We start from the raw sequence: 144,179 nt of genomic DNA, 5'->3' as shown, positions 1-144,179 counted from the left end.
ACATATGTTAAGGATATGACACTGTAAAGAGTGTTGGTCTAGCAAGCATGAAGTCCTGGATTTGATTTTCAGCACTGAAAAACTGTCATGTATATAACACTGGAGGGAGAATACTGGAAAATATTAAATCCCCAAATTGCAGCAACGAGGGAATTTTGCTCTGTGACAGTACCCTTGGCTGCACACTAACAGAAGTCTCGCATGTTCTTAGACCGTAATTAGCGATGTTTCACCATCTTCAGAGTCCTACAGTCTGGAAAGAATAAGTCCAAAGGAGCATTATCTCATGCAGCAGCAATGTTCATGCACTTGTGATAAAATGGCTGCTTTTAGCACAGCATGCATGGAATGAGGTTGCCCACTGCCCGGCAGCAGGTGCTGGGTATAAATATAAATCCAGAACAGGGCATCTGGCCTCTCCCTTTGACCTCCCCTTCTCTGTGAGTTTTGTGTGTCAAGACTCTGACTTTACCTCTAACTCAAGGGCAAGGCCTTCTATTGTCCTGTTCCTCGGGTTAGAATAACTAATGTGCTTGGTTAGCTTGTGCTGCTATGAAATCTATGCCATAAATTCTTTTAAGACAGAAGGAATGTCCACCTTGAGATGATGGTGCTTTTATAAAAAAAGGATCCCCATAGTTTGACCATTTGGGGTGTGGAATTCTTTGCCTAACCATCTTCTGTAAAAGCTCGACAAATGGCTCCCCTCACGCTCCATGCTTTTGACAAGTTACTTATTCACTCCTGGGATTCATCATCCACTCCTAGGTAGGATAAGTGCCCACTTTTATGTTTCCTAGTCCATTTACAAACAGCACCTTTTTTTTTTCAATGTTAGGGAAATGACAGACACCAGACAACAAAATGGACCTGTTCTCATTTGATTCATTTCAAAGAATCAAATCATCCCTTGACAAGCTTGTACCACGCCAAGCCGCATGGTTAATGACGGGTACGACTCAGCCAGCCACTTAACACTGCACAAAAGTTCCAGGTAACTTCTGGTTAGCGAGTTCATGGCAGTGAGTGTCTGCAGGACCAGATTAGTCCAGATGTTTGTCAACATCTAGGACTGAGACTGGGGAGAGCTGGCTATCAAGAGTGGTATGAGTTAATAGCTCCTCGAGGACTAGATGGCCTGACCAGTTGGACCGCTCTGCATAGAGGCTGTTGCAGAGCCCAAGGATCTTCACTGGCCTGTAGAAGGCAGAATTCAAGTGTCTGACCTCAGATTACAGACAAGCTATTAAAGGCAACCCTTTACTCTGCTTTTTCCAGTCACAGAAGGATCTTCTCTATGCGCACAGATGCGGTAAGTCAGATTGAGTTTTAACAGCACTTCCGGGTCTGATAAAAGTATTTAAAACCCCCTACCTGCACAAACATGGCCTGTTTCTACCTCAGAAACTAAAGAGATCATCGTACTATCTTGCTCATCAAAATGACATTTATAAATCTGTTTTTAATGAGACAGAAAAATGCTTTAGTTCTAAAAGCATGGGAAGAGGACAGTATATGACTGCAGCCATGTTTGAAAAATAGATCACAAGGAAAAATAGCAAAATAATATTTGATTATCTCTAGGTGGTATATCAATTTATACCTTTCTCATTTCTTTTTTGTTCTTTTTGTTTTGTTTTTCCTTGGCTGGCATAGGATTTGCACATAGCCCAAGTTGGATCTCTGTGAGTTCCAGACCAACTTGGGCTATGTGCAAACCTATGCCAGCCAAGGATACATAGTGAGATCTTATTTGAAAACTATGGCCCCTGTAGCTATAAGTCAAAATAAACTCTTGAAACTTGCCTCAGTCGTGGTGTTCTAGTGCAGCATCAGAAAAGTGAGCAAAGTGGCCCCAACCCTGGCTTTGCCTGATGTAAATCACGGAGGTGACAGGACTTTCCATCTCCCAATAGTTCAAAGAGCATGGTTATCCTTCACTGTGCTGAGATGTGGAGGGGCTCATGGGGAAGGGGTGTCCATTACTCAAACAAACCAGCCCAGTGTGAGCAGTGTCATGGTTCACTGTAAATGACCAGTGGGACTCGGTTCCAGAATGAGTTGGCCATTATGAGGAGTGATATGTGTGTGTGTGTGTGTGTGTGTGTGTGTGTGTGTGTGTGTGTGTGTGTGTGTGTGTATGTGTGTGTTCTCCAGGGACTCCCAGAGAAAAGGATATTTTCTGTTTAAACAGTTCAAGCAATTAGGAGTCATCAATCACAAGACGGATGGGGATGGGCACAAACTCCATTTGTTCTGCCCTTCCTTCTCTTCAAAGGAGGTCTCTGGGAGTTCTAAGATTGCTGCTGTTTTGTGTTTGAGAGGACAGCGACGTATAACACAGTTACTTTCACCCCAGGACTTCATGCATGAGGCAGGGGGGTCTAGTTTGTTCTTTCCTTTTTTTCAGCAGAGACTGTGGCTTCCCTCAAGACAAGACGTTCCCTGATTTAAGGCGGGGCTGGGAACAGAGTGCAATTATCCGTAGAAATCCCCAGCCATGCTAGTGACACGGGGGCAGTGAGCTTTTGACAGACTCAAGACTCTAAACTGAGGGACTGGAAGCTGGGGACCTTGCTAAGCAGGCTGGACAGCAAAAAGGAAGAAGTTAGTGAAAGGTCAGAGAACACCAAGGGATGAGAACAGCTCCTCCGGGCCGAATGCCGTGGGCATGAGTACGGCACTGTCCTCTCAGGTTGGGTCGTGTCACCAGCAACCTTCACAGCAGCTTGAGTGCTGGTGACATTATTCCGATGGGTGGTAGTTCCGAGTCTGAGACTCCATGGGGCTTTCTGAGCCCCAAAGTCATAACACCGCAGGAAGCTAGCTCTCTTCCCACTGAACACAATGGTGATGCCACCGAAGCAAGGCTTCTAAAAACATGTTCCATTCTTACATTAGTAAAGAGCTCACTGGTGGAGCGGTTGGAGACTACAATTGCTTCCTCATCTGTGAAGTGTGGAACTCAACTTCCTCTGAGGGGAGGGTTCTTCCAGATGGACAGAGCCTCATGCCGTGTGTCACTCTAACACTACCCTCCCCTTGTGGTATCCTCACTGTCATCCCTCAAACCTTTACCTCCTTCTGGCTTACTTTATCTCTAATACACTGAAGGAGACTGATGTGAATTCAGAGTTCCAGCCACCTAGTGCCAAAGAACAAACCAACTTTCACCTCAGAGGATCATGGCACGACCTACCTTGTTTAGCAAGTCCATGCTTCCTGGAGCGTCTAGGAATGGCACTCAGGAATCTCCATTCCCAGCAAAACCACTGGGTGAGCTTAATGAGCCCCAAGATGCGGGAAGTCCTGGGTCAACTCTGACTTCTTCTAAGGCAGGCATTTCATCCCCGGTATCCAGAGCAGTGCTTGATAATAAATTGGTGATTAGCAGATGACGACCAGTGAACTAACCAAGTGAAATAATGACAAAATTGAATAACAGTGAAGCCCTCATCCATACAAAACATTAAAAGGGCAAAGGTCCTTAGCTTTTCAGCTTATCTGATTCACCATGTTTTATTTGGCTCCTGATGGTTCCATTTCTTTCCATTGTACTCTTTTTCCCATTCTTAGATTTCATTTTTACAGTATGTGTATGTGTGTGCATGTATGTGCTTGTGCATGTATGTGTGTGTATGTGTGTATGCAGGTATGTGCTTGTGCGTGTATGTGTGTGTGTGCACGTGCGTGCATATGTGTATGTATGCACATGTGCATGCATGTGTGTATGTATATGTGTGTATGTATGTGTATGTGTGCATGTGTGTATATACCCATGTTTATGTATTCTTTGCCTTATTTTTTAAGACAGGGTCTCTCATCCAATCTGAGGTTTCCCTACTAGACTATGGCACCTGTTCCCGTCTCTGCCTCCCTAGTTCTAAGGATTACAGGCACATGGCATTGTGTTGACTTTTATATGGACACTGGGTATCTGCACTCATATCCTCATGCTTGTAAAGCTAGCACTTTACCAACTGAGACGTGTCCCTAGCCCCTCATTTTCATAGTTTTTATTAGCATATAATTGGACTAAGTAATGGGTTTAATGATGTTCTTGTTTAAATACAACGTGTGCTCTGACTACATAAACATCCTTTCCTATCTAATCTCCATCCCCCTGCTAGTCCACTTCCCAAGTAACCCTTTAGTGTCTCTCTCTGTGTGTGTGTGTCTCTCTCTCTCTCTCTGTCTCTCTCTCTGTCTCTCTCTGTCTCTCTCTCTGTGTCTCTCTCTGTGTCTCTCTGTCTCTCTCTCTCTCTCTCTCTCTCTCTCTCTCTCTCTCTGTGTGTGTGTGTGTGTGTGTGTGTGTGTGTGTGTGTGTGTGTGTATTAGGGAAATGCAAACCAAAATTACATTGGGATGCCATCTCACCCCAACCAGAATGGTGGTCACTAAAAAGCTATCAAGGAGAAGTGCTGGAGAATACAGGTGGGGCAAACTTAGGGGGGGGCCTCTCTCCAGGCAGTCTGGGGGGAATCATCATCATCCATTCTGAGTGCAGACCATTCCCCGGGGGCTGCTTTAAGTCTACCCATAACCCTGTACTCGTGGCTCTGTATGTAAACCTAATAAACTCATGGGTTCCCCAGAGTGGACTGTGGTGGAATTATACCTCAGTTTATCATTGGGACCATAACATACATGGGAGGAATTTTAACAACATTTGCCAGGAGGACTTCCCAGGAGCCTTTAAGTTGCCCACAATCTTGGAAATAACCAGGCTAGTGTAGAAGGAATAGTGGCAGCCACCTCTATGTAAACGTGGGGGATGGGGGGGGTGCTGCTGCAAAAGCATTTCTACAGGAGGACCTAATTTAGGACTGCCTGAAAGACCAAAGATTGCTGGTGCAGACAATGCCAGCAACTGAGAACTTCTGTTTGAAGAGATGCTTTCTTGGGACCAAGGGGCATGAGTAGCGGGTGTTAAGGAGCCTGCAGCAGCGCTCAGATGGCTTCCTGTGGCATTTCTCACCTGCTCCTGGAGTCTATGTCGCTGACTCTGCACCACCTCACCAAGGGCAGGTAGGGGCAGGCGGCGAGTAGACCAGGGCACAGGCAACACCCAAGCTTCACTTAGACAGGCTCCTTTCTTTGCTCCGTCAGTACCCTCTGTCTTTAAGGTGTATAGACATCCTTTATGTCTACCCCGTGAGAAGCCATAAGGTTTGAGCTCTCTGGGCACAATCTGAGGCCGTCAGCTTCTGAAAGTTTTGTAGTGTTCAATCATGGTGACATTGATTAGCATGCAGAATTTATATGATAATATTGGCTGATGCTGGTTGATTTTCTCTTTTTTTAACAAAAGTACTATATGGGATGGAGAACTTGCTCAGCAGCTAAGAATGCTTGCTGCCCTTGCAGAGGACCCAGGTTTGATTCCCAGCTCCTCACTGGGGATCTTACAACCGCCTGTAACTCGAGTTCCAGGGAGCGCTGCTACCCTCTTCTGGCTTCCATGGGGATTGCATACACATGTACTCATACATACAAGGAATACTCAAAACATAAAATAAAAATAAATACTTAAAAATAAATAAATCTATTTTAAAGTATTATAAACTGAATAGGACTTGAAGGTGTGGATATATTGAACGGATGGTTTATCTTACATTTTTAATTTTTTTTCAGAATCAATAGAAATAAATCCTAAAAGGAAGACAATATATATAATGGTCAAAAAAATCTAAGAAATGTATGTTCTTAAGCATAGCAGATATGGTTTCAAGATGGAAAGGTGTTTCAGACAAATAGAACATACAGATATTTTATACTGTTAGGGTTAAGGAGGGCAAGAAAAGATGCGTTTGAGAGCAGAAACACATACTTAGCAGTTTCCATAGCAACTGTGGTATCCTGACTCTTACTAGGTCAGCTGTGAGTAAAGACTTCAGGGTCCGGCAGTTGCCCCATGGCCTGGCGTGTTGCCATAGAACTGACGAGGGACTGCTGTGGTATACTGTGCAAAGCAGTGATGTCCACATATGAGTAAAACATATGGCTGTGGAGGACTGCTGGGTACCAACGTTGAAAAGGCAGGAGGGCAGGGTCTCAGGGCTGGAGATGTCCTACGTGACTGCATTCTGTTGAGGACATACATTTAACCTTGACATTAACGAGAATCCCTGGAGATTTCTAAATTGGTGTGTGAGCAGAGTTCCTTAGGAAGTTCACTTCAGTATCCGTCAGCAGCAGTATTGAGTGCAGGTGGACAGAGGGGTCATTAAGAGGCTGTGGAGGAGGGCACTTGGAAAAGCTGGAGAATAGGAGATAAGACAGTGGCAGGTGAAATGTCCTGAAGGCAGCAGGGAGGGGACAGATTGCTGTGGGGGAAAGGACAGGTAAGAATCAAGACAGAGAATATCTCTCCCCTGGACAGCCTGTTGTCTTCCGGATCCCTGGCCTTGTGAAGATACAGCTTGGAGGGGAGATGATGTCAACCTTCTGTTTCATTATTACTTACTTGAAAGTCCCTTTGTGCCCTTGTGCCTCAAAACCTTCTATATCTGTGACAATCAGGATGGGTTACATTACTCTGTAAAATCAAAACACACAATGTTTCAGTGGCCTAAACAAACGCTAAGTCCTCATCTGGGTGGTCTATCATTCATGGGGAGCTAGGGCTTCTATAGTGTCCTCATTTACTAACCCATTAACAGATCAGCTGTCCCTCAAAGTACTTGCAGATACTGGAGAAAGAGAAAGGTGCTAATTGTCTAAGGTTTTTCAGAGTCTTCCCAAAAGTACACACCCTATTCCATTCACAGATCACAGTCACTTGACCACACCTGGCTTCCAAAAGGCAGGAAGGGTCGTTCCTACCACACGCCTGGAAGGGAAGAACACCTGAATGTTTGGAAAGAACCCTCATATCTGGCTTGCCCAGCCTTACTTTAGGAGGCCTGCCACTTTATCTCCCTCCATTACCAGAAAACACTAAATAGTCTAATGACATTTCAGATCTTTAAGCTGTGGCAACTTAACCTGATGGAATATCAAGTCTACAAAGAAAGAACACTTTACATTTTTCATTTTACCACCCTAATCTAAAACATTCGCTCTACAGCGTGCATCTCACCCCACTTGAAGTTGACTTCATTCATCTAGCACAGTGGTTCTCAACCTTCCCAATGCCCTGACCCCTTAATACAGCTCTTCATGGTCTGGTGACGCCCAACCACAAAATTCTTTGCGTTGTTCCTTTGTAACTGTAATCTTGCTACTTTTGTGAATGTTAATGTAATGATCTGAAATACAGATGGTCCTGGGTGACCCGGGTGAAAAGGTTGTTTGACCTCCCCCTCAAGGGGTCATGACCCACAGGTTGAGAAACACAACCCTGGTAGCTATTGCGCATGCACGAGGTATCAAGTACTGGGCATGTAGAGATGAACAAGGATGCTGTTAGATAAAATCTCCATTATCAGGGAGCTTAGATTCTACCAGGAAAAAAGGAGAAATTAAGCAAATCATTTATAGACCAGTGATTATGACTGTAAAACAAAAAATCAAGGCACGTAACTGTGCCAGATTGAGCAGCAGAATGTCAGAGTCCTGTGGTGGAAGAACTAGCGAGTTGAGAAGTTGGTGTGGAAAGTCTGGAGAATGAAGGCAAAGAAAGATACTCTCGACACACTGAGAAAGGAGATAAGCAATCAGTCCGCGCATGGGAATTGAACTGAGTCCAGTGTGGCTGAAGCAGAGTAATCAAGAGTGCCCGGAGACGTAGCCCTTGAGGGTGAGATTATGGCCATCACCACAAAACAAATTAAGGTGTTCACATGCTCCACTAAAGCCACAGAAGTGGAGAATTTTAACGAGGGCAATGACATCATCAGGTAGGCATGTGTGGGAGGTTCTAAAGGAATCTTAAAATGATAATCATAAATGCCTTGTACACTAAAGTGGTTCAATCTTTCACTTGCTGTAAAACTTCTCAAATCACACCATGGCCCACTCTGAAACAGCATTCTCCCTCGCACACCACCTGTGGATACTTCACCCTTCTCACGGCATTTCTAACATCCTAGGTATTTAGCAGTTTATTGTCTGTCTTCTCTTGCTAGGCTATATGGAGCATGGAATACTTTTGTTTTTCCTCAAAAGTTGATAGCGTGTGGGTGCTCGACAAATTACCTGCTGAACTAAAATGTCACATCGTTATTTCAAGCTCCGTTGTAAAGTGGTTTGTCAATCAGAGATTGAGATTTTTTTTTCTTTTCTTTTTTTTTTCTTTTTTTTATTTTTCTAGAGATTGAGATTTAATATACCAAGGTCAAGATCAGCTTCTTCCCAACTGTGTGGTCCCTAGACAAAGCATGTCCCTAAACAGACTTCAATACCTAAACCTGAAAGCTGCTTCTGAGCAGGAACTCATCATTAGCTCATTCAAAGCTTCAGGGGGAAGGTTTTAGTTGGTGAACTACTAAGCTTTGAACAAACTTTAGGCCGGGAAGATTATGAAACGTGGTCTGGATCGTGAGTCTCAAAAGAGCTTAGCTATTTTACAGTTTTGTCATAAATACCCATTAGAATGTCCTGCTGTGCTAACAGAATTACAGTATTTGGACAACACAGCAGCCATTAACCCTTCGAATGTAATTGGAGACAATTTTTGTAGCCTTAGAAGTATTTTAAGAACTAATAGGCAACTGGCAAGTCACAACTTGTGACAATAGCTAGAATTCTTTGGAGAAAGGCAATTTGATTGGTAAAAAGCACCAAACAGTTTTCCTTTAATTTCTCTGTGCTTAAACCTCTATCAATAGTTTCTGGCTTATTTCAGAAATTACGTTTTTCTAGAAAAATAAACTCTTATTGCTAATATTATTTCCCAGGATTCCCAGTTAAATGTCTGTATCAGGTATTATATTTTCCATATACATACACTACTGACCCATTTATTCATTTGACAAACACTTTTTTTGTCTACTTAAGAGAGGCAGTAGGGTAAGAGATACAAAATGGATAGTTGCAGGATCAGGAAATTAAGTTATTTGCAAACTCTTAAAAAGGCTTAAGGGGGGGGTTGGGGATTTAGCTCAGGGGTAGAGCGCGTGCCAAGCAAGCGAAAGGCCCTGGGTTCGGTCCCCAGCTCCGAAAAAAAAAAAAGAAAAAAAAAAAAAAAAGAAAGGCTTAAGGAAAGACATTTGAATGACTGGGGAAAAGAAACATCCAATTCACACCACCCCTACAATGTGCTTTCTCTGTGAGGTTAAAAGCCAAAGAATCAGTGACAGCAAGCCCTGTGTATATTGAACATGCATGGATACATTATGTCAGATATAAATACCCAAAGCAGATTTCACTCTTTCCATTATAGTCTTAGCACTATAAAGACATACACTTCTCTATCTATTAATCGTCTTTCTGGAATGCCAGAAGACAGCTTACACGTGAAACTACAGTGCAGCATAATAAGATTAAAATAGAGCCACGTTCCTTCTGACCACGATTCCTTTCCTCTGCATTAGAAAAAGGGGACTGTATTCACATTTGCAAAACAGAGTTCTCCTGCAAGTCAGTATGAAGCCTGTACTGAACAGGTAATATTTAATTAAGAATGACTTTTAATCCTGGCTCTAGATTTTCTCTTACCAGCACTCCTACCAACGTTGGAATCCTAACCCTGACCCCCTCCTCTGCTGACTAGGCTCTGCTTCCCCTGGGCAGACTTGCCTGGCCCCATGCTGCCTGTGTAAGTCTCTGTTTGCCACAACAGTGAGCACCAAGCATTTTCCAGTTCACTGACCATTATCTTCATTTGTGCAAGTCAGGCTCAGACGCCTGCACCTTGATCCCTGGAGGTAGGCTGTGGTCTGCGTCCCTCACCCACCACCCCACCCCCTGCCCCTTCTTCCCCCACCTTTCTAAATGAACCTAAGTGTCCCAGTACATATACCTTTAGAAATGGTTTACACGTAGCCTATTCTACATGAACTTGCTCACCATGAAAACACTGACTTGCTAGAATACGCTTCCACACACGCAAGAAGTTCCGTTAACCCAAGACCTCTCTAGCATCACGAAGGGAACTCAGATTAATCTCTCAAACAATTCTGCTGATTGCTGTCTTCTGAAAGACACTGTGGCTGCCTGCATAGAAGAGGCTTCACAGAAGCCGGCAAAGTCCGGACTCGGTGAGGTATCAAGCTTCAGAGGACGGTGGCCAACTTTCCAGAGTGAGAACAGGAAATTCACAGGCGTCCCTCAGTCCCTGCTTTTGAGGCTCTCCAGCAGTCAGTTGCTTAACTGGCCCTTTCAGTACAATGGCTTCCCGTAAACACAGCTGCCTGGCATGCAGCAGCTAAGATACAGCGGCTGAGGATGAGCGCCGTGAAACCTCCATGGTGGCCAGCTGAAGTTCAGACAACCGCAACCAGAGAAAAGCACAACAGCTAGTGTCAGGAGTTGCTGATACCTGGTAAGTGGCAAGGCTTCTGGGAAGATTACAGCCCCGAAAGATGATGGCCTTCAGCAGGTGTAATCATCATTAAAAGCTTACAGGCAAGAGACTGCATCTGAGGCAGATCTCAAACAGAATCAGCCACACAGACCAATTACCACTAGGAATCGGTCTAAGAATATTTATAAACATAGTTCAGAATGGGCTACAGCTCCTCACCAGGGATTGTGAGATGATGGTTATCAACCATAAATCCAAGTGCAAAGGACAGGGACCAGCAATAAATCAAGCAGCTACCAAGTAATGTTTCTTACCACCTAGTGTCAGGCTAAGGACTGAAGCTCCATCCCCCACCCCCAAAACAATCAGAAGTACAAACAGCAGTATTTCTAGTTGCAGTACCTGAATATATCTAGAACTTTGTGAACTAGCCATGCAAGATCCTTCTACATCTCTAGGAAACTTCATGCATCAACACTATATTTATCAGAACTGGAGAGGTGGCTGAGTGGTTAAGCACACTGATGTTGCAAAGGACCCAGGTTCAGTTCCTAGCACCCACATGGTGGCTCAAAACTGCCTGTAACTCCAGTTTCCAGGGGATCTAGCACCCTCTTCTGGCCCCTATATACACTGCACGTACAGAGTGCACATGCATAGTAGACTCAGGCCCATATGCACACACAGCAAAATAAAAGGTAAAGGAAACAACTTTAAAAATGCTAATACTAATACTTATTGATTTACTTGTTTGCACTACACTTCATTTCTTTTTCCCATGGATCGTAAGCTAAGATTTTCTTGTAATGTCATATTTGGTCTGTCTTATCAGCTGAACCAGAGTGAAAAACTCATCTGGCAGGGGCCGTAGGATAAAGTCAATGATAATGGAAATGAATTGATGATCTCTGCACATACCAGCTGTAAGATAGGAGACAGTAAGAGCACAAAGCCCTTACGCTGGATGCGCATCTCTAATAAGAACTATCTAACCAGAAGCATCTAAAACAGAGGCACCAGAGAGGAGGCCAGGGAATGTCCTAAGTTATATTAAATTTTGAGTCTTTCGCAATGAAAATAGAATCAATGTAGTTTTAGGTTTTAAAGACATATATTCACTGGGCAAGTCAACAAACGGTATAAATTCTCGAAAGTTCAGCAACCCACTTGCTCTTTTGTTTCTCTAGGGGAGATCGCTGGCCTACTGTTTAATCTGTTTTCCTACTTAAAAATGTCAATGTGGTCCTTGGCTGAAAGGTTAGCTCCCCAAACCAACGTTTTAAAAGCAAGAAAATTCATATTTTGTTTCACTGTGCCTTGGGAGGGGTTAACTTGGGAACTTTCTAATATGCGGCTGGAATAGGCATTTGAATAAATCATAAGCACAGAGTCTGCTAATTTTCTGAAGCTCCCACAACAATGCTCTGTCCCTAACATGTCTCCCAAATGTCTGGAGCTTAAGTTTTTGGACAAAAGAAAATAGTCAAGGCAAATAAAAGAGAAATCCAATATCGTTAGATGCATTATGCTCTAGAAAGAGCTAGGGCTGTGCTTACTCCAGACGAAATTAGTTTAAGCAGCAATGCTGTATTTGAAGTTCATGTTGTTGTTCTGAACATCAAACAACTTAAACTTTCCATTTCTCTTTAATTTTCTCTTCATTAGACAAAAGGAAATAGCTGGTTGTAAAACGAGGGAGAGAGAGAGAGAGAGAGAGAGAGAGAGAGAGAGAGAGAGAGAGAGAGATCCACACATGGGAGAGGCAGGGAGGAAGCGAAGCAGAGAGGGAAAAAGACAGAGACAGAGAGAACAAGGACTATTTTCCCAACCAAACTGATATCATCTCTGTCCGGTCAGCTGTATTCACTTGCAAGGTATCACCACCCCTGTGCTTGTTGACTGCTGACTATCCCCCATAAAAGAAGGAGCAAGGAGTGTCGCAAGACCTACCTGAATATCTAGTCACCCTTCTGAACCAGTGGTATGTATTCTTCTCAGTTTCCTGTAGCCTTGGGGAGAGGCTAGAGCACATAGGTGTGAAGGACTAGAAGAGGTTGTTCCATCTGTGCAGCCATGATAGTCATTAAGCATACTGGGTGCACTTATTCCGGTGCAGTCGCTTTAAGGTCACTTAAGCTCCTGCTCATAATACCTCACACTCTCACGGCTCTGTAAGTAAGCCTAATAAACTCTTGCTTCCCTACAGTGAACTCCGCTAGTTGTGTGGACCTTAGGAGGAGGAGGGGTAGACGTTGTTTATGTCTTTGCTAGGAAAGAATTTCAAGAACAGAATAAATGGCAAGAAGTACGCATGAGATATAGATCTCTCCTGAGAGACACAGCCAGAATACAGCAAATACATGGGCGAATGCCAGCAGCAAACCACTGAACTGAGAACGGGACCCCCGTTGAAGGAATCAGAGAAAGGACTGAAAGAGCTTCAAGGGGCTCGAGACCACATATGAACAACAATGCCAACCAACCAGAGCTTCCAGGGACTAAGCCATTACCCAAAGACTATACATGGACTGACCCTGGGCTCTGACCTCATAGGTAGCAATGAATATCCTAGTAAGAGCAGCAGTGGAAGGGGAAGCCCTGGGTCCTGCTAAGACTGAACTCCCAGTGAACGTGGTTGTTGGGGGGCGGGCGGTAATGGGAGGAGGATGGGGAGGGGAACACCCATATAGCAGGGGAGGGGAGGGTTAGGGGATGTTGACCTGAAACCGGAAAGGGAATAACAATCGAAATGTAAATAAGAAATACCCAAGTTAATAAAGATGGGGGAAAAAAGAAGAACTCGTGAATTTATACACACACACACACACACACACACACACACACACACACACACACACACACACACCACACACACACACACACACCACACACACACACACACACACACACACACACACACACACACACACACACACACACACACACACACATTTTCTTGCATGAGAGCTTCTTGAGCTTCCCAGTAACATGTGTGTTCTAGTGACACAATTTGAGGAGGGGGGCCCTTTTCACATCTCCTCATTGTATTCTAGAGATGTACAAGGACAAATGCATGTGCTTTGTCCAACAACAGCTATTCAATCAGGGCAGGGTGTGGATTACATTGTAGCCACATGAGCAACAAAAAAGCAAAGGAAAATGAAGGGGTCAGAGGAACTCTTCCCGAGATACCCAGCTGAAGGTGAGGCATCCGCTTGGGTTCTCACAGGTTCTTGCCTAGAAATTCTCTACCAGCAGATTTTCCTGGAGTCAGAAAAGTCTCATCGAAAGCATGTTCTTCCGGCCATCTCTTCAAATTAGGAAAAGAAAGTTCACAACAGCATTGTTGTGCATGGGAACTTCCATAAATTATGTGTTTTCCTCTAGGTTCCTGAGAATACTGGAAGAGCTCGGTCCTCTTCACAATAATACCGAAGTAAACCTTATTTCACAGCTCAGATACTATGAAAATCCTTGGTTTGTATCTCGCCTTAGAAATGATCCTTGTAGGAGGATACCAATCATGGAACTGTATGAACTTAGAAGTCAAAATAAAATAAAATCCCCATTACCAAGAAAATAAAACAAGTTAGCTCATCAATGATTATTGACAGAGTAGGCATTTTCTTCTTCAAATGCTTTATTTATATATCTCATGTATATGGGAAATCACCTGCATGTATGTCTGTGTACCGTGTGCATGCCTGGTGCCCTGATGCCAGAGGAAGTTGTCAGGTCCCCTGGAACGGGAATTATAGAGCACTGTATAATGTCATGTGGATGCTGGGAATTGGGTCACAGCTTCCAAGGAAGAGCCGGTACTCAACCACTGGGCCATTTCTCCAGCCTTGTAGACATCTTATGATTTGACAATAACTAAAGCCTTTGAGGCAAGTATTACTGTCATCCCCATTACATAGAAAAGGCCCCAGAACTTGCCTGAAATTGCATAGCTCCTAAGGTCCAGTGCCGGTGGTGTGGATTGGTGATTTGCAGCCTAAGATATCAGCCACGTCCACTCATAATTTCTAAAAATGGATGTTCCTGACTGAATACTCAATTGTATTAGGACATGGAAGCCTGTCCTCTTTCTAGCTGCGATGATGTTGTGGAATGGATGGTGGATTCAATTGAACAGTTGGAGTTCTGGGATGGCTCTGTCATGGATGTCACTCACCACATAAGATGGGGAGTCAGTCTTAAATTCCCTCCTGTCTGAGAAGATAGGACTAATACAGATTTGAGAAAGATTTGAGGGTTGTGGACAACTAAATGTGAAACCTGGTAACCATTCACCTGGGGTGTGAAAAGCAATACTCTAACTGATGGGCACGATTCGATGTGTTATTGATAATTTGGGGGTGATTCTCAATGACTCTTATGTAACTCACTAACCCTCATATCACTGAGAGTATTGGTGTCTTTCTGCAGGCTCACAAAAGTCTATTTTTGTGTGTCACCATGGTACTTGGTCACCCAGCAATCTTCCTTCACTCCTGTTCCTTGGATCTGGGCTGTCTCTACCTTGTTCTCTCTTTATTTCTGTATGTTTCCCTCTGTCTCTGTCTATCTCTCTTTTCCCTCCCCTGATTGTGCATGCGTGTGTGTGTGTGTGTGTGTGTGTGTGTGTGTGTGTGTGTGTGTGTATTGCTAAGGGTTGACATCAGGTGTCTTCCTCAGTCATTCTCTACCTTATTTTTTGAGACAGAAGGCCTCACAAAAAAATCTAGATAAACAGGCTAAACTACCCAGATCTATCTGTCTCTAGAAATCCCTTCCACACTATTACCTCACCCCATCCTCTCCAGTGCTGGGGACATAGATACTGTAGGATCTGGGTCTTTATGTGGTACTGGGGACTCGAACTCAGATCCTCATGCTTGAATGGCAAATACATCTCCCCAGCCACTCTACCTTGCTTTTGATTAATAAACATCATACGAAGGCTAGGTGGTTAGTCTACAAGAAAGTCTCCTGTCTGTGTATGCCTAGCTGAGTTCTCAGGTAACAGCCTTCCAAGTGTCAGACATGGGAATTAGTGATCCATCAAGGACACACGCAATAGAGACTTCTGAGGAATGTGTCTACAACTGTCACCGGACACTAATGACACAAAAGAGTTTTGGAGAATCAACAGAACCTTTTTAACTCTCAGACCTGTGAGACAGAATTAAAATACTGTTGTTTCAACCCTCAAAGTTTGTTACAACAGGTACAGGATAGTCAGACTTAAAACAGGGAAGCAAAATGAAAATATTGTTTGCATGCTATGTGCCTGTAAAATAAATGTATACTTCTCAGGGGAGTCCATTTCTAGCTTGCATTTTGAGCAAACAATAAACATATTTGTCCCGACTTGGAGCATAGCATTTCTGTTTTTGTTGTTGTTGGGTATTTTTTATTTACATTTCAAATGTATCACATCCCCTTCCCCTTCTTCTATAAGGGTGTTCCTCCTCCCCAACCACACTCCATTCCCCTCCCCACATTCCCCTGCACTGGGGGGGTGGGGTGTCCAGCCTTGGCAGGACCGAGGGCTAAAGAATTATTTATTTTTCTGTATGTGAGTACACTGTGGCTGTCTCAGACACCAGAAGAAAGTATCAGATCCCACTACAGATGGTTGTGAGCCACCATGTGGTTGCTGGGATTTGAACTCCAGTCCTCTGGAAGAGCAGCCAGTGCTCTTAACCACTGAGCCATCTCTCCAGCCCAAAGCATAGCATTTCTTTACCTTTCATTCTTAACTAACTGAATGGCTTCTCGGATTAACTGTTTCGCTTCCGTAGGACAATTTAGCTTTTTGAATCTCGACCTTACTGATATTCTATACAACCTACCATTTTTCTTGCCACACTAGAATGCTCGTGCTTTATGGTCTCTTTTCTTTGTCATCTTAGAAGGGAAGCAATAATTTCTTCTCTTGCATAAGTGGACTAGGGACATCAGAATGCGTGTTTTGTTGTCGATTTCCTTTGAAAGTCACGTTTGTGTGTGGGAGTGGCCATGCACCAATATGGTTATTTTGCACCTCATGCTTTATTCTCCTTTGACAGAAAAGCATCCCTGGAGTAAGATCACCCTATAGAGCTACATTAAAACGAGATGCTTCTTGGGGCAAGATATGAATATTCCAGCGTCAGCTCAGGTTGTGCCTGAGACAATCAGATTGCCTTCACCTCCATTGCTCTTTATTTCTTATATATGTGTTGCATCATAAAAATAAACAAAAGGGGTTGGGGATTTAGCTCAGTGGTAGAGCGCTTACCTAGGAAGCGCAAGGCCCTGGGTTCGGTCCCCAGCTCCGAACAAAAGAACCAAAAAAAAAAAAAATAAAAAAATAAACAAAAGGTCTGAGGACTGTCCCTTCCTGTGTCAACATAGACTGTAATCCCAAGTGCCAGGATTACAGGATTGTAGCAAGATGTCCTGTTCTGTGTGGTTCTGTAGTTGAACTCAGAGCTTAATGCATGCCAGACAAACAGTCTGCCAACTGAGTTATGTCTCATCCTTCACTCACAATTATTATTGATTTACTTTTCCTACATTTAACCTGGTACTCAAAAGAGAACTTGCATTAAGTCAGATACAGGAATATAGTGGTATACACTTTATATGGATTGTATAGTATCTCAACACACACACACACACACACACACACACATTGAAATTAGGGTGTCTATTCATTTATCCTCTCTTATAACTACCAAGAAAGACTCAAAGATTTTTAATTTATAAAAATTTCAAATATATTCCCATTCTTGTTTAAGATTTATTGAATGTTTTTAGTATATGCCTTTACAAAAACATGTCGACAAGAAATTGTTTTTCTTTCAATTCATTTCTTTATTTTAGTGAATTTTCTTTATTCTTTAGTATAGAACATTTATGACCGGATTTCTCAATGTAAGATTCTGACATTTCTTAATATTCTTTATTAGAGATAGAATGTTGTTTTCAAAGCTGTCCAAGACTACCCAAAACTGGTATTTCAAATACTCCACCCTTTAAACAAGTTTTTAATTTGTACACAATACTTCTATAGCTGATAGAGTTTCAAACCTTTTCTGTTGACACTTACAGCCGACTGCTGATTCGTAGGTGCAAGACCTTGCTTTGCACCTGAAGATAGCCTATGACTATTCTTACTGAAAGGACCTTGGATGTTGGCACAAGATACCCCAAAACCAAAGTTTTAGGACAAAGGAGATTTATTTGCCCCAGAGGGACAAGGGGCAGGGAATAAAAGAGAAGCCAGGAGATAGAGGATGAGGGAGAAGGGGAAAAGAACAAGAGGGAGAGAGGGAAGGGGTATTTGCTTCCAAAAGACAAAGGACTGTCTCTGGATAGAAAGGGGGAAAACCTGTGTTAGGATGAGGTGCTTAACTTAGGCATGTTAATGAGAGTAGTCAAAAGGAGGATTTTGATTACTGGATTTTACTACTTTGATAGCTGAACGATAGTGGTCATTCTCATGGGGGAGAAAGTGGCCAAGTAGGGGAATAGACCATGGAGGCCTTTAGCAAGGAAGAGGGAATGGGGGAAGGGCCAGGCCTGCCAGAACCATGTAACATCATGCCCAGGGCCTACTAGAGCCCCTTCGCATGCTTCCTTGTGCACTGTATGTAGTTTTACAGTGGTATAAGGTTTGTTGGGTGAAGGGACTCTGGCCAGCTCCAGCCTGGTGAGCATGGCTCTGGCAGGCCTGGCCCTTCTCCTCCATTCCCTCTGCTGTGCTAAAAGCCATTAGATTACATTCCTAAAGCTAGCCCCCAAGGTCTATTCCGACCCCCACCCCCTTTTTACACCATTTTATTTGTTTATATTTCAAATGTTATCACCCTTCCTGGTCTCTGAGCCTCCACAAACCCTATTCCCTTATTTAGCCACTTCCTCCTCCTGAGGCTGACTACCCAGGTCCAACTATCAATGTATTGAAGTCCAGCAATCAAAAGCCCGCCTTGGCTCACCTAATTAACACGCCCCATTAAAGTTAAAGACTCATCCTAACATGGGATTTCCCCATTTACCTTTATAAACTGCTGTTTTCCTTCCCATCCAGAGGTAGTCCTTTGTTCCACTCTGAGACAAATACCCCTCCTCCCTCTCCCTTGTTCCCTTCTTCTCCTTCATCCTCTACCTCCTGTCTTTGTCTCTTATTCTCTGCCCTCTGCCGCTCTGGGGCAAATCTCCTTTGTGCTAAAGTTTTAGTCTTGGGGGTCCTGAGCTGATACTTTACCTTTCCTAGGGTAAAAGATCTGAGCCCACTTCTTGGTTTGAAAATCTCCCAAAACTCAGCTCAAAAATCCACCAATCCCTGCGCTGTCTGGTTTGAAATCCCACTCATCCCCACCCTGGAAATCTCCACCCCTGAAAGACTCTGCCCCCAAGAAACCAGCTATAAGCCCCGCTTCCTACTCAGTGCCCTGCTGCTTCTCTTCCCTAGCAGCGGCAACCAACCTCTTGTTTCTCTCCCAATAAATCTCTTGTTGAGGTTTGTTGTGCACTCTGACACTTTGGTTTTTGGGGGGCTGAAGTGGGGGTGGGGAGGGCTCTGGACTGCCAGGATATTTTTTCCTTCAGAACTGTACATTGAGGCAATCTTCCACTGAGGGAGCCTTTCTTAGAGCTGAAACACTTGCATTGAGGCGATCCATCTTCCCGCTCAGAGCTGTAACACCTCCACTGTGGAAGTTCCGCCCTTCCCCGCCCCCTGAGCTGAAACACTTACAAGGTTGACCTTGAGACCACGCTAATATATTTTTAAAAAGTGAACAGCATATTATATGATCTCAATCATTATTGGAATCACGTTACTTGCTCAAACCTCTGGATGTCACCTATGATTCCACATCACCATTACACTGTTTGAGAATCAGTATTTTACATCAGTTCCCTAACTATTTACAATAATACTTCTTATAGGATCCTATTATCCTTATACTTTTCATAGCAGCTTTCTCCCTTTCATTTCTAGTGTGTGACATTTCCCAGGGAGACTTAAATGAACATGTATTCACCCCAGATAATGCTCTAATGACAGACCAAAAAAATTATTCCACTGAAGTCCAGCTTATTGAACTGGTGAGTTTGTGGAGATTACTTACAGTAATATTGATGATAGCTACTTATAGTACTGTGGGTGACTCAGAGCAGTTCACTGAAAAGTCCATCCCAGCCAGCATGGATCACCACTCATCACTGAATCTCCTTGTACCACTTATTCAGAACTCTGCCAACAATTGTTCCTATGTTGATAAACTTGGGAGGGGAATCTAAATTTCAGGAACTTCCTAAGCCTTGTGAGATTGCTCACTTCCTGAAACTTAGAACTTTCCCTTATTTCTCAAGTCTTAAAGAGTCTACCACCTCCTCTAGGAGGGAGTTACAATGCCTAACAGCGGAAGCTAGCTAGACCACCCCATCCCCCTTTCTTCTCTTCTTCCAGCACTTCTCTCCCTCATTGATTTTTTTTTCAAACACAGCTTGATTTTTAACTATTATTTACTTCTTTCTGCTATGTTGAGCTGTTGTGTAACATCCATCCTGGGGGGGAAGCTACTTAAGCAAGGATGTAAACAACTAAAAAGTAGCATTAAGAACTCCCAGAAACTGACCAGATTCACTAGGCCCCATCTGCCAGAGTAAACAGTAAGAGCTGAGAGTCTCTTCTCTCAGAGGAAATAAAGTCAAGCTGCAAAGAAGTCTCTTAGACCAGACTTCCTGTCTCAAAGAAACAAACCAGTTGAGCTGCCTGGAAGAGGTTTAGACCAACTGAGGTACCTGGAAAGGACCTTCTCCAACTTGTCAAGCTGTCTGTAGGCTGTTCAGTGTGCTCCACGTATCTCAGGTTTCGAGAGCTGTCACCCATGTTGGAGTGGGTCTTGGTGTGCAGTTCTATTTGAGTCATTTCTGCTCCTGTAAGTAGTGTCTCACCCATAAGTATCTGTCTTAGCCACATGATGTAAAGAGACATCCTGGCCAAGGCAGCTGTTTAATGGGGGTGCTGGCTTACAGTTTCAGAGGTTTAGTTCATTATCATCATGGCAGGAAGCATGACAGTTGCAGGCAGATTCTGGAGCCGTAGCTGAGAACTACATCCTGTCTTAGACATAGAAGCCGGTGAGAAAAGAGACAGAGAAAGACACTGGGCCTGGAGTGAGCTTTAAAGCCAACCCCAATGATACACACTTCCTCCAACAAGGCCACATCTAATAATTTTCAAGTAGTGCCATTCCCCGATGATTATATGAGTATATGAGCCTATGAGGGTCATTTGTATTCAAGCTACCACAGTAACCCCAGTAAAACCCATAGGTTCACTAAGCTGGGCTTTGGTGGTATCCATACTTCCGGGTATTGTAGGTTTCATATCTGGGGTGAATAGGTAAGTGTGTTTTGTCTCTTCCAGGGAAAGTTTTGCCACATAAGATTATTTTTTTTCTTAAGATTGATGCTTAAGAATAAAGTAACAGAAAAGAGGAATAAAAGAATAACTATTCCTCTTTTATTCCTCTTTTCTGTTACTTGTTTTCTTTGCTTATTTTAGAAAGGGTCTTGCTACATAGGTCTGGCTGGCCTGCTGTTTACAATGTAGCCAAGACTGGCTTCAAATTTGTTCAAGTCCTCCTGTTTCAATCACTGAGTTTACCGGCATATGCTACCATATATGTTACAGTTCTGAAGGGAAAGGCTTCTCCAGAACTGTTGCAGCTCTGAGTGGGGAGATATCCTGGCAGTTGGGAGCCAAGGAATAGCTCATAGTTACACTGGACAACAGACCTCACACAAGAGATTTATGGGAAAAGGCACAAGAGGATGGCTGCTTCCCCTAGGGCTAGAAGCAGCAGGGAACTGAACTTTATGTAGGGTTTATGTAGGGTTATGTAGGGTTTATGTAGGGTTTCTTGGGGGCAGTTTTCAGGGTGGGGATTGGTGGGATTTCAAGTCCTGAGCTTGAAGCGAGAGCCCAGGAATTGGAGGGTTTACATGGAAACCTGGAAGTGAGCTCAGACATTTTACCCTACACCCTGTGGAAATTTTACCCCATACTGTATCTGGCTTCATTACTAATATAAGCATTTTAATACTATACATTTTCTTACAGTCAGTGCTTTTTCTACGGACGATATATTTTGATATGTAACATTTATTTTTATTGCCATTTAGTTGAAAGTAATTTTAAATGTTTCTGTGTGGAAAAATTAGATCTATGGGTTCTCTGTGAGTGCTACTTAATATACTGATGTTTAAACATCTTTTTTTTTTTTTTTAATTCGGAGCTGGGGACTGAACCCAGGGCCTTGCGCTTGCTAGGCAAGCGCTCTACCACTGAGCTAAATCCCCAACCCCTACTGATGTTTAAAAAAAAAGATTTCTATCTGCTAATGAGTTTGACTCTACTGTAGAGGGAAAAAACATAATTTGTATGACTGTAATTCTTCTGAATATATTAAACCTAGCTTGATAATGAAGAATATTGTCTCTTCTGGAGAATATTTTACAATGCATTCCACTGTTGCTGGATAAAGTGTTTTATATTATATGACAGAGTAAGTTAGGGCTATGTTGCCGTCTACTTACCCTATCAATTATAAATGAGACGATACTGAACTCAGCTGTAATTGTGGAGTTACCATTGCTCCTTTTATCAGTACTAATTTTATACTATCCTGTTTGGAGCTCTGTTCCTAGATGGCTAAACATATGGAACTGTGGATGGGTTTTGTTGTTACGCAATGTGCCTCTTTCTTTCCATTAACATCCCTACTATAAAGTCTACCTTAGCTAATGCCCACATGGCTACTCCAGCTCTTTATCAGATATGCTGAGTTCTCATTTCCACATGATAAAACTCGCCAGTTCAATGCATTCAAATTCATACTATTGGTAACAATGTAAACAACTAGGTCATGATGTAACACTTTTCTATCATTTTAAATAGTTTCTCTTTTGAAGTCCATCCCCTGTCCCTAACCTTGGCATCTGGTGTATTTTCTGTCTTGCAATTATGTCTTTCTTACTCTGTTACATAAAGGGATCGAAATAGTAAATGATGTTCTGGTGACTTGACCTCCTTCGTGAAGCATAGTATATGCTTTGAGATTTATCCATGCTGTTCAGTTCTGCCCTGGTATTGCTAACTAGTATTCTGTTGTACGGATGTACCACGTTTTCTCTAGCTATTTATCAATAGACTGGTTTCCTTCGGTTTGGGGCTGTTATATAAAGCTGCTACTAATTTTGAATGAAAGTTTGAAGAGAACAATGAGGTGTTTTTTTTTTTATTTCTGTTGGGTAAATATCGTGCAGGATTGTGGGGTCATATAGCAATACTAGTATATGTAACTTCTCGGTGGTGGTTTGGGCTTTCTTTAGTGAGCACCGTTCTAATTCTTGCTGGGATCAGCCCCAGCTGTCAGGAAGTCATGATTGGGTATTGAACACCTGACCAAGAGAAAAAGCACTACAAGGCAGAACCTTCATGTGTATAAGTAGGTATATATGACCTTGGGGGCTGAACAGAGGTCACCTGTGTAAAGCCAGGAAATATGTCAGGGGTAATACCTAAGGGAAGTTCTGATCTTAACCCTGGGAATTTAAAAGAATAGTTAAGACAATGACCTTTGCAAATGTCAACTCATGAAATTATTAACCGACTCCAATCCCATGCAAATAACACTCGACATTCAAATAATATAAGACGTTCCAACATATTTAAATGGCAGAAATTACATTTTAAGGGTGCAAATGATTACAAGTCGAGTGTAATCTGGCATTCAGCTAATTGCCCTACTACTTGTCTCCACTGCATACCTCGGTATCGTTTTAAAGACTAAAGCGGCTAGAATTACCTGCCCACTCGGCTCCCGGTTGTAACTGAGACAAGTTGGGCAGCGTCGAGGAGCTGAGGGCACACAGGTAACGGTCGCTCGGCCACAGAATCTGACATTTCAAATCGCCCTGCCCTTCTAGGCCCATGACAGGCCAGCTGGTCACAGACGTGCTTCTACGGAGAAGGGGCTGGGTTCTGTTGGCAGCGCAGGCCGCCGCCCTTGCCTTGGCCTTCACAGCCCTCCCTCTCCCCAGACCCACGCCCCCGGCGATCCCCGCGCAGCCTGCAGCTGCCCGGCAGGTGTGCGCGGCGCGCGCGCACCGGGTCTGCTCCCGGACGCAGCGGGTGCGCGCCGGGACTCAGGGCGCGCGCAAGAAGGCGAGCTTTAGAGCGGCGGCGCCCCTCCGGTCCCACCCCCTCCTCCGCCGTCGCCCGCGGGGATGCTCGCGTGCAGCCCTCCTCGCGTTTAAAGCCGCGGCTCCGAGGGGGGTGCGGAGAGCAGGAGCGACGGGGAGGGGACCGCTGGCGTTCTGCAGAGGGCTGGCCCGGGTTCGTCGGCTGCCGTCACCTGACTCGTCGCAGGCGCTCCAGCTGAGGTGGGGGCGGGGATGGGGACGCAGCGCCGAGCGCTAGAGAGACGCGGCGGCGCTGGCGGAGGCGGCGGCGGGCGGGGACCGCGGGGACCGCGGAGCTGAGACAGGGGCCGGGCCGGAGCTGTAGGCATCGCGGCCCGGGGACTCCAGGGCGGCGCGCGCCTTCACCCAGCTACCCCGCGCGGCGTCCGGGCTGCGGTGCTCCTGGGGCGGGGTGAGTACGCTGGGCCGTACGGGTCCCCTCCCCTGCTCCGGGGCCCGGGGATTCGAGGGATAATCCCAGGGCGCGGAGAAGGGCAGAGGCGGCCGGGTGACAGCTCCGTGGCACGCTAGCGGCCGGGTGGGGCCTGAGCTGTCCGCCCTCTCAAATCCTAGCCGAGAAGGGTGAGGTACACCGCGGCTCTGGGCGGCCCTGCTATGGGGATGGAGGGCGAGGGAGGACGAGTCGCTGCTGCCACCGCAGCCCCAGGACAGAAAGAGGTGGCCGCGGCCCTGCGGGCAGCCGTGGGAGACACGCTGCAGCTCTGGGCAGCGAAAGGTGTGCGCTTCTGGGCGCGGCGTCCGGAGTAACCCTGACGCGCACCGGGTCTCGCACCAGCGGGTAGGGTTGCGCGGACAGTGCTGCTTGACAGGGAACGAAGGTGGGATGTGGTGACCGCTTCTGGGTGTGGGGAAGTGGGACCGGGGCACGATGCAAGGACTATCCTGCGGGCGGCTGACAGCCCTGGACCGCGATGGACCAACTGGGCTTGGCGCGTCGCTGGTCCCTAGAGGCGGTGCCAGGGCGGGGTCGGCGGAGGAGAGAGCTGCCGAGCGGAGGGAGCAGGCAAGGCCGGGCGCTCCAACTAAGGCGGTGCGGGTGAAAGCGGGACCATCTCCTCTTATTTCCTGCAGAAGAGGAGGCGGTAGACACGACCGGTGAAGATGTCGGGCCAAACGCTCACGGATCGGATCGCTGCCGCTCAGTACAGCGTGACTGGCTCTGCTGTAGCAAGAGCCGTCTGCAAAGCCACCACTCATGAGGTGATGGGCCCCAAGAAGAAGCACCTGGACTGTAAGCATCCTTTTATATAAGCGGGACATGCGCATGGCATAGGGGCCTCAGAGGCCAGCGGCATGGCCTTGGCATTCTGTAATACTACTACTGCCTGAAGCCTTGGGAACTGGCTCCCCATCGGGTCGATGCTGAGCGCCTGTGTCTGGCCTTGGACGTGTCCCCTTGGGTAGGCCCTGAAACCTTGTCTATCGAGCCATTTTTTCCTTCTGATGACCTCCAAGTGCTTAGACGAGGAAACACACACACACACACACACACACACACACACACACACACACACACACGTTGCATAAAAGTATACAATTGGGCTACGTCCTTTTAATCATGTTTTTCTACACCGTCTGTTAGATTAAGGGAAATGAGGGGTTGCAGGGTCACAATGGGGAGACAGACACTGCTTGATGGATGGATGGATGGCCACGCTTGTCACTAATTTCTTAAGAGCATTTTGGGTAATTGTAAAATCCTGCTTTTTTTCCTCTGCTGCTACTCAGGATTTGTGTGTGAGTGTGGGGGAGTGTGCGTGTGTCATATGTCACTACACTGAGCTGAACTGAAATAAATCCAAGCTATTGAATGAGCAGATCCCTCTTCACAGATAATGGCGATTTCATTCTGAACGTCTTGGCACACTTCCTTTGTCCTGTTCTCGGAAAATGCTGGGTAGGGTCACAAAATGGATGTCCTCTCCTTATTAAAGGCGGTACAGTTTTAGATGAAGATGTTTAATAACATGATATTTTCACGTGGTCATTGGATGGAGAAAGCTTTATTCAGATTTGGGGGGTCTATATATTTCTGAAGTTTTTCAAGCAGTTAGAGTAAATCTTTTGCTGCTGGAGGGGGAAGTGATGCTTGGAAAGACTTTAACCTGCTTTAGGCAGTGAGTATCCTCTCTGGCTACCCCAAATAGTATTGACCGTCTCTGTAAGTCTGTTTGACCTGCTTAGCATCCTCTGCCCTTTGATGGTGCTTGTCGTTAAATGGCATCGTTGGCTCGGAAATGCATTTGCTCACATTCTCACCTCATGCTCTTGACCTCTTTTTGTTTGTTTATTGTTTTTTGTTTTATTCTTATTTTATTCTTATTTTATTTTATTTTATTTTATTTTATTTTCTTCAGCCCTTCTTTCTCTTGTGTGGCTGAGGAAAATGGCATCCCTACCCTTACGGTCAGCTCCAGCACTAACCTTTGCCATGAGTAGAGCTTGAGGAAGCTTGCAACTGGGCATTGTCAGAGTTTGCCTCATAGCATTGAAGACTTTTCTGTCTAGAAGTTTAGCTTGAGGGGAAGACATTAATTCTTCTTCCCTGAGGGAATGTTTTAAGAAAATTTATCGATTACAGTATCGTGTGTTACACGTTGAGTACCAGGTAAGAGAGGCTACCAGGGCCAAGACACCTAACAGGAGTAGAAATTATAAATTCATGACCAGCTCATTTTGCTGCAGCATGCTGAATCATTTAGCCATCTTTCCATCAGTTTCCCCAGCTCTGGAAGGCTGACTCACAATTCGGGGGTTATGTCAACCTAGAAAAAGCTCAAGACAAAAGTTGTTTAGGTTATAGATTTGCTTTTTGTGATAGATCAGTGTATTGATGCACGTCAGAGAGCATTCTTGGGTTTGATCACTTCAGGTCGACATCATTCAGATAAAGACTGGGTTCCCCAAATCTGATTAGTTATCTCTGTCCTCATAGGTCTGGAAATATCTCTTTAAAGTGTTTGAAAATAGGATATTTCCAATACCCCAGCATATGTTAATGAGTAGAGTACTTTAGAAGATCATGGTAGAAAATTCCACATTAACAGAAATAAGATGAAATAGGAACTGATTTTGAATTATTTGAATAATTATATGTTATACTTCCTTGTGCTGGCTACTGAGCTTTTCAGCTGGGGTGACAAGCCTTGATTGCCTTTAACCATGGCGTTTAACTGCCATCTCTAGCTAGAAACATGCTCTACTGTGAAAGCAGGAAGAACACGTAGACTAACCCTTCTTGTCTGCAAAACACCTGCCTTGCTTGAATGGACTTCACAACTCACACACACATTTTAGTCTCTCCCCATGAAAAATTCTTAATTCTGTCACTTTAAAAACTAAACAAGATCCAAGTTCTGAGGAGTATGTTTAGTGGCTATTCTTTTTATTCTTTTATCTTTCCATTCAAACATGAATGGAACTGAGACTTTGGGTGGAATTTGGAAAGACAGGTATCACACTGCTGCTACGTCTCACTCTATCTAATAGGGTAATATCTAATAGGACTGGAAAATTGACTGTTTAAATTGTGTTATACTCAGAATTTTTTGTCAAGTTCCTTTCTCTCAGTAGTTAAGAGATGGAAGTTGGCCTGGAGAGATGGTTCAGAGGTTAAGAGCACTGATTGCTCTTCCAGAGGTCCTGAGTTCAATTCCCAGCAACCACATGGTAGCTCATAACCATCTGTAATGAGATCAGCATACCCATAAGCAGAATACTGTATACATAATAAATAAAAAATTCTTTAAAAAGAGGTGGAGGTAAAGTAACATATCATTTATAAAAGTGCATCAATCTTGTTATTAAGACATGTGACGAGGGGGAGGGGAAAAGACATGTGAATACATTACCAAAGTTTGTTTGGAGATACTGAACTGTCCAAATAGTAGTCGTTTTAGTTTTGAAAGCATTCAGTGTTAATTAGGAGGAAGGGAAGAAAACAATTTGTTAGTTTGAAGCAAAGGTGCATTTTGAGTTTAATTTGATTTGCACATTTTTAATTTGGATTTTCAGTTGGGAAATAATGAATAGAGCTTAGGATTATGTGATTGTCTAAAATATTGGTTCTATGGCTCTCAGAATCATAATGTAGATTCAATATTAGAATACTAGATTAAAAACTAATATCAAAATGGATATTAGTTTTTGGATTAAAATATCAAAAATTATTATTGATAATTATGGTTATTACATAGTGTTGCTTAATAGCATATAATTTGTGTGTTTGAAGGGATGAGTCATTAGCTTTTGGGGGCAGCTCTCACATGGGGAAAATGTGCTGGTAGGTGAAGTTAATATTCTCAGGTTTTTTGTTTGTTTGTTTGTTTGTTTATTCACATATGGCATTAATTCTTGTGTCTGCTGGGCAAGCATTTTACCACTAAGTTACAGTCCTAGCCCAGCTTTTTTTTTCCATAACTATATTTCTTGAAGGGAGAAACAGATTCACAAAACCATTCATATAGTTAGTAGTATTAAATGTTAAAAATATGGTAAATGTTAGTAATCTAAATAAAGATTATATTTTATTGTGTATTTTAGATTATCTAAAACATTTCATTCTATACCCTGCCATCCAATAATGATGTTGCCCCATCTGCATATTTAGATTCAAGACTTAATCAATACTAGTTTTCTGGGCTGGCATGTGCAACTTAGATCCTTTTAAGTTCTTATATATATTTGGTAGCCTATAAAATGTCCAGGACTTAACAGGCATTTATCAGTTTGCTTACCACTGTTTTACATGACAGCGAGTTTTCCTCCTCTTTTGTCCACCCCACCCCCGTTTTGTAATTAGCCTAAAAGCTAACCCAAGTTAAATAATCAAGTTAAAAAAAAAACAGTAGACACCAAGTATTTAGCCAAGTACTATGCCTAAGTTTAACAAAACTACAAAGTTGGTACAAAGTAGCATCTGCAGGGGAATTCCGAATGCATGTGTTCCTGGCGTAAGAGTCCTTCCAGTGGTTAGTGCTGATGGATGATTGATATATGTGCCATTCAAAGTAACTGAACTAAAATAATCACAATTCAAACCAAATATATCACCAATAACAACAAGCCAAAGCTAATGGAAAATCCATTTGCCTACCAGCAAATCTCACTTTTTCATTAGTATTCTTGAAGATTTTTGATAATCAGTTCAACCTACATAAAAAGCAAGTGATTCAAGTCTTGGATCTGTTTGAAAGATACTAGATTTTTATTGATCCTTATCTTTTCCCCTCAAACCCCCAAAATAGTGATTTTACGTATGTTCATATGTATTTGCATGCTTATAGAAGTGCAGTTAAGAGTCAGGTGCAGTGGCGCATGTCTGTATTTCCAGCAGTTAAGAGGTCAGAGAAGGAGGAACAGTCCAAGGTCATTTCAGACTACATAGCAAGGCCAGAAGGGTCACATCACATCCCTTCTCAAAAGACTAAAGGAAGAGAAGAAAAAGAAATGTAACCTGTACTATTACAATGTAACTGTACTACTACAATGGATACTATATCTACCAAATGTATTGTTTTACATATTGAAAGACATGAAGATAATTGAATAAGATTAGGTAGGATCAGTGTGAAAGATATTGAGTACATTGTCTAACTTTCAGTGTGAGTACACTGACTTACTAGGGTAGTTACCTTTGACTAGTTGTTTTGACTTAACTATTTGCTATTGTCTGGGCATCCTCTATTATTTCCTATATCTGGGTGTATTCTGTTTTCTAGATTTCATCAGAAGACTTAGTCCAGTTCTGAGGATGTTTTAAAACAGAATACATCACTTTTTGAATGCTTGAGAAGAGATGAGGAAAAATACATATCTGAACAGTCCTTTAATCTGACTACCATTTGTATCACAAGTCCTAAAGGAGGCCAGTGCTGTTCTTGCAATTCCAGGAGGGGAGAAGAGATAAAGTGAGGTTGAGTGACTGCTGGGGGAGAAGCAAAGAACCTTAGCTATAGTTCAAAGAGACATATAGACTTTGGGTCTGGTTAGTTTCAGTGTGTAATACTTTTGATTCAAAAGCTTTAAAATAAGGCTAGTTGTAAAACATTTAAAAACCTTAGGTAATGGGAAGGAGTGAACTTTTTAGAAGTGGAGTGAATCAGGCTGAGTGTAACAGTAGGGTTTTTCTTTTCTTTCTAATGAATTTTAAAATTCTTATTGTTGGTTCTGGAGGCTAGACCCAGAGTCTCATACATGCTAAGGATATGTTGAACCATAGAGCTATATTCCCAGTCTTTAAAGCACTGATTCATGCATGCTTTTCTAGTGACTCAGACATGGAAGAATATAGAAAACTAAGGAGATATATTGATATTTAATTAAGATATATTGATATCTTAATTGCAGTATTAACATGCCACTCTTCATAAGAAAATCCGGAATTTTAGTACATTGCTCCCTCAGTTTTAACATTCACTTAATGACTGATAAATACTTCTCTGTGATTTTGTCTTTATATTAAGTTATTATATCTTTCTTCTAGCTTTCCACGAAGCCCCTTTAAAATCTCACTTCCTCCTTCCAAGTAGACCCCAGTTAGGCTAGGATGTTCTTCGGGGCTTATCTCGGTTTCCATAACTTAGCAAGGAAGGCCAGCAGTGACACAGGACCCTATTCCTTGAAGGCCACCATCCGGGTCACTGCAGAGTTGTGTATTGGTGACTCAGCTCCTGAGCCAGCACATTTGGACAGACTTCGAATATAATCACAGCTTGTTTAAGTCATTTGGAAAGCCACACTTTTTGCCATTAAAGTATTTACTCTTGTCTCTTTTCTCCTGTAAGTTCCTTTTTCTTTGCCTAAACACTCTTTACTCTTGTTTTCTCTGAGGAATGTAAGCAATGTGGGCAGTCACTCGGGAACTGTGCCACCCTGGTGTCCACTACACCCTGACCTGTAAGGAGTGAAAGTGCACCCTGAAGCTCAGTCTTTGTTTAGTTCCTTCCTTCCTAGCTTTTCATTTTCCTAAGTGTGCAAAAGACACTGCCTCCTTACCTAATAAGGTTTCTTTGTTACACATGGCTAACATGGATGCGTGTTGTAAAAGGTTGTGCAAGGAACTATTCCAGCAACCCTGGGGAGACAGGCGAATTCTTCACCTGGTCTGTGTGGTTGTGCCTTTCGATCTGATCACTTGATGATCCGCCTTTGGTAAGCGCTTTTATTTGAGATCATGACTGTCCATGGGAGCTATTTTCCCATTCACAGTTTGGAAGATGGGGAGTTGGGGATGGAAGTGAAGCTCAGTGGTATAGCACACCCCCAGCTGTACCGTCTGTGACTGGCACGCCTCAGTTGCTGGGTTTGCTCACCAGCAGTGTAAAGGGGAAAAAAAGGTGTGAGTGACTTGAGGGGTTTTAGAAAAGCAATGAGGAATAAGAGACAAGTTTAACTATAATAGTATTCTTTTTACCTTCGAAAAGAGAACTATAAATGTCAGCGTGTTTATTTGGTTTACAATGGCCTAGTGGGAGAAATTAGAAGTTACTTTCAGGCTTGAGGCTTTGAGTACTTATTTAGCATAATATCATTATTTATTTATTTAATAAATATTTACCAAATGCCAGGAATTGTTCCAGGAGGCAGGGATATACCATGGAGAATAAGATATAGCCCTTGGCATCCAGAGAGCTGGCAGCTTAGTAGGGGAGACAGAAAATGAAAGAACTAATTACCAGTGATTCAAAAAGCATTAAGGTTCTGTGGGAAAAGAAAGACCACAGTGGAGGTATATCACAAAAATGGTGTTTAAGGCCAGACTTGAAGGATCAAAGGAATTCACGTGGGTGATGTGTAGACAAGGGCTGCCTGCTCTCGACTCACCTGAGCAGCTCACGTGGAGAAGGCAGGCCTTAGGAACTTAAAGAAGCTGACAGCTGCTGGAAGGCTGATAGTATAAGAGGTCAGAGTGTGTAAGCCACAACCTCTGAACTGATACACCCTCTCCTGGAGGCCTTCAATGGTGGAGAGAATCTTAGCCATCTCCAGACTCCCAGTTTTTACAGTTAAGGAAGTTGAGTCCCGGGGGCAACACTCTCTGTGCGTTGGTGCTGGTAATTCCTGCTGACTGTCTTGAGCAATTGCTCCAGCTTGCCACTGCCTTGTTAGCGTCATTCAGATGGTTAGCGTGAAGCCGGAGAACCTCAGTGGTAACTCATGGCTATCCTGGTTAGTGTCAGAGGATGCAGCTCGCAGGTATTCTAGCTTCTAGCTAGGTAACTCAATAGACTGTGGCCTAAAATAGTTATGCCGTGTTCTGTTTCTCTTATCCTATCAAGGCTGTACCGTGTGCATGAGTTTATGACCTCTTCCATAAAAATGCTGACATGCAATGTTTTTTTCTTCAACCCTTGTATGAGCCCCAGTGGGCCTGTGGAAGGGTATACAGCAGCCTTCTTTGAGGCTTCAGTAGTGAGTAGGCTGACCCAACTGTTTAACCCTTACGTCACCACACTGCTCTGAGTATGTTCTTCCTAGTAATGGTAATCGCCATTTCCCAAATGAGGCTTCTAATTTTTATCTGTCTTTTTCCATAGGATTTTGTGATTTCCTAGTATATAGTATATCTGTGTATATCTTAGTTTCTCTGTGTCATTATGGCATTTTGCCATGCCAAGGAGATCTCTGTCTCTGTTTCTCTCTCCCCCGCACACATATCTCATTTAACTATGACTTGATTTGTAAGTCGTACTCATAATTTTATAAACTGATGTTGTGAATTGAGAGAAGTGTCTCTTCACTTCAGCTCGGTCTTGACTGCTCAGACAGAAAGAGTCTTGAGCTGAGTGCTCAATGAGTGGAAGTATGTTGTGAATCAGTTGAAACCCTTTGACCTAGTAATTTAGCTTCTATGAGGTTTTATCTTACAAAAAATTAGAGTAAAGGAAGTGTTCATGGATGTTTGTTGCTGTATGTATTCCTTAGGACTTTATTGAAATGAATGATCTCTTCAAAGAGATACTGGAAAACCCCAGAAAAATGTTAAAAGTTAAAGCATATTTGTCATGTAAATTAAAGCATGAAGGTGTGGTTCAGTTTTCAATGTGTGCATTGCCACGTGATCTGTATTTCTGGAACACCAACATGTTGCTTGTGGATGGAAGGACTTGTGTTTTCTACTCTGTACCTCTGTCAGTGCTGACTGTTTTGCTTCTGTTCCAGGAATATAGTTTGGTCAAAAGGAGGGCCATCTTGTCCCTCATAACCAGCATGAGGAAAAGGATGGGTGGAGCAGGCCCCTTTGATGCTTTTCCAGGACTCTCCTCCCTCCCCCGTTTCTGTTCCTTTTCCACTTAGAATCAGGGGATCAAGCTTCCTTCTTGCACACCAGCTTTCTCCATGATTGTGGAAGTGGAGCTTGCTGTCGTTACAGCCTTTTTGAGAGAAACTAGCTTTTCTCCTGGGGTTGGAGTTTGACAAAAATCATAGAGAACAATTGATCTCCTATTTCCGTTGCTCCCTGCCCACGGCGTGACACCATGTGTGTAGCTTTCTTTCTGTTGCTGTGATAAATACCACGAGCCAAAGCAACTTGGAAATGAAAGGGTTTGTTTCCTCCTACTGCTTACAGTCCATCATGGAGAAAAGGCAGGGCACGAGCTCAAGGCTGGAACCAGGACGCAGAAGCCATGGAGGTATTGCTGCTTCCTGGCTTCTCATGACCCGCTCAACTTGCCTTTTTAGACAACCCAAGACTACCTGTCTAAGTGTGGCACCACCCACAGTAGCTGGGTCCTCCATACCAGTCACTAATCAAGGCTTGCCTACCGGCCAGTCTTAAAGAGATTTTTTTTTTCTATTGAGGGTCCCTCTTTCTTGAATCAGGTTGACAAGAGTCTAACCAACACAGCTCAACCAGAGCTACCTCCTTGAGATCAGTCCCAAGACCTAGGGGCCAGATGCTAATTTTCCTTCTTGCTCCTGTTGCAGTCTGCTTTGGAGGGCACTTTTCAGCCTCTTTCCTCTTTCCTAGGGCATTAGAGTCCTCCAGTAAAGCCTAGCTAGTGAGGAAAACGGAAAAGGAAAGAGTCTGAGATGGGACTAGACCTAGATACTGTTCCTATGTGTTTCATTGGCAAGAACTCAGCCAGAGTTCTTTCTGTGGATTGTGAACACAGGACGTTGACCCTACCACATCCATAGAGAGGACTTGGAAATACTTAAGCCTGTGGGAATCTCCAGAGTTCTCAATGGCCCCAGCATGACAGCTCTCCAGATGTACAATGAACTGGCTGATAAGAGTACTTTGCAGAAAGTGGATGACTTGTGGCTGGATGCTGGTTCCCTGTCCCGGCACACATCTCTGAAAGATGCTAGTGCTCCTCACTGTATAGCTTGGTTTGGCTTCAAATTTCTGGCATCTTTCTTTTTTTTTTTTTTCCTCCGGAGCTGGGGACCGGACCCAGGGCCTTGCGCTCGCTAGGCAAGCGCTCTACCGCTGAGCTAAATCCCCAGCCCAAATTTCTATGTCTATACAAGTGATTTGGATTTCTCAGTCATGGTTGACATGCAAACTGAAGCCAATGTGGCACCCTTTTAGCGGCATCCCTAGTCTAGGCGACCTACCAAGACAAGGCATTTACAGAATTTGCATAGATGCCTAGCATTTGCAGTCAGGATGGACAGTTCAGAGCCCAGGATTGGTCTGCTAGGGGCCTTGTGATTTTTAAACTAGGAATGAGCTAGACTATCAACAAGTATATCAGTGATAGAAAAAATATTTTTAGTTTTGCTTTAAAACTTAACCTTTCTCTGTGGGGAAATCAAGCCCAAGTATATATTTTTTTACCTTAAATGTGAATAGTGCAAGATGTTTATGTTTTCTTGGAACTGCTTCTTGGACACCTACATAGATATAATTTTCTTCTAAATTCAAGGTTCATCTTAATTCACCTTTTGATGTGAATACATCGGCACTCTTTCTTTCTCCATAAAACTTAAGTAAGAAAAAAAAAAAAGAGGCTTTCTAGAGGTGAGGTGAGGCTAATGCGAGGCAGGGTGGGTGTAGCCAATAGAAGCATCGCCCAGTTCTTCCTTAGAAAGCCCCTGTGAGGTTAGTGTTCTTATCCCAAGCTTACAGAGGGGCCAGGGTCCGAGGAACTTACAGAGCTCCTTTGAGGCTGGGCAAGGGAAGAACTCAGGATTTCTTCCCGTGTCCTGTTGCCAGACTCATGTTAATAATACGAAACAAAACCAGATAAGACACCATGTGATTGTTTTAAGGGGCAAAAATGGTGCCATCTCAAGGCATTTCAGTAGCTACTCCATTACAGGGAGAAACTCCTATGACGCCTGTCCTTGGGTAACCGGAGGGAACATGTAAAGGGTGTGGATAACTGCCGCGAGCCCATTCACTCCTCATCAGTAGGTCATTTGTAGGTAACCTTTCCAGGGGCTCTTATCTAGCGACATTTGGTGTGAAGCAGCGGTCTGGCGTCAGATAACCCAGGCTAACTCCACCTCTGTTGCCTTCTGGTTCTGATCTTGGTCAGATAAATTGTATTTTTGCCGGCCTTGGTCTCCCTTTTTTTCTAGGGTTCATGGGGTTGCAGTAACAGTGAAAGGAGTCTGTCTGCTAAAACCAGTGACAACAAACCAACCCATATTCTCCTTAGAGGAGAAGGCTGCCACGCGGCAGTGGCAGTGACTTTGTTAAGGAGCGTGCTGGCTTCTGCTCGAGCTTTTCCATGGCATGTTCTAGAGAAATGGTAGGGTTTTTGGTCGATGGTATGAAGGGAGAATGAGGTAGTGAATCCTCCACTGTAGTTTCATAAGGTTTGGGTCCAGAGACATAAGCTAGCACTAATTGTTAGGATATAAGTCTAACATGCTCCATTTAAATCATCTCCTAAAATCAAATACAAAAGCCTGGAGTATACATTATGGCTTGCTTTATTAGTGCCGATTACTAAGGTGTGAGTGTGGTTTTAGAGTTGCCTTTTTTTAGATATTATTTCAAATGTCTCCAGTGGGTTTTTAACGAAAGACTGACTGGTTACTTAAGAAATCCAGTGGCGATTGACCACTGAAGGGTTTAAGACGCATGAAAAAGAGTAAGATGAAGCCATTGAGTGGCCTTATCATCAGGACTGATTGTACAGAGTTCTTACTTACACGGTTGCCCAGTTATGAAGACAAAAATGAAATGGAGGGACATCAAATGCACTTTTCTTCAGTTGAGCGCTCATACACTGCTTTTGAGAAGCCCATGACCAACATTTGAAAAAAATGAGCTAACCTAATAATGAGAAATAGTTTCTAAAGTGATCAACAGTTACACTGAGTCCATATTTACGCTGGGTGTATTAATATGGAAATATACCTGAATAACCTTGACAGAGGCAATCAAAACTAAATAGAACCTGTACAGCAGCATGAAAGAGAAATAGTGGGCACTGATGCTCACCTGCGTGGGAGGCATTCCGGAAAACTCTTGGTGGGATCATTTAAAAATTAACATTTAAGAAATTAATTGTTACAATCAGCCAGTAAATGTGGCGATGGTTAAAAATTAATAACATGGTACACTAATTGATGGAAGGCATTATAACTTTTGGGAGGTCATGGTTATAAGCGTATCTTAATTGTGTAAAAAAATTATTTTTAAAATATTTTGGTGATTTTTAAAAGAGTTTTATTTTTAATTATGTGTGCTTTTGTGCCTCTGTGTGGGTGTGTGCACTTGTGTGCAGGTGCCCGTGCAGGCCAGAAGGGGCCACTGGGTCTCCATTGAGTTATAGATGATTGTAAGCTTCACAAAATGCTGCTGGGAATCCAAACTCAGTCTTCTGTCAAAGCAGTAAGTGGTCCTCCCATGCCCTGAGCCGCCTTCCAGCACCCATTTGGGTGTTTTGTAAGTAGTTACTTAAAATTGTTACACTTAGCTAGCCTCTGTTTAAATGTGTAAAATGTGGCAAGCATCTTCTTTGACTTGACTATTAGTTTTTAGTTAAACGTATAATCTTAAAAGGCCTTAAGAATTATTTGTAGTAGATTGTGAGAGCTGAAAATACATGAACAAATTGAACATTAGCAATCTTTCCATCTTGGTCTGACTCATTGTATTTATACACATACAATATTTTGTTTGTCTTTAAGTGCCATAATATTATAGCATACTAAGAAGGTTCATAGAAATATTAGTACATTTCTCATAGTAATTAATACTTATTCCTACTTATCTGGGAGCCAAACTAGCCCTGAGAGCCTTGCTTTTCTTTTCTACACATAGCAGAAGAGGTAAGGATGAAAGGCACGGGCTAGACATACAGAAATCGCCCACTGGAAAGAGTAAGCCTCACCCTCTGCCCTTCCTGTTTTGAAATGTGCACCTATGAAAATGCTTGGGGATTTAGTGTGGCAGCCTTCTCTTTCCTGAGAGGTATTGTATGTTTGCAACCAACTAAACAGAACCCCTGTCTGATGGATCCATTGCCTGAGTAGAACCAGGCGCTTCATTATTAATGTGCAACTGAGCCATACTGGGTTCTCTCAGACCTACAAACAAGTGCTTCCAAACTAACGCCGAGTCTCAAACACCTCAGGTCTCCTCACTTGAGCTAGACAGCCTAAGAGTCCAAGGCTCTAAGACTTGTACCAAGGGAGAGCTGCTTCGGAAAAGCACCCCCATGAACCCCAGCATCTTCATCCCTCAGGGGAGTCTGGTTCATCACACCGGTAATCAGGAAGTCCCTGGGAGAATAGGTCAGATGCTCAAACGTATTGCTTTCATGGCTATAATCAGTAAGGAAACCCTCAATTTATATATTTCCCCTTTATCCTCCTGTCTCAGGGAATTCACTTGAGAGCTTTTTATAATGAAAATAATTACAAAGACGATTTTAACTGATAGTTCAGATACAAGGTAGCAAAGGAAGAAATCAAGAAGATCAGTTGAAATTGTTTAAAATGTAAAATGAGGAATTGAAGGGAAGACAATATGAAGTCAGTAGGGAAAAAAGCCTAGATAAAGCTTTCTACCATTCCCCCAAAGGTAGTATACTCAGTGTGAAATTAGAGCAAGACAGTAAGGAAAGGGCCTGAGGCACTCGGGAAGAAGGGAATGGGAGGCCTGGAGATGAGGATGTGGACGATGTCGCATGGACTGATGGGGAATAGTAGTGTGATCAGCACGTCCCTTGTTGGTTTTCTTGGTTTTTGTTTATTTGATTTGTTTCTTCTTGTTTTTGCTTTGTTTTCTTTTTCTTTTTCTTTTGAGATTGGATCTCACTGTATAGCCTTGAGTTACCTGGAACTTACTTGCTACATGGATTAGGCTGGCCTTGAACCCTTCCCCTGCCTCTCCCCTCCCGGGGGTTGGAATTACAGAAGTATGCTGCCACACCCAACCACCATTAGTGTTTGTAGAGTGATGTCGAGGATTGCTCAGTATTTGATCTTTCACTGTCTGGTGTCATTCTCTTCTCCCTTCTCTGCTATCTGTCCAGAGGTCTTCAGAGCATAGGGAAACCTATCCCGCCTGGAGAGTGTTCCCTGAGTTATCAAAAATACTCATCTCTAAGTTATTTTGAATGGTCCATTTTTTTTTCCAGAGCTGAGGACTGAACCCAGGGCCTTGCACTTGCTAGGCAAGCGCTCTACCACTGAGCTAAATCCCCAACCCCTGAATGGTCCATTTTTAAGGCTTGCTTTATGATGAGCAGTTTTGTTGCCATACTAAATACATGAAAATGTCTAAGGCATTTGTTGGGACATGGAGAGCTATACTTACAGTCTCTTGCTGTAGAACTCAGTACTCCAATAGAAGGAGTACTGCCCTTCACGTGGGTGGTCCTTGTCTCTTCTTTTAGGATGGGTGAGGAGTGGGATAAGCTTCGCTGTTGGTTCTCAGTGGGGAGGATCACCCTGAACTGCCTCTGGTCAACATCCTCAACAAGGCAGTTATCAGAGGAGGTTCTGGGCCAACACTTGAGGATATGTTGCCAGAAAACAAGCCCCAGTAGTGTCCATTGAGAGAAAAATAGAACGGGTTTATTGACCACTCAGTTTCAGTTTATTCCCCATGGGTTTATTGACGAATCAGTTATTCCTCACAAAGCAGTGAAGTTGGGACTGGTGGATTCTGAGGTGAGAATGGATAGTTTTGTCTGATGACAGTCAACACAAGCTTCCCAGTGGTGTGCTTGATTGGGTATTAAGAGGTGAATATAAGTTTGGAGGACAAGGAAGCATGCCTCTGGCGTGGTTAATCTATGGTGAAAAGAATGGGAAGCAGTTGACGCTGTGATAAAATTGTCACAGAGGCCAATCCTGTTATTTTATAAAGCAGTAAGAAGCCAGAGGCTTAATCTGAAGCTTTCCATTGTAAAATGTATAGAATAGGAGCAGTTCTGAAGACATCGCACTGTATAGGAGAGGAGGCCAAGCACTGATGGGTCCCAGCAAGGCCACTACCTACTGACAGAGTGGAGAAGCTGGGTTTGGAAGGACATTGTTCTGATTCTGTACCTGGTTGGCCACAGAGAAAGTAAAAAGGACAGGCCAGTTCCTTAACGCTTTCAAGGTCAACTCTCAACGTGGTCAGAATTAGTGGCGAAACATTTGTCAACATTTCACAATGAAAACATAGAAACCACAGAACTCTTCATCTGTGAATATCAAACCATGAGTATTCCATCCCCCACTACCATCCCCAGCTCAGTCAGGAGCAATGTTAGCCCATCCTCCTGCACAGGAGTAAATGCTGAAGTCTTTGAGGACTCTTTGCTCTGTCTCCCATTTTATGATTTTTTTTTCTTGGATATTTTTTAATTTACATTTCAAATGTTATTCCCTTTCCCTGTTTCCCCTCCAGAAATCCGCTATCTCCCCCTGAGTGGTACTCCTCCCCCACCCACCCACTCCCCACCCTGACACTCCCCCACACTGGGCATTGAGACTTGACAAGAACAAGAGCCTCACTGATGCCCAACAAGGCCGTCCTCTGCTGCATATGCAGCTGGAACCATAGGTCCCTCCATGTGTACTTTTGGGATGGTGGTTTAGTGACTTGTTGGGTCTGCCTGTCATAGGCCTGGCCACCTCTGTCTCTTTAAGATTTTCTGGAACAGTTGCCAATTCTGCTTTTTCCCTGTGTCTGTGTCCACTGTGCTCACCCATGTGTTCTCAAAATGGCAGCTAAGTGCTTGCTTTCTTCCAGTCCTTCAGCCGAAACTGTAGGGGCCTTATCCTGGCCTTCATGGATGCCTAGGGTCTGGTGATTGCTTCTCCAGCTAGTCTGGTTTCCACACACACTGACCACTTACTGTCTCAAACAGTCAGACATGCCTCTGGCTTGACAGTTACTGTTTCTTTGTCTTCCAACAAACATCCTTTCCCCAAAGATGGGAATGGGTAAGTAGGGCAGCCTGCTCCTGAGATGAGCTTATGATGAAGAGGGAGAAAGAGAAAAGGAAAAAGAAAAAAGCAAACACATAGAAAGAAAATAACCCTCTTAACCACAGAGGTCATGCATGCAGAGTGACGACAGTGAGGTTTGGGAGTTACCACCTCAGGCAAATTTCAGGCACGTTTGGAGCACATAAATTCACGTAGGACCTTCTCACTATTCCCTGAAAGAGGCTTAAGGATTTGCTGCATACTTTTTCTTGAAACAATTTGCTCTTACGCAAGAGTAACTAAACTCACTTGGTGAGTCTTTTCATCTGAAACGAGTGCTATTTTACCACAATTTTCCCTAATTCCCTCAATCTCCCACATTAACAACAGTCACCAAAACCTAGGACCAGCTCAACAACCCACAGAGTTCACGGCAAGGGTAAGGGGTACAGAATGCCTGGCTCACCGAATTTAATCAGCTGTGTTAAGACTTGCATTGCGTCTGTCCTTTAAAGCGATTTTTTAAAAAAGTCTCATACTGAGGAGTTACAGTTCCAAATGAAAATTCCCCCAAAAGGCCATACCATAATAGGAGTCATTCGTGAAGGGAAGGAACATATTTAGCATGGCCAAGGAGACACTCATGCCTGTCAACAACAACAGCCACATATCCCTGTTAATCAACATACACTTTGCTTAGAATGAGTGTGTTTATTACTTACTGTTGGGTGAACTCTTGAGAAATTGCTGCCCATTTCATTCTCACTGGTATCCCCATGGAAAATGACAGTAAAGAAAAGTTTGGTTGTATTCCACACATTAAGAGAGGGATTGGTGAACTTGATGTCTCTATTGAAATATTCCATGACTCCAGAGGAGCACCACTGGCCTGAGAGATGTCTAAGCTGGTGTGTACTTTGCCTGAGATCACCTGACCTTCTTTAAACAGCATCAATTTAAAACAAACAAACAAACAACAGGTGACCAAATCCCTGAAAAAAATACATGGACCAACTTGGACCTTAAATTCAGATAATGTTTTCATTAATTAGTCATCAAAGATTGATCAGCCTCCATTTAAAGCAGAAAACTGTATGAGAACTTTAAACAAAATTCTCTCTTTTCTTTTTTTAAGAAGAATTGGGTTTATTTTATTTTTATGTGTATGGGTGTAATACCTCCATGTATGTCTGTGCATCATTTCTGGGCCTGGGGCTCATGGAGGCCGGAAGAGGGCATTGGATTCCCTGGAACTGGAATTACAGGCAGTTGTGAACAGCCATGTGGGTGCTGGGAATCAGACCCAGATCTTCTGGGAAAGGCTAGCCAGCACTTTTACCTGCTTAGCTGTCCCTTTTGCCCGAGAGGTTTCTTCCTTAACATTGAAAGAAAAACAACAACAACAACAAAAAGCCTGTCCCTTGGTGTTTAAACAAGACAAGAGCTATGGCTGCAAGTCACAGGGCCAACACTAATACTTCAAGGGAAGTGATCATATGGACCAGAACAGATTTCATGCCAACAGCTGTGTGGATGTGCCCTCAGAACATGACTGCTGGCCATGGAAAACCCTTTACACAAATACAGAGGCTCAACACTAGACCAAGGGTACAGGCCCCTTTCTACATGGGTTTAGGCACCTGAAGGCATTCTGGGTTCACAATAAACACCCACAAATACCTACTCTTGGATTTTGTCAGTGAGTGAAATATATAAGGAATGTCAGGCTTACTGTAGTCAGCAGAGGGAGGGTCGGCGTGCAGTAGTGTAGTGAGTAAATTCAGCAATCCATTGGCAGCAGAAAGAGCTAAAGAGAAGATGGGCAGGAAGCACAGACACTGGATTCCTTAGGAGTAAGCTGGACTGAGAGGTGACGATGGCAGCGTTGCCTTGGAGGTACTGAGACATTGACACTTTGAGGGAAGATTAGCATAGTTAGTTCCAAGAACTGGCTTGAGGACCTCCATCTTGTCACATGAAGAGAGGACTGAGGGGCAGGGATCCATGTGGTGGGACTTTCTCAGCAGCCAAGAGCAGGTGCCTGAGGTTTGGGAGTCTGTGGGGAAACTGGAACGTATGACTGGAGTCGAAGACAGGAAGACGTTCACAGATGTGGCATTGTCACGGATGAAAAGAAGGAACGGACCCCACAGTTTGGTTCTGCTCCTCGGGATGGAGAAGAGTTTACACAGTATACAACAGTCCTAAATGTACTCAAATTAGGTGTGGTCCTCTTTGTGAGGGACTGTTGCTTTCTAGTAGCAGTGAAGCAGCAGATGCTTTCTGACAGGGAAATCAAATCCTCTCTCCTTGCACCATGGAGCACACAGTAGGTATTGTGCCCAGTACTCTCAACTCTATGCAGAATATCACTTTAGTAGAAAGGTGTCTGTACCCATGGTCTAATGTTGGGCCTCCGTATGTGTGGGTAGAATGGAAGGGGTTTTCCATGGCCAGCAGTCATGTTCTGAGGGTAGAGCCACACAGCTGTTGGCCTAAAATCTGTTCTGGTCCATATGATAACTTCCCTTGAAGTATGAGTGTTGGCCCTGTGACGGGCAGCCATAGCTCTTGTCTTATTTAAACACCAAAGCTTTTCTTTTCTTCCTTCCTTCCTTCCTTCCTTCCTTCCTTCCTTCCTTTCTTTCTTTCTTTCTTTCTTTCTTTCTTTCTTTCTTTCTTTCTTTCTTTCTTTCTTTTTCCTGCACAGGGCTTAAAACAGCAAAGGAGTGTGGAACGTTAGAGAACTGGAGCCCTCTGCCAACGATGCTCAGCCACCCTTGTTGCCACACGTTGGTGGTTTTGTGAGAAGGAGGCACAGAGTTTCAGAATAATTGTCGTGATTTTCCCTCTCACTGGGTACGGTAGCAGAGCTTGGCTTCCTCATGACTGTAATTAGTGCTAATGTGCGACGAAGCTGCCTCTGCACTTTAAGAAATAATAACTCAAGCTCCAAAAGGTGGAATAACTATCTTAGGTACCCAGGAGAAAAACGGGGCATTTGTTATGATCCTGTCAAAAGGTTATTTATCCACATTCCCTCGTTCTCTGGAGATTTTGCTGATCAGGAAGAGCTCCCATCTTTAGTATGAGGCACACAGATCAGGAGCTGATGTAAAGACTGTGGAGAAATGCTGCTACAGGCTACAGGCTTACCCAGCCTGCTTTCTTACCCAGGTGCCCACAGGTCCTATCACCCACCCAAGTGGGACACCCAGTTGCACCAATGGTGAGAAAACTGTTCATGTCTTAGTGTTAGAGAATTTAACAGAGTACCTTCAACTTTGTGTATAACTTACAGCGAGCACAGAGGAGGAGAATCATGTGTGGAGACAATGTAGCCCAGTGATGCACATCCTGCAGCATCCTGTTTGTGAGACAGTCTGCTAAATGTGGTAGGGGCATGCATGCCCTCATGTAGGGTTCCTATTCTCTGATGAAAGCACCGTGACAACAAACACCTGGGGAAGGAAAGGATTTATTTGGCTTACACTTCATATCATAATCCATCATGGAGGTAAGTCAGGACAGGAACTTGAACAAGTCAGGAGCTGATGCTGATGCTGAAGCCATGGAACGGTGCTGCTTACTGTCTTGCTTCCCTGGCTTGTTCTGTCTGTTTTCTTACAGAACTTAGGACCACCAGCCCAGGGGTATTCTATCGTGTGCTACAAGCTCTCACCCAGGTTTCTTTGAATCTGAGGATGAAACACACACACACACACACACACACACACACACACACACACTCTCTCTCTCTCTCTCTCTCTCTCTCTCTCTCTCTCTCCCTCCTCTCCCTCCTCTACTCCTTGCTCAACACTCTCGAATCTGCTTAGCTAATCTCCTGCCTGCTACCTCAGGCCCAATCAGGAATTGGTTGATGGTCACCCTACCCAAGATCTCAAATGGCTGTTGGCCCTATCTTCCTCCGAAGCATGGTGGATCTCCTTCCTCTTCCTGCATCTCCTAGCTTGCCTGTGGGAATCTGGAAGTCCTGCCTCTTCCTCCCAGCCATTGGCCATGGGCATCTTTATTGATCAATCAATAATCAATTAGGGAAAAGGACCTTTAATGTTCACACACAGATTCCCAATCAAAGCATCAGAACCACCCTCTATAGGGTGACACCACCCACAATGAGCTAGGCCCTCTTGTGTTAGTCACTAATTAAGAAAATACCCTACAGGCCTGCCTACATACAGCCCAGTCTTATAGAGGCATTTTCTCAATTAAGGAATGACAGCCTGTGTCAAGTTGACAAAATTAGCCAGCACAGGGCTCTTAACCTTGGACTATGGGTACAGGAATTAGATCACTAGTGTTCTTGGTGGAACATAACAATACCATTTTTCCTGCCTAATATGTGAATCAAGGAAATAAAGATGAAAAGATCTAATCAGAGAAAAAGTTTTCAGTCAGAAAGTTTGAAACTTTTAAACATTGCTTGCTCCTTCTGAGTTGTATTTTTGACTGGTCTGTATTATTGCTAATAAGGATAAAGTTTTAAGCACAGATAATATGAATTGGAACAGGGAGTTGTGGTAAGATTAGTCATAAATATGCTTAGACATTACTGTGAAAACCAACCTTGTGAGACTAAGCTTTCTCTTTGACGCAGATGAGCTGTGTGACCCAGAAGGTTTTATAAATATATTGAATTGAATCACTTTCAAATGCTTAAGAGCAATAAAGAAATGTCGATGAGATGTCTTTATCAAGAGCTGTTAATGACAGGGTACATTAACCATCGTCTGTGCTTAATGTGGGGACTGTGTGGGAAGCATGGTTATACCTGATGTAGTTTAACTTGTTGAGATTATATGTGTACACACACACACACACACACACACACACACACACACACACACTCACACACAATGTGGCCAGTTATGAACATTTGGGGCCTTTTAAATTCAGAAATCACTTCCCTTTAGAACAGCATTCTTTTCTCCTGCAGTGAACTTTCACAGAGGCACGAGTTAGGTCAGAAACAGAAGCATCCTGAAGTGCTGGTCAATGACGATCACCTAATGCTTTTAGGGCAGGTTGCTACCTGTGAGATAGAAGGACCGCCTCAAAATCTGTGGCCCTAAATTACAGTGATCTACTGGAATACCTCTGACTTCTGGATGTCAAAAGAAAATATCTAGTCATCGATGCGATCTTAAAAAATCTTGACACAAAACAACTTGGATAGAAAAGGGTTGGTCTATCTTACAGGTTACAGTCCATCAAGGAGGCAAACCAAGAAACAGAGGAACACTTCTTACTGGCTTGTTTACTTATTATGCAAGGGTCCCACATCAATCCTTAATCAAGAAAATGCTTCCACATGCCATGGGCCAGTCTCACAGAGGCAGTTCTTTCCTTCCTAGGTGACTTTAGTTTGTGTCAAGTTGACAAAATAGCCAGCACATCTAGTTATCTTAATCTACATTAATCATAATTGTACTCAAAGAATGTGAAAGTCTGAAGAAACTGATCATCGATTGCTGCAGTGCCTTGAGGTCACCGATTCAGCATTCTGTTGGGAAGCATCAGAAAGGCCCTCTGTAATCTCCCAAGCTGTAATGGAAGTAGGAACTTGTGTTTCTAACTGTTGGATAGAAGAGAAGTGTGACTGGTAGGCGCTCTCACTGGTAAGGGAACATTAGGAGAAGGCTATCTTCCTGCTGATACTGTGTATGATCTCTGCGTTTCTGACCACTATTTACTCCCCCACATTTACTCATCCACTAATAATCTTAACTTCCCAAAAGCATTTCCTCTTTTCCCTCCTTTCTTTCCAAAACTTGGGGTTGAACCTAAGGCCTTGTGTATTTTAGACAAGTTGTGTAATCTAAGCTGTTTCCCTGGCCCTTTTATAACTTTGAATTTTTGAAACAGTCGGGCTGGCCTTGAACTTGTGATCCTTTGGCCTCAGCTTCCTCTGTGGCTGAAGCTATAGGCTTGTGCTGCCATGACTGAGTAACCCACTTTAGAGTTTCTAAAGGACTAGAAAATCCTTCTCTAGATCTCCCTTCCATGTTTTCTTTTCTTTTTCCTCAGGAAATATGGATTTCATAGAAAAGATACATAGTTTTTGTCCACTTACCTAATCTGTTTCTCTCTTTACTGAAATCTTTCTGTAGGCAATAAAGATGTATTAAGAACTAAGGTTATGTTCCATGATATTCCAGAAAGAAAAAAAGATTTGAGTTCTTTTTTGGATGTGCTTTTCTAGAAAGAAAAAAGAAGCTCTGTGGTATAGAATCAGTGGGGTCCTGACAAACCCAGAGGTCCTGCAGGAGAGGCTTTGAGAGCTCTTGCCTAGGGGAGAGGCAGAAGTGGAGGGCGGTAGGTGATACCCTTGTGAAAAATGACAAGGCATTCAGGAGCCATCTTGATCTGAGAAGATGTAGAGAGAGTCCCAGGCTGTGGCTATGGTTGCTGTTTCTAACTACTGTTTAATTTTAGGAAGCATAAGTTTCACACATGTGGGTGGGAATCCTGACTGGAACTGAGAACCCTTGCTGGATGTCTGCTGTTTGAGTCCGATGTATGCAACATTGTTTCTCCTTATGGCCCCAAGGGCTGTGTGAGGAAGGACTGAACAGAAAGCGCTAAGGAGTCGGCTCTTCTCTGAGAATGGTGTAGGAAGTGATGGGCTGTGACTAGAACATGAGGGACACAAAGGCTGCTCAGTGCTAGAATATGATAAACTTGTCATTATGACAAGTTATTCTCTGAAGTCCCTTAAGATACTGTTGGGGTGATAATTTATAGGTAGATGATGATGATGGTGGTGGTGGTGGTGGTGGTGGTGGTGGTGGTGGTGGTGGTGGTGGTGGTGGTGGTGGTGGTTATAAAACTTATTTCTCTCACATTTTCATGGCATAAAAACCACCATGGTGCTATGTAAATAGGACTTGCGTTAATCTACTTGACAAACTTGTTGACTAGACACTCATAGGTGATCATTATGTGGCAGTTGCAGGGGATCAGAAACCAAAGCTGCAGTATCTTTTAGAATCTCCCTAGCAACCACATTAGCGAAGCAGTCTTTCCAGCACTCTTGTCATCTAGAGACTGGCCCATGAGTCTAGAATGTCCTGAACACAGGTGTTCTGCTGGCATGGCCACCTGCTCCCTTTCTAGCACTGCCTACTTTTTTGGCTTGTCCTTAGAAATTATGGACCTACCAAGTGTTACCTCAAACCAGAATTCTTAAAAATCTAGAAGAGGGTAAGCTATCAGAGAAATATAATTTCGTGGCAGGTGGACCCATGTAACAGTCGTTTTCACCTCATGGATGATGACTAGGGATAAAGAAGCCTCATGGAGTGCTTAGTGACACAAATAGCTGTGTTCAAATCCTAAATAGCAGAAAATCAAACTAGCAATTTTGTTTTTAAAATAAAACTTTCTGGACCAGTATGGATCGATGGTATTTGACACCCAGGCAGTTCCCCTCTCCAACCCCCAACTTCCTCTCTGAGGTAACCCTGGTGTGTAGCCCTGCTTTGAGTCATGCAGGTAGTTGGGCACTCATGTTGTCTTTCTGCAGTCTCACAGCTGAGGGCTGCATGCAGGAGGCATCATAACCAGCACGTCCCCTGTCGCACTTGGTTGGTAATTCATCTTGTTAACTTTGAGACGCTCCTAATGCCTACTCAGACTGGCCTGTGCTCACTTTAGGGGACATTTATTGCTGGTTCTTTGAATGGGACTACTCTACTGAGAACTTTCCTGTGTGCTCTGTAGTGCATGAGTCTTTGGTTGCTACCACAGCACCGCACAGGGCATGGGGCCCCCACCTGAGGTCAGGAGTGAGGTCAAAGGGAAGGTTGGACAGTCAGTGAAGTAGACAGAAGGAGAGGCAAGGCTAAGTGTCAGCACCCACACTGCTTCTCTGCCCCTTTCCCCGGAGAGTACACTGGACACAGTTGATCTTGCTACTCAGGGGCTGTGTCCTTGTCTTTCTCCATTCCTTGGTGGATCTTGTGCTTCTTCCCCAGTCACATCCACCAGCTGGTCCTCTTGACTCACCCTGTGAACTGTCTGTAATCCTTCCTTGTGCTTCCTGATCCTGTCTCACTCCACACTCAGGCAAGCCTGCCCTCCCCTCTCACCTGCAGTATGCCTGTCTCTGTAGGTGCATGTCCTTCCCTCAGTCTGTGCATGGTAGACTTGATTCTTCCAACTGTAGACTGGAACACGTCACTGCCCTGTCAAACCCTCTCGAACCCTCCCCAAATGCTCAGCCTAAAGTTCCAGGTCTTCCCTGTGTGGTCGAGAGCATGGTCAGTTCCCACTGTCCCCTCTGTCCTCTCTTCACTGTCCTCCACCCACAGAAGCTAGCTCATTTCATCTTGAGCCTGCCAGCTCATCTGGATCCACAGGGCCTTTGCATCTGCTGTTTCCTTTGCCTGGAACATTCCTTCCCGAGATCACCAAATGGCTGGTTTCTTTACTGCATCTAGGTCCTTTTGAATGTCATTCTGCTGGAGAGGCCTTTCCTAATCCTGCCTTTGGACAGTACCATCTGTCTTAAGTCTACCGGCATATCTACCTATACACCCCTTCTTTCCTGTCACGTTGCTTATGTCTGCCTGCTGTGTATCTGGTTCACCTGTGCTCTCCATTTGGATGCAAGCTCTTGGCAGCCAGACACTGGCTTCTTTTCTCACAGTTCTTCATCTAGCTGGCTAATAAACCAATGCCTAAAGCATAATATGCCTTCCAAAAACACTGGTTAAGCAATTAAGTAATTGAATTAATTTAATTAACTTACAGTTTGCCAAGTGCTTACATAGGTAGCTAAAGGGTGAACCAAATTGTAATTGTACACGACAGACAGACAGACTGTGAGAGACATGCAGACATGTGTTCTCTATAGTTTATCAGGCCCTGTGCTAGGCATGACTCTCAGTTTCCTGTTTTAATGAAGCAACTGCCAGCTGGGTGCTGTGATTGGCCCCGTTTTTACAATAAGGAAGTGTAACTGTGCTTAGTGTCATGGTTTCTAACTAACAGAAAGGAGTTAGGCTGCCCCAAGTCTCCCCCCCACATCTGTGCCTGTTCTATCTCCCACTCATGACTCAGCCAGCATCCCAGTGGAGAACAAGTAGAAGAAAGGGAAATTTCTGTAGTGGACACAAAAGGTGAAAGTACATATCTTTTTCTATAAGATGAAAGAAAGCTAAAGTTTTAGATAGTGGGGCATATTAAAAGTTACATGTAGCAATATAAAAATACACGCGAGCTTACATTAAATCAGGTAATCGAGATGTTTCTTTCGGCTTAAAGGAAAGAATCACAGAGGTCTGTCTGTCTGCTTTGAGCTCTGCTGAGAAGGCAATCTGTGGTCACATTCCGGAACATTCTCCAATCTCTATAGTTAAAAGGTGCCCCACTCCTGTTTCTTGCCCTGTTGGTCCCTGTCCTATAGCTTCAGCTACTCTTGTTCTTGTGTCCCTTCCTCCGCTGCCCTCCACTCCTCTCCTGCCCTCCCCTCCACGCCTCTCCTGCCCTCCCCTCCCCTCCTCTGATGCCCTTTCTGCTTCAAGCTTGCCCCAGCACACTGGAGCCCTCACAGGCAACCCCATTGTTCTAATGCCTGTTCTTCCCACTGTCTTCTCTGGAGAAGGGGGCAGTAGGTTCATGTTTATAATGTGTTTATGCATCCTTGGGTCATCTTTCTTATAAGATAATCACTTTCCCTTCCAAAACAACCTCTTCAGTTGTGCCCTCTGTCTCCAATCCTGTCAGGGCTCGCCTGATGGTAAACTTCTAGTCAAAGGTTCTTATTCCAGAGGTAGACAGTGCCAGGCTGTCAGGCGCTCTGTAAAGACACAGCTACTCTAGGGCCAAAGGTAATACAGCTGAAAGGTACTTCGGGGCTCGCTGGTCTCGTTCCTCTTGCGTTGCTGTACTTTGTTTTAGTCTGAATCAGTTAACATGCACTTACGTGTATATAGCAGAATGTTCAAATTAACGAAACTACCAGTGCCATTATTGGAGGAGGAACATTGTAGAGATTGAGTGGAAGGCAGTACGCAGATCCGTTATCTCTGTGTCGTTAGCAGTCCATCTTACCCTGAGATGGTGTGACGCACGCATGGTTTTATAAGTACATGCACAGAAGTAACAGAGACAGATAACCAACCCCAGAGAGAGCTTGTAAGTGGGATAGAAAGAGCTATGCTGCAGACAGCTACATACAGATCTAACTACACAGGAAACCAACATGGCACTAACCTGCCAGTTTGACTTTCCTGACAGACATGGCAGGGATGGGCTTCTTCTAGCTCAGAGGGAAGAATAGGGCATTGTTGAGGGTACATTAATGTCTGTCCTTTGTGTTGGACCCAAGAAGAAAAACTTTGGAATCACCTCCATTTATTTGTTATTCTCCGAATCACAAACGTTTAGTTCTGCTTACCCATGTTAACCTGCCTGAGCTGCTGGTACTACTCCCTAGCTTGCAGGGAGGGAGGGCTGCCATTGTGTACTGGTTGGACTATAAACAATAGAAGTGTATTTCTCATTCTGCAGCCAGAACATTAATGTGACTAGTAGAAGGTTATCATGGCCAATGTCAGACTGCATAACTTTGCATTATGTCCACCAAGAAGGTGTTCTCTTGGGTGTCTTTCACAAGGGCATCAATTCATTTCTTCAGGGCTTCATCCTTATGACCAAATCATCTTACAAAGGCCACACCTCCAAAGGTGATTACAGTGGGGATTAGGGTTCCCACCTGTGCATTTTGAGGGGGACATGAATATGTAATTGACAGTAGAGAAAGAAGGGAAAGGGGGAGTGAGTAACTTTAAGAGAACTAAAGTATTTAAAGGTATATTAGTTACACCTCACAGCAAATATTCTGAGCTGTTCTAGGTGCTGGAATGTTTAAAGTTTGATAATTCATCTGCTGTGGGCTTTGGTGTAAATATAGCTTCTCATTTACATGAGAGAGTTTCAGTCAGAAGATGATGGTGTTCTTCTGAACATGCTAGGGAGTAGTACCAACAGCACTCAATGAAAGGAAATTTCTAGCTCGTGGGTTTGACAAAAATCAAACAAACGTAAAGAATATATTTACTTTTATTTCTCTGTCTATCCATTTTGTATGCGTATGTCTGTCTGTGCTTGTCTGTCTATCTGCCTTAGAGCAGGGCAGCATGTATGCCAAGATGGCATTCGGGGAGATCACAGGACACCCTGAAGGAGTCAGTTCTCTCCTGTCATGTGGCTCCAGGGATGGAAAGACACTTAGGCTTGGTGGCAAGTATCCTTACCCACTGAGCCATCCCACCAGCCCCTCGAGATTTTCTAAATGGAATAGAAGACATCTTTCTAACTTTAGGCTGATTGACATATTCATAACAATGAAATAGAAAGGAACACATCCTGTCTATTTGATTCTGTTTCATCCAGTAAGAGCTAATGAAAGAAACCCACCTCTAATACCTGACCACTAATTTTTATCTAAGAATAGTCATTTCTAGTAGAAGTAGTAGCATTTGAGATAAAGTCTTTCCCCGTAACTTAGTCTCATAATGAACATCTTCCTTCCTTATATCCTGACTGCTATGGTCACACATATACACAATGCCTGCCTAAAATTGTTTCGGATTGGGACAGATAATAAGCTAGGTATCAAGGGATTCCCATAGGTTTTCATTCCTTCCTGTAGGCTGTGGAGCTCAATGGAAGAGACACATACGTGAAGCAAGAATTACAATTCTGTGCAGTGAGGACCACAGGGGAGATGTGTGGAGGTGGTGATTAGCATAAATGACAGTGTCTGTTCTGTAAGGTAGTTAATATTATCCCCATGGCTAGGTGCAAAACCAGACCCACACAGGTACCATGTTAGCTTGTCCATGAGTAGCAAAGTTAGCCTGCAGACTAGATATATGGCCCCAAGCCTGTTGCCCACCCCCTTTCACTGTATGGAAGGTGAGATCAAAGCCTCCCTTCCCTTGAGGGCTGTGTCAGAGCATCATGGGGGTAGCCCGTTTGAGACGGATCCTAGATCAACACTCGGTACAGCGATGACAGGGACAGCCTCGGCAATAAGAACAGCTTGAAACAGTTTTAGAATAATTTTGGTAGAACACAATTTTTGGCATAGAAAAGATTAGTAAGGTAGCCGAGCCTTCTAATGAAAGGCTGTGTTCTCACGGTAAAGTATAAGTTACAAACCTTATACTTACGGTGCAACTGTAAGTGAAGGCCTGGGGGTGTAAGTATAAGGTATGAGGTTTGTGCTTGAAATGTTTGAGGCTCATTCAGTGGACAGCGGGAGGCTCCAGGGAGGCTGCGATTAGAGAAAAGCCATGGGCAGTTGCTTTCCCACAAATACATCTACTCATGCTGGAGGTGATCCAACAAAAGAGGTTATAAGACAGTCTAAACAAGGGGTCACAGGGGGCCTGTCATGACCCACCCTGCGTATGGTTCAAGTGTCTGTCAGTGTCACAGAGACCTGGGAAAAAAGTAACCTTGAATCTGAAAACAAGTCAGGCTTTTGCTATTTATTATTTCAAAAAGAATCGTTTACAACTCTAAGATGTTCTGGTTGTTTTCTCACTTGTTTGTTTGTATTTCTTTCTTATTGATGAATTAACTGACCTCAAAGAGATTTCCTATGGCAAATTTTCAATTGTTGAAGAAGAGGCTTCTATTCTGTAGCAGGATAGAATAGTGAGAAGGGTTTGTATTTACTCTCCTGCCTGAAGCAATCGAAAAACTTACAGATATCCTAAGTGGATTCTAGTTATTATGGAAATACAACAAAATCCACCATGAATTAATGATAGCATGGCTGTTAGATGGTGGAGGAGCTGTATAAAGAGAGCATCTCAAGCCGTGGCTTTGACATCCTGGCACAGAACACTCATTCCTTCACCTCCAGTGGGAATTCAGCTCTGATCATTTTTGAAGTAATTTTCTAAAGTTAAGTATCAGAAAATGACCCAATTCATTTACTCCCAAGTGATTTTGCAAGGGAAATAATACTCTATACCCACTTACACATATGCACAATTATATAGAGAGGCTCCTAGCAGCTTTGAGTGTAATGTTAGAAGTTGACAATTGAGAAAAGGCAAATGGGTACAGGCGCTTTGGTGTGCCTACATATAACCGGCCGCACAGCAGTACAGTGGCAGAGGCCATTCACGCTGTAGCAACGTAGACGAACTTCAGTGTAATTAATTGGATGAAAAGGCTCCAGACCATCCCTGAGGAAATGGCTTGACTCTCTTTATATAAAATCTATAGAATGCAGATGCATTTCTATTGCCTGAAAGCAGGCTGAAATTGCCGAGAGACAGCAATGGAGGGAGAAGAGAGAGGAAAAAGGAGAATTTTATAATAAATTTTAGATTTTAGAATTCCAGTTTTTTCAAAGTTCAGTTTTAATTAAAATTGAATTCTGGAAACTTCAAACATAACATATAATATGCTTAGACTTCCATAACTTTTTTTTCTTCACGTTTATTGCTAAACCTTTTTAAAAATGTTTTGAAATTATTTAAATGGAAACAATTTCTTTAATGAGGAAATAGAGCAGAACCGTACACCATCTACTAAAGAGAACAGAGATTGACATGACCACCTCTTAAAGGCGTTTTAAAATGAAGTGTGGCAGCCAAGTAGTTCTAGAAACAAAACATCACAGCCTGGCTTCAGGATTGTGCAAACTCTTAAATTATTGATGAACTCAATATACTTGATATAGGGTTTTTTAACATTAAAAATGGATGTTGTGATACAGATCTTTAATCCCAGCTCTTGGGAAGCAGAGGCCTGCAAATCCCTGTGAGTTGAGACTAGCCTGGTCTACACAGCAAGTTCTAGTTCAGCCATAGTTACAAAGTGACGTCCTTTTCCGAAAAAAAAAAAGCAAAAAGGAAAGCAAAAAAAATTAAACTTGGAAAAGTTACAAAATAATCTTTGTTTTAGGGAAAATTATTATTTTTCCAAATTAAATAAATACCAAGAACAGCTATTTTCTGCACACACACTCCTTGCTCTGTGTGTGTGTGTGTGTGTGTGTGTGTGTATGTGTGTGTGTATACATGTGTGCACACACATGCCACTGGGCACTTGCAGAGGTCAGAGGACAATTTGCAGGACCCGTGGTATCCAGGGATCAGACTCAGTTGTCAGGCTTGGTAGCAAGTGTCTTTATGAAACCGCTGAGGACTTGCTGGTCCCACTCTCTTACTTTTGTGATAGTAACTACTACTGAGTAGGGAGTCTGATGGTTTTAGTTTGAAGTCTCTTAAACTTCCTTTAAATTAGCGGTTCAGAGAGAAGTACTTCAATCACACAGTTACTTTTTCTCAAGGCCCCTTAGTCATATTTCCCACATAAAGACATATGACACCAAATGTTTCCTACACACGGTCAGAAAGTAGATCCATTAGGCTTTGGGGGCCACTGAATTGAGTTGAGCATTACAGATATTCACCTCTGTTATTGTAGAGTAAAAGCAGACTTGGATGACATATAGGTAAGCATAGCTATGTTTCAACAAAGATTCACAAAAACAAGGGACAGATCAGATTTTCCCAGGACATAGTAGTTTGCCAGCCTGACACAGAAAGTGGAAAGATGAGAGTAATAGGCAGGTGACGTGGTGCGCACCTGTAGTTCTGAGTCCGCAGGTTAGAGGACAGCCTGTGCGTCATAGCAATATACCCCACACACAGATACCACACACACACAACGCACACACACAGAAACACACACACACACACACACAACACACACACACAACACATACACAGAAACACACACGCACACACACACACATACACACCACACCACATACACACACGGAAACACACACGCACATGTACACACACACACACACACACACACACACACACAGTAGCATTAATTACTCTCATGTCACTGTGACACAGGAAATGTGGAAACCACCTACCATAGGATAGATTTGGTTTTGCTTATGGTTTCAGTCTCTTGGTTATGTGTACTCTGTATTATAAATGTGATCTCTTTCTGGATTTTCCTACTTTGCCCCAGCCTGTTATTTCTCATTTGTTTTGTTTTGTTTTTCAGAAGTAAAAACTTTCCTCCTTTTCATTTTCCCTCTAGTGAGGCTGACTTTAACAGTTCCATTGCTAAGCACAGCAGCTCGTCTGTCAGCTCTGCCGTCCCCTGGGTGGCTGAGCTGTAGTATGGCTCTCTGTGTAGTATTTCACTCTGACAACCCCTAACCGCTTCTGGAACTTTCTGAAGATATTAAATAAAACTCTAAGATTTTGTAAATTTGATTCTTATTTTACTCATGTACTTTTCCTTTTTTTGTTTTCATGTTCTGTGAATTACAGTTTCTATTGTGGTTTCAGCTCTCATTGCCAGTGACTCTCATTTTGTATCTAGGCCAAATGTTCCTTCTAAGCTTAAGATAGAGTCAGTTCCCGGGTTCCCATCATGCACTTCAACATAGATGACCAACAGCTCGTTAAAGTTATCATATATATTACATATTGTATATATTATTTATATAGTCAGTAAATAATGAATATATAGTCACTATTATATATATATATATATATAATACGTGCACTACACACACACACACACACACACACACACACACTAAGTAAATAGTGTTTACTGCTCCCCAGAGTAAGATGTGAAATTGCCTGAGAAGTTTTTTCTGTCTCCCTTTAACAACCATTCCTCTACCTACAAGTCCGGTCAGTTTTACCTGCTGACTTCTTTCTGCTCCTTGTCTCTCCTCCAACCTTTTCTGCATCCTCATTATTTGAGTTCTCCCGTACCTACCTGATCCTGGCTGGGCTTTGTGGCTTTTCCTTTTCCTCACATGCAGGGGTGAGTTCTCCTCATCCTGTGCCTGTGTGCATCGTGGACATAGTACTTGGTAGTCACAGAATAATGTGGATTGTAAAAGTCAAATGTCTTGGTATTTGCCTGCTAGAACTGTCCCCCTCCCCCGTTGTGGTTAATTTAGCTAACTGCTCTGTGCTCCCAGCAGGTGGTGCTCCCAGCCACCATCCAGAGCCCTCTGGATTAATGAATGAAACACACACACACACACACACACACACACACACACACACACACACACACACACACACACACACACACCCTGCAGACAACCTAGTGGTACTTTAGTTTCCAGGAAACTCCATGATGCAAATGCAGAGAAAAACCTATCCTGCTCTTCACTCAAAATCCACACTTGCCTATCAGTAAGATTTATTTATAATAAGACTTTTTAAACTAGTCAACCCCATCAAAAAGCTCTCAGCACCTAAACTTGGGGATATTAGCAATAGTTCTGACTCATGAATAGTCTAAAGTATAATTATTTCTTAGTTCACACCCTTTTGAAGTTCCAGCTATCATCCCTATCCTGTTAACATATTTTCCCCCAATATGTTTTTATTGTAATTCTCATTCTTCAAGAATGAGTCCTTCTGGTCCTTTCTAGGTGTAGCTCCTAAGGCTTCACTCTATTAAAACTGGAGGCTCTCTGTTCCTGTTGGGCTGTTTAGATTAGATACAAACCCACCAAGAGCTACTAAAGAGTAGAAATGGTCTGTTTCCTGCATGGTGCTTCCCCAAGCACTGCACACAGCAAGTGCCTGTTAAATAAAATGAAAATGAAATATACTTCACCCACACATATCAATAGTTCTTTGAAAATAAAAGAAAAAGAAAAAAGGAATCACTGTGCTATATCTGAGATATATCATTGCTATCTTATACCTGAAACTAGATGTCAGTCACAAATTCTATTCATTTGCTGATAGACCAGTGTTCTGGAGACGTATCAGAGATAGACAATGATCTTTGGCTGCCCCAGCTACATTTCAATACTAAGCTTTTTTTTTCTGAGCACTGTACATCCCTGTTCTCTAATATATATATATATATATATATATATATATATATATATATATATACACATACACACACACACACACACACACACACACACACACACACACACACATATATCCCCATTCACCTTGAGTTGTAATAATGTGAAGATGTGGATAGTGAAATATATTACATAGCACTTCTATCTAACTATCCAAGGCCAGCTCATAACCAAACACTGCGTGCTGTTCTCTGAGAGCTGAATGAAGGTAGTGGATGAATATACTAAGAGCCTTTGCTCATTAGCTAATTGCATTTCTCCTAATCACAGGGCAATGTATTTGTTAGCATGCTTTAAAATTAAGATACAAATGAAGTATACTTTTCGATACTATGTTGCAAAAATACATTTTTGGTTTTTTTTCTGCAAACAATGTATTGGATTAGTATCTGCATATTTAGGACATTGTACTTAGAGTGACAAGAGACATAACTCGCCCAGTGTTTTCCTCATTTTAAAAATGGCATCTGTACCAGCAAGTTGAAAATAAAAAGGACAAGAACACTTTCCTAGTTTGCTTTGCAGTGATGTGGTAAAACACCATAACCAAAAGCAGCTTATGGAGGCAAGGGTTTATTTCAGCTTGCAGGTTATATAGTCCACAAGGAAAGGAAGTCAAAGAATGAACTCCAGGCAAGAGCCTGGATTTCAGAAGCTGAATCAGAGGCTATTGAGGAGTGTGAGGCTCACTCACTGCCTTGCTTGCTCAATTTGCTTTCTTATACAACCCAGAACCTCCTGCCTAGGGATTGTGCTGCCCACAGTGGGCTGGGTCCTCCCACATCAGTCATTAATCAAGAAAATGCTCTTTAAGACTTTGCTACAGGCCAGTCTCCAGTCTCATGGAAACATTTTCTCAACTGAGGTTTTCTCATCCCAGATGACCTGAGTTTGTGTCAAGTTGACAAAAATTAACCAGCACAAATACAGAAGAGAATTCAATTGAATAAGAAAAAGTTCAAGAATAAATAAATATATTGGTTAAAATACACATATTTAATGTGTTCATATGTAAGAATGCTACACTATAATGTTTTTCAGTTAACTCTTTAGTCATGCTTTAGTAATGAGCTTAAATGTTTAAAGATTGAGGTGGATTTTATATGTAATAATTACTCAATATCTTCTATTTGCATAGATTTGATCCAGGCTACCAACGAGACCAATGTCAATATTCCTCAGATGGCGGATACCCTCTTTGAGCGGGCGACAAACAGCAGCTGGGTGGTGGTATTTAAAGCTTTAGTGACCACACACCACCTCATGGTGCATGGAAATGAGGTAACCAAATATACAACTGTTTCTTTGTAGAGTCTGGGATAGGAGAATATGATGGTAATGTAAGACCCTTGAACCTTCACTAATGAGGAGGGAAAGAAGAAATAGGTGTTTCATAGTCATCTTGAGTGTAATTTCAGCCTTGGATTTAGCTATCTTTAAATGTATTTTGATTTGGACCTTGTCTCAGTGATATAGCCACATCTACATATATATTCCGTGTGAACGTATTTGTGGATGAAAATGTTAAGAGAAAGAATCAGGAGGGCTGTTTTTTCCACAGGAAGTAACTTTTCGTGACTGTTAATGAAGATTGCTGTAATGGAATATTTACTTTTGGAAAATATTGATTAAAATTTAATTATTTCTTTTGTACATGGAATTCCTAGTGAAGCCTATTAAATTTTCAGGGTTTCTAGCACATGCAGAAGTAAAAGTTCACAAAATTTAATTGTGACTCACGGAATGATTCTCTGGCGTTTTCAAAACAATTTCTCCCTTAGAGAAAGTCAGCGGCATAGGGTGCTGCATAAGTAATGGAGTGAACACAATAGAAATTGTAAAACTAAATGAATGAAATACCGCTTTAGCATCATAGATTGTTTGGAGGCACAAATATGGGTGTTCAACTCTCACTTTTATTTTTCAGAGATTTATTCAGTATTTGGCCTCTAGAAATACGCTGTTCAACCTGAGCAACTTTCTAGATAAGAGTGGATCCCACGGTGAGAACGAGCAAAGCTGGGGGGGACATTAATCCAGAGTCACTGTCACTGTGCGTCCCATTGGCTATTTGTGAAAATAATGCGAAAGTAACTATTAAATTAGCCATTAAATTGTACACAATGAATCATATAAAATATATACCAATTTTATTTTGTCACTTGGAGTGTTCATTTTGGAAAGTGAACCTTGGGTTAATCTGCCTCACAGTTTGTTTATAAAGATCCGGGAGATGCAGGAGTAGAAGTCATCAACCAAATTAAAGAAAATCCCCCTCTTAAAGGAGTGTTTTTGTAGGTTGATGCAGCTTGAGCCATGACCTCTGGCTCATTCGTTGTATTTGCTTACTATCACATACATGTAAAGCCAGATAGCCCCGTATCAGATGGCTGCATGTGTTACCCATGAAACAGGCTGCTGTATGCAACAGTAAATACAAATGCAAGGGGAAAAATCAAAATAGACATCCCATGCTGGACAGTCTACTCGCCACACTGAATGGCCAGAGCGGCCCATGTGGAAGAATCTTGGCTTGTAAGTAGGTGGTAAACGAGGCTTGCTGCAACCTGGCAAGCCCCATCTTAGAGGCAACCGTGACAATCCCTGTCTATTTTGAAGAGAACAGGGTCCCCAGTGGAAGAGTTAGAGAAAGAACTGAAGGAGCTGAAGGGGCTTGCAACCTCATAAGAACAACAATACCAACCAACCAGAGCTCCCAGGGACTGAACCCACCAAAGAGTACACAGGAGGTGCTCATGGCTCCAGCTGCATATGTACAGAGGATGGAACCTTTGGTCTTGGGAAGGCTCAGTGCCCCAGTGTAGTGGAATGTCAGGGTGGTGAGGGGGTAGGGGAGCACCCTCATCGAAGCAGGGGGAGGGGAGTCAGGATAAAGGGTTTGTGGAGGGGAAATGGGGAAAGGGGATAACATTTACATTTGAGATGTAAATAAAGAAAACATCCAATAAGAGAAAAGAAAAAAGAAAAAAGAAGAGCCGTAGAAACTCGTATGAAAAGTCCAGTCGAAAGCGCTGTGTTCATGACTCGTCTCTTCTCCCCAGGTTATGATATGTCCACGTTCATACGACGTTATAGTAGATACTTGAATGAGAAGGCTTTCTCCTACAGACAGATGGCATTCGACTTTGCCAGAGTGAAGAAAGGGTACGGCTCTCGCTCCTTTTCTTATTTACTTAAGCACAGTCAATCCTGTAGGCATGCAAGGTTTATTTAACTCAGTTTATATGCCAGCTGGCGTTGATCCTGGAAGGCCCAGTCCACATTCACCTGAAGAAACGGCTTCGGAAGTCAGTATGATAGGAGGTACCCCGAAGTGTACAGTGCTTCGTGTGTCCATGCAGATCAGTCTGATTGGCTGCTCAGAAATGAGGTGGTGCAAAGTTTTATTTGTTAAAACTGACTCAGCATCCTTAGTAGAAATGCCTTTAAATATGGGAAGAACTGACAGGATTAATTGCAGTGTGTGGTGGTGTTAAATGAAATTATTTATTTATATGAATCTTAATTGAGGTGAAAACTGTGTATGTGGTGATTTAGTTTTGAGAGGTAATAATTTCCTAGGAAATATGCATACCATAATTTAATTATCGACATTACTTACTGTTTAAGAAAGTCTCCGTGAAGCAGAAAAAAAATGAATTTTAATACACAGGTGTCATTTATTTGCCTCTACATCAATGGTTTAATCTGGGCCGAATTTAATCAGCCAGAAACACATGCAGATCTTTTGTCTGTTTGTATCTGAAGGTAATGGTAAAGTGTGGTGAAGGTTTATTATTTTATTTTAAGAATCTACAGAGGGGCTGGAGAGATGGCTCAGCAGTTAAGAGCACCCACTGGCTGCTCTTCCAGAGGCCCAGGTTCAATTCCCAGCATTCACATAGCACAACTGTCTGTAACTCCAGTTCCAGGGGAAACCACACCCTAATAAAGTTAGATGTGCAAACAAAGCACCAGTGCATATAAAATAAAAGAAAACCATAAATAAAAATGAATAGACATACATTTAAAAGAATCATCATGTAAATGTCTGATTACAGGATATTTGACACGCAGTCTGTAGGAAAGGGTCTTTAGACCCACAGGTTGAGAACCACGGTATAAGAGACGGCCCTGCATTCCCAGTGCTCACAAGGATGCGTGCTTCTGTTTGTTTGCGGTGTTGCAGGGCCGACGGCGTAATGAGGACAATGGTTCCTGAAAAGTTGCTGAAGAGCATGCCAATCCTGCAGGGGCAGATCGACGCGCTGCTGGAGTTCGATGTACGTGCCTCACAGGCCTCACGGAAAACGTTTCCCCCATAGTTGCTCCTTGTCTTTCCTTTGAAAGGGCAGCAGGTCAGTTAGATGTTGCCCTAAGGATCCTTCGTGTAGATGGATTACAGGAACATTCACTCAGTCTCCGAGGCTTCTAGAATGTTCCAAAGTCTACAAACCGTTTCCTAAGGTCAGAGGAAGGTGAACACAGCTTTCTCGAGCCTTCTATTCTGAGTAAAATGATGTCTTGGTGCGCTTGTAAGATGAAGTATGCACAAGATGTTCCTCACGCAGCTAAATAACCATGCTTTCTGGTCAGAGCCCATCTGACATGGACTGCCCGAGTGACACTGGCCACCAGAGAGTGATTTTGTATTATCACAGATAACAAGTGTTTTCTGTCACACTCGGTAGGTGTTATTTGCTTGTTTAAAAGCTTACCTGAGGGTCTGGAGAGATAGCTCAGTGCTTAAGAAAGTAGCTGCTCTCGTAGACAACGGAGTTCAGTTCACCACACCCACATGGCAGTGCCCAACCAGCTCCAGTTCCTAGGGGTCAGATGCCCTAGCCTGGTCGCCATAAGCACCAGGCCCACAAGGGGTGCACAGACAGACAGGCATGAAGGCAAAATAGTCATACACATGAAGTAAAAAATAATTAAAGGAAACATAACCTGAATTGGTTGTGGTGATAGATCGGTCAGTGCACATGTGTGATGAAGTTGTATAGAACTACATACAACCAACGTGCATACAAGTAAACCTAGGGAACTCAGAATACAGTCCACTGACTGTGTCATACAATATCCTGCCCGTGACACGATTCCCTAGAGCTCTGTGAGCTCTTTCATTACATTTGGAGAAACTAGGTCAATGCCATATGGAGTCTCCCTCCTTTTACTTCTTACAACTGCTTGTAAATATATAATTGACTCAAAAATAACAGTTAAGAGGACCTGACTCATGAAAAAGAAGTATTTTGACGTGTAGGAAAGTTCTGGGCTCTCATTGTCAGCTGCTATGTAATTTGATAGTTGTCTAAAACATTTTCTTCAAATACTCCTAGCTTAAAGTCTTTGTTAAGATTCTATGGCTTAGACTATAATTGAGCCCTGCTCGTAACAACCAACTCTTGTGAAATTTTAAGTAGAAATTGCAAACCATCACACTGGTTTTGACAGATTTTACAGTAAGAGCTTTCTCGGACATCTAATCTTAATGTTTTTCTTTCTCTTTATTTATCTGTTTTTAGCCTTCCTCTTCCTCACTAAAGGTTCTAGCTTAGGTAATCAAAGCATTTGAAACCAGTCCTTGGGCACTGCTAGGCTTGATAAAAGTTACCCAACATTGTTAGAATACGAGCGAATTTCTTAGCGGTTGTTTGAGACGTTTTATTATGACTTGAGAAAGAAAACTAACTTGAGATGTGCAGCTAAAGTTAAATGCTTGTTTTTCTAGGTGCATCCAAATGAGCTAACAAATGGTGTCATAAATGCTGCATTTATGCTTCTTTTCAAAGATCTTATCAAACTGTTTGCTTGCTACAATGACGGCGTCATTAACTTACTTGGTAAGTGACACTGCTGTGACCCATTCGGTCTGACTGGGTTGTGATAAGGCTGACAAATTCCTCATCTGTGCGATGAGTCTGTTGCCTAGCTTCTTAAGCACCAAAGTGAGTATCTCAGCAGAGTCAGGGTTGATTGACATGTATGATACTGAGGGACTCCTGATGGTGGTGCTGACTCAGCAATGTGGCCATGAGGATGAATGCATATCTAGGGTAGACGTCTAGTACAAGGGAGGCAGCATGATCTGTCTCCTCCCTCCTAAAGGACCTGCCCCACAGAAGACTAGAAGTGATGGCAGGTACCAGCCGAATTAGGAATCCTGTACTGTTCAGCCTGTTCAGTCTCCACTCTGACTTCCTTGCTACCCCTATAGCATTTTCTCATCCTTATAACTAGAAACTTGTTGGTAGTGTATGCCTCTGGATTCACATATGGGGAAAAATTGACTCATGACATTTTTCTATTTTGAAAGGTCCACCCACTTCCTTCATAAAGATCTATCCTGACCTCTTTTGTAATCAGTATGTCAGCTTCATTTTGCTAAGTCCCGATCATCCAACCCAGTTGCTACCCATGATTTGGTCTTCCCTAAGTCTCACTACAGGAGACAAGGTGGATAGTACACTACAGAAGGCTTGGCCTACTATGAAAGTTCCATGTTTTGTATTCAGGTCACCCCTTTGCGGAGTTATTATTCACTCCGTTGGTCCAGCTAGTACCAAGCTGCAATTTTCTGCTTCTGTTATGAGGAATTTCCCGAACGTCACAGATATGATTTAAAAAATAAATGAGAGGCATGGCTGTGCATGAGAGATACTCTGGAAATGACTCTGTGTTCATACTGGTCTGCTTATTCGTGCCTTGTTTGACGGATGTGTGTGTATGTGTGTGTGTACATATATATACATATATATATTACATATACATATATATAACATACATATATATACATATATGTATCCATCCTAGGATATCCTTATGTTTGCTCAACTTCACAGCTTGATTGATTACATAGTGCCCACTCTGTGTCTGAGGACCACTTCATTCTCTTTGGTCAGGATCTTGGTCTCTAGAAGTAAGCCAACAACTCCTTTAAAAGACATCGCTGTTACCTGAGGACAAGTCTCTGTTATCACTAGGGGCCCATGCTGGAGCGTAATAGAGGGATTGCACAACATTTAAATCAATTGCACACTCCTTAAGTGCCTTCTGGAACCAGGCAGCTTGGCAGACTCTGAACTATGTTTTAGTTACAAGGAGCTGCAACTGTAAAATATACCTTTGACCTAAAGCATTCTTTAAACCTTTGGAGACTGAAACCTTATTAAGGTGGCATGTCCAGGAACTTTTATGGATCCTGCCTTACCCTTTGCCAGTCATATCACTTACCAAGACATGCCTGATATCATCCAGTAAGAACCGTCATCCTGATGTTATCAGAGCGATAATGTCCTATGGGATGGTGGTACCACACAGGCTGATGTTCTTAAAATGAGACAATGGCCATAAATGCCACCTCTGCTGACAGTGGACTCCTTCTGATGGTCTCTGCTCATTGGGTTAGAGATAAATGCATCTTGTACCTCAGTAGCCACATCCCAGATGCCGAGAACTGTGCTAATTCTCCTCTGGTGGAAGAGGACACATTTGGGTCTCTGTGAGTAACCTTTATTGCTTGATTAAGTTTACAATAACTAATGTTCACCTCTAAAACATTTTTTTGCCTGAACAAAATATTCAGGTTACTGGGAGATGAAGTAGAATTGTTATTCCTGTGACTGCACAGGGGATCATCAAATTGTTGTGACTTTGATAGTGTCAGAGTACATTCCTTTTTAAGAATCAAGGAAAGTACCCACAGGTCATTCTATACATTCACTATATCTAATTCCTGGTCATAAAGCTTCTATCCAAAATGGTGAAACATTGATATCAGTCCCAAGAGGCAACAGCATCTTAGAGTCAGAGTTCCTTAAAAGTCTGGGTGGATAAGCCAACTTCCACTTTCCAATCCCCATGTGTAAAGAGTTTAGAAATCACCATTGTCCTAACATGTAAAGAACTGAGCAGGCGGGAAAACTCTTTGGAGTCACAAGAGAGGTTAGACAGGACAAACTCTGCCCCTGCGATTGGAGACACTGTAAATCCTGGCTAACCTGGTAATCACTCAAAAGTGAAGACTCCTGTGGGAACTGGGGCAGAGGTGAGAAGACCTGACTGTCACATTGCTGGAGGCAGACTGCAGACAAGCATGAGTGTTGTAACCAGGCAACACTTTCACTTTGCTTTTAGAAACTCAAATCCCTGTGTGCTCTGGAACAGCCGCCCCTCAGTTTATGGTTAGCTTTCATCCTGATCAGTTAAATCTAATAAAATTAGACTATACATTTAAACTAGTGAAGAAACATACCTTACCAAATTGGCGTCTAGTGCCAAAACATGTATTCCAGAAGCTCAGAGACATCACCTATGATGAATGTCCCCCAAACTACAGGGCCTATTTTTTTTATATATGGGCCTATAATTTTTGAACTCTAGAAACTGAAAACCTGGGGGGTGGGTCTTGAAGTGATAAAGAGAGGGGAAACTATTGTACCTGTAAAGAGGCAAAAATAAGACATACATGCAAGATCTTCTCAGAAGCCAAGACAAGACAAGGCAGACAAGAAGGGACAAGAATGAAGTTTGCAAAGTGTTGAGAGGGGACCTGAAAGCCCTAGAATCTTGAATTCTTGGAAAGGATCCTGCATGGAACTGGTAAAATAAGTGCCTTAAGTTAAGAGTATTTGCTATTTCTATAGAAGGCTGGGTTTGTGCCCAGCACATCAGACAGCTCAAAACCAACTATAACTCCAGTTTCAGGGAATCTAACACTTCTGGCCTCTGTGGACATAAATAGACACAAATGCAAATAAAAATTAAAAATACCTCAGATAGTGAACCAATGACAGACCAAAATATAGATACTGCCAAAGTCCAACTGGGTAAGCTAATGAGTTTTATTGAGGGAAACTTATCAGAGCAAAAATGACTTAAAAACAGCAGCATCACCAATGCTACCCCAGTATGACCAACAGTTATGAAATCTGTAAACACTCTGCAGCCTGCAGGTAGCTCAACAGGATGAAGAGTGTAACTTAGTTGGTCTCTATTCCTTCTAGGCAGGTCAGGTTGTTTGAGTGTCTCTCAGCAGTTCTTACTGCTTATATATGCTGCAGGTAGTGAATCTGTTTAGTTTCAGGGACTTCCTGAATCCTTTAGTTGCTCACTTCCCCAGCTTAATGTGTTTCCAGTGAACTAGAGTATTCTCCCATCTGTTCAAACATCCTGCATCTTAAGGAACTTCATTCCAAGTCAGTTTTATCTTAAAGGAAAGTGCTACATGGCATCAGTCAAAAAATTGAGCCAAGGATTTTAAAAATTGAGCAAGTAAAGGCATGCAAATGTCTTCACATGTATACACATGAAAACAGCCACCTATTGTGACCTCCATCAGATGATAAAAATCAAAACAACAAGCCAGTCTGAAAACAGTGCACTGTCTCTGATTCCAATTGTATGTCATTGTAAAGAATTAAACTAAGAACTCAGTCAAGAGGTCACTGCTGATGAGCCGGGAGTGGAATGAGAAGGCAGAGCACTGGGGATTGAGGGCAGTGTACCAGTTGTGTGACACCTGAACAGTGAGTTCATGAACATCAGAATCACACATCCAACTGTGTACTTTGGATGATGTGACATCATAGGTTGGTGAACTGTAACTAACACAATGTTCACGCAGAAGCTGAGTATGGAGCATTTATGCCTGGTGGCAGGAAGAATGAGGACTGTTTCTACATTATACATTCATTTTTGCCAAAATGCTCCAAAAACTAGTTCTTTATTTTTTGTTTGTGTTAAGTGCACATGTATGTGTTTTACTGTCTAGCCATGTCCCTTCCCAGCTGTCCTATTTATTCTGTAGTGGTCACTGTACTGACAACTAGGATAAAGTACCTTTAGTAGAGCTTAAGGGCTTTGCTCAATGTGTTTGGAGTCCTCATTAGAACAAGAGTTCTTGATTCCATAGGTCTGAGGTGGGGCCTGAGATGCTGCAGGCTCAGTAGGCTCTCTAGAGAGCATTCCTGCTAGCCAGAGTAGTTCATTTTGATAACCTCTGTATGAGAGCCGCACCCGGATGCTCATACTTAAATCCCCAGTCTTTGGCGTGTTTGCCCAAGTTGATAAATTGTCGATCATATTGCAGATCTAATTTACTGTTCTTTCTTTCCTGCTAGCAGCTTTAGATTCCATTACAATTTTCCAATTGTTGTCATTTAGGGTTGATGGTTCACGGCACGGGGATAGGAGGATGGGATGAGGTAACAGGGTACCCAGTTAGATTTATATTTCAGACCAACATACTTCCTAAGGTTTTATTTTATGTGTATGGGTGTTTTGTGTGCAAGTTTTGTTTTATGTGTTTTGCATGCATGTATGTCTGTGTACCATGTGCAATGCCCATGAGGTCAGAAGAGGGCATTGATTCCCTAGAACTGGGGTTACAGAGAGTTGTGAGCCACCATGTGGGTGCTGGGAATTGAACCCGGGTCCTCTGGAAGAGCAATAAAGGCTCTTAAACACTGAGTCATCTCTCCAGCATAAAACATGGATACATTTTTAGAATTAATAAGTCATAAAATACTTCTAATAAAATGTATTTTTGTGTATCCATAACTAAATCTGGTGTCTCGTTTCTGTATCTGTCAGGTGTCTTGTCCACTAAAATTTGTGAGATCTTGACCTCCTTTAGGCATGCACAGTCTTACTCCTGAGTCAGACTCTGTTCGTGTCTGTCTCTCAAAAAGCTTTATCCCAAAAACTGATCTTAGGCACAGGGTGCCAGAGCTGGAAATCAGCCCGACTAATCTTGTAAGTCGCTTAACTGCAGCATCGGTGAGGAACTTCTACACACAGCCTCACTGTATTCTCTGTGAAGTCCCAGCATTTCTGCAGGAAGACAGCTAGAAAGAGGGGACTCGAGGGGCTCAAGCAAAATAAGGGCCACTAGCTGGAGATGTTCTTCCTGTCTGAGCAGGTTGGTCCTGCCTTCCTCGGATGTTGGTATCTTACCCTTGATACATTAGAATTACTGGATTCTAAGTCTCACTTTGGGTCATGAAGCCACTGGCAGGGAGGGTGGTTAGTAGAAACTGAGGCACTGTGTGTGGAAAGTCTTAATTCCCCAGGAAGCATGGGCTGACAGGAAACAGTGTTAGAGTGCCACAGTTTAACTTTGCCTCAAGCCAGATGTGAAACATTGTTTTCCTTTTTTTCCTTAAGGTCCTCGGTGGATGCCTGAGCAGCCACTTACTCTGTTGTTTTATTTTCCTTGTTCCTACTATGGTGGACTCGCCCATGGTTTGATAAGCTTCATTCTAGAAAATCAGAGGAAGCTTAGCTCAGTATATGAAGATCCCAGCTTTCTGTGGGCAGAGATGGCTACCAGGTTATAGACCTGAACCCAGATTCGCTGTGTGACAGTTTAAGAGTCTACTTCTTGGAGTCTCTTCAAGTACCAAAAAGTGTGTCTTCAGAACAGAGCGGAAGAAAAATAAACAGAAAGAAAGGAAAGGAAAAGAGAAACTCCTTCACGCTTTCTAACTAGAAGGGACTCTAGCATAGGAAGTTGGGTGCTTCTATAGGTGCCTGAAGCCTCTAGAAACTGGCTCTGGGCTCTGTCCCCTCCTGGAACTAAGCTCCTTTGTTTGCAGACCTGCTTTTTCGAGGCTGCCAGTTAAGGTTACTTTATAAATAAGAAGCTGCCTTGGAGGCCCAGCTTCTTGGCAGCACCAGGAAAGCTGGGAAGTGGACACTTGAAGCTATAATCCAGGATTAAGGATCACGTGGCTGTTACTTTAATCATTGCTCCTCTAAATCCAGGAAGCTGGGCAGTGGATAGCTTGGTGCTGCAGGCCAGTAATCTCCGATGCTTTGCCTCCTGCCTGTCAGAAGCAATAGACTGAGCAGTAGCAGAAAGGCCAGGGAAGACAGCCCCTGCCTCGGGGTTACCTTGTAGCTCTATTTGCTGTGCAGAGCTGAGGCTGGTGGGTGGGGCCAATCATTCACATTAAGCATATTGCTCTGGGGGAGTAGGGAGATGCTTGCCTTCTCTGGCAGATTCCTGCCCTAAATATGAAGTTGAAAATGAAATGAATTTTCATTTCAGGTGAGAGATGTTATTAAAGCAGGCATTCAGATTTTCCTATTACTTTTCTACAGGTCACCCTTACTCTTCCTCGAGCTTTTTCCTAAGGCTTACTTCAGGCCACTGTCTCTGTGAGACAAGCCACAAATGGATTCTTTCCATTCTGACTGTTCTGAATGTTAGCATTGCGATTCTTACTGTTTGTAGCTGTACAAACCCCAGGTACCACACAGTCTCTGAAGTCTTCAGCTTGTTGCCCCGAATCTCTTTTCTCCTTATGCCTTTGGTCTTTCAACACACAGCCCTCTTTGTAGCTCCTCCTCCTGGGCTCTACAGCCTGTCAGCAGTGACATCTTGTCTCACTTCTTTCTCATCCTCTCTCACTTAGCTTTATTCCCACCTCACCATCAAGAGCCATGGATTTGGTGCCCACCGTTCACTTAGCAGTCAATCAGGCAAGTTCAGCCATGTAATTCTTCCCACCGCTGTCCTGACAGCTGCTGAGCTGATAGTCTACTTTACTCTGCGTTAGGTTGATTTCATACATAGTTGGTATCAAGAGGGTAGTTTCTGTTTAGATGAAAATAATAGCTCTTTCAGCCATCTTAATTTTTAATTTGAAAATGTTAGCTTGCTGACTGACTTAGAAGGGGAAACGCTATAGGACCGTTGAACCTTTTTTGTATTAAGGACTTTGGAATGGGTCCAAGCATATTTCTTCTCCCCTTAGTTTTCCAGTGAGGCTTTCATTAACATTGTCTAGCTAGAAGGTAGGCACACAAGATGGGGGTCCTGGTTGTTCTGAGGCAAGTACGTGTTTTGCTGATAGGAGTGAGCCTTGTGGAAAGGTGGGTTAGTTGAAATCAAGGGATTGCTGACCAAGTAACTTTGTGTATAAACACAATTAGAAACAATTTGGGTGCTGTCTTAGTCCAGGTTTCTATTGCTGTGCTGAGACACCATGACCAAAAGCAAGTCCTTCAGTTTCACAGTTTATTCTCAAAGACAGTTGGGGCAAGAACTCAAACAGGCCAGGAGCCGATGGATGCAGATGCCATGGAGGGGTGCTGCTTACTGGCTTGACACTTCTGGCTTGTCAGCCTGCTTACTTACAGACCCCAAGACCCCCAGCCCAGAGGTGGTACCACCCATAATGAGCCCTTCCCCACAAATCACCAATTAAGAAAATATCCCATAGGTTTGCCTACAGTCCATCTTATACCCCTTATGACCCTTATGGGGTCATTTTCTTAATAAGGTTTCCTTCTTTCCGATGACTGTGGCTTGTGTCAAAGTGAGATAGTAATAATAATGGTGGTAGTAGTAGTAGTGTAGTAGTAGTAGTAGTAGTGTAGTAAAGTAGTAGTATAGTAGTAGTAGTAGTAGTAGTAGTAGTAGCAGCAGCAGCAGCAGCAGCAGTAGTAGTAGTGTAGTAGTCGTAGAGTAGTAGTATAGTAGTAGTAGTAGTAGTAGTAGTAGTAGTAGTAGTAGTAGTAGTAGTAGTAGTAGTGGTAGTAATCATTATCATCATCATCTAACCAGGTCAAATGCTACAAAACTTGCAATTGTTTGATTGTTACAGTGAAAATCTGACATCCAAGTGAGATATCTTGCTTACTAAGGACCTAGTTAGAGTCCACTTGGAAATCTCTCTCAGGATTTGAAAGTCAGTGCTAAAACATTGAATCACAGTTTTACAGATGTCAAATTTTTTCAGGCACTCAAAAGCAACATGCTGTCTTTAGTAGGGAGGAAAATAGGTCCATAGGAATAGGACTTATTCTTGACCCTTCCTTTGACTCCAGGGGATGAAGGAGCCTTGTAATTTGCTGCCTCAGTAAGACACTGTGTGTTGCCTTCTGTGTCACTGCTATTTCACTATCAGAAACAGCTATGAGATTATAGCCTAGAGAGAGAGTGATTGAAGGCCTTCTGTTATCAAACCCCAGTTTACCAGGGAAAAAAAGAGAAAAATACAGAAGAGACAATAGAAATTGCTCGACTGTTGGTGTATTAGTTCAAAGGGAAAACTGATATTTCTCAGTTTGATTTGTTTTCTCATGTTGCTTCTGAAGATCTGTAAAAGAAATAACTTAGATGATGTTGGAAGAAAAGTAATATAAGAAATTTGGACAAAGTGGTTTAAAGAGTAAAGGGAAGACAGGAAGAGGTATAAATTTTTCAGAATAAATCCTAATTGTCCATTTTCTTACACTACAATAGGTCATGATCCATTGTAACAGCAGGATGTTATCAGAAGCATTAGAAAACAGGTTAGGGTACATAAGAAAGGCTCTTCAGAGTTGAAAACATTTTTAATGTATTCTTTGGCAATTTCATACTTGCATATAATGAATTTTTACTTTATGCTCTCCCCCCATAGAGGTCTACTTCACAACACTTTGTCTCCTACTTTCATATCTATTTTTTATGACCCACTGAGGTAGGCTTGCTTACATGACCGTGAGCATGGGAGGGACCACTTATCTGAGTGAGCATGGTCAGCTTGCCAGTGACCTTTTAAACTAATATGAGAAAGAGTACCCATCTTGCTAAATCTTGGCAGGAAGAAAACAGCATGTGTTTGTTTTCTTGATCCCTTCTCTTGACTTAAATGCCCTACAGGGGAGGTCTGTGTAAAAAGTTAAATCACCACAGGCTGTCAACAGAAGGTAATGAGTAGTCGCCCTGGGTAATTCTTTTCCTAATTATATATTTTCAAACTTTTCTTAAGAAAATTCAAAATAACGTGTAAGATAATAAAGTTATAAGTTGAGTGACACAAAGAATTCTCGTGTGAGAGAGTATAGACGGAGCTTGGCTTTAACCATATGCAAATTTAAAGAGACACATTTATAGAGCAGAATCTGAGCTGTTGGTTTCTGTCTCTCTGCAGACAGTTCTTTACCGTGATGCTGCCATTTGCAGAGTCAGCTGGAAATTACTGACAGAATGAATTTACAAATGGCTGTCAAAACCTCTGAGAAAAATTGGTTTAAAAAAAAATGTGAAAAAACACATTGTCATATTGTAATTAAAACAGAGTACCTTAAGGACTGAATTCTTGGGAAGAGTAACAAGAGAACAACAAGGTCATGCTGTCTCTTAGTAATGTTGAGAAGACTGGGCTCACAGGGCAGAAAGCCATGAGGTGTTTGGTGACCAAATGACTATAAGAGCCCCCACTTTATCTCTCAAAAGCATGCTGTTATACTTGATAGGTAATTTATGACCAATGTAAGCATCAACTTATATGAGTAGAAGTTAAAAAGAATTCTTCAGTTCTGGAAGACTTATACATGGTTGGCTTATAATGTATTGATCATTGCTTAATATGACCTAGTAAGAAAATAATGATCCTTGGGTTGGGATGTAACCCAGCATGGAGTTCCCACCCAGCATGGCTTCAGTCTCCCATCCAAGAGAAAAAGGTAAGGTTGAGAGAGAGGAAAGAAACAAAAGAATGAGGAAGCTGGAGAACGCTGCAGTCATAGGGGTCATGACTTGAACATGTTACAGTGGCTCCCGTACGCTTCTGGATCAGTTCCTTTATGCTGAAATTGCTTCAAGTGAGACAGATGAACCAGGCACCTTTCTTTAGCTACGCAGAGTCCTGTATTGAGAAGCCACGTCAGCATTTCCCTGCCTATGCTTTAATTCAGGCCCTAAGCTTGAAGGAGTGGCTAACAAAAGCCTGGGTTAAAACAGAACTCTTCAAACTGCTCATCCCTTATCTCTTCTAGAAAAATTTTTTGAGATGAAGAAAGGTCAATGCAAAGACGCACTAGAAATTTACAAACGATTTCTAACTAGGATGACTCGAGTCTCCGAATTCCTCAAGGTCGCGGAGGTAAGTAGTCCAAGCTTCTCGGCTAAGGTAACCAGAGCTAGTGTGTCTGGTCTGGCAGGACATCTAGCACATGTCCAGGATGTGTTAGCATGAGAGGAAACCTCACAGTCATTCTCCCAACCTATCAGAGCAGTGCTCCACACTCCTGCCTCCCCATCAGATGCACTCAAATAAAATGCTCATGGGTTATACTGCTATTCTCCACATTGGTCCAGTGCCCCATTCCACTGTTCTGTTGTTCTATTGTAAGAAAGTTTTATATTTTGAACCCTGCATTTGCCTTTAGAAAAATTTACTCGTTGTTTATAAAGTATAAATCATTGAATACTCATCTCCCTCACCCTGTCAATGACTTAAATATAATTAAAAGGCTAAAGTATCAATTATTTTATAAGGATTACACATTGTTTCTTAAGGGTGTTTATTACACTTAACCGTAACAACTGCAAAACATGGTTGGCGTTCTTGAGATTATCTATACATTGGAGCTTTTTTCTCTTATGAAATCCAGTACTTGACTCACGCTGGTACAAGAATCGATGACGTTACTGTACCTCTGGTGGGATGGCCAGCGGGTTCTTACCTCACATGTGGTCTAAGTGCTAGAGCTGAAGCGCAGTGGGATGCTCCAGAGTTGATAGCGAAGCTGATGATGCTGTAGACAGGGGACGCTGATGAGATGTCTGTGCTTCTTTACTCCTGGAAGGATATACTTGCTTGATCTGTGAAAGATTAGTTATGTGCGGGCACTCTGAGCAGAAGGTTGCTTCCTTACCCATTACCCCCTGGGTGCCAGTTCCCCACTCAGTGTTCTAGAGGGGGCAGGAACTGGGCAGTGTACAGGGAACACACACTTCTCCAAACAGCAAACAAAGCTGGCCCCAACAGCTTTAGGAGAAAGGATTGCTGACACAGAGGCTTGTTTTTTTTGTTTTTTTTTTGTTTTTTTTAACGTAAGTTTGTTTTTGTGTCTCTTCATGCCTCATGTTGGCACAAATCAGTTCTCAATTTGAAAAGAGAGACACCGAGAAGGTGTCATTCTAGGAGTCTGTCTTTAAATCACTGAATAATAGGAGTGTTTTGTGAACATTTATAACACTGTTTATGGTATGGACACTAATTTTATGAAACTGTTTTACTAGAGTAAGCTTCTAAAGTTCAGTGGGATAACTTTAATCATATTTATATAGTTCTCTTTCATATTTATGTACTTTTTATCATTCGAACACACAAAAGGTGGTATAAAATAACAGTTTGGTTATGATCAATCAATACAGAAAAATCTGTAGTAAATGTTCAGAGCTTGGTTGTGCCATAGATGGATTCATGCATCCTATGGGCTCCGACTTAATGGTCAGTCTCCATTAGAATCATTTTCCCAAAGAGTCCAGGGAAGGCTTTCAGAAAGTCATGTTAAATGTGCGATTGTGGCTAAGAGTCTATCTCAGTGATAGAGCGCAGTGTGATTTGTTTGAGGCTTTCTGTTAGAGTTTTAGTACCACGGAAGCTAAGCCATAAGCTAAGATTTTGTGCTTATCTTTTTACAAAGCAGTAGGGAGCTGTCCAGCATACTGAGTGGTCAGAGGGTTTCTGTGGAAGTCCCTAGACTTCCTGTCGGAACTGCTTGAAGTATGTCTTAGGCTCTTTAATCTACTTTCTTTGAGCCTCAATTTCATTAATAAATGAATTACCATGTAAATTATAGATGAAAAATTATATAGTTCTACTAGAGCAACTTTAATATTAGTTAATAAATGCCGCATTGAATAAATTATAAGACAAGGAAGTTCTACGCAGTGCTTTTAAAAGGTAGACCATTCTCTGTGCTAACACGGACGTACCCCTAAAGCTATCCTGTTGAGTGAAAAACTAAGTCCAATACAAAATATGAAAATATACAGAAAAATTCAATCATGAGATTGCAGGAAAGCGGGCAGACTTGGTGAATACAGTGTCGAGGGAGGTGTCACAGAGTAAAAAAGAAAAGAGGCACAGGTCCCCTTCCTGTGTAACTCCAGCCTACACTATATACACATGTGTGATACATAAACAGTTGGGAGTATGGGAGTGTGGGTATAACGTAACACTTGGAAGGGAGACCTCCGAGACAGGATGCAGGCAGAGGACCCACGAGTCATGACAGAGGATATAAAACCAGTCCTTACTGTGGAGGGTATGCGTGTGTGGTGGGTCCGTGAATACAGATTGATGGTGTAAGTATAAAGCTGTAAGCTTGCTCCTCTACTTTGGAATGGTCGTTCCGACTGTGTATAGGTTCCCTGAGATGTTTAGACTGGGATCCGGCAAGGGTTAGAGTAGCTTCCTAAAACCAGCTGTTCGATGTTTTTATTTGGGAATTAATTTGGATAAAATGTCTTTATGTTTAAAAAGAAAATAAAATTTAAGTCTAGATATTGCTGTTACTGGTGGGAGAAAACGAAATACTTATATTTCAAATTGCCTTGTTTTATATAAACTCTAGAACAGAGGGTCTCAACCTTCCTAATGAGGGAACCCTTTAACACAGTTCCTCATGTTGCGGTGTCCCCGAACTGTAAAATTACTTCGTTGCTACTTCCTAACTGTAATTTTGCTACTGTTATAAATGATGTAAATGCCTGATATGCAGAATATCTGATATGTGACCCCAAAGGGGTTGTGACCCACAGGTTGAGACCCCTGCTCTAGAAGAATGGGTAAGAAACTGGCAAAGTGGCTCTGCCTGTAAGGAGGAAAGAGATGTTGCGTCCTGAACAAAAGATTAATAACCGTTCCCCAAGGACGCAGGCAGAATCACTTAAATTTTGTTTGAATAGTTTCATAATTGCTTAGCTTCTATTGAGTATGAATGATACATTTAAAATGTATTCTTTAAAATGCTTTCACTTATTTTTGGATTCTAGTAAAAAAAAATCTGTAAACTTGTTATAACTAACTATAATAATGAAATTGTTACCTTATTATGTTGAATGGGAAGTTATGTAAAGAGCATGTGCTTAAAGTAAGGTGGATACACAGAGTAATAATTGCTTTACGCCATGAGTATGCTGTGGTTTTAACAAAACCTATGAGTGATCTTATATTAAATGCCAAAGAAGTCATAAAAACCCAGTAGTAATTTTGTTTTGTTTTTTGTTTGTTTTTTTTATCCGCAGCAAGTTGGTATTGATAAAGGTGACATTCCCGACCTCACACAGGTAAGCATCTCAAGGGCCGTCAGTAGACAAGACATTAACAGTAGATAATTAACAGAGTTGAAAAAGTAGGCATACTTTGTAGATATTTCATATATCTTGAGTTTAAGCCAACCAGTTTTCTAAAAACGTTATTTAACCTTACTTACTTCTTTCTAATTATTGACTATGTGTGTGGATAAACAAGGATTTCACTACCCTTTAAGTGGTGACTTCTTTAATGGCAACTGAATATTCTAACTGGGTTCATTGCTTCGTTATTGAGCTTGAACCAGTGAGAGCTGTGAACATGTGTGTGACAGAGCTTGGGGTCTGAGTAGCTACTTCCAGTCATCAGAGCACGTGAGCATTCTGTCCACTCTCTCTGTTCTCTGCATGTGCCTGATCTGAAGGACACCCACAGAAGGGAGAAACCCTGGTGACAAGGTTCTTCATCCTCCCTACTCCCTTGGAGAAGGGTAATTTCTGTATAGACGTGTTTACGTCGAGGAGATTGAGGAGTGATTTTTCTGGGCCCTGTGTTTAAATGACTGAGAGCTGAGATCACTCATCAGCCATGTCAGGTGCACAGCTCCTAAGGAGGAGGACAGGGTTATAAATGGTCTTCAGTATGATTGATGGGAGCTGGTGGGTTTTAAACACCCCGTGATGACAAACGTCAGTCTCCCACATGTCCTTTTACTAGAAGCAGCATGAAGGGCGTAATGAAGGGCGTGGCCAGAGGATGCAGGGCTGTTCTCTTACACTTTCAAATAATGTCACATTGTATCTGATTGATTTGCCAGCTTTATAATCTTTTGAGATATTTTCATACTTGAAACAATATGTAAATGTTATTAAAAGTTAGGAAAGTTGATGGTAAGGGCTTTCTCTTTTTATAGTACTAAGGTATAAAATACCAAAATTTCATACAAGTAAAATTCATTGAAAAATTCAGAGCAGGATGACAGTACATTCTTTATGGGGAGACAGCCCCCTACTCATAGATAAAATATTAGTTACAATATTTCTATTCCTTTTAGTGTGGTCTACTGAAGTATATACCTGAATAAGGTGTTGATATATTTTAGCATGGGTAACTATTAAGTATGCAAGAAATGTTATTTCAAAAACCTCTTTGTTGAGTTAAGTTTATCTTTGTAACATCAGGATGCTTTCATTTTTTTTTCATCTATAGCAAAACACCACACTGCATTTTTTCTATGTATTCCAAATATACTATACATGTTTTAAAAAGGATATTGCGTATTTAGCTCAGTGAGTAGTTTTTAGAAATAGCCAATTTTCTTTTATACCATAGACAACCCTCGCTGTGGATAAATGCAAACCAGCTATTTAGTTCAGGGGAGCCCGGCAGGCAAGAACAGGCCTTCACAGGTCTCCCTCTGGGCAGTCTAGACGCTATGAGAGAGTCAAGGGACCGTATAAATACCTTGTTGGTTTTCAGTTTTGAAAATGATAGCAGATCATTAAGGGATGGGGCACATACTTGGGTTTCATTTTTAATGATACCAGAATACTCACTGTAGCTGATGTCATGGCTCGAGAACTCTATAGCATATTTAATGATGTGCACTGTACGTGCCAGGCCTCAGGAAGCCTAGGAGAAAGTTGTTCTATTAAAATCCAGAACATTCTATCCTGTTTTTCTTGTGAGCTAAAGAGCAGCATAAAATTCAATATTAGTATTTATTTTTAAATTACCACCCCATAAAAGCTCCACTAACTAAATTCAGTGTGCATTTAAATTCCAGTATGAGACTATGGCGTGCTTCTGGAATGTCTTAATTAGTCGCTTGATTATGTGTTCTCTGTGGTTGTGAGTCACATGCACCAGTTCCATAAACTCTCCTCTATTAAAGACCCTCTCTCCAGGCTGAGGGGAGTCTCACTGAGCCGGGGGTTCAGGAACCCCTAGTCCTATCACAGTACAGTCAGGCTTAAGCAGGAACGTGAGACTTCTGAAGTCTAATCCTTCAGAGAGGATTAAATCAGGAGTAATCTAGAGGTGAGTCTGCAGTACCAGGTTATATGGACCCATTCACTCCTGTGGCATCAATGAATGTCTGCTGTCAGCTTCAACCTAGCTTCTGTGGCACTCCATCTACCACAGAAGTGACCCAAAATGTCTGTCTGAAAAGAATTAAATAGGGGCTGGAGCTATGGTTCAGGGCTGCTCTTGCAGAGGACCTAGGTTTTTTTTCTCAACACCAAAACAAGCGGCTCACAAGGGCCTGTAACTCCAGCCCTGTGATCCTGGCCTCTGTGGGTACCGTACTCATGAGCAAACTCAAACGCTTTTCTTTTTTCTTGAAAATATTTTTTTTCGTGCAGTGTAGTCTGATCATCATTTGTCCTTCCCTAACTCCTGCTGGACCCACCCTACCTCCCCAGCCACCTAAATCCCACACCTTCTTTCTCTCTTGTCTCTAGAAAACAAACAAAACCAGAATTTTAAAAAAGCATACAAAACAAACACCTCAAAAAAAAAAAAAACTCCATAGAAGCATAAAATCAGAAACCATAATATACAAACAAAAGGCTGGTAAAATTAAAAAAAATGCCAAAACATAAGATTAAAAAAAAAATCTACAGAAGTACCTTCTTGTTTATTTTGTGTTGGCCATCTGCTGCTGGGTGTGTAGTTAATATACCAGTGAGACTCCATTGAAGAAAAAACAATTTTCCCCTTGCTAAATAAATAAATTTAAAGATACAATGGTGGCCAGAAGGAACTCCTATTGAAATAAAATTTTCCGAAGATTAAAATTTCTCTTACAGAAAAAAGAAGTGAGCACAGGAGAAACACATCTCCACCTGAGAGTGTGGACCATAAACACCTGTGCATGTAGTCACCACAAACGACTTGTGAGGATCGCTGATGTTTTCAGATAATATTTAAAGTACTGTTTCGAGGCGTAAGAGAACGTGCTCTCCAGCTAAAATACTACTTCTCAGCACCAGGAGTGATTTCTGAGATTTAATCCAAAAATCTGAATTATCTTGATTTTATGACCTGTAGCATATAAATGATAGTGGATGCATTTTTTTCTTTACTCTGGATACCACAATAGGCTATGAATTTATTTCAAAAAAATAATCCTCATACTAGCATTTCCTGTTCAGAGTGCGTGGGTTCCAATGTTTAAACTCCATTTCTGAAAAGCTCTTGGGTTTTGCTGGCTGGAGTTTCGGCTGACCTAAAAGCTGCTCCTCTTACAGATCATGTCATTGACGACTCTGTGGCACGTTTGTTACTGCCTGTCACCCGTTCTTTTGGCCGGTGGGGTGCATCCATCTGGTTGACCTTATCCACGTGGCCATCTTTCTGAAATGAGAAGATAATGATGCTATGCCTCCCGGTGTTCCCTTAAGTTTCTCTCACCCCAGCAGAGGCCTTCTGAAAATGTCTGCTTTGAAGTCCAGGAGGCCACCGTAACCCACTGCCTACTGTGTCAGGTGTCACTGTCCCACCAACAGTGAAGAGGCCATGCATCGTGTGTTCCTGGACATTCCCATCAAAGGACGTCTCTCTTGGAACTCCACATGTCCCTATAAAAACTATAAATGTTAAGGCATTGTTTTTAAGTCCTCTAGGATAAAGGGCTCATCTGAGTTACACGTAGAGTGTGTTGCTCAGTAACTCCCCTGGGGCAGGTCACCCTCTTGACAGGTTCCCTTTTCGTATGTTGCGATCTCATTTTCAGTGTGTTTCTCAGTTGTTAAAACATCACCCACCAAGGTGGCACACCCCTCTAGTCCCAGTGCCTGAGAGGCAGAGGCAGGAGGATCTCTGTGAATTTGAGGCCAGCCAGGGCTACACAGTAAGATCCTAGACTGCGTGTCCTGTGAGCATTTGCTATCCCATGTTTTCCTCTAGATTTTTATTATAAATTGTGTTTGCTCCTAAGCTTTTGTATGAGCTCAGCAAAAAGAAAAAAAAGTCATATTTTACTTATAGCGCGTTTCACATGTAGAAAACACGAGTCTTATGACCAAAGAGAGATTCCATGACTTGATACGTGTTTCCCACCATAATTTGTATGAAAAAAAAAAAGGTGTAAATCTTTTCTCTTGCCTCTTTGGCCACCTTTACTGTCCTCAGTAACACACACACACATTTATAGCGAGACGTGAGATGAAGGACTGTGAGGTTATCAGATGCAGATTTATGGAGGTTTAAGCCAGTTACATTTTCTTTTCTGTTTAAAGTCACAATGCATGTTTACCTAGCGATTGTTTCTTTGAGAATCTAATGTGCAGAACAAAATGTCAGTGAACTACCTTAAAAATTCATTTTCGAAACTTAGTAAGTTTATTTTCAGCCAGAGTTTGCTGTCTTCACCTGAGCTGTATTTGACATTCTATTTCGAGTCATTTTCCAAACGTACCAGGCATCTTGACAACTTTTTCACCCTGAAGTTTCTTAGGCAGAGCTAAGAGAGATCGCTGTTGCCATCCTACATTGATGATTTGAATCAAGTCAATTATGTTTATACACTTTGTGATTTTTTACATATAGTTACAATTTTATACTTAATTTGCATTTATACTCATGTAATTATAGTAATCACATAAATGTTGAAAGTTTGAGTCTATCATAAAAGCAAAAATTAGTGTTAAATACTTAAATGTCCAAAAATTTTAAAACTTAAATAAGCATCTGATTTAATGTTGCTAAGCACAAATGAAAGGTAGAATTATATAATTCCTTATAATATTTTTATACTTTGACAGTTAGCATAGTTAGTGTGAAGTCCTTCGAATTTAATTTCCCATTAAAAAGCAGACACCATATTGAGCCTATAAATGTATGCGGACGTTTCGGCAGCCACTGCTTCTCTCTGGACCTCTGTCCTGTGGAGGTCTCATTGACATTAAGAGAAAAAGCAAGTTTCATTTCTAATGCTTGAGGAGTAGATTGGACAAATGTTTGTAGAGAACATTATGTCCCCTTTGAATGTACAATAGAATAGCATTGTCATTGCCTGAAATTTTACAGAAACATTGAATTTTTTTTTTTTCGGAGCTGGGGACCGAACCCAGGGCCTTGCGCTTGCTAGGCAAGCACTCTACCACTGAGCTAAATCCCCAACCCCAGAAACATTGAATTTTTAAGGACTGAAATATATCAAATCTATTTGAAAATACAAAATTTTATTACATTATATTGGTTAGTAATATTTGGAAAATCTTAATTGCCACTCTGTATTAAGGTCACATTCTTAATGCCACTCAACGCTTTTTTAAATTATGGTGATGATAATTCCTAATATTTAACAAGGCATGCATAACTGAATTTTTACTGTATTTTCAAGTTTCTATAAGTTTGTGTTGGGTACATAGTTTTGGATTTGGATGTAACTATTTCTTTCTCGCTGTGGTTCTGTGTGAAGTAGTAGTGAACTTGATCTTAGTCCTGAGTAGGCACCTGTCTGATTCAGGGAACACTCTTCACCAAAACCGTGTTGTAATGTCACTGGGTGCGCAGTGGAGGTAAGTCTGTTTAAGATGGGCCTATCTGAGACGCCACAGAATTTAAAGTCTGAAATGCCAGAGGTCGTAGGATGGCGTCAGGCAGGGTGCTCACACGAACTTGCGCCACACAGTGCGACAGTGATTTTAAAGTGTGATTGGCTTGAGAGAGAACAACACAGACATTTGTTTTTATTTCTTATTGTAGGCTCCCAGCAGTCTTATGGAGACCCTTGAACAACATCTAAATACCTTAGAAGGAAAGAAACCCGGAAACAAGTACGCATTGTCTATATACCGTAAATAAGACGAAAGATACCAAGTGGTTCTTGATGAGAATGGGAGTTCTCAGGGTAACAACTTACTCCAGTGCAGATTCAGCCTGTGTTTAGCCGCCAGTCTCCTGGGTTCCCTCAGAAACCCCTACCCTTTCTATACAGGCTGCCTGCCTACAGGAAATGTCGCAGAAGAATCCATGGTTTGCAGCAGGTTGGCTGGACCTGCTGGTTTACAGATGTCTTTAGAAGTTACTCTTTCTGTTGGGGGAAGAATTGAGGGCCCCAAAGGGGATCCAGGAGCTTCATAAGAAAGCCAACAGAGTCAACTGACCTGGACCCTTGGGAGCTCTCAGAGACTGATCCACCAACCAAAGAACATACATAGACTGGGCCTAGGCCCACTGCACATGTGTAACAGATGTGCAGCTTGGTCTTCATGTAGGGCCCAACAATGGGAGAGGAAGCTGTCCCTAAAGCTGTCGCCCATCTGTGGAACCCATTCCCCTAACTTGGCTGTTTTGTCTGACCCTAGCCCTGCAGTGGAGGGTATCTCAGGGGCTCCTCCATTCTCTCAAGGAATGAGGGTAGGGACTGTGAGAGGGGATGACCAGAAGGAGGAACAATGATTGGGATATAAAGTGAATAAATAAATTTTTTAAAAAAGTTACTCTTTAAAAGCTAAAGCTATTGCGATCGGTTGTAACCAAGCAATCAGAGTTTCCAAGCACCCTTGAATACTGAGACTTCCCAACTGCAGTGTGAGAAAAGGAAGGCTTTCGAGTGTGGTTTCCAGTGACACACCTCCCCATAAGCCTTAGGGACACCACGCTCCTGACATTACCCCAGAATCGTTCTGTAGATTGGCAATCGGTGACTCGCAGTTTTCTCTTGTTCTGCTGCCTTTGTGCTTGGGTGCTTAATTCAGCTGTTTCCTTCACTGTGTACAAAATAATGCCCAGGTCCCTCTCCCCACCCCAGCTCTGTAACAGACATCATGTGCTTCCCGGCATTTATTCCTTGTACCCCCTTACTCCCTCAGCCTTGGAGCTACCCTCCTCCCGGTTAAGTAGACCCTAAGCCTCCTGGAAGGACCCTTTACAACACCGCCTTCTTATGAAGCCCTCCTCCCTTAGTTGTGAGCTTGCTTGTGCCGTCTGCTCATCCACACGTGTAATTCCACGAGAGTTTCTGATTGTAAGTGTAGGGACTGTTTTATACCCTGCTATCTGAACACTTTATGCAGGGCCCGCTACATAGTCAGCCTGCAGGTCGCCATTGGTGCTCCCAGCGAGCTGGAGTTCACTCAACTCATCAGATAGCGTAAGGATGGATTGTTGCAGGGCTACAGGATGGACACAGATTTGATTGGTTGGTTGGTTTGGTTTTTGTGAATGGCAGGGCTGTGAAAATTTAATTCTCTTATGAGCGCTCTCTCTCTCTCTCTCTCTCTCTCTCTCTCTCTCTCTCTTTCACATACAGACACACACACAGCATTCTTGAAGAACCTAGGTTTATGTCATTTTTAAAAAAGATTTATTTATTTTATTTATATGAGTACACTGTTGCTATCTTCAGATATATCAGAAGAGGGTGTTGGTCGTGAGCCACCATGTGGCTGCTGGGAATTGAACTCAGGGCCTCTGGAAGAGCAGTCAGTGCTCTTAACCACTGAGCCATCTCTCCAGCCCTAGCTGTATGTCTTAATGCCACATTTTTGTAGTTATTTCGTCAGCTATGTGCTGTTCCTTTTGTCGCCTCCCCCCAAGTTAGTTTAGTATAGTTTTATGTATGGTGTACTTGTGTGGTTTTACATTTTCAGTAGCGGAGTTTTTCAGGTACTTTTGGCTGCGCAGCCTGAGTAGTAGATGACATGACCTCTCTGGGTTGTTTGAAGGCCACACTGCTCTCCAGTGTAGCTGTGGTTGCATGGCTTGTGATGTGAGATTAACACATAACTGTTTAAAACACCTACTCTTGTATATAGCTGGGGCCACTCTCAGTTGGAAGCTGAGAACCCCACAGTAGCTGAAGGGCTTTGCATATGCACGGTCTCCTTATTGAGAGGGGTGTGTGTGTGTGTGTGTGTGTGTGTGTGTGTGTGTGTGTGTGTGTGTGTGTGTGTGTGTGTGTTTCTCAGGCTGAGCACTGCCAAGCTCCCCACCTTCCTTAAAGCTTCCAGCACATCCTTCACCAGTGCCTTCCTCCCCATCTTCAGGCTCCTTAACCGACCTTTGGCTCTGAGCTTGCCTCTGTGGCCCCTGAGGGCTGCCTGAGGAAAATGGCCGCTAGGCATTTTTAGAAACAGGGACTAAAACTCCGTAGTCAAATTCATTCAACTTAGAGTCACTTTCTCTAGCGCCTTTTAAATCACTTTATGCTTGTCAGATTCTTTTCAGTAGTTGGCTCAAACCACATTTTGGTGTCTTCTGCTTATTCTGGTTTTAAGAAAAAAACAGGCTTTAATAGTTAACTCGTTTCTTCTCTGTATGTTTGTGCTTTCATGGGAACTTAAGTGAAGGGTGAGTACCACGCTATTACCATTTTTGCATTGGGTAATTACTAAAGATGCAAACAAAAAGCACCTGGTATTCCATATTTGGTATTTGGAGTTTTGAAAATTGATTAGTATCCATTAGTGTTTATCTTAATGTATTCTTTTATCTCCTAAGGTGACTGGCAAGGATGGCTTTGCTTCCTTTGGGTCTTGTTGGATCGTAATTAACAGTATCTCCTAAGTGTATAAAAAACCCTCTTAACTTTTAGAAATGGTATTTTTATTTGATAAGTGAAAGATTTTCTCCTGGTGCACTGTAGGAGGCCAGGGCAGTTTTACAAGGAGCATAAATGGTTTGAAGATATTTTCTCTGCCATCCTGTAGCAATACAAAACCATTCTTACACTGTGACAGTGTATATGCATTTGCGAATGTCTGCTGTGGTACTCCTAAACCAGGCACAGGTGACGCATACCTTTAGTCCCAGAACTCTAGAGGCAGAGGCAGGCAGATCTCTGAGTTCAAATCCAGCATGGTCTACAGAACAAGTTCCTGGACTGCACAGAAAGCCTGACTTAAAACACAGCACAAAACAAGAAAAGCTGCTCTGGGAGGTAGAATGCTATTTGCTTTCAGCACCTCTCGTCCACTGACACGCAGTGAGTGAGCGCAATGCTGTGAGACACACCCTTGTAGATTCTCTCTCCTCCTTCATCGCTCAAAGGAGTGAGATTAATGATACTAATTAATTAATGATACTAAGTGCTGAGGCGAGCATGCAGGAAGCTGCAGGTGTCTTTTCTAATTAAAATTGTAAATATTTATAGGCTTTTACATCTACGTATTTTTCTGGATAGCATTTGTGCTGCATAGGAATTATTGTTGGGGGAGGTGTCATTAAGTAACATAATTTCCTCTTTTGTAGCTTCCTTTTTCCATCTTTGAAAGAAACATTGGCGTCTGCCATGTTCATAGAAATAAACCAGTAGGCGTATGTTTAGCGTTTTGGAGTTTTTGCTTAGGTTACAATATAGATAGCATTCATTCTTGTTTCAAATTGTCAGTACTGCGTTAGTTTTCCCAACTTGATCCGATATAATATAGATTTCTGTAAGGCCTAGTTATGTTTCTATTGCAGTGATAACTAGCACACTCAATACAACCTAGGGAGGAAAAGGTGTACTTCACCTCACAGCTTACAGTCAACCCACGAGGGAAGTCAAGGCAAGAAATCAATCAGGGCAGGAACCAGGAGGCAGGAACTAAAGCCAAGGAAAAGGAAGAGCACTGCTTACCGGCATAGCCTGCTTTCTTCTATTTTTGAGGACTACCTGCCTAGGGATGGACCCACCCAACAGTAGACTTGGTCCTCCCACATCAGCCATCAATCAAAAGAATGCCCTATAGACACTGATGGAGGCGTTTTCACAACTGAGCTCCTCTTCTAAGATAATTCCATCTTGTGTCAAGTTGACAAAAATCCAACCAGGATACTGTACATGAAATTATAAATGAGTATTGGTCTGCAATAATTGTTGTTGTCTATACGCAAGATATAGTAGCGTTTTCTCATAAAGTGTCAGTACCAAATGTGTAGAATAGAATATCAAGCAAGAAGCAGCCATTTATGACCTGCAGGAAAAGGACCGATGTGCCATCCCACGTGTGCTTTGTCAGAGAAGAGTTGAATGTGGACCAGAGACAAGCTCTGGGTATTGGACAGGTTTGGAGCAGGTTTTAATCAGTGATCAATGGCCCCATAGAAATACCTGTGACCAAATGTCAAGTAAAGGCCGGATAGAGTCAGTGGGGACACAGGTCACCCATGTTGCCAACTTATTCCATGTAAGATACATATCATTTATTACATATCATTTATTTGTATGTATGGGGCAGGGGCGGGGACCAGCTGTGAGAGTTGCCTCTCTCCATCCCACATGGGTCTCAGAAATCAGACTCAGGCCATTGGGCCTAGCAGGAAGCATGCTTAATCCACTGAACTATTTCATTAGGCCAAAGACAATTTCTCAAGACTTTTGGTTCATTGGTAACCATAGAATAAGCACATAAATACATTCTTAAACTTTTAAATACCACCCCCAATGCCAGATGCCGTATAACACGCTCAGGTAATAAAACAGCAGGATGTGTTCTTTCCCCTCAAAGAACTTAGCACCAGAACTTAGCACCCTGTGATGAAGTTGGGTAAGGAGAGACAGGAGTGTAATGTAGCGGGTGTCCTGTCAGCTCAGGAAAGACAGCCCACTCCCTGCTTGTCTGTTTAATCCGTGGGGTAGCTACAGGTATTGCTGGTAAGGGTGCCTTGTGGGGTTTAAATGCAGATGAAGGTACCAGTTACAATTCTTTCTCACACAGCTTGAAATTGAGTTCTTTAACAGCAGAGGGCAGTATTCTGTCAGTTTTAGTTGTACTTGCTGTGAGGTAGGAAGCTATTACCAGTATCTGTGCGTTGACTGTTAAATATTTCAGTTCTCCCCACCCCCCACCCCCACCCTCAAGTACTTTAAAGAATTGGCTCATGTAACCTGACTGAGAGAAAAGGGATTTGTTCTCCGAAAGTGACCATGTCAAGGGTGTTTGTGGTTTCTTTGTTTTTGCCAAGTAAACATTGTTGATGTTGTTGTTTTCTTGGGTTTTTTTTCCTTTTTATTGAATTTTTTTCTTCATATATTTAGTTTCCTTCCCTTTCCATAAGTATGAAGGAAATGATGTGAGTGGGAAAATATCCAAAAGTTCATGAGATTTCGACCTTATGTTATTCTAGATTCTTTGGTTCCTAAATCCCTTTCTGTAAACGAAAAAACGGAATCACTTCACTTTAGCAGAGCCGTTTAAGTGGGAAGTTACGGGCTTGCATGCGGTAGGAAAGCTAGCATACCGTGTCTGTGAGTAGGTGGGACTGCACGGTGTTGAACAGACTCCCACTCACTAACCTCTGCTCTGAGCTGGGTGACAGCCATCCTCAGAGCTGACCTGACCACAGCTAGCATTGGAGTGTGCTCGCTTCATTTTGGTCTTACTCGTTTTATGCTCCCCCCACCCAGGTTGGGAAAGTGTGAGCTGCACAGGCAGACGTTTCAGACATGTGTCTGTCTGTGACATGTGCTAGAACCAGTGCTAACCGTGAGACTGTTTTCTCCTTAATCAGAACTAAGCACGGACACTGCTCTTCTCCAGACTTCCACTGGTTATGACAAAAAACACGGGAACATTTTTTTCTAAAGGTTTCCATTACAGGCGTGAAAATACAATACACAAGCAGGAGTGTGGCTGTGCATGGTGGGTCTGGTTCATTCACACAGCTCACGGGATCTTGTCCTTTTTCCTCTAGGGTTCCTTCAGTTGAAATTAAATGAACTGCAATGTATGATTCTGTTTTTGAGCTTCCTAACTTTTTGAAATAATAAACAGGTATCAGCTTACATAGTGTACATATTCAGAAACCTTGGGTAAGTTTTAGAAATTGAGAATTGAACTGTGTTTTTGATAGGCATAAGCATTAATACATGACTGGAGAGAAGATGGTTTTGAAATTAAGAATGTCCGCTAAGGGATTGTAAGTCAGTGGAAATATTGGGGAAAGGATATCACTGAGCTGAAGTCAAGTGTTCTAAGCTCCTCTGTTGTTATAAAGAGCTCTGTGAAAATAATCTGACGCCGGATGAAGTCAGGTGCAGTCACGTTTTATTTTCTTGTATTTCCTTTAGATCTGGTGCTCCCTCTCCATTAAGTAAGGTAAGTTGGTTTGTTTCTCTGGTCTTCTCTTTTTACATATAGCATCGTTCACGGTAGAGCTCAAAGCAGTGAGCGTATTTAGACTGTGATACAGCAGTCGTGCCGTAACACACTCTCGGGATGTTTCCCATCTTCCAGAAATGAAAGTCCAGAGTCATGAAACAGTAATGCCCACGCCCCCTGACCTCAGTCCCTGGAAACCCCCTTTCTTTCCACATCTATAAATTGAATACCTCATCTGAGTAGGTCCAGTCTGTCCTTTCCTAAGTTACTGGTTTTATTTAATGTCTTAATGTCTTTGGGAATCGGTCTTCGCTTCAGAAGCCAGGATTTCCTTTTTGAGGTTGAATAGCAGTCTTCTACACATATGCATTCACACACTACCATTTGTTCATTTTTCCTCCAATGAGTATTTGAGTGACTTCCAGATTGTCAGTATGACAAACAGTACTGATGTAACTATAGTGTGAAATGTCTGACTGAGTACTGGAGAGATAGCTCAGTGGTGAAGGGCAATCACAGCTTTTGCAGAGGGACCTAGGTTCAGTTCCCAACACCCACACTGAGTGGCTCACATCCTCCTGTAATTCCAGTTGAAAGGGAATCTGACGCCCTCTTCTGGCCTCTGTAGGCACTGCATGCACATGGTACTTTTAGACAGTTGGGAACACACACATACAAATTAAATAAATTTTTTAAAATATGTGTAAAGGAGTATCTGCTTGAGACTCCATCTTCAATTTGCTTAGGGTATGCATCTAGGAGTAGAACAGATGGGTCACTTGATTTACATTTTTGAAAAAAGATTAAGTTATTTTTATATGTGATTTGGCTTTCTCTTAGAACCCCAGTTTTTAAACGGATGAGATTTTTCTTGTACTTATGTGACAGCTGAAAACATACATATCTGTACAATGTTTGATAATTAAAAATTCCTTTCACATATTGTGAATCCGTGATCTGGGTCGGCACAGGGTGCTATGTGTGTTTTAATGGTACAGGGGGAATGTTATTAGGTGCCTTTGCCCCAAGCGCGCCCGCTAACGTCCTCTTAGTAATAATTCCCTCAGCCATCTCTCCTTCTGAGCCAATGAAAGGGCAGGATGAGGGCTTTCCCTGAAAAGAGCATGTGCTCTCACTGCCTGCACCTCACATCTGCCGTGGCATTTTGTAGGCAGAGGTGTGAGAGATGTGCTTTTTCCTTGATGGTTTCCATTATGTAATTGCTTCCATTACAGACCGTGCCAGTGGTTTCCAAACGGCATGTGCTTTGCCTGTGCCTGGCGGGCTGTTTAAGTTCTCACAGGGCCTGAAGAAAACAATTAAGCAGAAATCTTTTCAATTTTACTGATACGAAGACCGTTGAAACCATGCTGCTGGTGTGAAAATGTCCAGGTTATGACTCTTCAGTGTGGCCGGGTCAGGGCTTCCTTTAGGACAGTCTCAGTTTGTCACTGTTGCATTTTGTGAGTTCTCCCGTTATATTAGAGGTTCTTGGTACAAGGCGTTTGTCATAGGCCTTTGTCCACCTTCGTGTATGCACTAATATTGGTGGTATGTTTGGTGTCCGGATGTGCTCCCTGCTACTCTATTTATGTAAATAAACTTCTAAGTCTATTTACAAGTCTTACATAAAAGTTGGAGGGGTTTTTTTTGTTTTGTTTTTTTTTTTTTTAAAGAGCATGGGAAATGATGTCCTTAGCTGTGTAGCTACTCTTTTCCAGTTCCTTATTGTGCTCCACTGGGAAGCCTTAACCTTTTTGTCCCCGAGAGAGAATTCATTTGTGGTTTTCCCAGCAACAGTAGCTACACTGCCCTGTGTTTATCTCTTCATGGCATCCAACGCTTGGGAGCTACGTATCTATGGAACTGTGATACCATTGGATATTTTGTAGCATGAGTAAGTCCTGGACATTCTTACAGTGGCAGGATTTCCCCTAGCTTTCTTATCAATCCTTTGTTTTAAAGTGACTGTTGGGACTTTTCAAATCTGTTGAACTTGAATCTCGTGGCAGAGCCTCTGCTTGCTCCCGAGCTTCACGCATTTTATTTCCTGGAAAGTTAAATACACTGGACCAAGTAGAAGAGAATAGTGATAGTGACCACAGAATTTTAATATCCTAATACATAAACTATTAGTACCTCTTTAAAAATTAGAGGAAACAAGATATTTGTGTGTGTGTGTGTGTGTGTGTGTGTGTGTGTGTGTGTGTGTGTACGCACGCGCACGCACATGTATTTGAAAGCTAGGGTTGATATCAGGTGACCTTTTCATTCTAGGTCTACTTTACCTTTCTGAGACAAAATCTCTCAGACATCACTGATGTGGCTAAACCAGCTGGTCAGTGGTGTTCAGGGCCCCCCAGTGCTGGGGTTACACACACGTCCTACAGCACTTGTATATAGATGTTTGAGGACAGAACTCAGGTCCCTGGGTTTACATAGCAAGCACTTTACCAATGGAACCATCTTCCCAGTCCAAAGGTTAAGATTTTATTTCACTTTAAAGTTTTTATTTCACACTGTAATGAAATATAATCATATCTTCAGATTGCAGCGACTTAAATATTACTTTTGAATTATTCCCTGCCAGCTCTGAAGTATTTAAGTTAAATGTCCAGATGTTGACGTTGTCTGAGAAGATAAGTATATTTAGATTGAGAGGCAAAAAAAAAAAAATACTGGTTTTATAGCAGTTGTCACTGTTGATCCTTTTTGATACCTAGTGACCTAACAATTTTAAGTTTAGGAAATATGTTTAGCTTGATTTTTAAGTGTACAACTAGGAGTCACTCTAATGTTAGAGCATGTATTTTAGCAAATTTTACTTGTTACACTTAACTGTTCAAGCTCAAGGTGCCTTTGGGCCAAAGTGATTTTTATAGTTCTCGATTTCAGTTTCTCTTGAGCTTTTCCTCCTGTGAGGAGTTGCAGAATAAATGTTTGGAAGGTCATGGGTCAGCAGGCCAAAACCCTGCTGCTCGGTGAAATCTAGATGCGCTTTTGATGTGTGCTGTGATCTCCACTTTCAGTCTTCTCCAGCCACAACTGTTACATCTCCTAATTCTACACCAGCTAAAACTATCGACACGTCCCCGCCAGTCGACATATTTGCAACAGCATCCGCGGCTGCCCCAGTCAGGTCAGTTAACGAGTTTGTAGCCAACCTGTCATTAGTATTTTTGAATCGCTTTTTGTTGCATTTTTATGTACAGTCCTGATACTATGTGACTTGAGGCTACTTTTCCAGTATAAAGTGAGTTCTTTGGGACTCTTAATTAAACTTGTACCTCTTAAATCCTTGAGGCAACCTGTGATGTGACTTGTAAATTTAGGGAAACAATCTGAAAAAGAAAGACTTATATACTGCAGGTCCTTCTAGGGCTAGATGGTATGCAAAGTCTCTAGTAAAATCAGTTCTTCCTGTGATGAGCTTAGAAGGTGTTTCAGAGTGCTTCAAACCCGTGAACAGGTGGCAGAAGCCTGTGGTCGCAGCATAGAAATCTGAGAATCTCAGCGTTCAGAGCCAGTCTGGACTATATAACAAATTAGGGGCCAGACTGGGCTATGTGATAAAACCCTGTCAGTTGAGTAAACCTCACAGTTACAGGCTGATTGGTTGGGCCATAGAGTGAACTCTACTAAGGTGATAGGAAGAGACCATCTCAATACTCCCTAAAATGAGTCACCAGCCCAGAAAGGCTTCCACAAATAATATTTTTTGAGTCAGATCTTTCTTTCACCATGAGAGATTCTGGCCTCGTTTGAGAGTGTCTGGGACTCTTTTAGGAGTGCAGTCTATCCAGAGGCTGCATGCTTCTCACAGGTTTCTATTTTAAACAGTTATGAATATACATATCGCTCCCCTGTTTACTCTGTGCTGCACTCGCTTGCTTCTGCTGCTTATCTGTTGGCAGAATGAAGTGCTTTCTGCTGACACACCAGAATAAATTGTTTCTTATGAAAAATTTGACTAAGCTCTTATTATTTATAATGTTTGTGTGCTGCTAGGGTCAAACCCTGAACCCTCATATGTCCCCAATTAAGCTCTCAGTAATAAATACATCTCCCTTTTCTGTTAATTAGTCTAGTTGTGTTTATACCTGTCACTGATGCAAAGCCTCAGGGCCTCAGAAGCAGCAGACTCCTTTCTTCAGTAGAATATTGCTTAGCCATCTACGGTCTGTCAAAGGACAACGGCGAAGCTGCTGGTTTTGAAGGCAGATGGGGAGCCTGAGCCTCCTCTGAGGGCTAGAGGGATGGTAGTTGTGCTCCTCAGATCTGAGTGTAGCTGGGAATCATAGGAGAGCTCGTTAAAATCAAGATTCAGAAGACGTAACATGGGATAAGCCTTTAAGGTTGCACGATGAGTAAGATTCCAGGACACTCAGCAGTTTGAGCCCATGCTCTGAATACTAAAACTTAGGCTTCTTTGGAAGGTGAGCCTGCTGAGAGGCAAACAATGTATTATCGTCTAGTTTGGGAAAAAAATAAATTAATTAACTTTTATTCATTTTAGTATTATTTGGTTCATGGATTCTTAGGATAGTTTTTTTCTGTGTTAGGAAAAAAACCCCACATGGTTTTATATATATATATATTTGATGTCCTGTGGGATTTTACCCAGATCATCACCTATTTTTGTAAATAAAGTTTTATTGAGACAGAGTGTGATGATTTGTTTCTATCTTCTGTATCGTTCGTGGCTTTCCTCTGCTGTAACTGCAGAGTTGAGGAGTAACGGAGACCACCTGCCCCTCAAAGCCCACACACCTATTCTTTTACAGTGATTCCAAGCCTTTGTGGTATTTTCTGCACGCGTCTTTGTTGTAAAACACTTGGCGTTATGATATTTCAGAGTCTGATTGTGCAGCCTGCTTTCCTTCCAGCTCTGCTAAGCCATCAAGCGATCTCCTTGATCTTCAGCCAGACTTCTCCGGAGCAGCTGCGGGGGCAGCAGCGCCTGTACCACCACCTACTGGGGGAGCCACTGCGTGGGGAGGTGAGTGAGCCTGACGAGCATGGGGGTTGTGGGGCATTCTCTGTGGCCGTTTTAATTTGGGCTATAATTATCGTCTGTGCGTTCCGGTCATCAACAATGCTATTAGAAACTTGGTGGGAAAATTTCTCAGGATGGTACCACTGGTCAAAGTATATACTGTGAAAGGCACAGGAATTCCACATACTACAGTTCAAAAGTTCAGATAGTATATATGATCTACAGTTGAAACAAAAGAAGTAATTTTTTTGTGATTCTAAAATCTTATTTTTAGTAATTATTTTCTAAAAACGATTACCTTAGGTTAGTCCCTTCCAGGAATTTACCAGGTTACTCTAAGAAGCATTAACAATTTGGTTTAGTCAAATACAGTGCCTAGGTTGTAATGTTGTTCACGTTTTATCTGACTTCATGAGACTGAAATCGATTTTACACTCTAGTTTGTATCTAGTTTGTATCAGAAAAGGGCTCTCCTACACTAACCGGCTGCAAGAAAACACAGCTAGGCATTTCAGTTCCAATTGTTTCACAGACCTCCTCATAAATGTTTGATTAAAAACATCTAAGACAAAGTAAAATTAAAGTGACTTCATGATTCTCAAAGGTGTGCAGCATCATTTCTGAATGCTGTGTTCTACAACAGCAGACGACCCGTTAAAATTCAGAGTTCAAGGTATGATGACACGACTGGGAAAGCAACATGGTGGAAAACTTGGTAATTCAAAAGAGAAAAACTGTTAGATGATAAAGCTGGCCTGGGGTACTTGGGGAACCAGAATTGACAGAAATTTGCACAGGCACATTAGGCTAAGACCACTAGGCTCCATAGAAAGCCGTTGGTATCCATTTAGGCAAAAACCTCCTACCCTTTTAGGTTGCTTTTTCTTCCAGGCAGAAAATATTTCTACTACTGTGAGACTAGATCTGTAATTTAATAGAACATTTCAGAATCAGTGTCCTTAATTAACAGTAAGGAACACAGTCAAATGAAGGTACATTGCCCTAGATAATTAGTCTCTGGGTGAACTTATTAAAAGCATGCTAGTATAAAGGAAGAAGTGCATCCTGGCTGGGAACTTTCTCTTTAGAAATATGGGGGCTGCAGTATATTAGCTGTGTTACTGCAACACCCATGACCAGAAGTCCTAACCATCCTGACTGCACAGTGGAGAGTCCCAGTGGAGGATTCTGTCTGAGCAGGGACAGTGTGGGGAGTCAGAGGGACAGAACTCAGACATTGAGGCAGGAAGGGCCCCTGGTTCCGTTACTGGCACTTGTCTACTCCTTCCTGAGTCTGCCGGTCCTGAGTCTTTGTAATCTTTTCATTTCATTACTCAGGTGCTTGGTAACAAGAGTAACAGAAAGATAGCAGCTCAGAACTAAAGTTGACAGCTAGAAATGCGGACATTGTAAACAGGTAGCCATTCTCCAGTGTCAACTGTTAGGGCGGCAATCATTAAATAGTTCCGGAAATTGGCTCCCTAAACTTTAACTTTGTTGTTGCCTTTAAATTGAGAAAGAAAACTGTTGCTGGAGAGCCTGCAGAAGGACTTTCGTCTTTAAATATTTTAAAATCTTTTAAATACTCAGTTCTGCTTTGCTAATGATTCTTTGCAGCCACATAACATATTGTGTTTTCCTATTTGATAACTTTTCAGATCCATACCCTCACGTCAAACTTTCTCAGCCACGAAATTCATAACAACTTTAGTAATAAAATTTTTATAATTAAAATTTTAATGTTAGTTATAAATTCATTGGATTGTATAAAAACGACTTGAATATTACATGAATGTGTTATTTTTAATTCTGTCATGTGTTTGTCACTATGTGTTCACACTTTAATTTATTCTGTTCTTTGACTATTTTATACATGTAAATAATATATTCTGATAATATGTATTATACCACACCCCCAAACTCATTCTTACCTCCTCCTCATATGTCTTAGTTTGCTTTTTATTGCAAACCAAAAGTGACTTGAGGAGGAAAGTCAAGTCAGTAACTCAAGGCAGGGACCTGGAAGCAGGAAACCATGGAAGAACACTGCTTACTGGCTTGATCTGCTTGCTTTCTTAGGTCAGTCAGGACTACTCACCCTCCCACATCAGTCATTAATCAAGAAATGTCCAGGTGCTTGCCTATGGGCCCATCTGATGGAGGCACTTCCTCAAGTGAGGTTCCCATTTCCAGGACAGCCCTAGTTTGTGTCAAGGCGAGGATAGCACTAACCAGCACAGAGTTCTTGTTGGCAACTCTGTCTCCCAACCGGCCCTTCGCCAGATTCATAACTTTGGTTTTGCTTTGTGACTCATGTAGTTTAATCGGCACCATCTGCATGAGTTTTAGATTGTTACTATTGATTGGAGTCCGGTGAGGTCACAAGCCAGTGACTTCCCATCTCCCATTTCTATCAGTAACAAATAGTTCAGCACTGAGGAGTAGGGAGGCTGAGCCCATCCTCCAGTGCCTCACTGTTGAGAGATTTATTCCTAAGCAGACCCAGCATTCACAAAGCTACAGAGCTCGTGGATGTGGTAGCTCACTGTTGCCTGATGACAGCGTTTCCAAACCCTTCTCTCCATCTGCTAGCTTCTACGTTCTTTTCACCTCCTTTCCCACAGTGTTCCCGAAGTCTTAAAGGGGACTGTGTTAAGGGCTGAGAACTATCTGTTAACTTATTCCCAGTACCTTGTTATATCCATGAATCTGTGCATTGACTGCCGTTCACTGGAAAGAGAGGCTTCTCTCATTAAGACTGAGAGTAGCATTTGTCTATGGGTAGAAACATAAATACTTTATAAGATAAAATTCAGCTAAGCAACAGTATTCAGTTTCCCCCACCCCAAGGCACATGTTCTCTGGTGTGTGTTTTTTTATGAAATTTACAGTGGCAGGCTTAGATACCTTCCGTAGATTAGGCCTTGAGTCCAATCAGAGCAGTTGGTTGCCCGCATAACTGCAGTGCCACCATTGCACAAGTGGGTATATCTTGCCTGGCACATGGCCTGGGTAAGTCTGTTGTTGGTTTTTCTCCTCCAGCAGCTGATATAGCGCCCTCCAGGACTATAAAATCTAGCCATCAGTGAGGGACTTTACAGCTCAATTCCAGCTCGATTTCTCTAGATCATACAACCAAGGTATACAGTGTCTTCAGCAATGGGACCTTATTACTGAAGACTGGTAGGAAACCAAGTCTGTCTTGCCTGGAGACCTCTGTGGTCTCCCTGACTAATAACGTGTCAGGGGGATATCCCACCCCAGCACTGGGGGGTAGCAGATTTCTCCAGCCATGCAGGGTATTTTTCTTAAAACTCCTTTTTTAAAAAAAGTAAATTACATTTTTTTAAGGATTTGGTTGCAAGATGATAGATTCCTTGTGGCTTTTTCATAACCCTTGTTTTTTAGGTTAACACTCCCTCCATCTGTCCTCTCAGCTCCCCTTCCCGCCAACCTCACCCCTACCTATAGCTTCCCATCCCCGTATTCGCCTCCGCTCTTCTGTTGCCTGCATTATACTGTATCCCCAATGGCCTCTTTCTAGTTTCCTCGTTTCTACCAGATCTCAATATGGCGTTCATGCTTTTTAGTGTTAGAACTGTTTGGTGACCTGTACCACTGCCCTTGAGGCAATTTATTTTTAATTCTAGCCTTCCCCACTAGATGGAGCACATCTCACAATCATTGCAAAACCCATGGCAGGCTGGGCAAGCCTTGTGGTAGGCTGCCTGCCTGGTTAGACAGCTTCTCAAACACCCAGAACTAAAGCATTTAATAGTAGGGAGCTGGGGGAGGTGGGGGCGATGATCATTAAATCTCTGTTTCTAAGAAAACTAAAGCTTGAGAACCTCTCAAGTGAAATGGGAAGCAGTCCTCACTCTCCTGGGTTTCTCCTGTAGAGTGTGCTTCCTTGCCTTTGCCTCGTTTGACTAAGTGAAGCATAAAACCAGTTTACCAGTCTTGTTTCTTAACATCGAGCCACGTCTGATTTCGAATATCGTAGAATTTAAGTTTTATATAGCTAGACAGTGAAACATGAACTCTAAGCGTGTGGAGTGTTTCTCATCTGAGCTTTACTGAAAGGATTCCAGGATGCCAAGGTGAAGTCCGTGAATTCTTCCTGAGGTTACAGCCGTTTCTCTTCCAGGAGACACGTTGTGATGACAATATTTTTATATTAGTGAAATTTCAGCAAATTTGTATTTAATAAATCTAGCTTAAATTACTTATGAATTTAGTTTTTAATCAGACTGGTAACAAGCCCATTGTCGGAAAAAAAAAAAAACAGAGCTGTTATGAATCCTACCTTTGCCTTCATAAAAGAAAGAATATTTTCATTTACTCACAATAAATCTGTGTTTTAGAGGCACAAGTAAATGAGTGGGTTTGAGTCTGTATCTAAGGCCTGGAAAAGCACACAATTTCTTCTTCTAAATATTTGACCTGAAATTCCTGCTTTTTGAGAAATAGAAGATTGTTGCTAGGGTTTTATTAAAATTGAAATTAATAACCAACATGCTTTTGAAAATAATCTTACGAGTTAGTGTAACTAATACTTTCCACATGTATTATTATTTGTAGTGCTAGTGGCTTTATGATCTTCTTCCTACCATGTTAAGAAAATCTGGGCTGTGGAGTCTGTAGGCTGTGCTACATACACACCTGACACTGGGCGGATTACAGGCGCCTTGAAGTTCATGGTCCTAGCTTTCCTTATGGAACATTTGATGTGTTCCAGGGATAGCTAAGCCTTTTAACTAAATGAGCACACTTAATCGCCATAGTTGCTTGAAACAATCCAGTTGTAGGTCACTGAAGAATGTCAGCTCCTTTGTTACGAGAATAACGTTTTGTTACAGTGAATATTTTCTAGCCATTTTTATAATGCAAAAAAAGGCCTTTAATTATGTATCTCTTATAAATGAATTGAATCCTCCTACTTTAACATGTGTCTTCTGTGGTTTAATCCTTCACAAATCACGGTTTCAAGACTAATCATGGACCCTGCTATTAAGCAAGATCTGCTGTGATGGTTAGGTCTGTCACCGTGACACAAACCTCAGTTAAGATATCGCCTCTGTCTGGCTGACATGTGGCAAGTCTGGAGGGTACCGTCTTGATTAATGATTGATGTGGGAGGGTCTCTGTGGTCAGAGTCACCCCTAAACCGGTGGTTCTGAGTTATGTAACAATGTAACCTGGGCTACACAGGGTGCCTAGCCTCAAAGACGGAGAATGGGAGATAGGGAAGAAATAAAGAACAGTCAACAAAATTCTGCTAATTACCGATGGATGGCATCAGTCACAGCAGGTGAAGGGGTGTGCAGGGATGATGGAGGTGAAAAGCTCTATCTTTTTGGATATAGATTGGGTTTTTCAGAGTTATTTAAGACTCTTAACCTTCCTCGCCCCCTATCTTTTTCCATCTGTAACATGAATAGCTTAGTCTAGAGATTGCCTAGGGTCTCTTCCTGCTTGGAAGTTCCATGGTGAGAGTTGGTTATGCATTTGTGCTCTGATTACGAATGGTCCGGGAAGTGCAGAAAGCTCAGGTGGGCCCGAGCCTCTCCCTGCTTGCACACTGGCACAGTCAGATGTTTCAGCTGGAATTCTTTATTTCTTCATACGCTGCCACCCCCTGGACATCGGTAGACCTTTTGGGAGAGGGTGAGTAAGCCTTGTTTTTGAACTCCTCCTGTGAGAGATGTCCGAAGCGTCTTCCTGTGGCCTCTAGGAGTCTGGTCTATCTCCTGTCCTTTCCTCCTCTCTCTTTTGCTCTGTCTCTGATGAAATACAGATTCCTTGGCTGCACTTTCCTCTGTTCCCTCTGAAGCACCGATTTCTGACCCATTTGCACCAGAACCTTCCCCTCCTACTACAACCACTGAACCTGCTTCAGCTTCTGCCTCAGCCACCACAGCTGTGACAGCTGTCACTACAGAAGTGGATCTCTTTGGAGGTTAGTCCGCCACGCCACTACTTCATTCCTTTCAAGATGGCTGAGACCAAAGGCTTCTGAATTACCTTATACTATGTTAACAGCATGGCAGAGTGTAAGTATTTTTCCAGTGTTGGTTCATATCTGCTTGACAGTGCTAAACTCGTGAGCTCCTCTCCCTGCAGTTTGGCACTACTGGAGCAGACACTGTGGCCCTGTGAGCCCAATGGATTTTACATCAGGATCTAAGCTGCTGCCAGACTCTGGCCCACACATGGTCTCCCTGCAGGGCCTCTGCAAGTGATCCCAGGCTTCTGACACATTTAGGTGTGGCTTTGGGACTAGATTCAGACTTAAATACCATGAAAAAATAATCCTAGCTTAAATGATTCCTTAACACTCAGACCAATATATCTATACCTATATCTGGATAGATAGGTAGGTAGGTAGATGATAGATAGATAATAGATAGATAGATAGATAGATAGATAGATAGATAGATAGATGGATGATAGATATAGATATTGGTAAATATATCATAGATATATTTATATAGAGAAATATAGACGAGAGGAATTAAAATTTAGATGACTGGACAGAGAGTTCACCACTATACCTACTTTTGATTATTGTGTTTCAGTAAAATGTAGGGTCGTCTTGACTTTGGAACTTTGAGAGGCTGTCTGAGCAGCCCTTGACCTGGCTGATTAAAAACAGGTGCAGGTCAGTTTTGGAAAGGATTGTTCAGAAATATGCTTTCTGTGTAGGTGCCATTTCTGACCCAGCAGAGCGCCCCACAGTTCTCTCAGACACAAGGAGCATCAGAAGCCAGTTCATCTACATATTCGCATCCGGGTGGAGCCGCTGTGCAAACTCGGGAGAAGTGTTTGGAGCACATGCACACATCTAGGGGTGTTAGACTCATTACGGTTTCATGTTTCTTCATTACTTTATAGCACATTTCCCAGGACATTTTGAAAATATTGTAAAGAAGTTAAAAGAAGCAAGTGGCGGTGAGGCCAGGAGAGGTTTGGCAGGCAGTGGTGGAATCCGTGCATTCCCCTAGCGATGAACACTTCCACAGTTACATACCTTTCTTCTGTGTGCAGTGCCCCGGGCTCTGAAGTCGTCCAAGACAAGTCGTGTTAGCTAGACACAGCATTTCTGCTGCAATCTCACCACAGAAATTGTCTGTCCCCTTGCTGCATCTTCACTCTGACAGAAAGAAGTCTCTTTAAAAAGCAGAGAAGAGAGGACTACAGACCTTACAGCGTTTCCCTAGCAGGACCTTCTCAAAAGCAGAATGCCCCTTGTCGGTGTTGTGCTTTCTTTCAAGGTTAAAAAAGAAAGTTAGAGCTAAATTTTTAAAATTAGCTCCTTCAGCTTCCTCTCTGTGCCCTGCCACTGGCATTGAGTCTGACGGTTTCTTGTGCGAGGCCGATGGAGAATGTGAACAGGCCAGACCGCAGTGTAGCACTGAAGCGCTTCTGTAACCACTGCTGTTTTCTTCAGTCCACGTCACAGGAGCTTGGTTACATCTCAGACATCAGGCAGGTCCGCCTCGCTTTCCCCTTAACTTTCCAGAATAATAAAGCCCCAGGTGTTTCTTTAAAACACTGCTTTTCGTGATTGGTGCCTGTCAAGTAGAAAACCCTGCGCTTCTGTCAAGGCCATCACCTTATTGTTACCTTTAAGTATAAATCGTAAGAAGGGTCACTGCAGAGTCCCAGCTGCCCTGTGTTTTCATCATGTCCCTCTGTCCTCTGGCAAGGACCTGAGTGAGGCAGAGCCCCTCTGTGAGGCTCACCGTGGACTTAGTTTCTCTGCTTAGCTCTGTGAACTGCCTCCCGGCCTCAGACAGCTTAGCTCTGTGAACTGCCTCCCGGCCTCAGACAGCTTAGCTCTATGAACTGCCTCCCGGCCTCAGACAGCTTAGCTCTGTGAACTGCCTCCCGGCCTCAGACAGCTGGAGAAGCTCTGCCCACCGTGGGTGTCTTTGAGCCCTGCTGCCTTTTTGTAGCCTTCAGGAATTTCCCACTAATTTGTTTCATGTTCTTTTTGTCTTGTTTAAAACAAGTCATTTAGAACTGTCTTAAATAAATACTAAGCTTAAATCCATTGGGCCACTTTCAAATATTTTTTTAAATAATTTAGCTCTCTGGGACCACATTAAAATATTTTTAGATCTCTAAGATGGATACAAATTGAACTTGAGTAAAGGTACCAGCCACACTTATTTGAATAACTTTAAAAATATATTTTTATGTCAGATATGCTAGTCACACCCAGGAGGTCCTGGAAGAGAATAGCACATTTGAGGCCAGCCAGAGCTATGCAGTAAGTTCTGGGCTAGCCTGAGCTACATAGCAAGACTCCATTTCAAAGAAACAAAACATATTTTTATTCTACGTAATGTTTATAGCAATATAGATTTCTCTAGAAATAAGCATAGTGAGTTTTAATTTCAGAAAAATACAGCTATGAAACTTCATGAATGTAAAATTTTAAATGTTACAGTTTAAAACAAACAGCATGTGCACGAATGTATTTTAGTACATTAAAATGAGAACTTGAGGAAATTTTCAGATTTATCCCTGCACAATGTTTTATTGTCCTCTGTGAGCGGCCCATCTAAGTTGCTATATTGTTTTGATGGGAGTCAATAGTTAGATTCCTAATGTTTAGTCGTAACTAACACGAGCAGCATTGAAGAGACGTGCGGCTGACAGGGTAGAAGGAGTACACTCCCCTGCAGTGTAGCTGCTAGTATAGGTTTCACTTGTGCATAGGTTATAACCGGCCTGAGGAGCCTCGCCTGAAAGCATCTGCTGGGGCCTGTTACGTTCCTCCTAGGAGCAGTGAGCCGTGGGGCGTGGCTTGTGACCGTTGAGTCTGGTGTCTGAACGCACAGAGCTCCAGCAAGCCTTAGCTGACTAAATCCCAACTCAGCCATTTATGGGCTGCATGGCCTTGATCCAGTTACTCGAGTTATTGTTTTTAAGTGAAAAACGTGTTTCCTATATTCTCGTGTGCAACAAGATGCTGTAAGGTGGGCACATGTCGTGGGATGGCTAGATGAAGTTCTGTGCTGGTTCGCATGGTTTTGTATGGGTAGAATACTTGAGAATCTCTGAACTCTGGTTCTCTTCTTACAGAGTGGAGGTAATAAAAGGCACCATTTAAAATAATTACACAAGTTAAATTTTGATAATTTTCAAAAATTTGTCTTTTCCCCCCCAGAGCCACTGGTCTCAGTTCTTAGTATAGAGCCATAGAAAGATCCCTGACCATGGCAGAATATTGCGAGGACTTCTGACCTACCCTCTGCCAGCATCCCTCTGGCCCCTGCCCCCACACACCTACCTTGGGCTCTCACGCTGCCCACAGCCCTCTGGTGTCATCTGGGTCTGTACTGTCCCTGGAGTGGTTTTCTTTCTCCAGTTTATTCACAGGTTCCCCAGCCCCCATCAGCACAACATACATTCCCTCAGGACAGCTGGGAGAAGCAATCAGATTAAATTAATATGTGCTCTGATGGTGTTTTTAAAAAACCTTTAACTCAAATGAGCCTCTCGTAATGTTATTATTTTTCTTTATTCCACAAAACGTAAAGACTAAAGATGTTCCCTAGCTTTCTTCTACCTAGACAAGTTTGTTACTTGCTGCATTCAACTAGGAAACAAGGACCTTGACCACAGGACTTCCCCAGGCTTAATGCATTGAATGGCTCTCTGAGAAAGCAGCTATACACTATACTGTGTGACGTTTCCCAGTCATGTTTGACCAGTGCCTCTTAGTGAGTGGGGGTCAGTCCTCTAGGACATACCAGTAAAATCTATTATAAATAAGGAATGGCAGGTACACATGGGTTGACCCCATTCCCCGAAGGCTTTGTCTTCGTTCTTGCAACAAAAGCTCTTCATAAGCTCTATAATGAGCATGGTTTGCTCTGGGCATGCACTGGGAAGGGTTTGCATCCCTCTGCCATTGATGTCTGTTTAGAGCTAGAGCATAGTGTGCAAGGCTCTGGGTCCCGCCCCTAGCATTGGAAAAAGAAAATACAAAATGTTTTTATGGGCTGGGCCTACGAGTATGTTAGTAGGGTTCCCTCTGTACACAATGCACTCGTAGTCTTAAAACATGAAATTATATTTTTATTCTGTTGGAAACAGATCACTTTCCAAATAACTAGAAAATATAATAATATTTGAAAGCAATCAATGTAAGCAGAAATAAAGGCATTAAGCATCATGCCCTGTGTATCTGACCTTCCCACGGTTAGCGAAGACTTTCCTGAATATTTACCAAACCTTTCATGTTAACATTACGATGTTGTCGTCGGCACTAGACTAATTTTAAAATTGAAGTATTTATTTATATAGCCATTATCTATTTAATATTATTTGCATACAGAGAAGACATTGGATTTTTCTGGAAGCCACCCGTCAGAGGTATAAGGAAAAATGCAGCAAAGAAGCACTATCTGGACATGAAAGTTTAATGTCTTAAATTACATAGTAAAGTTATTTTGTGTTTTAATTTTTTGCATCCATTAATTTCTAATGAAACCTAAAACATGCTTTTTAGAGCCCTTATACAATGAGAATCTTGTTGGATCACGCTGGCCTCCGGTGGTCTCCACATGCCACCATTCACATGTTAGCCAACAGGGAAATGCACAAAACTCGATTATTTTGTGATCGCCAACAATGCATGAAACATTCGTGTTGTATAAGGGAGCTTTCTTCACAACTTAACTCGGTTCTTTTACTATATTTTCTTCTCTTTTTATTCCTTTGATTTCTGTTATTTTTTAAACTGCACCCAAGATGCCTTTGCAGCTTCTCCTGGGGAGGCCCCTGCAGCATCCGAAGGGGCCACGGCACCAGCTACCCCGGCCCCAGTGGCTGCAGCTCTTGATGCATGCTCAGGAAATGGTGGGTTTACACATGAGCCAGTCTGTTGTTTTTCTGTCCTGATGTGAAGTCTGCATAGTTAGATGTGGCCATATGTTTTTCTAATTTTGCTTTCTTATTAGTGTAAACTCATTCCTCATAACCGAATAAATAATGCCAACACTGAAAACATTAAGACAGTGAAGTGCATACTTATCAAAATTGGCAATTCCTCAAGATTGACAATTTTTCTTGGTGCAAGTATGCCCTCTTAATGTTTTCCCCCCTCTAACGCATTCTTTCTGATACTGAGTTCAAATATATTGACATGTTTTAATGAACTTTCAGAGCTACCAAATTGCCTAGATTAGGTAAGGGCACGAACACTAACGACCCTTAGACCAAAAGTATAGTTTAATCTCACAGCACCCTACAGAATAGTTCAGACTAAACTTGCAATACCAACTGTATTTTCTTCTTTTTCTTTAGAAAAACACCCCAATTGCTAATAAGACAGTAGTGAAACCCATGTAACCTTGAGGCCTAGCTAGTGTGTAAATGTGTGTGACGTGTCTTCTTGCCTGTAGTGACAGTTCTTTCTCTTGCTCCTTCCTGACTGATGCTGTGTGTGTGTCTCCACTTTCCTTTCCAAAAGACCCTTTTGCCCCGTCTGAAGGTAGCGCAGAGGCTGCACCTGAGCTCGACCTCTTTGCAATGAAGCCACCTGAGACCAGCGCTCCTGTAGTTACCCCTACAGCTAGCACAGCCCCTCCAGTTCCCGCAACTGCTCCTTCTCCTGCTCCCACGGCTGTGGCAGCCACAGCTGCCGCCACCACCACCACCACCACCGCCGCTGCAGCTACGACCACTGCCACCACCTCTGCTGCTGCTGCCACCGCCGCTGCTCCTCCTGCTCTAGATATCTTTGGTGGTAATTTGTCACTGTCACTAAATCCCTCTTACCTGGTGGCTTGAACCTGGCCCTGTAATGCATACGTGACCCACATGCATGAAAACTATAGTTGGATGGGTCTCTAGAGTCCATTTGCTACTTAACCTGATGTTCTTGTGAATGCTGTCAGAAAACGGGCAAGTGACGCTGTCACAGGCTTGATTTTCGGACTGAGCAAAGGCCTGTGTGTTCTTGGTCTTAGATTTGTTTGATTCTGCTCCTGAAGTTGCTGCGGCATCTAAGCCGGACGCCGCTCCTAGCATAGACCTGTTTGGCACAGGTAAAGCAAAGCAACGGTTTTCTTCAACTCTCTTTATGTAGAATGTGTCCTCGGTGACGCCCTTTCTAGTTGCTGCAATTAATGCATTCGTTAGACGTGTGGCTCTGATTTCAGCCTTCCCCTACTTACTTCTGCTTGGTTTTGGTTTCTTTCACTTTCGGAAGACGCTTTCTCCTCCCCACCACGAGGGGCCTCTCCGGTGCCTGAGAGTTCTCTCACTGCTGACCTCTTATCCGGTGAGTGCTTCTCCCAGGTCAAGCCTTCAGAGCCGTCTCTGGGGGGTCACGGGTGCGGGGAGCTCAGGTAGGGAAAGGTGATGTAATATCTTATAGGTTTGCCTTATGTGCTCTAAGACTCAGAATTCCCCTAAACGAAGAACCTCATTCTCTAGCCCATCAGCAACTGGTAACGGTTGATGTGTCAAGTGTAAGGTTGAAAAACTTGTGTTTCCCACTAAATGGTCTACCGCTGAAGGGTCAGTTTTTCATTTGCTTCCCTTAACTGTTAAGATTTTTCCTCTCTTTCTGTAACTGAACTCTTGAGGCCATTGTCGGGGTCTGGGTTTCACTGTGCTGAGGATGACCGTCATGTTCCCCTGTTCTTCACTGCAGTGGACGCGTTTGCAGCGCCGTCGCCTGCATCCACTGCCTCTCCTGCAAAGGCGGAGTCCTCGGGTGTCATAGACCTTTTTGGGGGTGCGTATCACTCCTCTCTCAGCACTTACGTCACTGGAGGCTTTTGTTGTTGTTCTGAGTGGACCCTCTTCTTTCATGCTAATTCATTTTGCTTCTTTTGACCATTCAGTTGCTTTTGTTTCTCACACGTGAACTTGTGTTGTGCCAACCTTTCCCATCTCTGTGCCGCCATCACGGCCATCCTCCCGGCTCCTCACGGCTTTCAGTGCATGGTCTAACAAAGCCAGAGCATTCTCCACGTGACGTCTTCTTGTTTCCAGCCTTTCGTTCATCCTAGGTTTTAATCACCTGTTTAGAGTCCCTCTCCACTGTCTCCTCTAAGATCCTGACCTACTGGTTACATTAACACAAGCCAAAGCAATATAAACATTAACTAGGTAATTCAGAATTGAAAACAAGCCAGTTAGATGCCAGCCTACATAGTGCCGTGGAGTTTATGTCCATTGGACTTGGTGTTTTTTAAATCTTTACAGAGCACTTGGAGATTTTCTTAACTGTATTCTTTCTCTTCCTTTTACTTGAAAAGAGAAAGATACATTATTTATATCGATTGGTTATCTGTCTGCCTATCTGCGGGCTGAAGTTCCTTGTTAGCAGTAAGCTTGCAGGAAAGACAGGTCTGAACTGAGTCCTGAGTATCCATAAATGAGTGTCTTTGGGCTAGAGCATCATCTCTGCATATTGTACCCGCACGGATCATCTGCTATCACTGACGCATCCTGGTACACACCGTGCCGCACATATGAGGGTACAAAGAAGTCACAGATGCTGGCCGACCTCCTGAAAGTGCTCAGACACTGAAGCCAGACGCATGTGTAGAAGCTTGAATGGGAAGCATTCATCTTCGCTTAAAAAATCTCAATCCTGTTTTTAATGAATCATGGGTCCTAGTTTGAAATATTTATTCATTTAAAAAGTCTATGTCTTAATCATTTAGGGAGGCACATTAAACATTCTAGAGCTCTCTTGAGAGGCTAAACTCTAGAGCAGAGCACTGTGTCGCACACCTGCAATCCCTGCTCTTGGGGAGGCTCCCAGTGCAAACAGAAACTATATATTATATATATTTATATATCTGAGTTAGACTATAAGATAAGACAAGCTGCTTAGAGCCTGAGTTAGGGCACCTAGTCATTTCACATTCCCAGGAGGCGGGCTCTCCATACAGAATGCCACCTATGTGCATGTCTCTGTGTGTGTCATACTTGGCTTGCTTGGTCACTCACTGTTTGACCTTCTTACTTTCTTGCTGCACGATGGATGATGGATAGATGCGTTTGGAAGTAGTGCTTCTGAAACCCAGCCAGCACCACAGGCTGTTTCTAGTTCATCAGCATCGGCAGATCTACTGGCTGGTAATTGATCCCATTAAAATGGCGTTTCGTAAAAGCTAAGTTTGGATGTAGTTTTATATGTAATAGATGCTGCATAAATTGCAAAATGTTTTTAAATTTTCCCTTCAAGGCATGAAATTGAAGGATACAGCATTAAGTAACAGGAGGTTTATTACTTCCTAGATTTTATTAAACTAATCTTAACTGGTATGTGTCTAAGCTGCCCCTGTTGATACGCCCCATCTTACTTTCAATTAGCATGCTTGTTTTTATTTGTCAAAAAGGTAGTATGCTTTGTGTAGCAATTCTGTCATATAATGAAGGCTTATGTATTTTGGAAGGAATCTGTAGTAAACTATGCTGTAATATTTGATGATTGGTTTTATAATATGTGTGTCACTGTAGAAGAGACCATTATAGATTTTTCCCATTGAATTGAAATGTTGTGACATATATCATGGACTTTTTGACAAGCTGCTTTTCTTTCTGTCTGAAAACACACACAGGACAATCTCCGCTTTCTAGGAACTAGGTGGTCAGATGGCCAGGACCGATGCTCATTACTGAGACAGTAGGGACTGCTTAAAAGAACAGCTCGAGGACCCAGTTAAAACCAAGCTTGAGGTCAAGACAGCATCAGACTTAGAAAGTGGCCACCTGGGAGACTCCAGCAGAAGGCTTAGACCCAGCCTAACTCGGGGACAGCTTCCAGTGTACCCCCGGTCACTAGAGGGGATAGATTTTGTTCCTTGGGGTGGAGTTAATTAGTGTGAGTCTCCTGAGCACCTGGAGGCCCCCAATCTAGGCTCCCTCAGTTTAAATACCCCAACAGCCGTGTGTCCTTAAAGAGTAACTGGTTTCCACCAAGCGTGGCCATCGTTTACAACCTAAAAGCAGTGTAAAGCAGGCTGGGGAGCCTGCCAGCGTTCTCAGACTTGCGATAGATAAAGATGGAGTCTACGTGCCCCCTCTGCAACCCCCACCACTAATGCTGTAGAAAAGTCCCCATGGTCGAGCATCCTGGAACAGATCTTTTCTTTTTTTTTTCTTTTTTTTTTTTTTTAAAGAATGGAGTTATTCTTTCCCGTTTCCAGGCAAACATCCCCTCCCCCTGCAACCCCCCCCTCCCTAATGCTGTTCACTGGGGGTTCAGTATTAGCAGGACCCCTTCCCGGTCTCTTACATATTCATTTTCATCCTGAACAGGAGGGTTGTATTGAGGGGTCACCCCTCTTCCAGTTCTTTCTCTGATTCCTTTCCTATTCTCAGTTCAGTTTGATTCTGTCTGGTGGCTTCAGTTTCTCCAGCGGGGGTAGCTCTTCCTCAGGGCTCTTTTCTCCGCACTCTGTGGCTCCTTGATCCAGTCGGGTACTCCTGTTTGCCAACTCTTATCACTTTGATGTTGCTTGTCTTCTGAAATGTAGCATGAGGTGCGTACCTCACGCAACCCACCACTGCTGACGTGAGACGAGGCCTGCCAGACTGCCTGGCTTTCCCCTCAGCCTAGACACGTTCCAAAGGAGCTTCAGCTTGGCTAGACACCCTCGATCTCTTGTTAAAGCGATGCGTTCAATTCAGATTTTAAAGCCTGCCGAAAGGTTTTTACAGGCCACAGAAATAGCATAGTTTCAGGTTCCTTGGTGAAAATGATCCCGCTGGCTTTTAAATGAGATGATTGATTATAAATCATTAGCTCTGGAGTTATAGTTAAAATTAATTGTATGGGCCGTCTGAAGCATCCTAAGAAATCTTTCTTAGATATCTGCTGGCCTGCCATAGACCATACCGGTCACAGAACTGTTTAAATCTGCTAAGCAGAGGCTGGCACAAGGCCACACTGTCTGTTCTAGTGTTCTTAGTCCACTATGCCTCCCTGAGCCCTCCAGGGCCAGAACCTGAGAGAAGAACCTAAAAGAGCCTAGAACATTAGGACCTGGAGCAGAAGCCAGGGATCTTGGGAAAAGAAAGCCTTCAAAGTCAGCAGCTCGTGACAGAGCCAAGGGGTTTGGTCCTAGGGATGCCGCAGGATCTATGCCACCCCTGGAGAGTGAAGGATCTCACCTGCAAAGTTCCCAAAAGGCTCACTTTGGGGACATGTCTCACACGCAGAAAAAAGCACACAGTTGGCCTGTGCAGTCTAAAGTCTTACTAAAGTGAGCTAGAAAAGAGACTAGGGACAAAGGTTCTAATGTCTGTGCATTTTTAAACACGTGTTGTTGACTCCTCTCTTCCCTTCCTTCGCCTGCCTTTTCTTGTGACTCTGGTAGGAAAAATTACGTGTAAACTTTTGTGTTTCTCTTGGACTCCTACTTAAATAACTTAATGCTCAATGCAGACAAGTTTACACGGATATTACGGTCTTCTTGGCATCAAAAACATTCCCTGTAAGTTAATTTGGTCATAGGAGACCTGATTTTCTTAGCACGGACAACACTTTTCACCTGATATCCTGATATAAGAACATTTAAATCACATTTTAAACATTTCTAAAATTTAATTTGAGAGACCAGCCTTTTCCTGTTTTAATTGCAGGAAAGCATTTCTTAAGATTGCTTAACTATGACAGTGCTGGGAAATCACATTTCTGGTTTTAAAAATGTTATGGAATATTGACATAATTACATCTTGTGATTGTTTCCAGTCCTCTCCACAAGTCAACGTCATATCTACAATTCAGCTAACAGTGGTATCTGAGTTTATGTTGCCCAGTTATCTTTGCTTAATGCATATGAAACAGAACAAATATTGGGACGTGGCGTTATGGCTATTTTCAGAGCTTAGCACTTCGCTTTGACTTGTGTTATTGTTTGCATAGAGACATAGCTATGAAGCCCACCACCTATATAAATAAATAAAGACCTTTAAAAAATAAATAAATGAGCGTACCAGCAATTTCAGTGTTCAGGAAGCAGAAACACAGAGGTCGACAACTAGTTTGAGGCCAGCCTATTTTCCTTGAGGGCATCCAGGGCTACGTAGTCAAGAAGTGGCTTAAACACACACATAGGTCTAATAAAAGATACACGCCCTCAACTGTGCTCAGGTTAAAATTAGACTCGGAACCACAGAAAAGTTGCCTTTTGTGAAGAATTTTCTAGTTGTGATTATGATAAAACTATTTTATAAAGGATTAAAACAAGATAATACACGGATAACATTACAGTCAGATTAGGCCACCCAGAGGAAATCTTGGTCACTGAAGTGAGGTGACTTGCCTCATACAACTAAGATTTTTTCTTTGCCTTCCTTTTTTTGTGGTCTTGGGGACCAAACTCACAGCTTCTTTCTTGCTAGCGGGTAGGCAGGCACTGTACCATCTCTTTGAAGAAGCACGTTCACATGGAGTGAAAGGCAATAAGTAGATGGTAACGTGAAATGCTGAAATTATTTTTAAATATCCTAAACCAACTGTTAAGAGGAACTTTAAAAACAAAAAGGAAATGTTACTGGAAATTCATGTGTATTCTAAAAGCAGAAAACAAAAGACTAAATGAAACGGGTAATTCCTTTTAAATTGTGGTATAGAAGCCAGTTATGTTTGACTCAAATTCAGATCCAGACTTGTCAAATCATAATCAGTGGCAACACCAAATTGTTGATGACACACACCTTAATCTTCATCTTCTACCATGTCCAGTGGTTCTCAACCTTCCTAGTGCTGCGACCCTTTAATACAGTTCCTCGTGTTGCAATGACCCAATCATAAAGTTATTTTCATTGCTATTTCATTACCACAATTTTGCTACTGTTATCATAATGTAAATATTTTTGGAGATGATAAAGGTTTGCCAAAGGGTCATACCCAAGGTTGAGAAGCACTGACTTAAGCAAAAGTCTTAATTGCTTGGGGTGCATCTAGTTTAGTGAAACTAAAGAAAAGTCTGGAGCCAGGATAATGGCTCTGACCTCAAGCTTTCTCATTTGTTGAACCTCATGGGGCTGCTCTGAAGATAGAATAAATCCATATATGGTTTATGTGGTATCTATCAGACATGGCCCTGGGCCACACGTGACTGAATATGGCAAAGCCCAAAATCTTAAAGTTATTTTTCCCCCATTTCTTGGGTAAGCCTATGGTAGACATTACTGGTTTTACAAGATCTAAAGTGACCAAATGCATGTGATGCAAATGGGTCAGAGGTTAGAACAATGCCTCATGCTCAGGTGCCCCATCCCGGTGGGGCTGCCACGACTCATTTTTATAGTGCAGACACTAATTAATAAACGGGATCGCTTTATCCACCTCTGAATGTGATCTTAGCTTCCAGTGAAGTTCGTTAGTGCCCAGCCCGTAAGCCCTGTATGAACCTGCACAAACACCCCTTCCTGTGGAATCTACCAGACAATGTGACTCTTCAAAGTCACTTCCTACCATGGAATGAGAGAGGTGACATAGGTGAATCCTGGTACTTTGGAACCACTATTATCATTATTCTGGAGTGTACTGTTGCTTCCTGGTTTTAAGAAGCTAAGTCAAGGCCATCACCTCCAATCTCACCTATAACTAGGGAGTAGGCCAGATGGCAGTTGCCTAAACTCCCAGCCTGAGGTGTAATGTTTCAGAACTCATCACTAACTCAGCCCACAAAGCCCCTAAAGCCAAAACCATTGTATCCCAGACGTAATGATAATTCCATTTGCTTCAGAACGTGATTAGTTGTCACTGATGGGAAGAATATGCTTTCTGTGGCAAATGTTTTAAAGTTAATTCAGTGTTATTTAAATATTAAAATCGCCTAGCATGACCTATCTGACTTCGAGTAATAACTTTAAATAACTAACATTTTCTAGAAAATACATTTTTGTATACATATTCAAGGAAAGTCTAAACCCATGAGGTCTTAAATTTGTCACTTGTGCTTTATAGGAACAACATTATTGCTTGCTGCTAGAAAGATGACCAAAGAAAGATGACCAAAGTTTGATGAAATTTCTTTAAAAAAAAAAAGATAAATTGGTTTTTTGAATTGTAGCGTTAACATTTGTCTGCCATTTTATAAGCTCTTTGTGAACTGACGATGTGGCTAAATCTGAAAAACAACATATGCAACAAATTGGTTATAAGGAAGACTTCTAGGCACAGTGGTGCATGCCTTTAATCCAGCACGAGAAACAGAGGCGAGCAAACTGCTGTGAGTTGGTCAGTCCTGTCTACAGCGTGAGTTCCAGGCTTATCCAGGGCTATATAATGAGACTCTGTCTCAAAAGGAAGGAAGGAAGGAAAAAAGGAAGGGAAGGAGACAAACATCTGGTAAGAAATAATAATAATAAAGCCTTTTATAATAGAAAATTCCCTAGTGTCTTACTAAGTGATCACCAATCACCTTGCAGATTGTATATTTGTATACAGAAGCAACACGTAGACTTCTGTTTCTATTGCTTGAGAGACATGATCTGCCCCCAGAATTCAGAGAATAAATATTTAATTTGATATCTGATTGGTTTTCAGTAATCATCACTCGGTAAACATTAGCTTGCTGTTTCAGACACGGTGTTAAGGGTCAATAGAAAAGGCAGGGGAAAAGGTACACGGCTGTGGAACCTAGCAAGCCGTGTCTGGGGTTAGGTGTGGGGTCTGCAGGGATGAAGGTGTGGTGGGAGCAGGATACAGCTATGCCCCACATGCTGAGGACAGGGCTGTACATGGAGGATGGAGTGTAGCCAGCAGCACTGGGTAGTGGAATTCCTTCCAGAGACCAGAGATATTAGGAGCTGTCAGTTTAGCTAGGTCCTGTTACCGGGATGAGGAGCATCCAGATCAGAGCCAGACAGCGCTGGCTGCTCTACAAAGGAATCTAAAAGTGATGGGGATCGGTGAAAGCTTCCACAGACAACTCTCAGCATTGTCTACTCGAATCGACCACCCTGTCTGTGCTGCAAAGCGAAGACCGGAAGGGATACCCACTACAGGCCGGATATTCCTCGGTGCCTGTTACCAGGAAACGGGGATGAGAGCTTACTTACCCTTTGTGGTGCCACAGGGCTAAAACGTGGAAACTAAAGATTTAATAGCCATTTGCATTTCATTAAGAGCCCCTGTGTGCAGCTAAACATGTAATTACCTATTACTGTCCTTGTAAAGTGTCAGTGTGATGAAGACTGATTTGAATTCTTCTTGGGGGTAGGGATTCAAGAAGGTAGCCTTACCTCCAAGTGACCTTAGCTTCCGGAACTCACTCTGTAGATCAGGCTGGCCTTGAACTTACAGAGATCCACCTACCTCTGCCTCCCAGTTGCAGGGATTAAAGGAGTTCACCATGGCCCAACGACTGATCTCAATTCTAACCCTTCTTTGCTCTCTGCATTTCCTCATTCCAGATTCCGATACCACAGGTTATAATAAGGTTCACTAGCGTGTGTACATACATCATGCTTAAGAGCGTCAGTGCTGCCTTGATTCTGGCTAAGTTGGATCTGTCATTCATTGATGGTGGATGAACATACTTGAGAAGTGGCTTACAAAACACGCCTCCTGGTTCCACTGATTGCTCCTTGAGTGCCTTCCCACTTCCGTTCCTGTAGCTTTTTCTGACTGTTTTTAGGCCCTTTCCCTACCTTCAGCTGACTTTTTTTTTTCTGGGACCTTCTTTTAAATCAGGATTTGGGGGTTCTTTCATGGCCCCTTCTACAACGCCTGTGACTCCAGCTCAGAATAACCTGCTGCAACCCAATTTCGAGGCAGCTTTTGGAACAACGCCTTCGACTTCAAGCAGCAGCTCCTTCGACCCATCAGGTGAGGGCGCTGGCTGTTCAAACGCTCTTAACTCTTTCCGATAATGGCATCGACCTCCCAAGGTCAGCGTGACTGTAGGAAGCTCTCAGGCAGACATTGTGAAACCTGGTTGGTGGCTCTCGTTAAATTTTCCAGGACAAGTTTGGTAGCTCTAAGAATAACCGCCTGTCCTCTCTCTTTCTGTTTTTGGATTTTAGCAAGAAAGCTCAGCACACCCACCCACTACTTTGCACAAGCTCACACGCACATGACTTAGCCATGTAAAGGGAGGACAAACACTCTGTAGCGAGCCTTTGACCAGTCTCTGAGTGTGGACCCCCGACACTCCCCGCTCCTGCTGTTGCTCATACCCTCCGAAGCTTGCTTGGCCCTCCGTTTTACGAAGTCGAGACACAAATACTACCTCTGCTTCTAACCTCTCATCATGGCTGTCATTCTGTTTCTCTTCTCTCCCATTCTCCTCCTCTCATGCTGGCTCCTTCCTACAAATTTTCAATTGGTGAGTTTTTGGCAATTAACTGTGTTTCAGAAACACCCTAAGTATAACCCCTGCCTGACAATCTGGTTGCTTCTGTGGCCAGTGCTGACTGGAATGCTGTCTCTCCCACCTTAGAATGACTGTGTAGTGGTGGTTATGGTGCATAATGCATAGTCTCTTACAAGAATGTAACAAGCCCCAAGTTCCTGTGCCAATAAGATATTAGCGATATCTTATGGAAATTCTAAGCCTGTACTTTGAAGAGTCTGTATTCTAGGAACTGAACAAGTGGTACTTGTCATCTGGGGATGAGGGACACACCCGTGGTAGCTCTTGAATTCTATCCTTAAAATCCTCTTTAATTTAAGTATGTCCATAAAGTATGACCCAAACATTGCCATGAAAAGAAGGGAAAAATCAAAATTAACTACCTCTAAAATACGACCGACTGTCTTTCAGATACATATTCCTAGATCACTATTTTTACGCTATTTTTACATTTCATTGGACACTCAGGAGTTACATCTTTTCTCAATTACAAATTGCTTTGAGAGTAAGCATCTTAGATTTTACAGTTTACTTCACATCACTACCTTTAGAATAAAAAGTACTCGGTGGTTGTTTTTAATTAGACTCACAATGGCTACCACTTATTTAGCGCCTATACAGAGGATGCATTGTACTAAAGATACGGAAAAATATTCCTTTGTTTGGTCCTCATAATAAAGGCATATATTGTTGGTACTGTCCCCATTTACATCTGAGAAAATGGAAGTGTCAGATTCCCGATGCACAGAGCTAGTAAGGGGTGTGGCTGGGTTAGCGCCTGGCTCTGTGCTCTGTCTAGTACACTAGCTATGCAGCCTTCCTCCCCATCTTTCTCCACGCTCATTAACGTTTCCGTGTATTTTGAGTAGACATAAGTAGACTTCCTTTTCGGTGCTCACAGTCACAAATTATATCAGTTGCGTTGTTTCTTTTACAAGAACATACTTTCATGTGTTTCCATGGTTTCATTCAAGACTGTCCTTTGCATAGTGTCTCTCTCTGTGTGTCTCTCTTTGTTTCAAAACTTCTGAACCTGGTCTGTTTGATTTTCAGTGTTTGATGGTTTAGGTGATCTTCTGATGCCAACCATGGCACCGTCCGGGCAGTCTGCCCCTGTCTCAATGGTCCCACCCAGTCCTGCAATGTCAGCCAGCAAAGGCCTTGGAAGTGACCTTGACTCGTCTCTGGCCAGCTTAGTAGGCAGTAAGTAGTCTGGTTTTATTTTCTTGAAGCATATATGAACTGGATTATTTTTGCTTTGTACCTTTTCATATTTGTCTCTCTGGTTTTGCTTACGGGTAAGTGTATTAAAGAATGGCCTTTCTTTAGAAAGTCATCAGTTGCCATTGTCTTTGAAGAATACCCGTGTCTCTTTTAATCTAAATTACAAAAAACCCAAGGAGCACACACACTGCATGCATAGGTAACCTACAAAGGCATTTTGTATAAGTGCATAGCCATCTGAAAGTAGAATTATCCTAAGTGTAACATATTTACAGTGTCTGAATGTCATTTTTTTAAACAAGTACTTATTGATCAGGAGATATTCTTCCAAGCACTAGAGACAATTCAGTGGATAGAATACATAAAAATTCTATTCTCATGACCCTCTCAAAGGGCAGAGATGGAACAGTGAAACGCTTAACATAATAAATTCTGCTTTATGTTACATCATGAGCGCCAAGTGGGAGGAAGCCTCCCCAAAGGAAGGAGTGAGCTCCATAGCTGCTGGAAGAATGTTTCTAGGCGGAGGAAGCATTCAGCGCAGACTCAGGGAGAGATTGCCTAACAAATCCAAAGGACGTACAGAGATTAAAGCTGGAGCTGAGGAGATGGAGAGTTATTATGGACGCTGGCCTTGAATTAACTCTGAATTTTATTTTCTGCCAAGGCACATGGGTTTACCTTTGTGGATGTCTTGCAAATTAGGCAATATCAAAGCTTAGCAGGTCTTCTGTTCATACTTCTTTCTGTATCTTCCCACGTACATTTATTTCGCATTCATTGTGATCTGAGCATCCATTAAAAAAAATGCCTTTGTGACACCCTGGAGACTGTTAAATTATCTCCTTCTTCTCAAAAACTATGTCACTGTGAGACGGCTTTGGGCGAATGTGTACTGTACCTATCCCCATGTCCTGACAGTCCCTCCAGCACACAGCCTTCTTTTTTGTCAATCACTTGTGACCAACACCTACCCACTGCAGGAATAACTGATAAATCTTGAAAAGTATATATGAATCTGAAGGACTAATTGGTTTTCCAATTTCAAAAGTTCTCTAAACCCATAGAAACTGAGCAAAGTGTTACTGACATGGCTGTGTACTGCACTGCAGGCAACAGAATAGAAGTGAGATCCTGGAACCAAGCCTTCATATCTGTTGTTGACAATGGGGCAAGAGCATTCGATAAGGGAAAGTCTTCAAATGTGTTCTGGTTCAGTAGTTAAGGGTGCTTCCTACTCCTGTTACCAGAGCCTACATCAGGTACCTTGCAACCACTGTAACTTCAGCTCCAGGGGATCTAACACCTTCAAAACCTTATACTTGAATAATGTGAGAGACTCAGAAAAAGGAATAAAGTTAGACTTCATTATAGCATCAAAAAACCCTCAAAATGAATAAATATTATCTAAAACTATCAAACTCTCAGAAAATAACTTCATAGTGAATCTTGGTGAGCTTGAACTAGGCAATATCCCTTATATACAGTTCCTGAAACATAAGCAACAAAGGGCCCTGGAGAGATAGATGGTGTAATGGCTTAGAGCACTTGCTGTTCTTTCTTGGGAGCAGAATTCCCAGCATTCATATGGTAACTCACAACCGTCCATAGCTCCAGTTCCAGAGGCTCCATTTTCCTTTAGGGCCTCTGCAGGTACCAGGCACACATGTGGTGCACATACAAACATGTAAGCAGAACGCTACTACATGTAAAATGTAAAAGTCTAAAAAAACGTATCTAAGTAAAAAGACAACTTTCTAATGTGAACTTCTAGTCACAGACCTTGGAAAGAACTTCTATCCAGACTGTGCAAATAACTTCTGCAAACCCAAAACACAAGTAGGAATAATGCGGCTTAGAAACTGTCAAAGGACTTGAGTGGAGATTTCACAGGACAAAGCTATTATCTCAGGATTGCTATTAAATGTGTGGAAAGATCTTGAACATCAGCAGATGTCAGGATACGTGCAAATTAGAGCCGCAGTGACTGAACAGTTCATAGCCGAAAGGACGGCTATGAAGAAAGCAGATTGGTTCCAGTATGGGACATTAACTTCAAACACCACTGACGGGCGTGTAACACGGTGCACACAGTATGCTACTGTGGAAAGAAGCGTGGTAACAGTGAACCACACCCCTCGGCAGCTCTGCGTGGGGTATGTGGGGTGAGTGAGGATGTGTGTACTCACAAAAGCGTGCACAGATGCTCTTAGAACCACCGTTGATCAAAGCCTCATGGCGGAAACAGTCATGGGGCTCCTTAGTAATGAAGTGGTGTGTGCACACACACATTACACATTGCAACCAGCCCACGCCTTCACATCGAGTCCCCATCTGCCCCAGAGGGGTTCGTGCGTGCGTGCGTGTGTGTGCGTGTGTGTGTGTGTGTGTGTGTGTGTGTGTGTGTGTGTGTATAGCGCCTGCCCAATTTTGCCTCTTCACGTGATCAACGTAAATATTTCATTGGCCTTGTAACTGTTTACTGTAGAGATTAAATTGTGTAATTTGATTGAAAATAAAAATTTTAGATGTGAGACTTCTTTGTCTTCTGAAGGCAAATTATGACTGGCCAGGAGTGATAGCCGGCTATGGGTTCAACAACTTGCAAGACTGAAGCAAGAGGATTTCTTGAACCTGCAGTGTAAGAGACTAACCCGAGTAACACAGTGAAATACTGTCTTTAAAAAATGATCAAAATTATCTATAATGACTTCTTTATTTGGTTTAGTTAATATATATGTATATATATGTATATATATATATATATATATAGAGAGAGAGAGAGAGAGAGAGAGAGCGCTTGTTTTGTAATGCTAAGAAACAAAATGCAAGAAACACATATTAAATTCATCATGTGATAAACCAGCTACACACTTTGCAGGGGCTTCATGCCGACTGCTCCCTCAGCCCAGAGAGCGCCGCCTTGGGAAAGCTTCCCTTTCTCCAGAGACCTTCCATTGTGTGCCTCCTCCCCCACATCTTGCAGCCTGCACCATTTTCACCATCCATTCTCATTTGTGTCACACCATTAGAGTGCAGGCTGCTTCAGGGTCGGGGTCTTCGATGGCGCTCTTTACTGATGTGCTTAGGATGATGCCTGATTCAGATAAGACTCAATACATCTTCGCCAAATTGATACACGGAGTGCGGTGAAGGTAGATGGTTAAGCCAGGCATTCCCCAGATCACACCTACATTCACAGTCCACTAGCGGGGCTCCTGGAACCCAGCACACAATTCAGCTCACAGATCCGAGCACCACCACAGCAGCGAGAGAAGGGTGCACGGCTGCCTGAGATGTTTCAGCCCGGGGAAGCCCCTTAGGGTGTCAGCACCCAGGGATTTCACTAACCACTGATCATATGGGCACACACCACCTTGCACCTAACCAAGTTTCAGATTACAGAAAGCAGGTGTTTAGCATAATCATCAGTGCTCATGGCACAGAGAGCCAGTTAGTCATTAGTCATTGTTGGCTGTCATTAGAGACAGTTTGGAAATAACCGTTTCCAGGGCTCTTTCAGATAGAAACCTCAAACCTTCTGAGGCAGTCCACATTAACTATGATCCTGAAGTCTGGCATGAAGTAAAAGAAAGTTAAAAATCCTAGCTCTGTTTCCTAGTAGGGTCTTTTTTTATCTAACTGGATACAGTCATTGCTGGGCCACAATAAGCCTCTGGATTTCTTCTAAGCCTCCTGGATTTCTTAAGTACTGTAATATATAAGCTGAATTTAAAGATTTAAATTCTTTTTCTTTTATCCATTTGTAGATCTTGGGATTTCTGGTACCACATCAAAAAAGTAAGTGTTTTTCAATTAATCTGCTTTTCTTTTAACAGTATGTTCATGTGTTGATTCAAGACTATCAAATGGGCTGGAAAGATGGCTCAGTGGTTAAGAGCACTGACTGCTCTTCCAGAGGTCCTGAGTTCAATTCCCAGCAGCCGCATGGTGGCTCACAACCACCTGTAATGGGGATCTAGTGCTCTCTTCTGGTGTGTCTGAAGACAGCTGCAGTGTACTTACATACATGAAATAAATAAATCTAAAAAAAATAATTAAAGAAAGACTATCAAACTTCCCTAGAATATGTTATTTCCCATTCTTAAGGTAGACGAGTTAAGTTTTTTTTTATTTTATATTTTTGTTTTTAGTCTATTGAAATCTTTAAATTCTTGCTCTGCTTTGAAAAAGAATAATCTAGTTCAGCCTAGGGTTGCCACTGGTACAGCTGGAAATATCTTAGGATGGAGTTTGAGCGTTTGGTTGGTTGATCAGTTAGCTGGTTTTTTGAGACAGGGTTTCTTCTGTATAGTTTTGAGTATTTTAATAGCTTTAAGTTTGAGATTCAGCACAGCGTTTCTGGCTAAAGTTGACTTTAAAATGCCTTTCCTGGGTCAATGATAAACAAGAATGATAAACAGTATATATCATTTTATCAGATGTATATTTTATTATGGAAACTAGGATGACTATTACAGCCATACACTGATTATAAGTCACACTGTAGGTTTGATGCAGTGAAACCCTCCCTTGAACCCTTTAAGAACAACAACAACAACAATAAGCTATCACTGTACATTTTAAATTCAAAAAAGAAACAGGGCTGGAGAGATGGCTCTGCAATTAAGAGCACAGATTGCTCTAGGAGAGGACTTGAGTTCTGATCCCAGCACACATGTCATGTAGCTCAGAATTCCCTGTAACACTCCAACGGCTCTGGTCTCCTGGGCATGTCCTGGCCTCCTGGGCACCTGCACACATATGTACATACCCACACACAGAAATATATGCACACACATAATTAAAATGACAAAAAGTAATTCAACAAGTTATGTGTCCAGGTTGTTCTATTATTTGGAGTTTTTTTTATGAATAAAGAATTTAGTTGATTTTTCTGCCATATTTCTCTGTTGTAAGTAACATGAAATTCCTACTGCCACTGAATTTCAAAAGCCTCATTTGTTTTCTTCCAAGTGCTTTTGTGGTGTCTTAGATACAGTACGGTAACTCCTCTGTAAGTTTTAATCTCTACTCTTTATCACTACCAGGTTTGAACAGACGACTTCTAAACCCAAGTAAAGCATTCAGAAAGCCACATGCCTTTTTTTTTTTCCCCTCTGAATTTTGTGTTTTATTTCTTTTTCATACTTGCCCTTTAGGGGAGATCTCCAGTGGAATGCCGGGGAGAAGAAGTTGACCGGTGGAGCCAACTGGCAACCAAAAGTCACTCCGGCCACATGGTCAGCAGGCGTTCCACCGGTACGTAACAGCGAGGCCCGGGTGGTACGGGCGGTTAACCAGGTCTCCACTGAGCTTGACTATTAACATCGTGCACCTCTGTTCACCCTGAGGCGACATGAACAAAGTGCAATGAAACCTACTAACTTAGCATGAAGTAGTGATTGCAGCCTATGTTTAAATACCTGCTGGTTCCATAAATCCTTACTTAACAGTTGTATTTATGTTTCTGACTTATTTGTAAAATTTCAGAAATGGTTTTCCAGTGTATCCCCTATTGCAGATTGTAATATTTTATCATATTTCTTGCCCTGATCTCCTGATAGTCTTTTTTTTTTTCTTATCAGAAAGGATGGGTAACGTGCTTAGTTTTATGCCAACTTCACATAAACTGGTCTTTTGTAAAAGAGAGAATTTCAGTTGATGAGATAACCTCACCAGACCAGAAGGTGGCGCTTTTCTCGATTGCTGATTCCTATGGGAAGGTCTAGCTCACCGTGAGCAGTGCCCTTTTTGAGCTATGTGGTCCTGAACGAACGGTAGGAGAAAGCAGGCTGAGCAGCCCTGAGGAGCAAGCCAGTGAGCAGCGCCCCTCTACTGCCTCCTCGTCAGTTGCTGCCTCTGGGTTCTGCCTTGAGTTGCTGCCCTGACTTCACTTCAGGGTGGACTGTGGGCTGCAAACTTTCCTCCCAAGTTGCTTTTGGTCACGGTGTTGGCCACAGCAATAGGAACCTTAACTAGGACAGATCATTTCTATTGTATAAACTTTTAAAGACCATATTTTTTTCAGCCTAACAATTTCAAACTTGAAACTAGACCATCACCCTTTCCATAAGGTTTAAAGGATATTTATTTCTATATTTTAAACTCCCACGTCTTCCATTTTTTAACAAAACTTAGGTAAGCCACTTTTCCCAAGGCACTTGTAGTTTTCAGTCCTTGGGGACACCCCTGCCTGTCAATATCTGTTGCTCCAATGTGTAGCACTCTGCTGCGTGTCAGAGGCTAGAATGATGGGAGGAGGCAGCTCACTGGCATCCAGTTCTTTCCCAGTGAGAGTGGTGTGGGCAGAGGGAGGAGGTTGAGACGCCGTAAGCTCACGAGTCTGAAGAGCATCACGAAGGGAACCGCAGATCAGGGCCATGGCGCTTGCCGCCCTTTGAAACTTTGGAGTGACGTTTGAGAATGCCTTGTAAATCCACGTACACAAACTTGAAACGCACACTTTTTTTTTTTTAACTCCAGCCTATCTTTGTAAAACCATGTTGTGTTGTCTCTGTTTTTAATTTGCCCCGTGCGGTTCTGTGGACACGTGTGAACAGCAAGGCACTGTTCCTCCAACCAGCTCAGTCCCTCCGGGTGCCGGCGCCCCGTCTGTTGGGCAACCTGGAGCAGGATTTGGAATGGTGAGTGACGACCTGGGCCGAAAAACCATAGTTTACATTCCTGACATCTTTATACATTCTCAAATGAGCGGCTGTTCCTACGGTAAATCCAGTAGAGCAAACCTCAATTGAAGTCATGTGCTTTGGGCCTCAGCCAGCCTAGGCAGGAAATGTGGAAACAGGTACCATGTATATAAACATATTGTCATCAAATTACAGTACGTTGTTGTATCATTTCGAGAATGATATTTACTGTGTATTTTAGCTCAGTTTTCAAAATCAGCCCTCTCTGGACTGGCCTTTCCGCCCCAAGCTTCTATCTTAGCCTGTTTTGGGGCCCTCCTGCTTGAGGACATCCGCTTCTGTCTCCTAAAGGATTACTCTAACTGAAGATGAGCACACAGCTCCTGATTGGATGAGGGTGTCACATGGCCAGCCAGACTTGTACACAGTTCAGAGACTTTCCCCCCATCTGACAGCCTCAATACCCTGAGTGCAAAATTAATAAATTGCAGTTTCTACCTGCGTGGGGTTCTCAGAAAGTGTCCAGAGCGTGTACAAGGTGTACGTGTTAGGGCTTGCACTTCGTGGGTCCCTGTTCTAAGGCTTCCTTCCTTTGCAGCCTCCTGCGGGGACAGGCATGACCATGATGCCTCAGCAGCCAGTCATGTTTGCACAGCCCATGATGAGGCCACCCTTTGGAGCTGCAGCTGTGCCCGGCACACAGGTCAGTTGCCAGAGTTCGCAGCACCAGGCATTTACGTCTAAGCATGCGGTCGGCAGTGTGAGGTGCAGAGGCAGGAGCCACAGTCCCCTGCTTCTCCCCTCAGCAACCTGAGGAGTTCTAGTCTTGTAGGATTTTAGGCCAGACTGGGTTTTCCAGCTTGAAAAAGTATTTCTGGACCAGCCGGTATAAGGCAGAATTGGTGGATAATAAAGATTTAACAGGAGGGTTAAAAAAAATACTACTCAGAAGGACACCGCTCAGAGCATAGGTGTAGACCTCTCTAAGAGAGTGTCACGTTTCACTGCCAGGGGTATTGTCTGGGTGGGTTTGTAGCCGCTAACTTGGAGGAATTCTGGAGCATTAAGAGAGATCACTGGGTAGCTCTGGGCGGCATCGACAGGTTTATAGTTGATAAGATCAGAGTCTAGATCACATGGGGGCCAGAAGGCGGGGGTATCTGTATTGTACAGAGTGTTAACAGTTTTGTTTGAGACTACCCAGGATACCTCTTGGAAAACCCTATCCAAGGTTTAGGCCTCAAGCATGGTCCGCTGCTACTTAACATAAAATACCTCTATGTGAAAGGAATATTACTTCTGCATTAGCCTTCACAGCGAATGTTTGTTGGACTGGAAATTCTTGCTTCAATCAGACTTCCAGGGTGAAGGATTCCTTTCCCACCTCGGGATCCTGTAATTTCCCCTGACTGTCTATCCTGCCTCGGTGTGGCTGTTTAAAAGGTGTTCTTGCCCAGTGGCCCTCTCGTAGCTTTTGCTTCAGGAGTAAAGGGATGTGGAAGCAGTGTGTGGTGTGGGAACAGTGACAGAGAACTAATGAGCTTGAGGTCTTTCTTTTTCCCCCCTACTTAATTCATAACAGTTTATTTGGGGTTCCAGATACATGTGTCCCACTGATAGGAGTTTAGGTTTAGGGGTCGAGTTGGGGTTTTTTATTTGTTTTGGGAGGGTTTTGGGGGTTTTGTTTGTTTTTTAGTTTTTCGTTTTGTTTTGTTTTTTAAGATTGTTTCATACAGCCCAGGCTGATCTCAGATTCACTACATAGCCAAGACTAGCCTTACCTTCAGCCTCCATCCACTTCCCAATAGCTGGAATTACCAATGTTCACCACGCTTAGCCAAGTACAGTTCTCCAGGCTGTAGGATCTACCTAGAACTTCTGACAAGCAGCAGCACAGAGTTTCCAAACTCCAGCCGCAGGTGTGGGATCCTCACGTCAGACCATCTGTATACAGAACTCGGGTTCCCTATGACCTCCTGCTTACGTGCTCACAGAACTCAGGAACCTACAAAGTTTATGATTGAAGCTTTATTGCTATAAAAGGATATAAATTAGATACAGCTAGAGGAGCAGAGATGATGGGAACATCTGGGAGAAGCCCAAGCATGAAACTCGTGGTATGAGACAGGGTGGCCCACTGCAGACGATCACATAGGTGTCAGTATGGCGTTAGTGAGCCTTTATCATTGCACGGTGATGATTGATTGGATTACTACCTATGTGTTGAACTCAGTCTCCAGTCCCTCCCCATCCTGGAGGCCATGCTTGCTATTATGTGGCCTACAGACTCAACAACATAATAACCCATTAGCCTTTCTGGTATGGACAGTCTCCATCTGCTCTGAGTCAGTCTACCACACTCCATGGAAGGGCCTCTGTGAGTCGCCTTGTTAGTGTAAGCTACCGGGGCTGTCCTAGTTTGCTTTCTATTGCACCATGACCAAGGACGGCTTGGGGGAAAGGGTTTATTTCAGCTTACAGTTCATAGTCTATCATGAAGGGTTAGGTCAGCTCAAGGCAGGAGCCTGGAGACAGGATAAAGACCATGGTGGGATGCCACTTACAGGCTTGCTATGCCTGGCTTCTTCAGTCTGCACTCTTATACAATCCAAGGTTGCCTGTCTCAAGAAGGCACCACCCACAATGACCTAAGCCCTCCCATATCAATAATCAATCAAGAAGATGCCCCCACAGCCTTGTCCACCAATCGGATAGCTCTTTCTCCATTGAGGTTCCCTCTTCCCAAATCACTCCAACTTGTGTCAAGTTGGGGGAAAAAACTAAACTGTATACGTGGCTTCTGAAGCAACCGTGAATAATAGCAGAGTCATGCCTGTCCCTCAGGACATTGCTGGGGTTTAGAGATTGTCTAGCAGGATCCAGAATGAAGGGAAAACCTGCTTTTAGAGAAACGCAAAAGCCATCATGCCATTTAAGCATTTGCTGCTACAACTGGCCATGCAGGAGACCCTCCCCCTACCTCTTACACACACACACACACACACACACACACACACACCTACACTTCTTGATTCTTCTTTTATGTTGTCCAGTAAAATAAAGAAGCACACATAGAACCAGTGAACGTCTCTCCCTAAGCAACTGGCCCGGACAGAGTGAGAGCCCAAAATTATAACTTGAGTAGCAACTTGCTGAGCAAACTAAACTAAACTAAACACAGTTGACTGTAATGACGTTAGTAAACGGCTTCCCTCTTGTGACATTTTAAATAGCCAAATGGCTATTTAGGTTGTTCTAGTCAATAATTAATGTTATAGTAAATCGTGGGATAGTATGAAATATCTGCAATATCTATTTATTTAAGCATTTTTTTTCTTAGTCGATTTCTCACTGTATGGCCCTGGCTGGCCAGGAACTTAACTGAATAGATCAGGTTGGCCTACACAGATCCATCTGCCTTTGCACCCTGGGGCTCAGATTAAAGGTGTGCACCCCTGTGCCTGCCTAATATTTTCCTCTATCAAAGAGAAAGCGTAAATGGCCAGCAGAGTAAGCAAGCCTGCATCCAGCGTTCTCATGGAAAGCTGTTTTACTTTACCAGTGACTGGGCTATCTCACTGTTACTTCAGTTGGTGTCATAATACTGTCATCTCACATGTAGGTGAAGCCTTTGGTTTCTGCCGAGCACTTTCAGCCTTTAACATTGCTTTTTCCTGACATTTCTGTGAAACTCTACCTCAGTTTGACAGAATCGAGATGGGTGGATACTACAGTCCGTTGGTAGGTTGGGCATAGGAACAGATTCAGGATCGGGAGCTCTCCTTCCCAACCCCCACACACAGACACCACACCCCACAGTTCCAGATCTCAGGAATTGCTGTCATCTTGAGATGAACTGTCTTCAAGAAGGAGATGTCAACCGTCCCTCCAGACTTGCTAACTACAGACTTTTAAAGGCATTCCCCTGCCAGTCCTGAAAAGTAGGCTCCCAGAAGTTTCCTATGGAGTTGATAATTAGTGTTGGCTAAACACAGAGATAAGATCTGTGAGCCTTTGCTGCGAGCCCTGATGGGCAGGGTATGAGGCTGGCATCAACTTGTTCATCTGATATACGCACTGCCCAGAAGCTGTGTCTTACTGAGAAATGATCTATATGAAGCACTAGCCTAGGTACCTATTAATTTAAAGTAATGTCTTCCTATACTGTCTATAAACATGTCTCAATCTCCCCTGCAATTGACCCTTACTGTTAAAAAAGTCATACAATTCTTTCAATAGTTTGATGTTATTAATGATTCAAAGTAAGAATGCTTTCCGAGTAGAGAAATTACTGCATTCTTTCTTTCCCCTGACCCTTCTCTCTCACTTCCCCTCCTCATGCGTGTGTGTGTGTGTGTGTGTGTGTGTGTGTGTGTGTGTGTGTGTATTTTTACTCTATATTCTCACATCTTCCTAACTTAAACTGTTCTCCCAGAGTCACCTGAGCTGAATCTGATGTCAAAGAATTTCAGGAAACGCAAACATGGTTCCCAGTGTTGTCCACTCCAGTTAAGCGCAGCCCAGACTAAGTAGAAGGAAACAGCCGTATTAACTTTTAGCCATCTGTCCTTCTGTGTGTTTGTTTTCTTTGGTATATGTTCTGCCTAATGCTTACCTGTCTCTCTTGTGCTTTCTATTTCTGCTCTCTGGGGCTGGCTTCTTCCCCATTAGCTTTCTCCAAGCCCTACACCTGCCACTCAGAGTCCCAAGAAACCTCCAGCCAAGGACCCATTAGCGGATCTTAACATCAAGGATTTCTTGTAAACAATTTAAGGTATCTGATATTGAGCTTTTCCTGTGAGCACGGAATAGTGAGCTTGTGCAATGCTTAACTGTTTCAGGTGTGAAATGTGTTACTTCTGTGTTATAGATAAATGATAGATGGATGGATGGTGGACAGATGGATGGGTGGATGATGGACGGATGGATGGATGGATGATGGATGGATGGATGGTTTGATAGAGGATGGCTAGATGATAGACAGAGACAGATAATTTGAATGTTTAGAGTTTTAAATTTGAAGCCAAAACCTGTCCTTATCAGTGCATTTTTAAAACCTTAATTTGTTAAAACTGTAGGAGAGCAAACTCGGTTGTTCTTATCTTGAAAAGCACAGAAACCATACCAGTGAGGCAAAAGTCTCCCCGGCTGCTAAGCTGCCTGGGAGATGCCACTGTATCCCTGATGACTGTGTAAGATACCAGCATTTGCAGTACTAGATATAGAAGTCATTTTAAAATACATTAGGCTACATAACCACTTCCTTCTGTTTATACTTTTGACCTTAAAGTAAATGTTAAAATTCTTAAACCTTCACATTTATTCGAGCTGAATTTTAAATTTCTGGCAACCTAGTTTTATGTTTCATAAATTTAATTAACCGAATGGTTGACAGTGAAACAGGGAGGAAACCGGATATCAGGGAGTGATTACCTCAGTCCCGGCACCTGCCATGGTCGGTAGCCGCTTACAGACAGGCTCAACACTACTTTATGTATTTACTCAGGATTGTCCCATATCAGTTTTTTGCTGTTTTATAACTGAAAGAACTTAATCCTTGAGCATGAAATGATTTTTCAAGGTCCAGCCAGAAGAATAGCAAGAATGTCAGAACTTTGGACCATAGCACTGTGCAATTTTTACTATACACCCATTGCCTACATTTGTTAGATGCTGACTGTGTGTGTGTGTGTGTGTGTGTGTGTGTAACCCTATCTTATGATTATTTCCTTAGATAAAATTATTAACAGTAGCCAGGCCTAATGACCCAAGACTTTAACTCTAGCACATTAGAGGCTGAGGTAGGAGGATTGAGAATTCAAGGCTAGCCTGGGCCTCATAATAAGAATTTGTTTTAAATGAAACCATTTAATACCCTGACACCTCAGTGAAGAGATTTTTTTTTTCCTTCTGTCTGTTCCTCTTGGATCAAGACCAGGTAGGTGTGTAAGGCGTCACATGTCTCAACGGCTTCTTTCAGGATCACTTAGAGAGGTCTCTCATTCAGAAGCGTCGTTCTCATCCCATGCTAGAAGCCTCGCTAAGTGACACGGAGGGAGATCTGAGACAGTCCCTGTCCCCAGGATCCACACCCCGGGGAGTCAGACAAACATTGTATGGAGGAGAGATTCCTTCTGACCCTAGCAAGGATTTCGCAAGAGAAACAGCACATGAAGGACATAGACAAGGCGGGAGAGAAGGCACAGCTGACAGGGCTCACCGTCTTTTCCAGTCTACGCTTGTCCAACAATGAGTGGCTCATCAAGAGACACATAAGTAATGGCAGCCACTACCCTTCCACCTGCCGCCACCCAGACGGACTTGCTCTTGGTTCAGACTGGGAGTGCTAATAAGTGTCAAAGTTTTAAAGGTTATTGACCTTTTTCATTCTAAAATGCAACTACACATAGGCTTGTTTACGTTTCCCCGAGTGAGTTTTAGGTTTATCTCAGTTTTTAAAAACCGTAGATGTGAGTTTGTTAAATCTCAAACTCTCTGTGCGTACAGGTGTTTTGCACTAGAAAGAGAAGATTGTAAGGGAGTGTCTGTGTCTTTTAACGCGCACTCTGTTTTCTGATTCAAATATTCTCTTTTTTTCTTTGCAGCTGCAATTTTTGTGACTGAATAGGAAAACTAAGCTGAGTTTGGAAACGTCAGTTTCAAAGTGAGCCACCAGTACCAAACCCAGTGCTGACTCGTGACTTCCTCTCCCAACGCACAGCCCAGCTGTGACTGTGAACATTAGGAATGTGTACTTTAGCTGTTAACCCTATCTCCAGCTCATAGCGTATTGGGTTCTTTGTGTGTTGTACGACGTAAACAATGAGTGAATGGTTCCAATGCCTTTAGTGCTTTTCTGGACGTTGCCTGTGGACGGATGATGACGCAGCTGTCATGTGGTGAGCCATTTGGAAAGATGTGTCTGTGTTTTCGAAGGTTTCAATGTATATATAACTTTTGGACGACCGCTCAAGTCCGCCCATGAACTCTCTTCTTTTCTGTACCTCTGTTCCAAGCGTAACGTGATACTATCAGCTAGTGAGGAAAACACCCTTAACTATACAGAAACTTTTTCGGTGTGGAGTACATTTTTCCAATCACAGAAACTTCAACTTGTCGTGGGAAATGTTTATTTTTGTGCGCTGTATATGTTAAGAAATTTTATTTTAAAAAAAAATGAAGTTTAATGTCCATAATAAAACTTCTCCTTGATGAAGCTACCTTATCAAGAGTGAGAAAAACCGTATGAGAAGTCCATATTTATCACTGCTATATTAAGATATATATTTTAATTATATTTGCAGGGTTTGCATCTAAATTGACCTATTTATTCATTCTTGATCAAAGGCACTGAAAAGTGGAGCCTGTTTCTATTGTGTCTGTGAAAAATGCAATTAGAGATGTGCTGTTTATTGTGACTATGAACGTGCCCCAAGAGACATCTGTAACTTAAAGAGAACTGCAAATATTTTTATTTCAGTGTGGATTTACGTACATCTGTTCAGTTAGTATTTCTTTGTGTGTTCTATAAACTAGCGTTCCTCCCTCCTTCGACTGAACTCAAAGTGACTTCTATTGTACTTTGTGATAGGATTGCAACCAATCCAGCGAATCGTATCTTTTAATGTACATACTGGATTCTTTGATTTTTAGTTTGTTGTCATACTGTCTGTGCCGATGGCTTGGCTGAAGATTTTGATGCGCACACAAGGTCACTGTTGATCAGTGTTGTTTAGTGGCTTGGCAGCTCTTTGTAAAAGCATATTGGGTTGGAAAGGCATTTGCCTATTTTTCAAATTATTTAATAGATGTATGGTACCCTTTAAAGTGGTTGTATCTGAACTTATTGTGGGGATAAACATACACTGTAACGGGGGAAAATTACCTAAAACCAATTTCAAAATGGCTTTTCTTTGTATTTTGGTTTAAAAACCCAGTGCATGTCTGCCCTCTGAGATGCAATAAACACCTTGAACAAAGAAAACGCAAACAAGATCTTTCTGTCTTTGGTTACTTTTTTAAGGAAAAGATGTGTGTCAAATGGAACATAGACAAAATACTGAGGGTACTAGAGAGATGGCTCAGCACTTAAGAGTATGCACTACTCTTGGAGAGGACAAGCCAGAGATTGGACCAGAACCCACACAGGGTAGCTTACAACTATAGTAACTCTAGCTCTGGGGAGATCCAGTGCTTCTGGAGCTGGCCACCCCTCCCCCCTTTATAGCAAAGCACTCTTCTAATGATGACTAAGGCCCTGGGTATGAGCCTAAGCACACCAAACACACACACACACACACACACACACACACACACACACACGCACACACAAGACACACACCACACACACACCACACAACACACACACACAACACACACACACAACACACAACACACACACACAACACACACACACTAAATGCCCAGTAAATGCCCATCTCCCGTAGGAGAGTATTTTAGAACTCATTTCCTTTGGTTGCCTCAGACTTATATCTTGAGGACTTACTCTCAGAAATTGGCATCAGATCATGTACAGTGATTTTTTTTAAAAAAATACATAGTTTCTTTATTGTATGGAAAAGAGTGTTTACCTGCATATATGTGCATACCTGGACCCAATAGAGGCAAGGAGGAGGACATCAGACTTCTTGGAACTGGAGTCACAAATGATTAGAAGCCACAGTGTGGGTGCTGGGAGGTGAGCCTGGGTCCTCTGCAAGAGCAGCAAATGCTCTGAACTGCAAAGCTACCTTTCCAGTCCCCTCAGGTCATATTGTATAGATTACATTTTAACCATATACTACTTAGTCATCATACTATAATAAAATATCTTTTAGAATATAAAATAGTTGAAGATTAAATTTTTGCATGCCTCCCCTTGACTATCCCATGTGGCTCCGTAGAGACTCTGGATGTCTTTGTGTAAGAATGGTCTTAGAGGTGAGTGTCTGTGTCAGGTGAGGTTTTCTGGGTACTGAGACTCAAATTATTTGAGATACTTGACAGGACATCTATATGACCCATGATGTTAGGCTGAAGATCCACATTGATCTGTATTTTTGAAACAATATGTGTTGAGGCACTTTGTAATTACTTGCTTTGGGCATTGAAGAAGTGGCTGTTTATGGAGTCGGAAGAGATGGCATTGGCAGAGAGCACTCAGTGCTCTCGCAGAGGACCCTGGTTTGATTCCAGCACACTCACGGCAGCTCTCAGTGATCTACAGTTTGCTCCAATTGCAAATTGAATTTCAAGGAATCCATTGCCCTCCTCTGGCACTGGGGGTGCCTGAGAGCACATGGTAAACAGAAATTAATGTGGACATACATATGAGAGAGAGAGACAGACAGACAGACAGAGACAGACAGACAGACAGAGAGCGAGAGAGAGAGAGAGAGAGAGAGAGAGAGTGTGTGTGTGTGTGTGTGTGTGTGTGTGTGTGTGTGTGTGTGTGTGTGTGTGTGTGTGTGAAGTATGGTGTGGCTGGCAGCCTAGCTCACCCCAACATATTATTCAGGCTTCCCCATGAATAGAGCCTTACAGAGAAGGAGAGGCCTGTAGTGTTTCAGGTTTTAGTAAGACAGTAGTTAACCCTAGCTTAACTCTCAAGCCTAATACTTAATCTTTCAAGTTCATTTCCACATCCATCTGACAGACAGGCTTAGTTTTTTTCAGCATAAAATATTGTATAACTGATCTTCATAGCAGAGGTTTTCAAATTCTTTAATCTCAGGACCCTTTGGACTCTGAAACCTTACTGAGAACCTATAAAAGCTTTAGTGTATGTGAGCTGTGCTTGTCACTGTTTACTGTATAGAGAATCAAACCGAGAAATTTAAATTTTTCTCATTAATCCATTTTACAGCCAAAGTGTTAAAAAAAAAATTTCCAGGTTGATACGGTTTTGTGAAAAATAAGAACTTCTACAAAGAAATTGGGAAGAGCAGTGGCGCTTTCAGACACTTTTTTTTCTGTTTTTTTTTTAATTTGTTTTTTTGAAATTATAATTATATTGTTTCCCTTTCCTCCCTCAAAACTTTCCCATATGCCCATCCTTTCTTTCAAATTCATGTGTATGTTCATGCATATTCCTAAATGTAACTGGCTCAGTCTATATAATGTTACTCTTATGTTTGGTTTCAGGGTTGGTTGTTAGATATTGGATAACCAGTGGCAAGCACTTTCCCGGGAAGACTGTCCCCTGAGCTCTCAGCATTCCTTAGCTACCTGTTCTTCTTTGTCACACACCTCTTTAAATTAGACTTAGCCAAAGGTAGCTATGCTCCCTCTTCTACTGATGCATTCCATCTGTTAGAACAGTGCATGGTGGGCATTGGCTGGGGCAGTCCACTGGTCCACTGTGTGTCGGGGGAGATAACTGTCCTCTTAGAGAAACAATGTTGATCTCACAGGAGCTGAAAGCATCAGGGAGTCCTTAGAAAGCCACCCAGCAAGGTTAAACTTTCTTTAAATGTAAAAGACTTGCTAAATGTATCAGTCAGTAGACTAGCGTGGGGGGAGGTGTAACCTCACCTCCATTGTTAGTTAGGACCCTCCAAATGCTCGACTCGCAGTCCCCCACATGACGTTTTAGTGAGACTGAGGCTAAGACAGGAATGTTTGTGTCTAACTACATAGAAGGGGATTCCCAGCTCAACCCACTGTTGCCTCCGGGGAACTGCTTAACTTCTTTAAACGTTCGGGTTTTTTTTTTTTTTCTTCTGTGGAATGAGGCTCTATCTACTTGTGTACATATTATATGAGACAATGAATGGAAACCATTTGGCACAATGTAACACTCGCAAACACTGCTGTTCCTACTTTTAATAATTACTATGTGGGCAGAAAAGATGGCTCAGCCGTTAAACACCGAGGACTCTGGGGTTTGGTTCTTAGCTCCCAAGTGGCAGCTCACAACTGCTTGGAACTCCAGTCCCAAGGATTTCAACACCTCTCCTGGCCTCCACAGGTACCAGACACACTGCCAGACATAAACACAGATGCAGACAAAACACCTGTAAACTTCAAATAAATTTAAATTATTGTTGCTATAGGTTTTACTTTTCCGTTGTAGGAATGGTAAAAGATAAAGGGTAAAAGCTGAACAGTGGAGGCAGTAAGATTCCATAGTGAAGCTCAGGCACCGAAGTGTTCTGTGGTTCAGTAAATGTAGGGAGGTACGTGTCCCACACTAACACAGCTACAAGGGACACTGGCCTGTCACTGATCTGTATATATAAACCAGCCGGAAAGCAGTGTCAGCAGGTAGCATGCAATGCAAAATTTAAACTCACATCCTAGAGACCTCTTCTCAAGGTTCTTAGTATCTTTTTTTTTATTAACTTGAATATTTCTTATATACATTTCGAGTGTTATTCCCTTTCCCGGTTTCCGGGCAAACATCCCTCCCCCTCCCCTTCCTTATGGGTGTTCCTCCCCACCCCTCCCCCCATTGCCCCTCCCCCAACAGTCTAGTTCACTGGGGTTCAGTCTTAGCAGGACCCAGGGCTTCCCCTTCCACTGGTGCTCTTACTAGGATATTCATTGCTACCTATGAGGTCAGAGTCCAGGGTCAGTCCATGTACAGTCTTTGGGTAGTGGCTTAGTCCCTGGAAGCTCTGGTTGCTTGGCATTGTTGTACATATGGGGTCTCGAGCCCCTTCAAGCTCTTCCAGTTCTTTCTCTGATTCCTTCAACGGGGGTCCTATTCTCAGTTCGGTGGTTTGCTGCTGGCATTCGCCTCTGTTTTTGCTGTATTCTGGCTGTGTCTCTCAGGAGCGATCTACACTTCTGCACTTCTTTGCTTCATCCATCTTGTCTAATTGGGTGGCTGTATATATATGGGCCACATGTGGGGCAGGCTCTGAATGGGTGTCCCTTCATCTCTGTTTTAATCTTTGCCTCTCTCTTCCCTGCCAAGGGTATTCTTGTTCCCCTTTTAAAGAAGGAGTGAAGCATTCACATTTTGATCATCCGTCTTGAGTTTCATTTGTTCTAGGCATCTAGGGTAATTCAAGCATTTGGGCTAATAGCCACTTATCAATGAGTGCATACCATGTATGTCTTTCTGTGATTGGGTTAGCTCCTCAGGATGATATTTTCCAGTTCCAACCATTTGCCTCTTTAATTTCATAAAGTCGTTGTTTTTGATAGCTGAGTAATATTCCATTGTGTAGATGTACCACATTTTCTGTATCCATTCCTCTGTTGAAGGGCATCTGGGTTCTTTCCAGCTTCTGGCTATTATAAATAAGGCTGCGATGAACATAGTGGAGCACGTGTCTTTTTTATATGTTGGGGCATCTTTTGGGTATATGCCCAAGAGAGGTATAGCTGGATCCTCAGGCAGTTCAATGTCCAATTTTCTGAGGAACCTCCAGACTGATTTCCAGAATGGTTGTACCAGTCTGCAACCCCACCAACAATGGAGGAGTGTTCCTCTTTCTCCGCATCCTCGCCAGCATTTGCTGTCACCTGAGTTTTTGATCTTAGCCATTCTCACTGGTGTGAGGTGAAATCTCAGGGTTGTTTTGATTTGCATTTCCCTGATGACTAAAGATGTTGAACATTTCTTTAGGTGTTTCTCAGCCATTCGGCATTCCTCAGCTGTGAATTCTTTGTTTAGCTCTGAACCCTATTTTTTAATATGGTTATTTGTTTCCCTGCGGTCTAACTTCTTGAGTTCTTTGTATATTTTGGATATAAGGCCTCTATCTGTTGTAGGATTGGTAAAGATCTTTTCCCAATCTGTTGGTTGCCGTTTTGTCCTAACCACAGTGTCCTTTGGCTTACAGAAGCTTTGCAGTTTTATGAGATCCCATTTGCCGATTCTTGATCTTAGAGCATCGCCATTGGTGTTTTGTTCAGAAATTTTTCCAGTGCCCATGTGTTCCAGATGCTTCCTAGTTTTTCTTCTATTAGTTTGAGGTGTCTGGTTTGATGTGGAGGTCCTTGATCCACTTGGACTTAAGCTTTGTACAGGGTGATAAGCATGGATCGATCTGCATTCTTCTACATGTTGACCTCCAGTTGAACCAGCACCATTTGCTGAAAATGCTATCTTTTTTCCATTGGATGGATTTGGCTCCTTTGTCAAAAATCAAGTGACCATAGGTGTGTGGGTTCATTTCTGGGTCTTCAATTCTGTTCCATTGGTCTATCTGTCTGTCTCTGTACCAATACCATGCAGTTTTTATCACTATTGCTCTGTAATACTGCTTGAGTTCAGGGATAGTGATTCCCCCTGAAGTCCTTTTATTGTTGAGGATAGTTTTAGCTATCCTGGGTTTTTGTTATTCCAGATGAATTTGCAAATTGTTCTGTCTAACTCTTTGAAGAATTGGATTGGTATTTTGATGGGGATTGCATTGAATCTGTAGATCGCTTTTTGGTAAAATGGCCATTTTTACTATATTAATCCTGTAATCCATGAGCATGGGAGATCTTTCCACCTTCTGAGGTCTTCTTTAATTTCTTTCTTCAGTGTCTTGAAGTTCTTATTGTACAGATCTTTTACTTGCTTGGTTAAAGTCACACCGAGGTACTTTATATTATTTGGGTCTATTATGAAGGGTGTCGTTTCCCTAATTTCTTTCTCGGCTTGTTTCTCTTTTGTGTAGAGGAAGGCTACTGATTTATTTGAGTTAATTTTATACCCAGCCACTTTGCTGAAGTTGTTTATCAGGTTTAGTAGTTCTCTGGTGGAACTTTTGGGATCACTTAAATATACTATCATATCATCTGCAAATAGTGATATTTTGACTTCTTCTTTTCCGATCTGTATCCCTTGACCTCCTTTTTTGTTGTCTGATTGCTCTGGCTAGAACTTCAAGAACTATATTGAATAAGTAGGGAGAGAGTGGGCAGCCTTGTCTAGTCCCTGATTTTAGTGGGATTGCTTCAAGTTTCTGTCCATTGGTTCTTAGTATCTTAAGGGTCACTAAGGGCAGATGTGAATATCGCTAACCGTTGCTATCGGCCAGTGACTGCAAGTATTTCTTCTGAGAGATCAGAAAGTTTAATAAACTTTGTGTACTGGCAGCCATCCTTTTAATCAAGAAGAATAATGTGGTGACGGCCTAACCAGAGATTGAGATGCTATCCTGGGGGAATGTACAGAGTGAGGCCAATGACTGCAGCCTTCAGAGATGGGGGAAGAAGACAGACTTTGGAGAAAGCCTGTACTACAAGTGATTCTAACATAACACGGCACCCACACTTGTAGAGTACAGCCCTGCATGCGGGCAAGGCCAGGAAGTGTCCCCTCGAGGAGAATCTTCTGTTAGTAGTCATCTGCTTTGCTGCTAAATCAACTTGATTTTAAATCAATTAATTAATTAATTAATTAATTAATTAATTAATGTATGAGAGCTCTACACCTGAATGCCAGAAGAGTACATCAGATCACATTATTGATGGTTGTGAGCCAACATATGGTTGCTGGGAATTGAACTCAGGACCTCTGAAAGAGCAGCCAGTGTCCTGAGCCCCTGACCCATCTGTCCATAAACCAACTCTCAATACTAGATTCCTCTCCAGATGCAATAGCCCTGCAGCCTGCTGCCTCCCCCCTTTCTTTTCTTCCTCTTGTTCTTGAGACAGTCTCACTACACAGCCTTCCCTGGCCTAGAATTCACTGTGTAGACCAAGCTGGCCTTAAACTCAAGAGGTCCTGATGCCTCTGCCTCTCAGTGGGGACTAAGGTGCACTTACCCTGATATGCCATGTGGCCCATTTCTTTCAGTGCAAGAAACATCTTGAATTATGACCATGTCTATAGTATTTCAAATGAATATTTGAAATTACAAATTTTTCAAAACTCCTGACTTTGAATAAAAAAAAAATGTTTTCCAAGCGAAGTTAAAAGGACCATTTAAGCTCGTATCAGAAAAACAAAGCATCAGTCACCTGTGTCAGAGCAGATGATGGTAGTGCATACCGCATGTGTTAATGACTCAGTCACTGGAAACCCACAATCACTTCACTTTCTCGCCAGGCCTTCCTTCTTTCTGGGTTGAGGATTGTCTTCACCAAAGCACAGGACCATTCATTTGTTTATCTATTCATATCATTCGTTCATTCCTTTGTTTGGCATTTATGTCTATGAATTAATTTCTTTTTTTCCTCCAAGCTGGTTTTCCTTTGTTGTCTCCTACACCCAGCACCCATAATTCTAAACTTCATCATTCAGTGGCCAAGAAGTGTCCTGAACATCTTCCTTCCTTCCTTCCTTCCTTCCTTCCTTCCTTCCTTCCTTCCTTCCTTCCGGAGACAGTTTTACTGTGTAGCCTTCCCTTGGCTGAGTATCAGAGGTAGGAGAGTGTCAGGGACCAGTCTGGCATTCAGGTAGACTGAGGTAGGCAGTGATGGGCGGCTGGTGACCATTGCAATAGCAAAAGTTGCTTACTATTTATAAATTTTCTCTTTAACTCTGTTGTTCTAGTGATTGATGCCTGCCGCCTGCCATTAGTAGCAGGGAATTAAGAAAAAAAAAAAAAGGCTTGCTAGAGTTCCTTTCTCTCAAGCTCAGGGTCCTACCCCCAACCCCATCCCAATTCCACCCTACTGGTCAGGTGAGAGGCTTGGACTTCATTAACACTTCGTGAGCCAGAGAGAAAAGAGGAAGAAAGGGAGAGTTTAAGCACACATATAGACACACACACACACACACACACACACACACACACACACAACAAATGCCCACTGGGTGAAGCAGAAATGGCTACACCCAAACTTTATTGTTGCTTTCAGCCTTTAGAGCTTTTAGATAAAACATTCTCTATGTAAGAAAGAATTAACTGATAGATAAAATGTTACATCAAAGGAGGATATCAATACAGGAGGATATCAATAGTAAGTTCAAGCAGTGTTTCATTCTGTAAGCTCATTATAAGTTCAAAGCAACAGTTTCACATGGCCTAGCTTTATCATAGTGCCTCGTCCTTGGATCTGACCTAGAATGTTTTCTCTTGGTCATAATTTTGTTCCAAGCCTGCTTTCTTATCCTAGTGCAATTGGCCCATAATATGTGAAGCTTTGCAGAGCTCTTTTTATAGTTTTGTAGTCTATAGGGGACTAGAGTTCACTTGTATCCATTTAAGAGTTAAAATTATTATCAGAAATTGTAAAACCATCAATTTATCTACACAGTATTACTTTATGAAAGTTCATGTTGATTCTGCAGGAAATCTGCTCAGGACTCATTAGACTATGTAATAGTGACAGGAGAGGCATATCAACAGCGAGAAGCAATTCTGGGATGAAGGCTGTGGTGACCTTACACCTCAGAGCTCACCCATCACAGGTCATGCAAAACAGTGGGCCATCACCAGAAAATTCGATTGCAAGCCTTAGCCTTTCCTAGATATCTTCTGCTGGGGGGAGCCTTTCATTTGTGAGAGAGAGACTATGGCAATGATTGGAAGCCAACCTAGAGCTTAATCGGACCTGGAATGCTTGACTCACTCTTGGGGATTTGGGGTGGATCTCCATGGAGCCCTGGTATTTGGGTTCCCAAGATAGTTCCCTGGGTCATTCTTACTATTAATCAAATTTGGAAGCCTTTGCATTAAGGGAACCTGCTGCAGTATCTTGAATCCAGCGGGCTCACAGTCTAAGGCTCTAGTTGAATCTGATAGATTCTGGGGAGAGACTTTCTAAATACTTTAGAATAGGAACGCCACAGAGTCCTTGTTTCTCCAGCCTAAGAAGGAGAAATGTACTTACCAGTCCTGGAAAGGTGATTCATTCCACATGATGGCCTGTGTGCCTCCACCAAAAGCAAGCTTTAATTTAGGTACAGAGATGCTGTAATCTGTGGGTGGATGGCTGCTCAGGACATCCATTTAAGGAGCCACATCAGTCACATCCTGGTCACATGGGGTGACACACTGGCTATTTGGTGGGTTCAATGGTGTCACTTATTTCTCCAAGCCACAAGGCCTTCTGGTGTAAGTAAGTGTCCCAAGTGCAGTGGCAGAATACTAAATTCAGCTCTGTCTTAAAAATACCGACTTTTATTTTCAGCCCATGGCTGGGTAAAGTGGTACTTCTGTTTTGTGATAGGATCTTGGCTCTGAGCATATCCGGACCTTGAAAGCTGGAAGTTTAAGAATAGCCTAGCAGTGGAGAAGGGAAGAGGTCTACCTTTAGACAGAGACCACATCACACTGGTGTACTGGCTCACGAATCAGCACACACATGCACATTCCTCCACACCCATGCTCTCTCTTCAGGGAAACATGGCTGAGAACATTTCAGCCCACCTTTATCAATATGAGGTGAAGCAGAGCATCGTTGGTTTAGTATATACAACTGTAATAATAATCTCTAGAATTATGTATTAATTACGCTGGCTCTTTTGGAAAAGCCAGAAATGGGGGGGGTGGGGAAGAGAGAGAGAGAGAGAGAGAGAGAGAGAGAGAGAGAGAGAGAGAGAGAGAGAGCGCCATTCTTTCCTTGAGTTGCTTATGTTGGGTATTTTATCACAATAGCAGGAAAAGCATCTGATACAGTGACTGTGTATGTATCACCCCACCCCAAAGAAAATAGGTCCTCTTTTCTTCTCAGTGTGTGTTCCTCTTTTACTGGAAGCAATGATTAAATGTCTCTCTGTGAGATGAGCATTAAAGGCAATACATTTCAGTTAAATGGCAGTAAATTGAGTATTTTCTAAAATCCTTTAAAGTGTATATACAAAGACAATAAGTCATATATATTTATCCTTTAATTTTATTGAATTATTTTTAACAGCTCACATTATAAAAGAATGCCACATATTTTGAGCACCATTTACGTTAACCCAAAAGAAGAAGATATGCCTTTGTATACTGATCAAGACTATAACAGAAAGGGGTTGGGGATTTAGCTCAGTGGTAGAGCGCTTGCCTAGCAAGCGCAAGGCCCTGGGTTCAGTCCCCAGCTCCAATAAAAAAGAAAGAAAAAAAAAAGACTATAACAAAAAACAAAAATAGGAAACAACATTATTTCTTAATTTGTAGTCTTTATTAGGACACGCCTAACAGAAAAAGGTTTCACCCTGGCAATGGATTGAGTGAGAGAAAATATGTGGCCTTAGAAGAGTAGACTAAAGATTGGGCCCTTGGCTACTTAGATCTTAGTGTGTACTCAATTATATCATCAAAACCATTTACGCATAATGCCCTGACTTAGCCCGTGTTTGTAGCCGTTCACCACAGCCGTGTGTGTCCGTGAGGTGTGTCTTGAATGCCTGCCCTGCATTTTGCTCAGGGGTGACACCCAATAACTGTTTAATGCCCCTTGGGAGACAGAGCGAGGATGCCACCTTGGTCCCTTATGAGAAGCCTCAGAACCTTCTTTGGTATCTCAGAGTTGGGGGTAGGTGGGTTCTCTCTTGAACAAGACTTCAGAATACCTCACTCAAAAAATATAGCACCTCACACACAGTAGAAAGTATAACACAAAAGGGTGTGGCTCTCCCCAGAGGATGGTAGCTTGTGAAATGGCTTCTCTGTATTTCTTGAAAAATTCGTAAAACTTGAGATCTTAAAGTGTCTCGGCCTTCAACGTCTGTAAACTTGGTTCGTGACACAGGACAAAGTGTTTCTCCAAATTTTAGATGGACATGGCTGATGCAGGGTTTTTTTTTAAAGCCATAGTCAATAGTGTTGTTTATGCAGCTCACTAGTATATTTTGATTGGTAATTTTTATATGTTTTGATCTGTAGTTCCTGAAATAAATTTCTCAGTTCCAAGAGAAGACACATATAAACACTGAGGGCAAGAGTGGAATAGCTACGTCTCATCACATCGCAAACTAAACTTCCTTGTCTCCCTTGATTCTAATTGTGTTACTTACTGTAAACCTTCATATTTTCCATAAAGGTCAAACGTATCTCCTAGGTTCTTCCTAGAGTAGGACTCAAGAGCTAGTCCATTAGAAGTCACATCACAGTTCTGGTCTGATGTTTTAAGGAGAGTCTGGAATCCTAAAAGGCCCAAGTAAACAAATGGTTTTCCCTAAAACGAAACTTACCATCGCATAAAGAGTATATACTTGTCGCTGAAGTGCCATATAGTTTCAGAATCTGTAACTAAACATTTTTAACTGTGCGAAAGTAACCTAATTTTGATAAAAGAAGTCTGTAAAAAAAAAAAAAAGCCGTAAAAACCACTGATAGTCCAAGTCTAGGCCTAGCCTGTGAGTGGTCTCACAATGAGAGCTGGCTTTCTCTGGGATTCAAGATGTGCCTGACCTCGCTTCAGTTTTCCCTCAGCCATAAGCACAGTTGGCAGCGTTTCCGTGGATCCAGAGGCAAATCTGGGCGTACTTGAGCGGAGTGATACGCACAGCCACGTTATAGTCCTTCTGAACTCCGTGCACATCCACCCACTGGTGGCCCGAGTAGACCGCGATGATCTTGCGCTTCCAATTCTTTTGGCCTGGCTCTTTGAGCCTCAGGTAGATCCCAGAGCCGGTGGAGCCTGCCTCAGCGTCGCAGTACTGATACAGGAGGTCATTGGATTCCTCGGAAACGCTGCAAAACCGATACACCAACTGATCATCCCTGTCGTTATCAAATCCCGAGAAGTGGATCCGACCTCCCGGCAGCTTGGTGATGGTGGGGCTGACTCCCAGCTCCATGTGCTGCTGCTTTTGTGCGCGCTTCAGCTCCAGGAGTGCATAGTCGAAGTCCAAGGCCGGGTCCCCATTCTCTCCCCTTGCCCAGCCTTTGGGAATGTGGGTGCTCTTGACGCGGGTCCATTGGAAGGAAGGCCTTCCTTGGGCGACTCTAGGACCCCGCCTGGATTTTTTCCCTGGTCTTTGGGTGGTGCTCGCCTGAGGATGCTCCAGACTTTGGCCACCACTCTCTGCTTCTCGCCGGCTCCTCCTGGAACCTCTGCGTTTCTTGCGGCCTCCTTTATTTCTCATCTTCAGCACTCCCACCCTCAGCTTTTTACTACCTTTGACATAGTCCTTCCCGTCGTGGACACAGTGGGCAGCCGTGAGCACGTGGTTGGGGGAAATGAGGGCGCCGCTGCAGCCGGTGGACAGCTTCACCGCTGTATTAAAAGGGAAATTGGTCAAGAACCTTTTGTCTAAGATGCTGAACCTGCTGTCGGTACCGTACACCTGCCTTCTCCTCCTAGGGCGTGCTCCTTTTATGCTGCTGTTCTGAGTGGGTTCCAAGACCAGGCCTTGAACTTTCACCCTGGTTAAGGTCCGGGTGCCATTCTCGAAGACCGTCTCATAGGAAAGGAAATCTTCCAGCTGGGAGAGGCTGGGAGCCGGGAGTTCTTCCTGACATTCGATGCCACACACCGTGGCCTTGACCGCCGCAGCGTCCGCCTGGAACGTGGGGCTGGCAAGGTGGATCGTCTTCTCACTCACAACCTGGGGTATTCGGCTCAGGTGCCACGTAAAATCTGGTTCTGTTTCAGACCCCAAAGACAGGGTCCATCCAGGGATGAAAATTATCAGCCAAAGTAACATATTTTCCACCTACTTCTTCTATTTTGCCCTTTAAAAAGAAAAAAGAAAAAGAAAGCATGGTTTTAAGTGTTTTTAAATGATACAACTTTATGCATAGGTTCCTGAGTGTACCACCACAAACAGATCCTTGTTTTCATCTGCCTTAGACTTCCTAGGCATTAGACCTACACCCACAGCAGACATCCAAAATCAGTAAGGCGTTTCTCACCGAACTTTCTCTGTCACCTGTATCCCCCTCGACACCTACCTCCCCAGACGGCCCCATCTGGGACAGGGAGGGGAAGTCTCACCCCACAACTTATTCCCCAGTGCTCACAAGTAGAGATAGAAGCGGGCATCCTGCAGTTCTTCCTGTATGCTTAGCTCTTTAAAAACGGGACTATAATGTCTTCCAGTCTAAAATGTAAACGACAATCAGAGTTTGGAAACGTGCGTTGGAGTTCCCAACTTCCCTGAGCCAGGGTTTGCAGAAGGAGCTGGTGTGGGGATGTGCATCAGATGAGGTTGGGAAACTGCAGCAGCTTAAAACAGGTGAGTTCGTCTGCTTGCCACCTGCTCTGATTTCATATATATATACACACAACACACCATGACACACACATAGACAATACAACACACAGGCACAACATACCACACACACACACACACACACACACATACCACACACACAACACAATACAACATACGACATACACCACAATACACACATACACATATATACCACACGCAGATATACATACCACACACATGCACACCACACCACACATACGTACTTACCACACATACACCACACCACATATGCACAACACATACCACATACATATACACCACACACACACACCACATACATGCACAACACACACATACTCACTATACACACCACACACAACACACACACATACTCACCATACATACCACACACACATGTACACACCATACACACACCACACACATATGTACATCACAGCATAACACACACACACACATGCACACCACAACACACACAATACACACACATGCATACCACAATATACACAACACACACACACACACACACACACACACAAGCAGGGCCGGGGCCCAGAGAGTAAGCCTAGGGCTTCATGCATGCTAGCAAGCAGTCTAAAGCTTTAACTCCTTTTACTTTTTATTTTGAGACACAGCCTCAGTTACACAATTTGACCCAGCTTCAACTTACGCTGTCACCTAGGCTGGCAGTGATCTTTAATCCTCCTCCCTGAACCTCTCAGTAGACTTTTTCACCAAGCCTGCCCCCTCCTTTGATTTTTATTTTTAGAATATCTTTTGTTTATTCATTGACAATTTCATATAAATATGCAATGTAACTTAACCTTACCCACCACTAAAGAGCCCCCCACTACCCCAACACCTCACCCTCACACCTTCATGTTGTTGGTTTTAATTTTGTATCCAGTTAAGTCCAAACAGTGCTAGCTGCTGGAACT

At 42.7% G+C, this 144,179-nt stretch overlaps 2 protein-coding genes across 4 annotated transcripts; one reads left to right on the top strand and one right to left on the bottom strand.

The window, feature by feature from the left end:
* The first annotated feature begins 23,699 nt into the window (after window positions 1-23,699).
* Snap91 (synaptosome associated protein 91) lies at window positions 23,700-130,235 on the top strand. Of its 3 annotated transcripts, none has more exons than XM_032909718.1 (30): window positions 23,700-23,839; window positions 24,731-24,890; window positions 58,072-58,214; window positions 58,861-58,936; window positions 59,996-60,098; window positions 61,123-61,216; window positions 62,668-62,779; window positions 72,711-72,817; window positions 75,973-76,014; window positions 81,695-81,765; window positions 84,278-84,283; window positions 87,987-88,014; window positions 91,047-91,156; window positions 92,904-93,016; window positions 98,666-98,680; window positions 98,811-98,972; window positions 103,781-103,888; window positions 104,502-104,777; window positions 105,001-105,078; window positions 105,243-105,314; window positions 105,690-105,773; window positions 107,045-107,128; window positions 113,706-113,840; window positions 115,420-115,569; window positions 119,361-119,391; window positions 120,753-120,852; window positions 122,154-122,237; window positions 122,839-122,943; window positions 126,912-127,014; window positions 128,846-130,235. In XM_032909718.1, exons 2-29 carry the CDS (start codon window positions 24,761-24,763, stop codon window positions 127,002-127,004), a joined length of 2,712 nt encoding a protein of 903 aa, XP_032765609.1. In that variant the 5' UTR covers window positions 23,700-23,839; window positions 24,731-24,760; the 3' UTR covers window positions 127,005-127,014; window positions 128,846-130,235. The 3 variants fall into 3 exon arrangements, with proteins under 3 accessions (XP_032765609.1, XP_032765608.1, XP_032765610.1); XM_032909717.1 differs by lacking the exon at window positions 23,700-23,839 and adding an exon at window positions 23,916-24,050; XM_032909719.1 differs by lacking the exon at window positions 23,700-23,839 and adding an exon at window positions 23,917-24,050 and having other exon boundaries at window positions 115,435-115,569.
* Window positions 130,236-139,949: 9,714 nt separating this feature from the next.
* Prss35 (serine protease 35) lies at window positions 139,950-142,735 on the bottom strand. Its single transcript, XM_032911254.1, has one exon. It carries the CDS (start codon window positions 142,711-142,713, stop codon window positions 141,493-141,495), a length of 1,221 nt encoding a protein of 406 aa, XP_032767145.1. The 5' UTR covers window positions 142,714-142,735; the 3' UTR covers window positions 139,950-141,492.
* Window positions 142,736-144,179: the final 1,444 nt, after the last annotated feature.

This window comes from Rattus rattus, chromosome 8, assembly GCF_011064425.1.
Source record: "Rattus rattus isolate New Zealand chromosome 8, Rrattus_CSIRO_v1, whole genome shotgun sequence".
NCBI classification, from domain to species: domain Eukaryota; kingdom Metazoa; phylum Chordata; class Mammalia; order Rodentia; family Muridae; genus Rattus; species Rattus rattus.
This window is presented reverse-complemented; position numbering and strand designations above follow the sequence as displayed.

What these genes read in the sequence shown, in the direction of transcription:
- Snap91 (XM_032909718.1), top strand. Translation starts at nt 24,761, where the DNA reads ATGTCGGGCCAAACGCTCACGGATCGGATCGCTGCCGCTCAGTACAGC. An exon ending in CTCCCTCTCCATTAAGTAAG is followed by an intron (nt 88,015 to 91,046) that starts GTAAGTTGGTTT and finishes CTCCACTTTCAG; the next exon opens with TCTTCTCCAGCCACAACTGT. An exon ending in GGTCAGCAGGCGTTCCACCG is followed by an intron (nt 120,853 to 122,153) that starts GTACGTAACAGC and finishes ACGTGTGAACAG; the next exon opens with CAAGGCACTGTTCCTCCAAC.
- Prss35 (XM_032911254.1), bottom strand. Translation starts at nt 142,713, where the DNA reads ATGTTACTTTGGCTGATAATTTTCATCCCTGGATGGACCCTGTCTTTG.